Source organism: Carassius carassius, chromosome 24 (genome assembly GCF_963082965.1).
Source record: "Carassius carassius chromosome 24, fCarCar2.1, whole genome shotgun sequence".
In the NCBI taxonomy this organism is placed as follows: Eukaryota; Metazoa; Chordata; class Actinopteri; order Cypriniformes; family Cyprinidae; genus Carassius; species Carassius carassius.
Window position 1 is genome coordinate 3,587,639 of NC_081778.1, and position 144,179 is coordinate 3,731,817.

General features: G+C 38.5%; 4 protein-coding genes and 1 long non-coding RNA gene across 8 annotated transcripts; all 5 read right to left on the reverse strand.

Annotated features, from left to right (window-relative positions):
• Nucleotides 1-4,705: 4,705 nt before the first annotated feature.
• LOC132102729 (metal regulatory transcription factor 1-like) lies at nucleotides 4,706-25,206 on the reverse strand. The gene is made up of 10 exons (XM_059507354.1): nucleotides 24,704-25,206; nucleotides 17,573-17,811; nucleotides 16,708-16,839; nucleotides 16,464-16,537; nucleotides 14,927-15,057; nucleotides 14,761-14,835; nucleotides 14,575-14,677; nucleotides 7,734-8,260; nucleotides 6,233-6,290; nucleotides 4,706-5,571 (listed from the first exon to the last, which is right to left on the reverse strand). The coding sequence occupies exons 1-10, from the start codon at nucleotides 25,148-25,150 to the stop codon at nucleotides 5,186-5,188; spliced, it is 2,172 nt and encodes a 723-aa protein (XP_059363337.1). The 5' UTR covers nucleotides 25,151-25,206; the 3' UTR covers nucleotides 4,706-5,185.
• Nucleotides 25,207-29,146: 3,940 nt separating this feature from the next.
• Nucleotides 29,147-30,327, reverse strand: LOC132103554 (uncharacterized). Its single transcript, XR_009423396.1, has 3 exons — nucleotides 30,181-30,327; nucleotides 29,406-29,605; nucleotides 29,147-29,303 (listed from the first exon to the last, which is right to left on the reverse strand). It is a non-coding gene; the product is annotated as an uncharacterized LOC132103554 (long non-coding RNA).
• A 2,516-nt stretch (nucleotides 30,328-32,843) lies between these two features.
• Nucleotides 32,844-68,844, reverse strand: LOC132102730 (type II inositol 1,4,5-trisphosphate 5-phosphatase-like). Of its 4 annotated transcripts, none has more exons than XM_059507356.1 (23): nucleotides 68,451-68,844; nucleotides 67,913-67,991; nucleotides 67,050-67,147; nucleotides 66,937-66,954; nucleotides 66,739-66,849; nucleotides 65,069-65,206; nucleotides 60,425-60,500; nucleotides 52,627-52,797; nucleotides 50,557-50,658; nucleotides 50,348-50,462; nucleotides 49,672-49,788; nucleotides 48,639-48,826; nucleotides 48,445-48,556; nucleotides 48,261-48,370; nucleotides 39,962-40,097; nucleotides 39,776-39,886; nucleotides 38,971-39,136; nucleotides 37,718-37,953; nucleotides 36,793-36,903; nucleotides 36,320-36,404; nucleotides 33,829-33,956; nucleotides 33,620-33,731; nucleotides 32,844-33,246 (listed from the first exon to the last, which is right to left on the reverse strand). In XM_059507356.1, the coding sequence occupies exons 1-23, from the start codon at nucleotides 68,509-68,511 to the stop codon at nucleotides 33,107-33,109; spliced, it is 2,721 nt and encodes a 906-aa protein (XP_059363339.1). In that variant the 5' UTR covers nucleotides 68,512-68,844; the 3' UTR covers nucleotides 32,844-33,106. The 4 variants fall into 4 exon arrangements, with proteins under 4 accessions (XP_059363339.1, XP_059363338.1, XP_059363340.1 ...); XM_059507355.1 differs by having other exon boundaries at nucleotides 66,937-66,966; XM_059507357.1 differs by lacking the exons at nucleotides 66,739-66,849; nucleotides 66,937-66,954; nucleotides 67,050-67,147; nucleotides 67,913-67,991; nucleotides 68,451-68,844 and adding an exon at nucleotides 65,567-66,357.
• Nucleotides 68,845-73,677: 4,833 nt separating this feature from the next.
• Nucleotides 73,678-81,827, reverse strand: LOC132103555 (serine-rich adhesin for platelets-like). The gene is made up of 10 exons (XM_059508668.1): nucleotides 81,748-81,827; nucleotides 80,316-80,379; nucleotides 76,438-76,908; nucleotides 76,112-76,149; nucleotides 75,825-75,920; nucleotides 75,548-75,707; nucleotides 75,385-75,455; nucleotides 75,187-75,291; nucleotides 74,063-74,474; nucleotides 73,678-74,028 (listed from the first exon to the last, which is right to left on the reverse strand). The coding sequence occupies exons 2-9, from the start codon at nucleotides 80,377-80,379 to the stop codon at nucleotides 74,223-74,225; spliced, it is 1,257 nt and encodes a 418-aa protein (XP_059364651.1). The 5' UTR covers nucleotides 81,748-81,827; the 3' UTR covers nucleotides 73,678-74,028; nucleotides 74,063-74,222.
• A 37,675-nt stretch (nucleotides 81,828-119,502) lies between these two features.
• LOC132102731 (endoribonuclease ZC3H12A-like) lies at nucleotides 119,503-126,905 on the reverse strand. The gene is made up of 5 exons (XM_059507359.1): nucleotides 126,466-126,905; nucleotides 123,884-124,023; nucleotides 122,130-122,364; nucleotides 121,927-122,033; nucleotides 119,503-120,492 (listed from the first exon to the last, which is right to left on the reverse strand). The coding sequence occupies exons 1-5, from the start codon at nucleotides 126,810-126,812 to the stop codon at nucleotides 119,579-119,581; spliced, it is 1,743 nt and encodes a 580-aa protein (XP_059363342.1). The 5' UTR covers nucleotides 126,813-126,905; the 3' UTR covers nucleotides 119,503-119,578.
• Nucleotides 126,906-144,179: the final 17,274 nt, after the last annotated feature.

A 144,179-nucleotide genomic window follows, 5' to 3' on the forward strand; every position in this document is an offset into this window, starting at 1 on the left:
TTTTTTTAAGTAAAGTTTTATTCGCAGAACTGTATACCATACTTCCATAGTCTATATTTGACCTGATCACTGCATAATAAATTCTTTTCAGTGACTGGCAACTTTCTCCCCAATCCGCACCTGACAAGCATCTTAAGACATGTATTCCTTTTTTACACTTTTCTATCAGTTTCTGAATATGAACGCCAAAGTTTAATTTATAATCCATCCACATACCCAGAAATCTCACTACTTTGACTTGTTCCAGCTGATTACCATACATTTTAATATTTAACATAGGATAATTTTTCTTATTTGAAAAACAAATTACTTTTGTTTTTACCACAGAAAATCGAAAACCCCAACTATTTGACCATTTCTCCACCTCCTTCACTGCTTTTTGCATTTTATTTTCTACAAATAGCATATTACGCCCCCTTTTCCACAATGCCCCGTCGTCTGCATACAATGATCTTCCTATTCCGGTCTCAATATTACTAAATATGTCATTAATCATTAAGTTGAAAAGAATAGGGCTGCTCACACTTCCCTGGGGAGTTCCATTCTCAATTGAGAGAATCCTAGAATATGCAGACCCTACTCTGACTTGAATCGTTCTTCCAAACAAAAAACTTGAAATCCAGTTGAAATCCCTCAATTCCCAAACTTTCCAATTTCATTAACAGCCCTTCTTTCCACCATGCTTTCATTGAGTAGGAAGACACGTTTAACAAAATATCAAAATAAAACACTTCAAAATAAAAGTCCCGTTATCTATATAAAAAAGTAAATTATTTATAAATTTAAGTGTGTTTTAGACGTACAAGAGCAACAAATTCCGAGTAAATGTTCCAGGTGCATCTTGTTAACCCTTTAACTGCACATTTTGAGTCATTATATTTTATTGAGAGCAGTACGTTACGTAACTTAACTACAGCCAGCTGTTATGCCAAAAACATCCACTAGATGTCCGGGTGTCAATCAACAGCACTTGTCCAGGAAGCACTCGTGATGTTGCACCAGTTAACATGTAAGAGATGTTGCTGAACTGTTTAGTGTTATATTGTTTGAAGGATTGTTTCTAATGTTGGCTTACACAGCATTGCTGGTTTACAAAGAAATGTTGATTTATCAACAAAAATGAAAGTAAGAAAAAAATCCTGTTGCACTACCACACTTGACGGCGTGTTTTTCTTGAATCATAAAATCTATTATTAAAATTATTTTACATTTTTTGATGCAGAGAGAATGTAATGCCTTTGGTTTTGTCACTTTTAGTTATTTCTGTTACTTATTTTTGTTTATTGTTGAAAAAAAAAACGTATAATTTCCTGTTAAAATGTTAAGCGGAAATATTTTATGGCATACTTCAGTAAATAAAGAGGATTCAATATACAAAACTATTTTTATTTTTTAATAAATTAGTATTATAACTAATATTTTCTGATCTTTCTAGTATGTGTACGAATTACAGTATTTTTACCATTAAGTGACATATCAACCATTTTGGTAGAGGCTGATATTAAAAAAATGCAAACAAACATGTTTTTCTTGGTGGGGCAGCTAAAGGGTTAAATACTGTAAATGTCCATACTTCAGAAAACACTGAAGATAAAGACACTCAGTTAAAAGATCTCCCTGCAAATCAGGTAAATTGCTATTTAAAATTTTTATTAATTTTTTGAAAATCACTGTTTTAATTAACTAATAAATGCGTTTCTCAAACAGTGCCCTTCTCTGAGACATCTGGAGGCTCTTGATGGCAAAATCTCTGTGCTATGATCCTGAATGACCTGCTGGAAATTCAGAAGCAGGTTGCTGTAGGTTTCGTTTAAAAAGGCTGTTTGCAGCGCTACTCATTCAAGTGTTTATTTTGGCAGGAAAGAGGACTTGAAAATGCATCATTTCGAGGAGTTGTTTCCTTTCAGTATTTGAGATCTACAAGTGTATATAACAATCAAATCTTGATGTGAAAGTGTTGGCATGGAGAGCTTTCTGAAATAATGTAACCACACAAACAGGATTTTACTGGTATTGTATTGCTTTTTGATTCAAAAAGTTATTACTTCGCCATAATACATAATAAAAAACAAGCATATGAGAAAAAAAATTCACATTATACAATCTTTAAAAATACAGATCTTTACAGTTTCCTCACACTTTGGGTATCAAAAGCAATTTTTATGGAAGCATTAGTTTCCTCTTTACCTCAAGCTCCTGACTCGACTAACAGACCAGAACAATGTCTCCTCTTGTCTAGTGTCCTGTGACGCTGCCTGAACCAGAAATAAATACCTATGAAAAATAACTCAACTGTGTAAGCTAGTCTGTTGCACTGAAAGACCAAATCATAAGCGAATGCCTTGAAAAGACCAATGTGTGAAAGAAAACGTAATGATGATGGAAACGGTGGAATGATTCAAAACAACATTGTGGGTTCACATGAACAAGAGCTGATCTTGAGCAAGAATAAAATCAGGACTTGGTGGTCAAACAAGTAGTTCTTTCACCAGGATTTTTCCAACATTTAAAACAAATGCAAGATCGTCATGGGGGTCAATAAGAACAAAAAGTTACATTGAAGCAGCCATAATTTTCATTAGGAAAAAAAAATATACATATACAAATAATATATATATAACATTGCAATGCCCAGATACAAAGTCACATCAAACATAACTGTACACAACACAAACATGTTGATAGATGAGACGTGAGGAAAAAAACAAAGGCTTTTAAACATGAACGACTCAACGCAACAGGACACGGCGGTTTCACCACTGAATGCTCACACATGAGAGTTTACTTCTGAACATGTACAGATGGACTGGTGTGATGTTCTTCTATATGCTCTATGACATTGCATAGTTACCCATTTCTGTTAGGTGATGAATAATTACTGGCTTCAATCAAAATTAATCTTTCATCAAATCTTTCACCTACTTCAGTAAACTGTCAAAACTAATGTGAACGAATAATAAGGTCGGAAAGCATGTGCATTATTATTTTTATGGTACGGTTGATCATTACATTGGCTGGACCCCAAAGTGCATGCATTCATCCGGGAAAAACTGCATTATTCAAACAGATTGCACTATAATGTTATTTGCAAGGGTCTCAATAATAGCTATTTAAAAAGAAAATGTAGTGGCTAAATAAAGCTACTGATTGAGCGATGTACACAGATTCACTGTCAGTTCACCGTTTAGTTTGGCACTGGATAGGAAAAGGCTCGCTCAGTAATATCGATCCGATTCAAATTCCTCCACGTCTAGTCCATGCTGAAATGAAATGACTATCATGAGTTGTAAGGCAATTCTTGTGCTTCTGGAGTCTGAAACACAAGGATCTGCGGAGAACTACATACTGCATCAGAGACGCACAGGTGACAGTAAAGGCAGTGCAGAGTCACGGCTCTCATCTCATCTCATCTCATCTCACACCCAAAGTCTGATTCCTCAGTTCTATACAAAAATACAAATACAATCTAAAGGCTTGAACATTTGTATTTACATGACGGTCAGCTCTTTAGAGCCTCTATACAGCAGTGGTGTATAAACGAGCGGCTGAACCGTGGCTGGGTAGTGCACTACAAAACAACAGGTCTGATGAGTTGTGTCTGCTTATCTGGTCTGGAACCCTTAATAAACGTACATACACACACACCCTCAGAATATACCGCTGCTTGTTTTTCTGTATCCCTGAGCGGGTCACAAGAGATACTGGAGGCTTTAGAAATGGGTTTCGCGAAGGGAAAAGTGCAGGGAGACACTGATGAGAGATGGGAAACAGAGATCTGTCACAAACAATGAGAAAAACCCAACCACATGCCCATCACAAAGGCAAAGGCATCTCATTCCATCACAGAGTATTCAAGAGAGATCATATTTCTTCCAAAGATCAAAAGGAAAACCAAACAAACATCTATTTTATGCATTTTATTAATATATGGAGCCCCACACATGACATAACTCATTCCCACAGATTCTTAATTCAATGCCACGATTTACACATTTTTTTACTCGATTTAATAAATCATGGCCACGTACTAATTTGTTCCCTAATTTTGTTTTTAACTAAATGAGTAAATAGTGGTCATGATTAAAAAATAATAATAATAATAATGAGTGAATAAATATGTAATTTGTGGCCACAAATAAACATGTTGCAGAAATGAATTCATAGTTCATGGCCATGATATATATATATCCCTCATGTTATGTGTGGGGCTTCATATTAACACAAACTTAGACAATATATATCGTTTTATTAAGATCAGTCTAAATTCTATTCAGTTGAAAAAAAAAATATATATAAATCTATTTAAACACTTTTTATTGTTTTACATTATTATAATGAGACTTGGGTATGAAATTGTCACTAATATTCAAACCAATGAAAATAAATAAATAAATAGGGTTAATTTTCTTTATGCAAACAGTCACATAGTATATTTGTTCTTTTGATGGTGGGAAATATGACCCCCACAAAATTTTCTAGTCAGTTTTCTAGTTTGGGGCAACAGAAAAGGAACATTTTGTGAAAAGCTGGGAAAGAGAGCTACATTTATCCAACAATTGAGTATTTTAATAAATTAACATAATAAAATTAAATACTAAGCTACAGGCAGCCAAACAAATCTCTAAATTACATTTTAAAAGGCAGGTAAGTGTTCATTGCAGTTTATCCAGAATGACAAACTTTAAAATAAAATATCTCAAAAATCACATTATTATTATTATTATTATTATGAGCACTGCAGCCTTTCTAATACATTATACATAAAATACTTCAATGTTTTAATGTGCAGGACGAAGATGACTTCATTACTCATAAACTGTGACAACGGCCTTGCTTCTGAAGTCCCATCGATCTAAAGGGTCTCAAGTTTAAACTCAAGTACAGCATATGGCCGGCCAAAACCTCTTTTTCTTAAATATGGCGAATCTCTATAAGCCGATTTAGATCTTTAAATAATCTTTGAAATAATCGAACAAAACAGCGGGGTTAAAACACTACCGACACTTAAATCAGTATGAGAAGCAACTAAACTACTCTTCCTGATGCCTTAAACTGCCCTGCCTGCTACTCTCCCTTAAAAGTGCATACACTTGGATGAGGAGAGATGCATGCCTATAGCAGAGGTACAGGTGTGTGTGGGATACCCATCTGTACACGGTACAGATGAAGGGTGAGGCCTGAGCCTCTAGGGGGCGCTGCTGCCTCCGTCAGGCACAGCCAAATCCTCTGCCACCATCAGCAGGGCCTCTATGTTGGCCGTGGTGTCTGGACTGAGCAGATCTGAGACATCCATGCCGACCAGGCCATCGCTGGGGGTGATCGGGGTCACTGAAGCGGCCAGGTTCTCCTGCTGGGGCTGAGCGGGGGTCTCTTTGGATGGGCAGCAGGATGGAGGCTCTTCGGGGAGGGCTGGAGGAGCTGGAGGAGGCGATGTGTTCTTCGACTTCTCCTGCGCGGAAGCAGCGCTCTTATCTTTAGCCGAGTCTCTGCAGGCACACTGACACTGACAGGACTCCTCCTGCTTTATGATGATGACCGGCAGACTCAGACCGATCTGCTGCACTGCGGTCCCTGAAACAAGCACAACAGCTAGCTGTGACCGACACTCTCTGTGGTAGAACTGCATGATAATGGGAAAACTGATCTGTGGTTATTTCGCTCAGAAATATAATAGTGATCATTTTCTTTTTATGTTTGATCAGTATTGTTGCACAAATAATGAGAATGACAACATATACTGTATGCATGGTTTATTTCCTGATTTACTATATTTGTCATGCAAATTGACACATTTTCTTAATTATGCAAATAGGTGTTTCTATTACGGCAACACACTCAATTTTGAGATTTTGGGCTATTTGGCTTTACACAGAATGTGTCGTTTCGAAATAAAACATCCAAAATACACTTGTTTAGAAACAAGTTCATTTTATCACACTTGATCTATTTGTGTTGGCAGAGTTCAATCACTTATCTTTAAAGGCCATTTTCTCATAATGAGTCAGAAATACACTGAACTTGACACTTTCCCCTATCTATATACTTGTCACAGTGGGGAGTGGGGGGGGGGGCACCACTAAAGGATAAATAACCAAGGAACACAGATGATCGTGCTTAATCTATCAAGACAAGCAGAAGCTGGAATCGCAATTAAATTAATCATGTTGCCCTATTCTGTTGTCCTTTAAACTTTCATTAAAATCAAGATAATACAACATATAGTCAATCATACCTGAATGTCCACCGACTGGTATGGCTGTTGTAAAAAAGACCTTCTCTACTTTTGGTCCCTGAAAATAAAAGCAGTAGTAATGTCAAAAAATTTAGAAGAATAAATACATTTGTGGCATCAATTCAAACCTGAACTAGATGATTATTAAGATCTACTGCAAAATAATGTAATGCTGAAAATATCAATTTAATATTTGCAATATAATCAAACATTTATATCTGGCAAAATTAACATAATTTGTAAAACACAAAGCAGTGAAATAGGTTTACTTGACCGACCACGCACGCACGCACGCACGCACGCACGCACGCGCACGCGCACACACACACACACACACACACACACACACACACACACACACACACACACACACACACACACACACACACACACACACCATAGCAAATATGATGTGTACCAAAAACAGCAATAAGAACCTATTACAGATTGATCTCACAATGAAGGCCATAATGGTTGAAACAATTCAATTTTAAGTCACTTCATGTTTAAAAGTTGTCAGGCTTCTGTGAATTAGCTGTTGGATTGTGAGGTTCATAGCATCAAATCTTTGGTCAAATCTTCTGGTTTCTACTTGGCTGACAAACTACATTAATAAACTAAAATATGCAAAATAAAGATTCACACTTAAAGTCCACTGCACTTTAAATAATCTGATGATGCAAGATGGGTTTTATCGCATTGCTAACGTTTTAGCACATTGCGAGTGGGTGTTAACATGTTAACATTTTTAACATGTTGACAGAATATTGCAAGTTTTAACTCATTATTAGCATGTTTATACAGTGACATTGCTAGCATGTTTTAACATATTTTTCGCATTTTTCTAACATGTTTTAGCATGTTGATAGCATAGTTCACTGAAAAATGTAACTTCTGTCATCAGGCACTCACCGTCAACCCATACAACTTTCATAAAGCATAACACTAACAAATAAAGATATTTTACTTTTATGATTTCTTTTACAATATCTATATTCACCAAAATGTATAAGCTTCAAAAAGTTAATAAAAAAAACAAAATAAACGTTTTACTTTCACGATTTCTTTTATGTTATCTTTAAGAACTTTCTGAAGTTTTGGTAATGGACTTTCAAGGAAGTGACAGAATTCCCTCAGGCTTCATTGAAAATATCTTAATTTTTATTTTGAAAATAAAGCGGGCTTGGAACGACAAGGACGAGTAAAGGATGACAAAACTGTAATTTCTGGGTGAACTATACCTTTAAGGGTATTAATTTTAACTTTAAGTATTAAGTTTAAGGGCTTAATTGCTAAAATTTTGCTTATAAATTAAGACAAAACATCTCGGGTTACGCAATCTACCATGGTTCCCTTAAAGGGAACAAGACACTGCGCCCTCTAGTGGACACTGAGGGTGCAGTGCGAGTTCCCTTGAAGGGGAACAAAAGACAGAAACATGAAGCTAAATCAAAACTGAAAACCAAAAACACAGATTTAGTTGAATGGTAGACTGCTGCACCTGTTGTTCAGGGTTTTGCTGCGCGCTGGCGGCACTGCTGAGGATCCACTGGAGGTTCTGGTCAGACATGACGATGCTGGGCTGCAGGCCGAGCTGGGGGGCGATAGTGATCGTAGGAGGAGGTGGAGGAGCCAAAGGCACTGTGTGCGTTACTGTCGCCGTCACCTCAGTCGTCACGGTTGGCGCGCTGGAGACTCCGGGCGCGGATGGTGGAGGCACCGGCTGAGCCGTAGAGGTCAATGTCATGTAATGCTGGGCGACTGAGGGTGCAGATGGAGCGGGCACTTCGGGTGAGTGTGATGAGGTGGGTGGAGCACAAGGGAAAGTGGAGCTCAGCAATGAGCTGCTGACAGTGGGAGGAGGTGGGGCAGACTGAGAGGGGAGTGCTGTAGGTGGAGTCTGAGCCTCCAAAGCAGAGGTCGTGATGGAGCTGGATGGGGAAGAGGTGGATGAAGGGGGCTGAGTGGACACTTCTGCAGTAGCTGTCTGAGGTGACGACTCAAGGCCAAAAGACTCTGCTAGGTTATCTGGAGAGACAGAAGCTTGATGTCAGATTGAGGCACTGGATATGTGATGGCTCACTCCTACTATGTAGTACATTTTATCATAAATAAGCTGGTTGAAATGTTAAAGATGGAAATCATGTCATCAACCATTAAGTGAACTTTAAAAAAAGATTGCTAACAAGTTTAATTACACTGTTCCTGGCATGTTTCTTGCATTTTGCTGCCAAGTATTTGTAGGTGTTGTCCCAATTTGCTTACTCCTACACCAAGCCAATTTTCTAGTATCCAAACGTGAATAATGATGTTACATGCTTTAACACATTGTTAGCATGCCTTAACATGCAGTTAACATGTTTCTAGCATTTGTTGTAAAATCTTGCTTTGTTAACATGTTTTATCATATTGCTAGGATGTTTTCAAATTAAAATGTTTTAACATCATTCTTAACATGTTGCAACACATTGTTACTATGTTTTGGCACATTGCTAACATGTCTTAATATGTTGCTACTATGTTTTAAGACATTGCATGTTAGCATATTTAAACACATCTCTGACATGTTTTAGAATGTCACTAACATAATTAAAAAATTGTTAGCTCATTCTCAGTATAGTGTTAGCATGTTTTAACATGTTGTTGCCATGTTTATAACATGTAGCATTATTTAGATGTATAAGTACATTGCAAACGTGAACATGTTGCTAAGATGTTCTATCATGTTATTACCATGTTTTAACATGTATCATTTTTAACACCATATTTTTTTACAGATTGTATGTTTTCACATGTTCCTAACACATTTTTATCACATTGTTGGAATGTTTATAACACATTTAATCCATTGTTGGAATGTTTATAACACATTTTATCACATTGTTGGAATGTTTATAACACGTTTTATCATGTTGCTGCCATGTCTTAACACGTAGCTAACATGTTTTACCATGTTGCTAACATTTTTTTGAAATTCAACATGCTTCTAACATGTTTTAACACATTGCTAGCATGTTTTTAGCATGCGTCTACATACAAAAAATGTTTGCTAACAGATTTATGCATATCAGTTCACTAGATGGCCATCTGCCAAAACATTGAAAACAATTGTATCATTAAAAACGTAACATTCTCACTTTCCACTAGATATTTTCGTCTTCATCTCATCAGCAATTTCGATTTTGGCACTCTCTGCAGCAGCTGACCACTAAGGAGCGATGCGGAGGAGATGTCAGAGGATTAAAACATTAAATTGAACTATTATTAAGCTATTTAACTTTATTGTAATATATTTATTATCCATCACCCACGATCTGACCCGGATGCTCTTTGCTTTACCTAGAACCAAACCTGTAAATAAAGTTAAGACAAAATACCACCTGCCAATAACTTTTTTTTTAGCGGAACAGATGCATAATGCAAAGTGATCTAATAATGGCTTTGACAAACTTGGTCAATAAAAAAAAAATACCACTTTGCCTGTCTGGCAAAACTTTGGGTTTAGACCTAATGAAAAAGGACAGCCAAGAGACACTTTTGAAGCGGTGTGCAGGATTTCTGCTCTTGTAATCCATGCATTAGATAGACAGATGACGAATTTACATCAACATTTGCGTGTACAACATCCTGCAGAATACAATTTATTGCCAATGCCATCACGCACAACTGAACTTGGCAAAACAGCTAGGGAACAACCAACCATGACTGGGGCTTTTGCCAAAAGTACAAAATAAAAGCGTGACTATGAAAGATGAAAGCAGTGTACTTATGCTGAAACTCGCTACCTAGCAAAAGAAATGGTTTCTTTTAATATGGTAGAGAAGAGTGCATTTATGGCCATGCTGCAAACATTTGACAAGCAGTCAATGCTGCCAGCTGCCATGTTGAAATTCTTTTCGAAGACCGCAGTCTCGAAGATGTACAACGACATCAGAGCAAATATTTCAGCAGTGCTGGATGATGTGGAATATTTGGCACTGACAACTGATCCAGCTGCAACAAGATGCTTACATGTCAGTGATCATACAGTATGTCAGCAAAGAATGTACACTGGAATCGAAATGCTTTCAAATAAGCTTCTTGCCAGAAAGCCATACAGCTGACAACCTGGAAGAGGCATTTCGGGAGAGTACACATGACTGGAAAATAGAAGAAAGAAAAATCTCCTGCATAACTACTGATCATGGGGTCAATATTACCGCGGTCCTCAGACAATTAAAATGGCCACGGTTAAATTGTTTGGTCACAACCTGCACATTGTTATAAACAACTCACTTAAAGGTCCCGTTTTTCGTGCTTTTTTGAAGCTTTGATTGTGTTTACAGTGTGCAATATAATGTGTTCATGTTTCGCGTGTAAAAAAACACAGTATTTTTCTCACAATTCACCTATCTGTATACCGCTGTTTTCACTGTCATAAAAACGGGCTGATGACTTCCTTGTTCTATGAAGTCCCTCCTTCAGAAATACGTAACAAGCTCTGATTGTGCTAGCGGTTCCTGTGTTGGGATTCGACACCAGCTGAGCGCACGCGGCCCTCCTGGAAACGCGATTGGACTAGTTTTGGAGTAGTTTTGAGAAGCAAGTGGGCAGGAGCATGTGCTGGAGATGTACTTATAATCACAGGAGCGTTTTTACTGATGAGATGCGCATGAAAAATCGCATTAGATTTTTTTGCACAGCCCTAACATCTAGTTAACAAAGCTAAACAGCGTTGCCCTTTGTTTAATAAGTTACAGAAACTGTTAAACGCACCAACTTAAATAATAAAATACACTTACCGGTTGTGGTCCATAAACAACACCTTCTCCAGACAAAGAGGGAACTGCTCCATCTTTCAAGAATAATCTTTGTGCAAATCCGGCATTAAACTGATTGAGATTGAGAAAGCTGTCCTCAGCAAAATGTGCTGCACATTGTTCCCGAAAATTATAATCTACATGTAAAACTGAGTTAAACATAAATTGTAACCATTAATCTGCATGTACAGTGTCCCTGGGAAGCCCAGACAAAGGTGATTGGACTCAGAGATGAAAATAACAGCGTTTCGACGACATTGCGACAAACACAAACGCAACTCATCCTCTTCTCCGTCTGAGCGCAACATGACCACGCCCCCTGTTTGTGTATTCATGTGGGCGGAGGTTTGTCAAAAAACTGTTTTAGTGACATCATTACTGCAGGAACTAGAGGGATGTAGTCCAAACGGGTTGTTTTTTGTAGGCGAATTCTGTTAAATAAAATATCTCGCTTGGCATTGAACTTTGAGCTTTAGAATTTTACAGATATTATTTATACTCTAACAACAACATTACACACTAACTAAAGTTTAAAACATGGGATCACTAAGAACGGGACCTTTAAGCAGCAGAATGCAAGCCCTGCTCAGGTATTCAGGCTTTTTCGGGCAATCAACACAGCTTTTTCCCACAGGTGGTGCAGGAGATGTGAGCTGAGCAAAGCACAAGAGCAGCTGAAACTCCCTTAGCACTCCTTGATACCTATTACATAATTGCAATAATTTTAATAATTGCAAAAAAGTGTTCCTATATGTAAAACCATAAATGCGCATATAAGGCTACTAAATAGCTCTGCCAATTAAGTTATTTAAATGTTACAATTGCCTATTAGCCTATTATAAGTGTGCGAGCAGACGCACAGACAAACATAACTGACTTGCACAATCCATGTATCATTCATTCAATTAATTTAATTCAGAACCCTATACTAAATACAGGTCCTTCTCAAAAAATTAGCATATTGTGATAAAGTTCATTATTTTCCATAATGTAATGATAAAAATTAAACTTTCCTATATTTTAGATTCATTGCACACCAACTGAAATATTTCAGGTCTTTTATTGTATTAATACTGATGATTTTGGCATACAGCTCATGAAAACCCAAAATTCCTATCTCAAAAAATTAGCATATCATGAAAAGGTTCTCCAAACGTGCTATTAACCTAATCATCTGAATCAACTAATTAACTCTAAACACCTGCAAAAGATTCCTGAGGCTTTAAAAACTCCCAGCCTGGTTCATTACTCAAAACCGCAATCATGGGTAAGACTGCCGACCAGAAGGCCATCATTGACACCCTCAAGCAAGAAGGTAAGAGACAGAAAGAAATTTCTGAACGAACAGGCTGTTCCCAGAGTGCTGTATCAAGGCACCTCAGCGGGAAGTCTGTGGGAAGGAAAAAGTGTGGCAAAAAACGCTGCACAACGAGAAGAGGTGACCGGACCCTGAGGAAGATTGTGGAGAAGGACCGATTCCAGACCTTGGGGGACCTGCGGAAGCAGTGGACTGAGTCAGGAGTAGAAACATCCAGAGCCACCGTGCACAGGCGTGTGCAGGAAATGGGCTACAGGTGCCGCATTCCCCAGGTCTAGCCACTTTTGAACCAGAAACAGCAGCAGAAGCGCCTGACCTGGGCTACAGAGAAGCAGCACTGGACTTTTGGACAAATTTTGCATGTCATTCGGAAATCAAGGTGCCAGAGTCTGGAGGAAGACTGGGGAGAAGGAAATGCCAAAATACCTGAAGTCCAGTGTCAAGTACCCACAGTCAGTGATGGTCTGGGGTGCCATGTCAGCTGCTGGTGTTGTTCCACTGTGTTTTATCAAGGGCAGGGTCAATGCAGCTAGCTATCAGGAGATTTTCGAGCACTTCCTGCTTCCATCTGCTGAAAAGCTTTATGGAGATGAAGATTTCGTTTTTCAGCACGACCTGGCACCTGCTCACAGTGCCAAAACCACTGGTAAATGGTTTACTGACCATGGTATTACGGTGCTAAATTGGCCTGCCAACTCTCCTGACCTGAACCCCATAGAGAAACTGTGGAATATTGTGAAGCGAAAGTTGAGAGACGCAAGACCCAACACTCTGGATGAGCTCAAGGCCGCTATCGAAGCATCCTGGGCCTCCATAACACCTCAGCAGTGCCACAGGCTGATTGCCTCCATGCCACGCCGCATTGAAGCAGTCATTTCTGCAAAAGGATTCCCAACCAAGTATTGAGTGCATAACTGAACATAATTATTTGAAGGTTGACTTTTTTTGTATTAAAAACACTTTTCTTTTATTGGTCGGATGAAATATGCTAATTGTTTGAGACAGGCATTTTGGGTTTTCATGAGCTGTATGCCAAAATCATCAGTATTAAAACAATAAAAGACCTGAAATATTTCAGTTGGTGTGCAATAGGGCTGTCAACGAATATTCTAAATTCGAATATGTATTCGAATAGTTTTAAAAAAACGAATTTCGAAGGTGAAAATTAATATTCAAATAAAAAAAAAATGTGGAAAAAAGGCCCGCGGTAGTAGAGGCGTGGTTGTCTGCTTTGCGAGTGGGCGTGCTAGCGCGCCTGAGGGTTCAGGGACAGGTCACAGCCTCACAGGAGTCTGGCACAGCATCACTGCTGAAAGTTGACGCGACTTCATGGAAGATGCCAGCAAGTGCAGAGCCCTACTCGACCGCAGCAGAGAAAATGAGGTAAAATTGTTGACCCGCGAGATAAAGTTGTATGCAAGCTATTTAAGATACAGTTAGCATACCATTCGACAACTTTTATAAATATATATTACAACAGCCTTTTATAAATTTTCGTGGTTCTTTAGAAATAATGAATGGACAAATGGAGTCTTTAAAAGCCTCAGATGTAAAGTTATTCGCTGTCAAAGTGACGCCAAAATGAATGGGAGTCAATGGAATGCTAAAAGCAGGTGGGGGTTCGCTAGCCAAAGTCGGCGCCCAGGGGTGCTTCAAAAAAATATGAAACCCTGCCCAGTCCCAGTCATAGTTATTAATATTCTGCATTGTAGTTTGTCCTGCTCACACTGTGCGCTGAAGAGATATAACCGTAGTGATACAATGAAGTGCTTGACTCAACCAAACGCATTTTATATCAGGTAAATAATATATCCACGGTATATATACATTGGCTGAAATGTTTTGAAATCACTTGTACCCTACCTGATCGAAAAAATCCAGTCTCTGTCTGTGTCAGTTTGAGTCTTGGTAAAGTTTTAAATACATCACGTGTAAATATCTGCACATGTGTTACCAGTGCTCCATCTGAACGTGTGATAGTTGGAGGGGAATCATGATGCTGGCTTAACTCAACCCAGACATCCTAGTTAACATGTTTCTATCATGTATGAATTTTAAGCACTTGAGAAAATCTCTGAAAGTCTGATATACTCAAAAATAATTCAAATAAAAGACTTCAGTAGATTACACAAAACACTAACAAATGCTTGTTCACTTGTTCAAACCGCGCTACATAACAGGAATGACCCGGTGTTTTTGAACACAGCGAGCTCTAAAGTTCTTGCCTGTGGGTTTTGGGTCGTCCGGGCTGACACTGTTCTCAGGACTCTGGAACATCAGCTCAAAGATTCGTATGGGGGTGACGCTGTTCAGATCCAAACCCTGAGACTGAGACATGAACATGTGCTGAGATGAACTCGTATCTGAGAGACGACTGAAAACAGCTCTGTGTAAATGAGGACGTCACTCACATTGTGGTTCTCCTGGAGCTCAGAGTCTGTGGAAATGAGGCTCAAATCACTGAGGCACAGCGAGTGATTCCCATCCTGCAATAGAACAAGTACAACAGTACCAATTAAGACCACTGTCCTGAAGCAGCCATGTAACAAAGCAGTGTGTGACTGTGTGAGCGCGCACCTCTGACAGCGGATGACTGCTCATGGAGAACGATGGGCCTTTATCATGACCCCGAATGTGACTCTTCAGGCTGTACTGAGAGCTGAAGGTCTTCTCACAGCCATCGCTCGGACAGAAAAACGGCTTCTCTCCTGGAACAGAAAAAGAGACCATAAGAGAAGAACTGCAGAAGTTCATTTTACAGACATCCGAACCAGATTTTTACCATGCATCACTGTAGTATTACTGCAATTTTTATTTATAGAGTTGCAATTAGTTTTGATTTTTATTTTAGTAAAAGTATTGCTAAAGCATTTTAAGTGTCTCCTCTATACTGTCCGTACCTCTATCTGCATCAATAACACTAATTTTATTTTACAAGTAAGATGGCTTTTATCCTCAGCAAGGCTGCATCCATTTGGTTAAAAAATACAGTAAGATTTGAACTATTACTACAATTTAATACAAAATTATTACAAACTTGTTTCTATTTTAATACAGTTAAAAATGTAATTATTGCGGTGACAAAAGCTGTATTTCCAGCATCATTCCTCCAGTATTCAGGGTCACACGATCCTTCAGAAATCATTCATGCTCAAGAAACATTTCAGATTCTTATCAATGAGCTGCTGCAGAAAATACAAAACTGGCTAGTATGACCTCTGTAAGAGATTAACCCTGTAAAGCCAGATGAAATAATGAAATATTGGTCAGATATGTTTTATTTTTTAAAAGGAACCTTAAAAGAGTAAAAGAGAAGTGTTTCTACAGAAGTGTTGAGTATAATATTTGATTTATCAGGCTTCTATGGAGCTCATATTCAAAGCTCAGTTTTATTTAGAGGCCCAGTCTGAGCAAAAATACTCAATTCGGGGCACTTGCTAATATAATATTTATATGGCCAAAGACTAAGATGAAACTCTGAAAGGTTGAAATTCGTTATAACATTACAGTAAACTACTTACATAAAATGATACAAATATCAGTTATATGAGATACAAATGTTTAGTTTGTGATCAAAGCTCTGTAGTTTCAAAACATATAATGCAATGCAGTACAATGGTGACTGAGAGATGAACAAATAAACGTTCCTCAAAAGCCAGATGATCTTATATGACCATGATATAAAAAAAAAAAAAAAAAAAAAAAAAGATTTCTGGATAATGAAGTAAAGTTAAATTGCTTCCGTCCAGTGAGTGTTTATCTTGAAACAATCCTAACAATTAAAAAATTATTCTTATGTTGACTTTATAAAATTCAGGAAAGATTTCACAGCAAAAAGTCACGTGAACCACAAGCTGAACTTTTACTATTACACTAAAAGGCCTTTTTCTTGCTGAATAAGTATAAATGATTGATCAGACAACAGAAGGCATGCGGTAGATTGTGCAGCAAGCTGAATTAGGTAAAGTTTGATTATGTTATTAAATTAGAGGCCTTAGAAATACGAATTAAATATGATACAGTAGGCTTTAGAGGGTTAAAGAAGTTTTACGATTTTGTTAGTGTACTACTTTCATTTTGAGTTGATTTATGGGACAGACTGCCAGTTTCTTACCAGTATGTGTCCGTACATGTGTCTTCAGGTGATGACTAGCAGCGAAAGCCTTACCACAGCCATCGTGATCACACCTGCAGACACGAACGCAATAGCACCTCAATCTTTACTAACATGCAAACACAAGTTATGACTGCAGTGTCCAGCGGTGTTAAAAAGCAGAGCACTGTCTCACTGACACTTGCTGCACGTCTAAGTTAAACGCTCTGATCAGGTGCTGTACAAATCAAACAGGTTTCCTCACCGGAAAGGCTTTTCCCCCGTGTGTGTGCGGATGTGCTTCCTCAGGTCACTGAGTGTGGTGAAGTACTTGGTGCATCCCTCTGATTCACAGTTGAACGTCTTCCCCGTGTGCAGCCTCTGGTGTGCTTTCAGTCTGACGAGAGCAACACAGTAATCAAGCAGCGATCAGGTTTAGTCAGTGAGCAGACACCTTCACACAGAGTACAAATTCATTCATAATGTATGGCAGAACAAATCATGAAAATTGTTTCTTTTTTAAGCAAACGCTTTGAAGTACCGTAACTAGATGCGGTTCACCAAGTTTCAAGCAACAAGAAAGGGCTGGGTTTACAATATTGATTAATGCATTTTAATCAATCTTCACTTTAATGATGCTGATATTGATTCTTGGATCAAGTATTCAAAAAATACTACACACACACACACACACACACACACACAACTACATATATATATATATTTGAAACTGAACTGTGAAATCTGTCGAGACCCAGCTTGTGATGTGACACAGACAATCATAAGATATTTCATGTTTATTATACGTTTGTGAAAAGAGTGTGATTTCAGTCTGAAAAATCAAATCCAAGAAACCAATAAAACTCTTTGTTTGGTGGTGCTGTAGCTGCTTAGGACCTAAAGATTTCAGATTTATCAGTCGTGTAAATACATATCTGATGTTTGCAAGGCATTAGTGAAAAGAGGCTGACAGGAAGTGTGTGACGGCAGATCTGTGATCCAGTGAGACCCGCACGCTGTGATCAATACAAAAATGCATTCGCTGTCTAACAGCAAAGCCCACAATGCTAAGCAGCTACTTAAGCGTGTATTTGTTAAATATATGAACAGTGTTTGATCTTCAAATTCACCTGTAGAGAGTGTTGAAGGCTTTCTCACAGCCCTGGACGTCACACTCAAAGGGCTTCTCTTTCGTGTGGACTCGGACGTGGATCTTCAGGCTGTAGGACGTGAGGAAGGCTTTGCCACAGCCCTGCTGGTTACACACAAACGTGTATTCACCGCGGTGCGTCTTCTGATGCGTGCGCAGGTTTCCCGCCGTGCTGTAGGTGCGTGTACAGCCCTCGAACATGCATTGGTATCGCTTCACCTGAGAGATGGATAGAAAGAGCCAATGGTCACAAAGAGATGGACAGGAAATCATCTACAATGGAGAACAAAAAGCATGACTCGGATGAACATAATTCATTTTCGCCAAACTACCACAAAACAACATTCTCTCACAGATGCCAGGCTCTACCACGAACAAAACATATCAGATCTCAAATATACATGCAGTAGAATGACAAATTGATCAATTAACATTTCTTTCCAATCAATTTATTTCACTCAAATGAAACTTTTCTGAAAATGATGAGTTTGTTTGATTATCAGAACAGATTAGGAGAATAAAAACATCCCACTACTCCAGTCCATCAGTTAATGTCTTGTGAAGTGAGAAGCTCGGTGGTTGTGAGAAACAACTTCATCAAGATGTTTTTAACAAAGTGCCACTTCATGTTGTTTTACCATGGAAATAATTATTATGGATTGAGGACTTCTAGCCGAGAGCAATGGTTTTAACGTAGCTCCTTACAAACACGCAGCTTTTCACTTCTCCAGACATTAACTGATGGACTGGAGTGCTGTGGATTATTGTGATGTTTTCATCAGCTCTCATTCTGACGGCACCCATTCACTGCAGAGCATCCTTTCGTGATGTAATACAACATTTCTCTAAATCTGTTCCAATGAAGAAACAAAACCCATTTACATTGTGAATGAGCAGATTTTCATTTTGGGGTGAACTATTCCCTGTAGTGATGTAGGCTAGTGGTTAACTCACATGCTGTTACCCATCCTGTGGTGCTCATGTGTACAACATGACATCAAATCCGGCTCATGACATTTCCCAATCCACCCACTTCTTCTCTCTTAATTTCCTGTCACAGTACTGGCCAATGTTTGCCATACTACTGATACAACTTCTCCAGCATGCAGTCTTTTGTTACTGTATTTATGATCAAATAAATGCAGCCTTAGTGAGCAGAAGAGACTTCTTTCAAAGACATTAAAACATGTTAATGGCCCCAAACTTTTGAAAAAAACAAATAAGTTAATCGACTTAATTAACAATCAAGATTACAATATCAGGAGTTATTATTTTATTCTGTGTGAAGAATTCAGATCAAATATTTCATAAGCTGCCAACAGTGGATCAAAGCGTGTCCAGCTGTGTTTGGGGGACACTGCACACTATGAGCAGTTTACGTGTGACTCTCTGTGTGTGTGTGTGTGTGTGTGAGTGTGTGTGTGTGTGTGTGTGTTTGAGCAGCAAAAAGACGCTCTTTCACATCAAGCCACTGATCAGTATTCAGTAGCAGGATCTTGTCATACAGACGTCTCTGTTCCCAGGAGCAAAGGACATCAGACCATGAGATAATGCTGATCTCTCTCTCTCTCTCTCTCTGTTTATAACAGGCAAACACACAGACAAACTACACAATACACATCAGGAATATACAAACACACCTTCATTCATTTGTTCTGGAAATGTCCCACCCACTTTAAGGCTAAAATCTAGCACAAATCTAACTTTCATCCTCAGATATTTTGTATTTGTCCTACTATTTGTGAACTTCAATGTCTCATCAGATTATTTGCTTCTGACCATGTGGTCTCACTGCACTCTTAGCTCTACAATCTCCTCGTTTTCATACAATGCTGCACATAATCAACACATTGTAATATTTTTTAACTAATGCCATGGGTCAAACACATTGTCCGTTGATGATAAATTAATATTTTGATTAATTGATGATTAATTAGTTAACCATTTAGGTTCCTAATCAAATCAATAAACAATAATATTCTGTTTCAACAACAACAAAAAAGCACTCAGAAGTTTGGCATCAATAAAGGTTTTTTTCTTAAAGAAATGAATGCTTTTATTGTACAAAGACACAATCAACTGATCAAAGATACAGTAAAGACATTTATGATGCTACAAAAGATTTCTATTTCAAATAAACTAGGCCACATTTTAAATGTCATTTTAAAATATACTTAAATAGAAACAACTATGTTACATTTCAATAATATTTAACAATAATTTAGGTTTTTACTATATAAAAAAACCTGCTATATAAAAACTGCTATATATGTACTATATAAAATCTAACAAGCCCCACACTTTTGAACAGTAGCGAATATGAATATTTTACTTTTAACATACACTGAAAAATGCAAAAAAAGAAATTAAAATTGCAACAACGAAAAAATGATCTTGAATATTATTATTAAAAATGATATATATATTTCAGTGTCTTATGCATGTGAAAATAACCTCTTGAAAAACATCTGATTTGATCATAATATTGTAACACTGTGGCTGAGCTCTCGTACATTAATAACATCTTCAATCATTCTCTGAATACAATGGCAAGAATTAAGAGCTCATGTAACACGATAAGACAAACAGAAAGACAACTACCAACATAATGTCAAAGTATTTAGGGTTATTACGAGACAAAGCCATGTAGATGTGAAGAATGACTTTTCAGTGTGTGTGTGTGCGTGCGTGCGTGTGTGTGTGTGTGTGTGTGTGTGTGTGTGTATATACGCGTGGTACAATGGTCAATAAAAGCCGGTCATTTGCAAGTTTGTGTAATGCAAATAAACCACCTGGAGCCATTTGTTGCAATCAAACTGATCTATTTCTGCTTCGCGGTGGCCATTCCACATGAGTAATAATACACACATTATGACACTTTTGAATGTTTTGTGTTTGCATCTTCAGCCTGTTCAGCATGACATCATTACAAATATCTTTCAGCTTCATAGTCAATCTATCACATACAGGCTCGGAGACTGAATGCCTTTATAATGTGTTTAGAACAAAATGGATGCGGCAGGAACTGGCTCAGATCTCCCAAAAACACACTGCTTGAGTTTAAAGATCTACTAGTGATGCACAAACTTTCCGAAGTAGCTCAGCCTTTACTTTGTGCACATACTGTGGGTGTGGTGTAACAAGTGAACCTGTCAGCAGTGTGGACACACTTCACTGATGCTACAGCAGCGAAACTGAGAGAACATGTCAACTCCCCAAATCTAATCAGCAAAACTTTAGTTCACTTTTTAGTTTTCAACTACAAAAGATAAATTACAGTTTCTGTGTTTTGGTAAAAAAAAAAAAAAAAAAACTTTTAATTTCCACTTTAATTAGTTTTAATTTAAAGTTACTTTTTAATTCAAAATTACTTTTAATTTTTATCATTTTAACTTAAACAATAAGCCTCTATTTGCCAAACAATGAAAGAATTGTTAAATAATTTATGTCTTCCTTTGATTATCACGGTTTTGATAATACATCTGTTTTAAATCATAAATAAGAGAATCCACACAAACTAAAACAGACAATTTCTGGAAAAGAAAAACATATTTTACAGGTCCTTATTATTGTTCAATTTTATTAAATTTGTTTAAGTTGTAGGAATGGATTTAATTAAACATGCTTTTTTATTATTAATGTTTAAAAAAACACTAAACAGAATTAAATTGTATCTCATAGGGCACTATTGCCGTTGACATTCAATTAGTTTAAAATAAAAAACATGGAAAACATGGAATTTGGAACAAAATAAAACATTATAAGATTGTTATAGCCTTATGAATTCAATTAATTAGACATGCTCTTTGATTATTAAAATTGAACAAAACCATCAAAATGAAATCTTGAAAAAATAAAAAATGGAAAACACTGAATTCAGGGGGGAAATATAATAAAATGGAATTTAGGCTCAAATAACTGAATTCAATCAGTTTTTATGGAAGCACATGGGTAGCGATATTCAATTTGCTATGTAATATGCAAAATGACAATGCAATATGTAAAATGACAATGCATTTCTGTATTTACATTTACATTTTCCGATACATTTGTGCAACGTTTGGTGCAAAATGAAAATGAAAATTAAATTACATAATTTTCATTTGCCATTTCATACACCAGTTTTAATATGTAAAATGAAAACTAATTTTAACGCTTTATAAGTTGCAAAATTAAAATGAAAATGTATTACAGAAATGATATGTATAAAATGTTCAAGCAAAAACTGTGGCAAAATGATCATTTAAATGCTATTTTTCTTAAATGCATTAACACTCACAGTCAAGACACTTACGATTGCATTTTCATTCAATGTCCCGCAATGAATGTAGCAAAATTCAATGTGCACATTGAAAATGCATTACGAGCCGATCACGTGTCCGCCCCCTCGCGCCATGTCAATCACTGCGTGAACAAGGCGGGGCTTGCAGAAGGTCAAGAGACTCGAGACTCAAGAGGATTCAAGTGAGAGAACATGGACAAGACAGTTGGTCCTTGTGCGTTTTGATCATTTCAGTTTATGGCTTTAATATTTCATTCGCACTGGTAGGCGGGGCTGAAATAGGGCTGTGACGGTGGCTGATTTTTACCACCGCGGTAGTCATGGACCAACAACCGCCGGTGGCGCGGTGTTTGAAAAAAATAAAATAAATAAATAAAATAAAATAATAATAATAAATATAAATATAAATATATATATATATATATATATATATAAATTTATAAATATATTAGTGTCAAAATTTGCTCGTTAACGAAGGCGATAATTTTTTTCCAGTTTAACGTATTCAAATTATTTTACGTAGGGCCGGGGATGGCCACCGACTCACAACTGCTGCTTCTGTCACATTTTCTCAAGACAAGAAGTGAATTTATTCAGTCGCAGACTCGCAGAATGACTGAACAGGAAACGTTTCAGACACGCGCTCCACTTCACTTTATTATCAGGTGCAAGTTAAGCGAGCGCGGACGGTCCTGTGCTCAAAGGCGGCGCGCGCTTCCTTTGTGCGTATCCTTTCATATCAAACTGCGAAATAAACTATGTGCAAGCAGTGTCGTGGTCAGTTAATTCATGGAATTACCAAAAAAGGTGATTAAAGCTGACTTAAACTGTGCATGCATGTAATATATTTTATATATATTATATACAGGATATATTTATATGTATGCACGTCTAGAAATCAGCCCAGCACTGTCTCACTCCTCTAACACATCCTATTTAACTCGTCAGTTAGTGTTTATTTGAGCACTTCTGTCAGTGAACGCCACCTGCAAAACACTAAAATAAATATCAAAGAAATAATTCAGTTAAACAAGAAAGTAGCCTAAATAAGAAAGTTAAATACACCCTGTCTAACGGACGCGAGCGACGCAGCGCGACAAAATACTCATTATAATCAGTGATGCTACACTGGATGCAGCACAACACGACATGATAAATCCCCGTCCGGTCTGTGATGTAGGCTACTGACACAGAGTTCAAATGTCCTGTATAGACACTAGACAGACTAAACCTGTCGCAACGCGGTTGTGTTGCGTCCGGTTTACTTTTCCGCCACCAAGCAAGCTCAATAACTAACTCCTCATCTGCACGTGCTCTCTTTGAAATAGGAATCGTTGCCATATTTCTTGTTACCATCGTTTATTCATCGCTGTCTCGTTTGTATTTGGCCAGTTTGGAGAAAGCCTCACCAAACCTGACCAGCCAGCGTTTGCGATCACGAAAACTTGTGCAAACGCTGATGGGTGACATGAATGCAGATGATTCCAGATCGGTGATGCGGTATTTGCTTTCCCAACAAGATCCATCGCCCAACACTAAATTAATTTGCTGAATGCATAAACTGTATTTTCCTGCGCTCAAATCTGCATATCTAAAGGAAACGCTGTGTTTGAGGTAATTTGTTAATAACCCTAGACTTAGAATTTGCAACTATTACAGTTATTACACTTATATACAAAACTTTTTATTATGCTTGCTATAGAGTTTGTGACGTCACGTGCACTACCGCCGGTGGCAGTAGACAACCGCGGTAGCAACCGACCACCGCGGTGACGCGGTTGTCACGGCAACCGTCACAGCCCTAGGCTGAACCGCTGCTTTCATCTGATTGGTCGAATCACTGTAGCACTGTAATGTCTGAAACCACCGCTCACTGTTAATTAGAATAATATTTGAATCAGATGATGCTGGCCACATAATTCGTGACATCAGTGAGCTGTTAATGCACTAACCACTTGGATTTTATCTTGGTTAAAACTTATGGAAGCACATGGGTAGCGATATTCAATTTGGAATGTAATATGCAAAATGACAATGCAATATTGGAAAATGAAAATGTAAATACAGAAATGCATTGTCATTTTACATATTGCATTGTCATTTTGCATATTACATTCCAAATTGAATATCGCTACCCATGTGCTTCCATAAGTTTTAACCAAGATAAAATCCAAGTGGTTAGTGCATTAACAGCTCACTGATGTTTAGTACGAGCGGAGGAAGGCTAATGTGAAGTCATGTGGAAACACACCCATCACAGCTCATCTGATGTGCTTCCACTGAACAAGCAGATCTTAACCGGTACAACCAGATTCAACACAAACAAAACAACCAGGGTCCTCATTTTAAAGAGACAGTTCACCCATAAAGAAACACTATGTCATTAATTACTCACCCTCGAGTCATTCCAAACCCGGAGGACCTCCGTTCATCTATCTATCAACACTTATTAAGATATTTCTGCACAGACAGTAAGGGAACTACCAGAAACATAAGGACATGATTAAACCAGTCCATGTGACATCAGTGCTTCAGTCATAATGTTATGACTTTTTGACTTTATTTACCAATTTCTTCTTTTCCGGTCAGTCTCCAGCACACCATTCACAAGAGCACCAAGACCATTTTAACCATGTCCTCAGTATGTTTCTGGGCCTTCAATGTTTCAGTCGCATTGCAGTCTATGCAGGATCAGAAAGCTCTGGGATTTCATCACTAAACTCTTAATTTGGGTTCTGAAGACAGGTTTGGAGCAGCATGAGGGTGAGTAATGAATGACAGAATTGTCATTTTTGGGTGAACCATCCCTTTCTGTATATAGCTGCTCACCTCTCTCTGCTTGGTCTCGGGGCACTCGGAGTGAAGCGTCAGCGTTGCACCCTCGATGTTTCGTGGCATAGGGGTGGACCCCGGGTTAATGATGAACTGTATCTGGTCTGGTGAGATGGTGTGGTGTATGTATCCCTGTGACATGCCCTCCGGGTCCCCCATGAAGGCCAGAGAGCCCTCGTCCCCCTCACACTCTCCCTCCTGGAGGAAGGACATGCCGTCCTCCTCGCCCTCCTCGTCCAGGCGGATGGGGTCCTGCTCGATTAGCACGGTGGTGCGATCGTAGACCCTCCCCGAGGACGACGAGGGTCCCGAGATTATGCCGTCGTCTTTGTCATAGTCGGCCATCTTGTCCTCATCTTCCTCCTCATGTCCCAGTTTGTCCACTTCCTCTTCCTCGTCCTCAAAGAGCATGGCTGTCACCGTGAGAGGGCCATTCTCTCCCATGATCCTGATGGAGGAGCTCAGTCCTGGGCGTGTGTCCTCGTGCTTGCTTCTGTTGCGGCTGGAACAAGTTTAAAGAGATTAAACACAATCTTCATAATACACAATATCAGCTAATCGAATGGAAAACAGGATTGATCGGCCTGAACCAAGAACTGAACTGGCAACTCACTTCTGCTGTCACTGCATAGTGCTGTCACTGTAAGTTAATACTGAAACTATTAACAATTATTTTTGGTAATTAAAATAAAAGAAAAACTTAAAACACAAGTACAGTTGACAAATACAGTTGAAATAATAAATATCAATGAAAAACTTAAAAAAAAAACTATTAAAAATCATTTTCAGTAAATGAAATAAAGTTGAAATAAAATAGGATATAAATATCAAAAGAAAAACAAAAACTTAAAATTAAAACTAAATTAAAACTAAACAAAAATATAAAAAACGAATAAAATGACAAGCACATAAAACTAATTAAAATTAAAATTCAATTAAATTTAAAATAACAAAATACAAGGTTAAATCAAAATATGAAGAAATGCAATAATAGAAAGTTATAAATAGTAAAATAACTTTTTTTGAATCGTTATAATAACCGCAGGTCCTCTTTGTTAAATGAGGAAATGTCAAGAACTATTATTGTGTGCATTATCAAGAAATAAAAATGCTAATTTGTAAGTTTCTGTACATTTAAACCAGCATAATTACTATGAAAATGACATATCCGTTTTACAGTATGGTTGTAATAAATTGTATTTTAATATAAATGTCAAACAATGTAATGTTTTGGAAAATCAATAGCGTGTCTCGCACTATCACGAGAAACTAGGACAATGCAGGGAAACTATTCTTTGCTGGTGTTAGAGTAACAACAAAACAATCAGGGTAAAGGTGCATGTGTGAACTAAAACTACTGCTGCAATGAAACTATTACAAATACACACACAATGATCAATCTGAAACAAATGAACCAGACACACCGGCAGTGTCGCAAAACCTAGCTGAGCAGACTACCTAGACAGCACTTTGGACATCAACATAATGGTCTGAGTCAACATCTCTGATGCCTGACAATGAGGATAAAAGGTTTTAAGATTACGACGTTATCTAGAAAGACACCTTACTAGGTTATAATACCCCAAAACACAGTCTTGGAAGGCAGCTGACTGGCTGACAGTGTACACTATGAATGCCTTTCTCATATTACTATAAGTTACAAAGAGGTTATTATGTCCCAAAGCAATAGACCTACTGTAACAACAGAAAACCCGCTTCTATCATTCTGGACACTTTCTGGAAGTTTCCATGTTAACTTTGACATTGATGACAATCACTAGTCATGCACGAAAACATTCACATTTATCAAACTGAACACACATAGAGAAACCCGAGACCTTAAAGCATGCAGTCCTTAATGGCATCCACTCATAAATGTCTCATATTCAGCTTAAACTAGAAATATTTTTATAAAAACAAACTTGACATGTCAGTTAACTGTTAGCTCACCTGTGTATTAACGCTCCGGTCTCTAGTTCATCTAACGTTACTTCTGTCCGGTCAACATTAATGATATCCCGAAGACAAAAGCACTGGAATAATTAACTAACACATATTTCATATAATCACTTAAAGCGGTCGTGTTTTATTAAGAATGCACAGAGAAGCTAACAGGCTAGTGTGCTAGCAGGGTCTTCATTCACAGCAATGACAGACAGGAGTTAGCTCCGTCAGCCCGCGATTAACACTAGTTTATAGATTATATTAACCAGTGTATTTAGACACCAGCACAGGTAATGTGTCACTTTGACTGATTAAAGTGTAAAATACTCGGAACACGGCGAATATGTGATGGTTTAAACATTCAGGGTGGATGTATGCTAACAGACTCAACCCGTTAGCATTGAACAGAAACTAATGCAACGGAGACAAGCCATGAAAACATCTGAACGACACCCACACGCTCTTACACCGCGAAATCAAGCAGATTAAAATGATTTGCTGTATTTACCAGTGTTATAAAGACGCTAGAGGCTTCTGTAATGTTGTGTATCGGGTCCTGTCTTCATTCCCACCCAGAGGCACCATCATGATCATGAACAGCAGCACCGACAGACTCCAGATCAGTTCACTTCACTACAGCATTAATTCAGTTCACTTCAGCGTCTCCTCCGGAGGGTCACAGCGCCGACAGACTCCAGATCAGTTCGCTTCTCCTCTTGACAGCTTCTTCACATCACATCTGCTTTAATCCGAACGACTTACTAAACAGCAAACACATCTAACAATTAATATTTATTACTAAAATAACAAAGTCAACTTTATTGTCATTTTAGGCCATTGTGTGACAACTGTGTAATAATAACTTCGTAGACTAGTACAGTACCTCAGTTAATTATACAGGGTTAATGGGAACACAAGTGCACTACCAGACAGTAAAAGGTTTTTGAACCATAAGAAATTTTGTAATTTTATAAAAAATAAAATAAAATAAAAAATAAAGAAATTCCAAAGATCTTTCTAAAGATCTAAGATCGTATCTTTCCAAAGATAGGTCTACAGTAAAGTGTTACCATATACAGTATATATATATATATATATATATATATATATATATATATATATATATATATATATATATATATATATATATATATATATATATATTATATATTAATGACCCAGGTAGCAAACAGACGTTGGCCCAACGACTGTTGTTGTGTTGGGCCAACGTTGGGTGCTGACGTTGGCCCAACGTAATTTTGTCCGTTGGGCCAACCATATTATTGGACGGCCAGCAGACCTTCTGCCAACCTAAAAATACCTAACCAACCTTCTGCCAACTTAAAAACCACTAAAACAACATTGGACCAACCATGTCGTTGGACAGCCAGCAGACCTAACAAATTAAAAAATATAGCCTATTTTAACCATCTGCCAACTTCATTAATAGTAAATCTGCAAACTTATAAATAAATAGGCTTTACCTACCTTACACTCAAATTTTAAGATTTTGACATGGCCTATTCATTGTTGAATTGCATTAAGAGACGGCACAACAGACAAACTGAATTGGTTATAAAAATGAATTTATTGGTAACAAAATTAACTTATTGCAGTTTAATGAGAAAATGTGCAGATTCTCTTCCATATTCTGCAGAGTTTTTTGAAGCAAATTAGAGATTGTGTGTGGCTCTGATGATGAAGATGGAGCGGAGGAGAAGTAGCAGCATACTCCTGTAAAAAAACAACATACAAACAACTTTTTAGAACATTTAAGATTTGTCGTTCTATTTTAACTACACAACCCAAAACAGAAAAAAAAAAAAATCCTGCACAAAATTTTCATCATGTTGGGGTAGCAAATTTTTTATACATCTTAATGCAGTGTACGCCTAGTAAAGATGAAATACACCTCTGTTTAGTGGTGGGGTTAGACAGAGGAAGAAAAAACAATCATTGGAAGACACTTACATTCACTTTCACAGCTGCTGGAATCTGCTTGAGGCTTCTGCTTTTCTGTGTTAAAGAAAAAAATATAGTAATTATCAAAATGTAAATTACTTAAAACTTATATATTAATATATATAATAATTTCTAACATATTTGATCAGTCATAAAAGGGCTTGTGTTTTGTTGCTAAAGCCCATAAAAGGGCTTTTTCTGTTGCTCTTTTTTTTCTTCCTCCATTTCGGTCTCCACTATACTTCAGCCAGGTTTTTATTTTTTCCTCGGCTTCCACCACTTTTGCTCCTTTTTTTTTGTCTGCATCTGTCAGCATGAAATTAAAGAAAATTAAACAGAGAAAGGGTTAGCAGATAGATCATATCTGAGGTGTATTTTGTAGAGTTCTGTATGATTAATGGATTAATTGGCATTCTTTCATTGACTTGCATTGTATTTTATTCAATGACTGTAAGGGGTTGTTTCCTCATTTGCTATTTCAAAGTTATGTCTAAGTTTTGAATGTTTGAATGTTTTTTTAAAACATATCACCTATAACAACTTTTGCTAGCAAGAGTGTAGAAAATGGGCTCTTCTGTCCTCTCCCTTGCCAATTAAAATTGTTGGCCAACTCATTGGTTATTATTTCCCTCATGATTCTGTGGACAATGTCTTTGGCAGATGTTCCACCCAAGCTGGTAAGATATCTTGTCTATGAAAAAAAATCATGTGTTAAGCAGCAGTAAATCTAGATCTCTCTCTACGTATGTTAGTATTCTTTTAAGTGAAGTAACAGAACATCATTAGAATTTACTAAAGAACGTTGTGTGTCTCTGTTTGACAGCCTATCCTCCAGATCTTTTATGCCTGTCATGCTCCTTAATGGAAACTGAAACTCCTCATTTACAACTTCAGCTGCATTCTCTCTTCGCATAATGGCCTGAAGGAGGAGCGTATTCTGCCTGACTTGACCCTTTAGCTCTTCCAGCATCTGGTAGAGCCGGAGTTCTCTTTCTGAATCAGACAAACATACCATGCAACATTATAACTACACAGAATTGAACATATAAAGAGAGAGTCTGCATCTCTTCTTTAGTTGTCTATCATAACATAACTTTTCCAGCCTTTTGTTGAATCTATCCCAGCTTTTTTTTAGACGTATTGCTGGCATTAAATTCAAAATGTGCTTACAATTCCCATAAAATAGTAAAATTTGACATTTTCAACATTTGATGTTGTCTATGTGTTTTTTTCAGCTAAATATGATTTTACAAGATTTGGAATTTTGTTTTTATTTTGCATTTTACATAACGTCCCCAGTTTTTTTTTTTTTATTGTTTTATCAAAGCTCATTGATATTAAGGGTAATTTTTAAAAGCAGGGCTTAAAAGGTTTATCATTTGAAAATAGTACAACTTAGCCAGGCGAAGTTGGTTTTATTCTCATTTTTGGTTACATACATTTTATTTTGTTCCTTGAACAGTTTCTAATCCATGTTAGAGACTAAAAAGGAAATTACTAAAAACTCCTGTAAAAAAAAACAAAAAAAAACAACCCTATTGTAAAAGGTTTGGAATAATTCTACGTACCATCTTGTCTTGGTTCAGGGACTGTCACAGCAGGTGCTGATGGTGCAAATGGTGGTATGGCTGGCAAATTCAGTCTTTTGGCTCCATTACTGCAGAAGTTTTTTTTTTTTTGGTCTTTCCATTGTCTCTGCATATGGAACAGTAAGAGACAGAATCCGTACAATGTATAATACATTGCCAAACATCACAACATTTACTTCCGTCCAGAGTTTTATACAACAGGAAAGTGACCAATGCTCAAAAGTTCCTTTCAACATATCGTCCCCTTGGAATTAAATATAGTTTACTACAACTCAATTTTGACAGAAATGTCAGATATAACCTTGTACTGTAATTGCCCAACTATTAGCTGCAGTTTATACATTTATTTTGCTAAATTTCTTCAGGTTAATACACGAGAGCGGTTAATATGGTATTAATGTTTTTTTTTTTAACTTGCATAAAACACTCTCCTGTGGCTTATACACAGGAAATTAATTTAATTAATTCTAAGGGGACCATATTCTCAAGTCTCTGATTTAAGGAATCTCATCCAAAACCCTATCAACTTTCTCACAACCCCAAGAAAAACCAGGTGCATAACATCTAATGGAAATTGGGAGACCATACCAATTCCAACCCTTGTCAACACACTGGTCCCTTTATGGTGAAACTCATCGTCTTTATTAATAAAAGACATATCTGTCCGTAAAGGTGAATCGACTTCAGGAAAAGTCATGCGATTTTCCGCCCATGTTCCCTCCTGTGTGCATTTTTCACAGCCGTGGTATGCATTGTGGGCTTTAATGTTTTTTACAAAAGCCCTCACACTTGCATCGCAAACAAAATTTGAAATTTTAATGTCTACACATTTGCCAAGTACATCCACACCCTCTAATTTAAGCTTTCCATATTCATTCACAAATGATTCTAGGAACAGATTGACATTCTCTGTTTTTTTAGATCCAAGATATAAAGCGATGACGAATGGTTGCTTTGTTTTGTCTTCCTCTACCAATCCTAGAATGGGCCAGAACTGCTTATTGCTGCTTTTGAACAAAGGTAGTCCATCAATATTCACTTGTAAATGAATGGCCTTTGGGAGAGGGTCTGTCTGGTTTAACACATGCCTAATGCCTTTCTCAACTCCAAAATAATGCATAGTGCCACCAGCCATCTGCTGGACCTCATAATTAGTTGGAGTGCCTAAAAGAGTGCGGGCATCCTTTGGGAGATATGGATGATATTTTCTCAGGATGCCCAACAGCCCATTTAGATGGCATTGTGGTATTTGGCTGTCTATTGCCCAGTCTCTGAGCTCCTCCCCAAGACACTCTGCAGACTCAACAAATTCGTCATCACTTGAGTCAGTTTCTGTCAGAGCATTTGACCAAAATCCATCAATCACGTTATCGTCAACATTAAACTCAGTCTCTAACTCGTCTGATTCATAGGACACAGGCCAATCAGATGCAGCATCTGACCACACATCATCAGCAGGGGCGTTTTTTTCCAGGCATATGTTTACGTCGGCTGCGTCAGATTCAGCATTGACATAAACCTCACTAAGAATATTGTAAGCCCTCCGCTTTGCCTGACGTTTAAGTGTTCTGTCTGAATAAATGTTGTTTGCAGACATAGTATGCTGCCAAACAAATAATTTACGTTAATTACAGTTACTACAGCTGATTTCGCGTCTGTTTAATCTAGATTACGAAAGCTAAATTACAATGTTAGAATCTAGCAGACTGACGGCTGGCTAAATTATAAGGCTACATTTACATCAGATTGCTAAAGTGAAGCCATAACAATGCCTCACTAGATAATAGACTGATTATATATTAAAACAATATATTGAATCGACCAGATTACCTTGGACTGGCTGAGTTAACGGCTGAAGTGAAATCTAGAAGAAGGCCAACGGTTAGAAGATAACGGAAAATAACGGTAATTCTAAATCACGCGCTCTCCGTTCTCATGGAAGAATGAGCTCGCGCCTCAGCTCTTCTAACTTGAGAGTGCGCGCGCGGCCGGAGCGCTCTCTGCTGTGCTAGGTCAAGCGCACTAGCGCAACATCTGTCCCTCACCGAGATGTAGAGGGTATCGATTTTTACTGTTTTTATTTTATTTAACCGTCTCTTGTAATACGATGTCCTGTCATTTCTTTGTAATCTTTAATAAATACATTGTTCTGATTTCACACATTTGATGCATTGTATTGCTTGGAAACAACGTCATAAAAAGGAGCCAGACACTCTTTTCCCCATGTTTACTGGGAAGAATAAACATGAAATGATGCATATATTTGAGAAAAGTGGGGGCCCTTGCAGCTGACCATATCAACGTTGGCCCAACGTTGTCCGATAGGTTGGGCCAACGTCTGTTTGCTACCTGGGGAGGCACTGTAAAATACTTGAAATGATTTTGAGGAATAAACCTTTGTGTTTACCAACATGTCCACATTGTCTTTGTATAAATGATCGTTAAACCATTGTTTTAATACTTTATTTAGGTTGGTGTAAAAAAAATCTTTTTGAGCATGAGCATGAAAATAAAAGACAAATGTATAATGGATTAATACCTCAATATTTATATTACATTCTTTAAATTATTTTACATCTAAATAATATGAATCTTGATATGATTTTTTTAGAAGAAACCAAAGGAAAACACAAACAGTGAGATTGTGATAATTGTTGAGATTTAATATAAAAGAACAACTGTTTTTTATTTACAAACATCAAAATACAAATATATTTAATTAAATAACCATTATTCTTCAAATAAAACTCCCATTTGCTTCGTAATAATACAAATTAGCTTCAATATCGGTTTAAAATGTGTTAAATTAAATGGCAACTACAAAGTTTCATATATGGACATAATTCTGCTGAAACCTGGAATAAAACAGGCGAGTGAAATAATCAAGGCGACATGACGCAGTTCATTATTCAGGTGATTTATCATGAATGTCTCTGTCAGAGGGCATCTGGACCAAGAACTGCTGGAAAAACTCCTTCACCTTTCTTTTCTCTGTAAAATCTTGCTTTGTTGGAGACCTGAGCAAAAGGCCAGCGAAGATCTGGGCTGTAAACAAAATACAAACAAGTCAGTCAAACTGTTCAAATCAAATATTTGCAAGTTTTCCATGACTACCAAAATCTTGGAAAATCAAAACAGATGCCAAAACTTTTTCTTTTCTTTTTTAACCTAGTACAGGACCACATTTCTTACTTACTGTATGCAACTAATCAGTTTTTAAATGACTAATAATAAGATGAAGTCAGCATTTAAGCAGTAGGATGAGGATCGCTGCAGTATTTGCTTCAGTAAGCACTGAATGTGTCTTGAGTAGAATCAACGTTTGAGTTCTGCTTTTACATTGAAACTGGCCAGTGCTCTTAAAATCTGCAGACAAAAATACACCAAAACAAGTAGTGAAAGTGCGCCGTCAACCGACCTAAAATATTGATATCCAGCCGATTGTGTGCAGAGAACTTCAACAACTCTTGAAGAAAGGGCATCAGGTAGTTAAAAACATTTTTATGACACTGAGGTAGCATAGAAATGATCTGTGGGCAGAAAAGAAAATGGAAACATGAATGCACTTTTTCAGATGGTACACTATATATTTCACTACAGTGAGAAAGGCATGTTGAAGACACAGACCTGTCTACACTGACTGCTGTCAGAGCAGCACTCCAAGCACTGCGGGTAGAAGGAGAAGGGGATCACCGGTTCAGGAAGAGCATCGAGGAACAGGAGCAGGGCTTCAGCCACAGAGTGGTTACTGCCAGCTAAAACAGCTTCAGGTCAAGGGCACTCAACAGTCAAGTACACTAGAGACACGTGGATGCACGATCAATTCAGCTTCATAGAAAAGAAACATTGATCATATTATTAATAATTGAGCACCAATAAAATTTAAGCATATTAGAATGACTTCTGAAGGATCATGTGACACTAGGGCTGGGCGATATGCAAAAAAAATTGATATCTCAATATTGTCAAAATTTTTTTTACGATATTCGATATATATCTCGATATGTTTGCATTTGCATTTAAATAATAAAAAATAAAACATGATTTTCTTTTGCCCATAAAAAAAAAAACATTTAGATTAAACAGCTAATTTAAGCAGTTAAAAAATCTAGACCAAGAGATCACTTACTGCTTTTTATAAATGAATACATGTAGGCCTATGTGTAACTGAAGCAGTGCAAATTAAGTAACAGTTACAGAAAGTGCATTCTGTCAACTTTTTAGTGCATGCAATTCACAATTTAAACTATGCAACTGGGATAAGTATTTTATTTATTTTTTTTTTAACAAGTTTTTAAGCTAAGAACACAAGTCTGTCAACTGTCTGTGGTTTTAAGAGAAGCTCTGTGGCATGAAACTATGTTCCTACTGACACTAAGATCCCTTAGATGGGGAGCTAGTTGCTGAAGCACATAGCTATTTCTTATATATAAATATATATAAATGAATACCAAAGACTTTTGCATTCTCTCTGTCTATATTATGGAAACTGGTAAACATATCAGTGAAATTCCCCAATAGTAATTCCAAATGGCCATAGCCTATGTTTCTCTATTCAAACATCAGCGGGCGAGTAAGTGCATTTATTTTGCGATCACAAATGCAAACAATACAGTTGAGATCTCACGACAGAACACAGACCGGCTGAATGACGCTTTCATTAGATCGCTCAATTCCAGCTTGTTAGTGTTTTCAGATTATCGTCAGCGGCTCTTCCGCAATGAGGAGTGAGCACGAGCACGAGCACATGGTTGCCAGATTGCTTAAAATAAGCAAACACCGGGCAGAAAATGTATCCTTGTAACAGTGGAGCTCTGATTCGGAGATTTAAACTCTTGTTATCTGGCAACCGCTATCATTACAGCTCTCGTAGTAGAGGGGCGTAGAGTAGTCAGCAGTTACAGGTTCCTTTTTTGGACATTCGGCGCGTTCTTTTGGGAAAGTATGCTTGAATTTGAAATATTCGATATTCCCGATATATTTAAATTGTACATCGTCGTCAAAATTATTCCGATATTATCGCTAATATTCGATATATCGCCCAGCCCTATGTGACACTGAACAATATTGGAAAATTGTTGTAGTATTATTTCACAATATTGCTGTTATTACTGTATTTAGAAGTAGAAATAAATTCAACCTTTGTGAGTGTAATCATTACATTTTTATCATTGAATTTAATTCATGGCCTATTGTGGCCTTTGACAGAAAGCAGCCCAGCTATGACGTGTGTTAATTTTACATTACAGGTAATAATTTAGGCCAGTGTGTAATGTAATCTGAGCCCTTATCTCTGTTAAGGTCAACAGCAAAAAAAAAAAAAAAAAGCCAATAACAGAAAAAAAAAAATATATATATATAAATATATAAAACAACCTATAATCATGTGCAAATACGTTAGTAAAACCAAGGGTACTATTTGAATTAATTTGGTGATAAAAACGCTTGATGTTGAATGTTTATTACTGTATTTCAGTGTTTCCCACAGGTTTGAAATACACTTGCGGTGGAAAATCCTCCTATTACCCACGGCACAAAAATGGTCACGTGACAAATAACAAATAATGTGTGGTTTTAAACACTGTTTTTATTTATTGAAATACATGTTAATTACATAGGCTACTACTACATTTAATTATATACTCATATTATGCATGATTATGCATTTTAACTATTGCAAAATGACAGCATTTAAATGGTAGGACAGGCCGCTCAAGTAAAGTCTTTATATGGGAAACACTGCATTTTTTTTTCTTTTTCTAATTATACCATGTGATATTTAATGTGATATTAATCCCATAACTCTTTTAGTCTTATCAAGCACCGTTATATCCAGTTTATGTATTTTTTGCTCTTGCAATGTGAGAAAGAGAACATGGTCGCCCACACAATATCCCATGAATTATTCCACTGGACTGCACCTGTCTTTGCTTGAACCCTCACTCACCAAGTCTCTCCTGGTCTAGGTTTGCAGTGGCAAAATAAAGGAAACTATTTTAATTTCTAGAAATATCCAGAGAAGAAGAACTAGAAGTTGTAGTTAATGTGAACTCTGGAAGCACGCTGAGTCAGTTCACACCACAGACATGAATCATGCAGTGACCGTGTGAAAGGATACGCAGAGAGTCTAAGCTGCCCGTGTCCAAACAATCCCGAATCTCCTCGAACTCGCTGCGCAGGCCGGGCTGTTGAAAGAGCTCTTCCTGTAATACAGACATTATCAACTATTACAGCTCTTGGATGAACTCCAGGCATTGTGCTTCAAGTTTCATTTACAATCACATGTGTAATTGAGCAGTGGATTTAGTCAGCCATCTCGGAACAACAAAGAACGGTTTGGGGAAGCTTTTACTTCTTGTTTCGGGTTACTAAAACAACTTTTGAGTGAATTTCCTCCAGATTGCTGCTTTAGTGTTGGTGCTGCTATGGAGAGCAGCTCAATGGCTCGACCATAAAAAAAAGACAAACAGCTTTTAGCAGCGCAAAATTACAAAGGCACAGTTTAATTTTTTTAAGACAGGGAAAGAGAAAAGTTTCAGCAAGATTAAAACACAATAATGCGTGAGAAAAGGGCAATGCTGTTGTCCTGACCTGTTTTTTAGCATTACGGAAGAGATGGTCCACCATCATCCATATCTCCTTGGGGATTCCTTGAGGTTTATCAGTCTCTGGGTTTCTGCCCTGGATATCTGACTTCATACTCTGATGCAACAAATAAAAAGTATGAGGCATTCCCAGATGAGTACAGCTTGTAACCAAGTTTATGAGTTAAATTAAAATTAAATTCAATTTATGCATTTAGCAGATGCTTTTATCCAAAGCGACTTACAGTGCATTCAGGCTATCAATTTTGACCTATCATGTGTTCCCGGGGAATCGAACCCACAACCCTGCGCATGACGAGCAATGCTCTACCACTTGAGCTACAGGAACACTATGGTGATTATTATAATTTAGAGGATATTTATTAAATGCAAGTATCCTTCACAGAGAAGACAACCCATAATGCATTGCAGCAACTGTGGGGGGAAATCAATTCACTCGCCAAGATCACAAGTTGCACAATGTTGGCGTTTTGTTCACTACAGTTTGGGGTCGGTAGGATTTTTTACATTTTTTTATATTTCAAATCAATGCTGATTTCGATTGATCACTGTTTAAAAAAAAAAAAAACAGTAAATCATCGTATTAGACTGATTTCTGAAGATCATGTGACACTGAAGACTTGAGGAATGATGCTGGAAATACAGCTTTGAATACAAATCTAATTATTAATTATTTAACCACATATTTGAGTTTTCTGTCACATTTGCCGATGTCAAAATATACTGCAATCAATCGTGAGATGAGTCTCTCATGCGCTTCATGTAAGAAGTGCAGTCACTTATGAGGATCCATTTGTGTTTTCTGTCTATTATAGACGGCAGACAACAGGGCAGCTCGCTAGGTTTTGAAACAGCTAAATGCTAAATGCACAAACAGCAATACTAGTAGGACACGGATGGCAGGCTCTCACCAGCTCTCTGATGGTCTCCAGGGGCATGTCCTGGATGGGCTCTCTCAGCAGGCACAGGGTACTGAGAGACGAGCCGAAGCAGCTGGGCAGGTAGTTGCCTGTGACGGAGATGAAGTAGTCTTTCCCCCTGTCCAGATGCAGAACCAGGATGTCCTCCAGCTGCTGCTGGCCTGAGTTCAGCTCTGGGGCTGTAGAGCGGTTCACAAACACCTCCAGGTCGATGTCCACGCTGGCACCTACACAGAGACAGCAGTGAGACTGAATCAAACTGATCGCTGCTACGGATCCTGAATACATAAAGCAGCATCAATGTCATAAATATAGCATAAGGTCAAAAACAAAAAAACCATCAAACATGACACTAATCAATTAAATAATCGAATATATACAGATTTATTCATTAATATATAATTTTTTTTTAAAATGGTTTATGATATCTTAAATACAAGGAGTTGTGAAAGATTTTTTGAATTTTTACAGCTCTTTTGTTTTACACCAATTAATTTAATAATGTTCATTAGCTCTAACAGATATGTTTTTGGTCAAAACTAACCAAAATGAACACAGGAGAGACTTGGTGTTGTTTCAAAACAAAGGGAAATATATATCTGTATCAGCATCGGCTGTCGGACAAAGTGATTTGAACAAATATTGGCAAAAATCTAATATCGTGCATCCCCAGCGATATGTATTGTGCTAAATACTTCTGGGCCAAATTCTGCAGCACAAAGATGGATTTTGTTAATACTCATTTTATTAGACTGAAAACAGCCATAAAGTGTCTTATTATTCTCAATTAATTTAACAATTAAATGTAAGAAGTCGACATAAAAGATGATGCATTCATCTAATAAAGAGATTAGAAATTGCCCCTGGAAATCTTCCAGACTTTCCAGACTTTTTATGAGTCATAATTAAGTTTTAATTGTGAGTGCGATCATTGATGTATTGATGATGAAGAATGGCTATGGCTTGGTTGTTTAAAGCAGCATTTTGCTGTCAGTGAGGACTGAAAATGACTGCCGGTATTGCAACGTGTTGTGTCACGCCTGGTTGGGACACAGAGTTACGTGATACAACCGATGACACTAGCAAATATTCCCAGTTTTAACAAGAAGGTATATAACAGCCAATCAAATCTCATTAAAACACTATTACAAACACTATTGTTAACTCGATTTCACTCCATCACTGCTACATCAAATAAACACCAGCACTGTGGCTGATGTAAGTGTATTAGTGACCCCTCTCACCCTGAGCCAGGAAGCCTTTAGCAGGGTTTGCTGTTAACCAGGGCTTGCAGTAGGTGGGCTCGTCCAGCTTGGGAATGAACTCAAACTGACACGGCACCTGTCCATCATTATAGACGGTCACAGTCTTTGCCTGTTGCTGCATGAACTTCACATCCTGGAACTGGAACTACAGAAAGAAACCCAAAAGAAACATGAAACATTCATTTACAATTTTAATGAGCATTACATAATCATTATACTTTGTTTTAATGTTTGGAATCTGAAAGATTTTTTTATGTTTTTGAAAAAAGGTGTCTTATGCTGAAAAAAGACAGTATTTCTTTGATTAAAATAGAATAAAACAATTATATTGTAAAACATTATTACAATATAAAAAAAAAAAACAGTTTTCTGTGTGAATCTCTGTTAAAATGTAATTTATTTCTGTGATGCAATGCTGTATTTTCAGCATTCCTCCAGTCTTCAGTGTCACATGATCTTCAGAAATCATTCTCATATGATGATTTACTGCTCAAGAAACATTTCTGATTATTATCAATGATGAACACAGTTTTGCTGCTTAATATTTTTGATGAAACTATGATAGATTTTTCCTCATGATTCTTTGACGAATATTAAGTTCTAAAGTGCACAGACTGCATTTAGTTATAAATCTTTTGCAACACTGTAAATAAATGTCTTTATTCTTACTTTAGATCAATGAAATGAATCTTTGCCAAAGGAAGTATTAATATCTTTAATGACCCCAAACTGTTGTACATCAGTGTGAATGTAAACTGTATCTAAATGATGGAAGACTGCTCACTTCTCTCTGAGACAGAGACACTGAAGGAATACAATCGTTCTCCAGTCGGTCGATGTGCCTCACGATCTCTTCGAACGTCTGTTTGTAGGACTCCTCGTTCACGACCTTGATCTGTAACAGCAGAGTGACAGCAGATGTCAGTAAGAGGACACCGAGCGAGGACTGGCTGAAGGCGGCCGTTCTCACCCCGATCTCTAGCAGAGAGCTGACGGGTTTGTGGTCGCTGGTCTTCAGGGTCATGTGACTCTGGTACCGAAGCTGTTTAATGTTCTTTCCCCTCCACAGGATGCGGTCACACCATGCTGGAACTCGACACTTCTCACTGCACACACAAACACGTACAAAAACAACAACACTGCTTAGATGCGGTACTCAAACCAGACATCAACACTTGCCATTTACTGTTTGTATAGCATTTTATCATATTTCACATTTTATTTTTATTTTCTTTAGTCCACTTTAGGGCTGAATGATACTAGGGGAAAATGACATTTAGTTTTTCCTTGCAATACACATTGCACAATGCAAAAATACAGGAATTTTCATCAGATGACTCGAACAACTACATTTGGATTGTGATTCTGATGTGAAGTGCATCTGCACAAAAGTGAGCTTTCATAGGCCAAGTAATAATAATACAGGCTATGAAGTAGTAGTGTTATTATTAGGGCTGGACGATTATGGCCTAAAGTCAAAACCTCGATTAATTGAACATTTACCTCGATTGTGATTAATGAACGATTATTTTGTTTCTGTTTAGTTTTTTTGCACTCATAGTTCACTGACAAGGTTTGTACTGTAAACAGGTTGTACCAGTGGGCCCTGTTTGAAAGTGTTTAATTTATATGTTCGTTCTGTTTATTTGTTCATCAACATGCCCGCCACATCCCAGAATGCAACGCGGCGCCCAAGCCCTATTAGGCGCCGTCACTTTAAGAGACAATGAATGCATCCAATATAATACACATACGATTTTTTACTTTAACTTAAGACATAACTGACAGTTTTTTCAAAAATACTATCCAAGACGGGTATTTTCACATATTTTTTATGTATTTGTCGGTACAAGAGCAAAAACAGACAAATTGGGTGTTCAAGTGTTTTGAGACGCCTGAACACCAGAACACCGCGGTGCTGAAGTGGGCTCTTACACATCCTTTTCTGTTTGTTTAAACTGCGATTTGTTTTTGTTCGTTGAGGTGCAGGAGGAACTTAAAGGAGAACTTCACAAACGAGAGCTCGGTTCAGTGTTGCTGTCTGTGAGACGCATCTCTCTCTCCGCGTGCGCACCGAGCACAGCGTGAGTAACCAGCTACTCTGTTCAGCGTTTCTGCGTCTTGTGTTTGAATGCTTTAAAATCTTTTGAATGGTTACATTTGCAAGTGGCAAGGCTTAATAACACGTGAAAATGATACGCTTTCATCTCGACACACAGCAGCGTTCTGTCGACTGTCCTGAGCGTCTTTTTAGACTGGCCTCAGCCAGATGCTTGAGATCGACTATTAAAGGTGGGATGTTTTTTCCTATTGAAAGAGCGATCATATCTCACTATCAGCAGTTATTTTATCTATGTTCGTAACATTTCTTACATATTATTGCTCGGTGTAAGAGATAAATAAAGATGAAAGGTAAACCGTACCAGTACGAGTGATTGCGTGTGAATTAGTCATACCGTCTCTATATTATTGTGAAGTTGGGGGTTGTAAATAGCATAGTTCCTTCAAAAGTAGAAAAATATGCTATAATAAGTTTTGAGATTCTAAGATACTTTAATGATAAATCACAGGACAGCGCTGACAACTGCGTTCCTCTGTGTGCGCGATCTTCACAGCTATGAGTGTTATACACTCATATAATACACATCCGATCGTCTAATCGCTTGAACGTCCAAACCATAAAACAAATACAACTGACAATGTTTAGTGAAGACTCAAGGCTCACCGCACGCGCACCACCAGTATGTGTTGAACCAGCGTTCACCTCCGTGTTTTGCTTTTATGCCACTGACTGGAGAGCAGAATCATGTGGCTACACACGCTTTTAAGGGGGAAGTATTAACAGGAAATAACCAAAATAACCGACATGGGAAAATTACGTTGGTTAGAGGTTATGAATTTCGGTTTCGATTACTTTTCTATTAATCGTCCAGCCCTAATTATTATAAAATAAAAAAAGTAACTGTATATAACTGTAAAATGACAATACAAATATTTTCTATCCTATTTATATCTTGATTTAGAGATTTAAACTATCGAGCTTTTATTTTGACAGTTTTCTGGCATATAAATAAATTGTGCTTAAATAAAAACACTCTCGTTTCACTCTAAAAAAGGCAGTGCATACTGTATATTTAATTAAATCACAGCCATCTTAATTTGATAATCGTAATAAGCCATATCGCAATATTGATTTTGTTTCGAATATCATGCAGTCCTACTCCAATTATAATCCTAGTAAATTTCAAAAAATTTCAAAAAGATCATTACTATGTGGTTGTCTAATGGTACAAAAGAGCCAAACCCCAAGTCCCTGTGATATTCTGGTATCTAAATATGGATTGGGTCACTCATTCTTCATAAATTTTCATTTCTTTTATTGTCAAGATGAGAAACATATGTTTGATCACTTGGAAAGGTAACAGCTCACCATGATACAAGGTACTTATTCATATCCATAGCACAAAATGTATTATGTGCCCAAGTGTAATACTTGTTCCCAGTAGGGCTGTAGCTATCGAATATTTTAGTAATCGAGTATTCTACCAAAAATTCCATCGATTAATCGAGTAATCGGATAAAATTAGTTTTTGCTTAATTAAAGTGTAATTTTAATTATGCAAGAGAAAAAAAGACTCCTGGGTCTCTTAAAATGAACAGCTAAGTTTCCTTTTTTAGAAAAATTTTTTATTTTATTTTTTAAATGCATAGAATGCAATGCATACATCAAAAATAAACATTAAATTATTACCCATTGTTTCTCTGTCTGTACTTGTACTGTGAACAATGACAATAAAGTTGACAGATGAATTAAGTGCATTTAAGTGCCATTCAGTTGGGGTTTTAAATAAAGCATTTTCTGAGATGCACATTAAACATTAAACACATAAAACATTAATTTAATTTATCTTTTAATTATTGAAAATTAACTTAACTTTTTGCTAAACAAAGGGGATTTACTATTAAAAATAAAACATGGAAGAAATGTTGTGAGATTAAACCTTAAAAAAAAATAATGTTAGATTTTTTTTTTTAGTTGTAGTCTATGTACATTCTGCTGAACAATAGTCTTTAACCGGACTTTTATTTTGACGGGTTGGCGTACCTTTACAGTTCTGTGTGTGATGTGACGCTAGTTTTACTCAAATCAAACGGTCAGATGCTCATGAAGTGACTGTCAGAGCAGTTCTGGAGATGTTGTTCATGTGTTCACGTCCTTATTTATTGAGACAGCAGACGCTGAAATCACCGCGAGCGTCACACGCGCTTCTGTGTGTTTAATGAATGAAGACGCGCTTCTGCACCATTCATTAACAGAGACACGCAGAACATGCAGGATTCACATTTAAATAGACTGTTCCGGCTAAATATTTACAGATATAAGTCCATATCATGATTTGATGTAAGTGCAATGACCTACTTTTGATTAATTCATTCAAAATTTGGCAAATTCCGTGCTATTCCGCGTTAAACTGTAAATTCGTTTTTATGACTGGATTCCAAGATTGCCTCCGCGTTTTCTGCATCTGTTTCTGTTTCTGTTGTGGTTTGCCAGCTCTATCTTGCAATGGACACACACCACGACGTTCTCTTTACGTTTGCCCACGCCCTCAAATCAAAACACTGCTGACTCCTTGCAGTATGAGATCTCGGACACAGCGCTTGTGTCTCCTTCTGCTTTGTGCGTGATGTAAACGCGTTGTCACATTTAAAAAAATCATTGCGAAAGAACCTGACGTGAGATTTAAAATAAATTAAAAGAGGCTTCGAGGCAGAGGAATTTGCCTCGATCATTTTTTGTAATCGAGTTACTCAAGGAATCGTTTCAGCCCTAGTTCACAGTAGGGCTGTCAAAATTGCTCAAAATTGACGTTCGAATATTCCCTCTAAAAAATACACGAATATTCTAACTATTCGAACATCTGGTTGCGCATGTTGTCAATGACGCGCATTACGTCAATAACAGGCAAAAATAATACAAAGAGACATAACTACTTGTATAGATAGTCTATTTAAGTTTAAACATATATGACAACGTATTACCTACACAAAAACAAGGAAATCAACTAATGGCCAAGACTGCAGACCTCACGCTCTCTCACCCTCACGTTCTGCGCATAACGGTTTAAATGAACAAACACATTTTTGTGCAAACAATTTAAGGTCGCGACTGTTGTCCCAAATATAGCAGGCTTCATTCAGTGATTGAAACAAATATTATTAATATTAATTGAAGTTATACAGCATATAGAACTGACATTGAATGCTCCGAGCGAGCTGTGCTGTGGTAAACATGGAACTTTTCCTTGACATGAAACGATAAATAATCAAACCTCACTTCCATTGCTTGACAGAACTCCCCGAAGCGTGCCCCATCCGCGATACTGATCGGTCTCATGTCCTTAAAAATGAACGAAATTATTTTATCCGTTATGGCCTCTTGTCATGTTGCAGACAACGAGCTTGCGGCGGGAAATGAAAAGTAACGTTAAGTGTCAAGACGTGACTGTTTAGCTGGAGTTCCACACATTATGCCATGCTCATTTGGGTTAACATTTTTGAGATGTGACCTCATGTTGCTAGTTGTCGAATGGTATGCTAACTGTATCTTAAATAGCTTGCATACAACAATCTCGCGGGTCAACAATTTTACCTCATTTTCTCTGCTGCGGTCGAGTTGGGCTCTGCACTTGCTGGCATCTTCCATGAAGACGCGTCAACTTTCAGCAGTGATGCTGTGCCAGACAGTGTGATATAAAGGTAAATCAGTAGCAAATAGGGATGTTGCGGTGACGGATTTTTTCCACCGGTTAATCGACGTGTAAAAAAACCGGTAATCCCGGTGTCACCGGGGTTGCGTGTCGGGGATTTCGGGAGGCCGAAAATGCGGTCGTGCAGACGTGCACACGTCTCAATTTACTTTCACTTTAATTAGCGGCAATTCAGTAGCATTTGTTTGAATTAATCATGGGTTAATTTATTTTATTCTTAATAAAAATACACAAAACAATAAGACACTCGCTTGTATTACACACATCTTTAATGCAAAATGAATAATAACTTATAAAAATAACTTATAATTAATAATAATGCAAAAACTAAACAAAAGCACTTATGAAACACCTTTAAAGTGCATTTATTAACAAAACGAACCACTGCACACATCGTGCAAGTATCAAACAAGACTCGTTAAATAATTATAAATATTCGTTAAATAAAGTGCCTGCCTTTTTCAGCAAAAAAAAAAAAAACACCGCACAACCATCGAATATGAAACGAACGAACATCAAAAACTTCGTTAAATAAGGTAGCCTACCCGAATAATCACTGGACACTTAAGTGCAAAAAAAAAACTAATATAAAAATTAAACTCACGTTAAGCTGTTAAAAAAAAGAGGTAGGCCTATTAACTGCATACACCGTACAAAAAAAATTATAAATAGGCTAAATGAGAAACAATAAACGAAAAACCTTCATTTTAAATTGCAACAGTTCGCTTTGAAACCAGATCTTCTGCCATCCTTTGCCAGTTAGCTCGCCTCACTCTCCTCAAATGATAAATGAAATCGGACACCTGCTGCTTTACTGCGGCGCTCGTTCCGCTTACGCTAAATTACGAAGGCACGTAGTCACTAACTGAATTAAGTGCTTTATTGCTATAGGCTAAAACTTCAACACGATGGGGACGGTGCCGGTGGTCAAGTGCTATGACCGGTAGGTGGGTTAAACACCGTGTATCACCGGTAACACCGACTATCGCAACAAGCCTAGTAGCAAAACTCGAGAGGTTGAAGATCTGATTGTGAGAACTTGTCATATTAATATTTGTATTTGTAAGTTAAAATTTACACTCACAGCTCTGATGTGAAAAGCTGAATCTTTCAATTTGCACACACAGACAATGATCAAAACACCCGTGTTTTGAATTGGAAGTTGTAGATTAATAGATACAAATGTGTAGAATGACATTCACACAAAGAAAATGACATACACACATGTTTACGACATATTTACTTTTGCACTTTACTTCAGTTTCGCTGCACAACGTCAAGTCGGCACTTACAACCTCTCAGATCTGAAAGTACAAGTTCAAATCCTAGCGCTCTGACTTTTGCTACTCTTTTTGCGGTATTCTGTTGCAAAACTCACTTGTGCACTTGTGTATGCAGATGTGAGAGAGCAGAGCTGGGGGCGGGGCTTTGGTGCGAATGAAGACATTTTATTGTTCGATGCCCGACCAATGCACAACGCCAATTGTTTTCACTGAATATCCTTAGCTTTGACAGGATTTTAAGACACTGCATTAATTTTGCCATTCAGGTATTATCTAGTAGACAAATAATGCAACATATTTTATATGTATATCCCACTGCATATCACTCTACCAGAGTTGCAATATAATGCTGTTTTTATTATTTTTATGTTTTGTAAAAATAATTGTAACTTCTTCATTGGGTTAAATTCCCAATTTGCTTGTCAGTAATGAACCTTTTTAAATGCAACATTATTATTATTATTTTTTTAATAAAAATCGAGTGTTTAATAATGTCTAAATGTACATTAAACAGCAAAACCTAAAAAATAAGCACTTATGACCAGAAATACTGTTTTGAGCAACTAGTAGAGCTAAATACATGTATTTATTAAACATCAACAAGGCCATCTAGTGTTTAAGCAATAGAATTGCATATGAATATTATCTTTCTGGCCACCAAATGCCTCTAATTTAAAGCGTGCCTCTTTGCACTGGAATTTAAACCTAAATACTACAGTTATTGTAGTATAAATAATAACCATATTAGAAAATGTTTTCAAATTTTCAAATGGTCATTCATGGATCATAATTATTGCGCAAATTATTTAGTACCATGATCTCTTCAAATTAACTGAACAGGACTGAGTTAACATGTAGTACAGTTATTTTATTGGTTAAAAGTTACACTTAATTGTTTAGTCACATTTAACTGCCAAGGAGGAGTATGAGAACATAATGCTGTTCCATTTTCCAGTATAAAATTCTATTATAACGCATAGTCATTAGTCAACGCAGTTATCCATGCATAATCAATGCACTTTGTGTGTTACAAATTACTAGAAATCGCTGCAAATAATGAAACTACTGTCTGTCCCATTTAATACATTTCAAGCATATTGAAAAAACATTTAGTTTAGTACTATTGATAGCTCCATGAACCACGTGACCGCGTGGCGGTGAGATCAAAGCATGCTCTGGTACAGCGAGTTTACTCTGCAATATGCAGTGGGATATATACATATAAAATATGTTGCATTATTTGTCTACTAGATAATACCTGAATGGCAAAATGAATGCAGTGTCTTAAAATCCTGTCAAAGCTAAGGATATTCAGTGAAAACAGTTGGCGTTGTGCATTGGTCGGGCATCGACCAATTAAATGTCTTCATTCGCACCAAAGCCCCGCCCCCGGCTCTGCTCTCTCACATCTGCATATACAAGTGCACAATTGAGTTTTGCAACAAGAATACCGCAAAAAGAGTAGCAAAAGTCAGAGCGCTAGGATTTGAACTTGTACTTCCAGATCTGAGAGGTTGTAAGTGCCGACTTGACGTTGTGCAGCGAAACTGAAGTAAAGTGCAAAAGTAAATATGTCGTAAACGTGTGTATATGTCATTTTCTTTGTGTGAATGTCATTCTACACATTTGTGACTATTAATCTACAACTTCCAATTCAAAAGACGGGTGTTTTGATCATTGTCTGTGTGTGCAAATTGAAAGATTCAGCTTTTCACATCAGAGCTGTGAGTGTAAATTTTAACTTACAAATACAAATATTAATATGACAAGTTCTCACAATCAGATCTTCAACCTCTCGAGTTTAGCTACTGATTTACCTCCATAGTGCGACTCCTGTGAGGCTGGTACCTGTCCCTGAACCCTCAGGCGCGCTAGCGGCCCACTCGCAAAGCAGACAACCACGCCTCTACTACCGCGGGCCTTTTTTTCCACATTTTTTTTTTATTCGAATATTAATTTACACCTTCGAAATTCGTTTTTTTAAAACTATTCGAATACATATTCGAATTTAGAATATTTGTTGATAGCCCTAGTTCACAGTAATATTTTCCTGTGGTCTTTTTGGTTTGACTAGTGAGGGAGGTGTGGGTTGTGAACACTGAAGTATGTCTGCTGCATATTACATCAAAATCTACAGACCCTGGGCACAAAACTATCAAAACTATGAATCTCTTTTGATGGTGTGTGTGATGGAAGTCTGAAGGTGTTTTCTGACCTTGTGTCCCACTGATCTGAGCCGGTGTCGTATTTGTATGTTGGTTGGAAATCAATGTCTCCCTCCGTGAAGCCCACAAACACAACCTCTTCATCCATCTGTCGTTTCAACTGAAACACACACACATATCATATAGCCATCCAACTCAACAGTCTCTGGACAAACCGCAGTGTTTCTGTCTTACCTGGTCGTGATTATAAAGGGTCTCAAAATCCTTCTTAGCTATCAAGTCCTTCACATGATCCACTTCAAGGTCACTGATTCGGTAGTTTAGATCTCCCAGCCACAACACAACACTGGAAGTGAAGAGAGAAGCACGATGATGAAAGATTTAAACAGAGAGAATTAGACTGGCAGGCTTCTGTGTTTGGCTGGTACCTGTGTTTCATGATGGTGAGGGGTGGCAGTGTGAGGTCATCCTGGCCGAACTGCATCCTGCGACAAATGTCCTTGAAGTCCTGATTGCGTCTTTCAAAGTCTTCTGTGTGCGCGGCGAGGTGGGAGTTCACCACACAGATGTCCGAGTTGTGAAACTGGAAGCGGACTGCTACTGCACCTTTATTACCCTAAATAAGAAATTCAATGCACCAAAAACATGGCTCTATTTATTTTTTAGGAGCACTTGTGACTTGAACTTCCACTGTCGCCAAAAGTGAGGATATCAGTTTCCAATTTACTTCCGCGTCGCCCAAAATGTATTTACTAGATGTCTTCAAGATCTGCCTAAAGTAAGCATCAGCGATGCCCATAGTATCATTGATGCCACGGTCCCCTGCTTCAACATGCAAGTGGAACAGGGGATTCAAATACACATCGAGTTATCTGTACATCACAACTACTTTAATCAAATGTCTTATGCTGGCAGCTAGCGGCTAAGCTAGTCAAACGTAAACCGGAAACTGATATCCCGACTGGTGACAGCTGGAGTTCGTTGGTACGCTTGTGCATAAACATTTTTTTTAAAGAACAGTTAAAGTCAAATTTTTTAGAGATCATCATATTATTATGCCACTATATAAGTACATGCAGCATGCACAACTATTTCCCCTTAAAAAAAGTGTTACCCTTATCAGTTATGACAGAATTCGGTAACACAGTGAGAGTCATGACTGTTGTTATTTGGAACACACTCAATACAACTATACTATGATAATAATGATATTATTAATAATTAAGTAGTAATACTATTGTACTGCAAAACAAAAACTGTACTTAATAATAAATGAATTTTAATGAATGATTTTTCTTTTTAATAATAATAATATTAATAATAAAATTGCAGCCTTCACACTTTTTACTTGCGTTTGACACTTAACAATTGTTACATTTGGACTCTGTATACAACTATTCATTAGCTTCCATTGAGTCAGTCGCACTGTAGAGTCCTGAATAACTGTTTTCATAAACTGACCAGCCGTCCCATGACGCCTGTGCCGACGCTCTCCACCTCCACCTCAGAGATGTGTGCTGCATGCTCCATCTTCACATAGAACAACAGCATGATGCCCACCAACCGCACCAGCTTCACCTGCAAAACACACACAGCAATGCTCAAGACAATCACTTCAGAGCCATCAAAACTCTTTTCTCTCCATACATGGGAAGAAAACATTACAGGGAGTTATTCATATATCATTTGCCCGATTTTATGCAATATTTTATTCCCAAAAACATGGTGAAACTTATCTTTATTTTAGTTGTCGACAGTACTTTCTGATTTATGATAAAAAGAGATATCGAAAAGTTCCGAAACCTTATTATGTCGACAAAACGAAACAAGAGCTTTGGAAATGCATGCAAAATAATGCATATTCAATCAGACATTTGCATATTTAAACATCACATTTCAGAAAACTTGTAATACACAAAACTCCTAATGTAATCAATCAGCTATGGTGATCTCTGTTAGCATTTTACTCACCTTATGGTCAATTTACTGACCGCTTGACTAATAAGTAGTTGAATTCTTTATAATGCATAGATATCAGTTGCATATTCTAATAATTCTATGTTTTCGCATTAATAATCTGGATTAAGTATATTAGTGCACACTAGCTGAGGTGTGAGAGGGCAGAGGAAGTCCTTACAAAAGCGTACTTGGCATCTGGATGGAGGCCCTTGTAGACGGCTAACATCCACTCGGGCTCTTTAGGAGTGTCATTGAAGAGAAACGCCTCCTTACTCAGATCCAGCTCCTGGAAGCTACAGATGGAAAACAGCAGGGAATCAGAATCTCTGATCTGACCATCTTCATTGCTGCTTACATTCATGAAGATATCATAATGTGAAATCTTACGCCACAAGGTAAAAGTCTGGAGGAGTGGTGCTGGATGTGAGCCATGGACTGAGACTTTCCTTTGGATTCTGGCCATTCACATTGTAGGTGCCCAAGAAAAAGCTGTTGAGTGGTTCACATGATGTCACAACGCAAGCCAAAGAGAGAAGCTGCCAGTATAAATTAAGAAGCATCTCACATAATGAAACCTCAAGAACTACTGTACTGCTAAGGTCAATGAAAGCAATTCCAACGCAGGAGTCTGTTTAATTCTGTTTTAAAATGACTACTTATGACTGCATCACTATGTTTGTAGGAATACTGTTCATGCACGTGCAGCTGTAGGACAGGTTTCCATCCAGAAGGGGGCACTGCTGACACAATACTGCAAATGTCCAGTCAAGGAGGATTATCTCCAACTTCAAAAAATACACTGAACTCAAATTTACTAATTTACATCAGTGAGATATTTTGGGAGGGCAAACATGTCTTTCCTGCCGTGTTCAGCAAAGACATGTTAAAGAGGTCATGAACCGATAAGATAAGAGTGTACTCTAAAAACATCCTGTTAGTTCCAGAACTCAAAACTGTCTCGTGAGTCTAAAAGCAGCTTCTATTGAAGCCAATCTGCCAAAACAAGAGGTCGTGGAATGTGCCACTTTATGATGTAATAGTAATTATATTGCGATATGAGGGGAAAAAATTTACAGGTTAAATATTTTAACCTAATATAACTAGAGAAATTGAGGGATTGGACATAGACCTGAAAAGTCTTTTTTATTGAGCCATTGTTCTTCTCAAAAAGTGCAAATGTGAAACATTGTTATTGATCCAACCACAACTGCTACTGATAGTGAAGCGCTCAAGTGGGAACTGTGGGTCATGCTGAGGTAATTAAAATGTCAAATTAATATTTTGCACTCAATTATTTACTTATTAGTCAAGTGGCCACATGATTTATGGGAAAATTATAGAGTGTAGTCTTTATCATCCTGCAGGGGTTTATCTTCTGACTGGGGTAGGGCTGCACGATAAATCACATGTGATATTAATGTGCATCTTGTCAGTAAAGCCAGTTCTGTAATCAGCTGTAAATCTCCATCACCTGCGCGTGTTCACATGGAGCAGCATTTACTACACAGAGCTGTTGTTCACCGTTCAATATCGCATGCGATTTATCGTGCAGCCCTACACCGGAGTATGCGATTTGTGCTCCATTTGTTTGATTACTAATGCCTGAGTAGTGCTGCGCTGCACTGCACACAGAGAACAAAAACGTTCAGCCTTGACTCTTTATTGTCAATGCTATTCAAATCTGGATAACGTACCATATTGAACAAAACTATGTAAATGCAAAACAGTATCCACGGTATAGCATAATCCATATCACAGAACAACATCATACCAATAGTCACTTTCATACCGGTATGGCGTGATCACTTAACAGTGGAAACTATTTCAAATACTCCATCATTTTTGCTCTTACAGATAAGAGTAATCCATCATTCGAAACTGTAAAGGGTCTACTTATTCACAATAACAACAAAACATTATCTTTTGTTACAAAGACAACAAACAGGATGTGCTTTCTGCTGTCTCAGTCTCTATGAACTGGAGCACAGCACAAAAATGAACCGAAACTAGGCTACTAGCTTCACAGAAATGAGAACTCTTATCTGTAGAAAGCTTTTCTTTTAAAATGAAATATTCTGATTATGTAATTTCATTTCTCTCTGAAGGCACGTCCACTGTACTGCAGAGATGGCAGCCAACACTGACTCAGAAGTTTATTGACACTAGTTTATTAATGATTAATTCAAATATCTCTTGAATATATTTCCTGACACATTCACAGTCATTACTTTTGTAGTACTTTGCAGCAAGCTTTAAGCCTGCGCTAGAGCTACCCTATATATTAAAGCAGTGTTAAGTATTAAGTTTCAGTATTAAGTAATGAAATTTACTTAATTGTGAAATGTAGGCCACATGGGACCGTGAAGGCCTCTGAAAAGCAGCAGATGCAAATTTTAAATCAGCATATGACATGACAGGCAAATGTTAGCATCAAGCATGACTGGCAGCTAAGCGCACCTGTAGTTCTGGATGTAGGTGTAGGCGTCCTCGTTCTTGAGGAGCTCACACTTGATGAGGTTATCCCGCAGGCCGAACTGGGGCATGCCGAGCATCTGGGATTTATTTGACAGGATGGGCTGGGAGTTTCGGATCAGCTCATCTCTCACCTCACTCCTCACTCTCTCCTGACTGAAACAAAGTCAACAAACTGCTTTATGACAGAAATACTAAATACTTTTATTCAGTTAGGATGCATTCAATTGATCAAAAGTGTCAGTAAAGACATTTATAATGGAACAAAAGATTTCTGTTTCAAATTATGCTTTTCTTTTGAGAAAAGTCTATTCATCAAAAAATCCTGAAAACAAATTTATTATGGTTTCCACAAAAATATGAAAAAGCTAAACTATTTTAACAGGGATAATAAATGTTTTTTAAAAAAAAATAGCAAATCAATATAAGTTCTGAAGGATCATGTGACACTGAAGACTGGCACAGCAATAAATGACATTTTATAATATATTACAATAGAAAACAGTTATTTTAAATTGTAATAATTTTTTCACAATGTTACTGTTTTTATTGTATTTTTTATCAAATAAACGCAACCTTGGAGAGAAGAAAAGACATCTTTCAAAGACATAACTTTAAAGAAATCGATTCAAATCGATTCTTGGAGTCACAGTTCAAATATTAAATCAATTTATGCACAGATTTTATTCTAGCTTACTGTTTTATGGTATTTTTCTTATTTGACTGCGGTACACAGTTTAAATAAAAAATCCCACTGAATTAACTGCAAACCTTGAAATTTAGTTTGTTGTTCTTCCCATTTTAGACAACTCAGTATTATAAAACAAGTCTACTTAACCTTCCACTGACGTTTTAATTAACTCAGTTTAAAATCAAACACACCCCACTCTTTATTTTCTCATTCATGCATGTTTCTTTAGAACACTTTAAGTAGTATTGCGAAATTGGATAAAATGTCAAATAAAAATAAAAATAAATTTGTGAGTCTATTACTGGGAGAAGACAAAAAAGGATTGTCAGAAGATCGACAGAAGAAAAAAGAAAGTTGTCTTTTGTCTACACTGAATTAGTCAGTTGGGAGTGATTAGATTAATGTACATTTACATTACTTTTAGTCATTTAGCAGAGGCTTTTATCAAAAAGACAACAGAAGCAATAAAACCAACAAAAGAGCAACTACATGGAAGTGCTGTGACAAGTCTAACCCAGTACACAAAGCAGTTTTTTCTAAATGATAAATAAAAACGAAACAAGTAGATAGAATAGCATAAGAACAGAGAACGATAGTGTTAAATGGGTCACGAACTGTGAAATCAAAACACGAACTTGATCGATTGACAAATAAGAGGTCACTGTACAATAAAAACTTTCTTGTGAGTCTAAAATCAGTTTATATTGAAGCCAATCTGCCAAAAGACAGGATGTGGAATGTGCCACTTTATGATGTAATAGTGTGGCTAAACCCCGCCTCCACAGGAGAAGATCAACGCCTGCTTCTACAGCACTGGCTGTTTAGCTCCGCCCACCGATTCATACATGTAGTGTAAATAATGAGAGGCAAACGCAGGTCTACACAGAAACCAAACGACAAAGACGCTCCAAATACAACACAACGCTGTGCATCGCCAACCTGAGGAAAAACACAGTCTTCACATCGCCTTCCTTCTGATCCCAACATTAAGAAAGAGTGGATTTACTTGATTTTTATATTGAAGATCCAGACCGTGTCAGTAAGTCCTTTGTTCACTTCCTTTTACAACGGATTCATTTACAAACCAGGCACAATTTCACAAAGATTTACACTAAAATACGACGTTGTGAAAACTACAATGGATCTGACAGTAATGTTGCACCGCACAAGTGTGAGTGCTCTCTATTGCTTTGTCTATTATTACAGATCATTTGATATGTACTTATATGATATGTAAGTGGGTGTTTAGTTCCAAGTCGACAATCCGGCACACCACAAACTCCAGCTAGTCCAAAATGCAGCAGCTAGAGTTACTTACTAGAACCAGGAAGTATGACCATATTAGCCCGGTCCTGTCAACACTGCACTGGCTCCCTATCCAGTGGCACCCCCAGAAAATATTAATAGGGGTGGCCAGATGAGGCCACAGTAAATATTGGGGTAGCACATCAAAATAAAGAAAAAATTTTGTATTTTTACCTTTACGTCATTTTTCAAAAATGTGCACCATCTTTTAGTTCAAATACTTGCATTTGGGCTGTTAACAAGCAAATGCAATCAGTATCAACAACTTTGCAATTGTTACGTCCTGTGACGTAGACTTGTGGTTGTATTGTGCTGGTGAATGTGTTCTATTTTCTTTTATCTCTCTCTTTCATGCAGCACTCCAAATCGTCCAAAGCTGATGTTAATTAGCAGGAGCGTGGCTTTTCTGTTGGCAGCCTGTAGAAAGCAGCAAAGAGACAGTGATCGACAGGAATCCCTCTCCAGCTGAACTGCTGTTGAAAAGCGAACTTATATTCTGTGGTGAAACCTGTTGTCTGAGTACAACCATTTAGACTGTGTGAGTTTAAATGTTTAAACCGTGTAGGGAGACGGGTGCCAATTTATGTGGATTATCCATCCCTAAACTTTTCTCCTGTTTATTTCTTGCTAGTCAGGGAGAGAGGTAAGATGACTGTTTTTATTTTTCTTTTCTTTTATTAGGTAATTTTATCTGGGTTTAAACTTTAGGAAGCCTTTGTTTTGTTTGTTATTTTGGCCTGGCCCTCTCCTGATGATCTGGGGCCCGTTCTTCGTACGTCGCTAACTCAGTTAGCTGGATTTGATTGTTGACGATTTGGCGTGATCTTGGATCGTTTGGTTCTTTGAAGCTCATCCCGGAGCTGCTGTCATAGCAACAGGTCCGCAAGCTTAAACCTGCTCGGGAGCAGCTTATTTCATGTAAACAGGATTAGATCGCTTCTTTTCAACCAGAACTGATACTCAAAATATGTCTGCTACCACCGCTACTTTATTACAAGTGTATCGTACTGATCCAGGGACAATAATTTAAAATAATAACCATTAAAAAATTATTTAAAAATAATATAAACATGCTGTGTAGTCCATAACAGCCTACTATAGACAAATATTTATTTGTCATAAAATTATTACTTCATAATTGTATTAGAGTCTTACACACATGCTATCCAGATAATAGAGTCGTGCATTATTTTGAGTGATGACTGCTATTATAAGAGTGGTTTGATGGAGCGCAGGAGATGCAGATAACATGATATTGACCCTTAAGAAACTTTCATTAATGCTGTCACGTAACAAATCTGTCCAAATATAAAATGAAATGAATAGATCATTTCTACATTGAAATAAAAATGTAAAGACTGTACAACTACTATAAATTGCGAATATAAATAATTGGGAATCATGAAAAAAATTCTAATAAAATAAAAACATGCATCTATTATCTGTTTCATGTATCTATTATAACATTTATGTAGTTTTGTTTGCTTGGCTATTTCCTTATAAAAGTCCAGAAATTTGTCAAGTTTTTCGTCGGGTGTCATTTTAAATTATATGACGTCATTACATTGCCGTCTTGCCACCAGCCAATCGCTGCACTGCTGATCATGGTTTCGAGTATCGATACATATCCCCTTTTAAGCCAACACATGAACGCGCAATTATCTCAGATAACTCAATCCAGCGATACTAATCATACACAACAGGTGTGTTCGAAGAAACCAATTAGCCGGATCATGATTAGCACGATGATATCATCTTGGATGTGTCATTTGATCTCGGATGTAATAAGCGACGTACAAAGAACGGGCCCCAGGTCTGTGGGACATACTTTAACCTGCAGTTACAAATGAATAAATAATGTTTTGTGAAACTAAAACCGCAAGTAGGGGGCACAAGTCACTGTTAATAAGTGAGTCATTGCGATTGAACTGAATCATTTAAACGTTGATTCACTCAGGAACGAAACACTATCATGTTGCTCAGAGACGCAAAACAGCGCTGTAGCTGTGTTTGGAATGAATTTTGTTTTAGAAATGGAGCAAAAACAGGGAATATGTTGTCTAAAACATAAGTCCCTTGATACTTCTAGTTTATTGAACTGTTGTATAAAATCAATATCACATTTGTAATTATGCTGGCTTTTGGGAAAAAAACGTCAGTCTTCGTGTGATAGTAACTATATGACATTATATACACATTATATAGATTTTCTGCCTCATAAATTGAAAAATTTTATAATTCTAAATTTCCAGTGAAAGCACACACTATAAATGCATATGCAAACTAGTCTAGACCATCAAGTGATGTATGCGCGCACTCTGTGTTTTGTTTGGACGGGGTAGGGCAGCTACCCTGGTGGCGCCAATCTGCGATCTTTTTGGTGTCTGCAGCAGGTGCTGAACTTTTTTATTTTTTTTTTACATTCTGCATTTTATTAATAGTACCCAGAGTTTAGGGGTGGCCCCTTGGGGACGCCCAAGTCCCTATCAAACATCATATAGATTTTAAAATCTTGCTTATTACTTATAAAGCCCTGAATGGTTTAGCACCTCAGTATTTGAACGAGCTCTTGTTACATTATAATCCTCTACGTCCGCTACGTTCACAAAACTCAGGGAATTTGATAATACCTAGAATATCAAAATCAACTGCGGGCGGCAGATCCTTTTCCTATTTAGCGCCTAAACTCTGGAATAACCTACCTAACATTGTTTGGGAGGCAGACACACTCTTGCAGTTTAAATCTAGATTAAAGACCCATGTCTTTAACCTGGCTTACACATAACATACTAATATGCTTTTAATATCCAAATCCGTTAAAGGATTTTTAGGCTGCATTAATTAGGTGAACCGGAACATAACCATAACACCCGATGTACTTGCTACATCATTAGAAGAATGGCATCTACGCTAATATTTGTCTGTTTCTCTCTTATTCCGAGGTCACCCATAGGTGTGATTGGCAAAGGACAAAAAAGCAGGAAACTTAACGGTGCACTTACCATGACGCGGCGACAGCCCCAACTTACCCCCCCCCCCCAACCACACACACCTACAATGACATAATTTATATAGTATAATAATAAATTAAAAATATTGTACTTGTTTTTTGTTTAAATGAATTTATAAATTAATTTTATAAGGGAAGAAAAAATTAAATACAAATCTAAATTAAATGATTGAACAAAAAACAAATCATAAATGGAGTAATGTGGTACATATGCTTCAAAGACTGGGCAAAATAGGGATGAATTCCAAAAAATCTGTCAATGATTTGCTGCTGACGTGCACGAAAACTAGCCATTTATTGGGCATTTCTTGTCCTCATTTCTATGGTGTCCTTTACATCTATTAAAAATAACATCTTTATTTCCCTCTATATTTTTGAAAGGTTTCTTTTCTTGTGTTTTTGTTCAGCCATTTTGTCAGTGTTTTATTATAGACTTCTATGATTGCTAATCCACAACAGATGAAGATTATTAGGTTGAATGTTCAGAATACGATTCCATGGGTTATATTTCAGGACAAATTTCGCGAATGAACAGCGACTCTTTAGTAGCACGTAGAACGCGTTCATGTCAAGTAAAGTTTTGGGGAAAAGCGCGTGGATTTTCGGAGAGCGTTTGTAACCTTGCACGTAGAGAGCGCTCTTCAGAGCGAAGATACATCGTTATCGGGAAACTCGACCCAGATCAGATTTAAGCATTCATTAAAGTGAATCAGTTCAAAGGAGTCATTAGTTTGCAAATCGGATGAGTCATTAGTGGACAGATATGTTAATAAGCTCCGCGCATATAACGTTACTCCCAAATATATTTTTAGGTCGCACAGATTAAATTTCAGGAGCATATGCGACAAAAATGTTGGCAATTTCGAGCCTTGTAGAAGCTGCTAAACTTTTTAGCTAGAAGTAAGCAATAACCAACATGGCGTTACTTTGCTAAGTTAGCCCAGAATCGTTTAACATTAATGTTATGGAAGCATGACAAAAGTGATCAATAGATTGGTTAAATTTTACTAGACCTGCATATAAAAATGAAAGACAATATATTGGATTTGCTTACATGAATCACCCGTGTTCACTGTCTTCGTCAGTCAACTGAAGCTGTTCACGTGAGTAGATGGTTGGGTGTGTGCGCATTCAGAACGGTGCGCGTACACTTTGAACTTCAATCGTGACAAATTATTGGACTACTTGCGGAGTGACATGACGACATGAATCAGACACACAAAAAACGTTGACAGTGGTGAGCGATCATTATGTTTACCAATACCCGACCCATTGCAACCGCCTACACCCTGAAACCGGTGTACTTTTTTTTTTTTGCATGATTTACGAGAGCATCATTTTCAGGTCGGAAAAGCCGGATTTCCGAATTTTTCCGGAAGAATCACACCCCTGTCACCGCAGCCACCAGATCCAGTCTGTATCCAGATCAGAGGGTCACTGCAGTCACCCGGATCCAGTACGTATCCAGACCAGATGGTGGATCAGCACCTAGAAAGGACCTCTACATCCCTGAAAGACAGCGGAGACGAAGGACAACTAGAGCCCCAGATACAGATCCCCTGTAAAGACCTTGTCTCAGAGGAGCACCAGGACAAGACCACAGGAAACAGATGATTCTTCTGCACAATCTGACTTTGCTGCAGCCTGGAATTAAACTACTGGTTTCGTCTGGTCAGAGGAGAACTGGCCCCCCAACTGAGCCTGGTTTCTCCAAAGGTTTTTTCTGCATTCTGTCACCAATGGAGTTTCGGTTCCTTGCCGCTGTCGCCTCTGGCTTGCTTAGTTGGGACACTTCATTTACAGATATATCGTTGACTTGATTGCAAATGATTGCACAGATACTATTTAAACTGAACTGAGCTGGATGATGACATAATTGAATTCAATGATGAACTGCCTTTTTGCATTATTGAGACAGTTATTTTCCAGTTTAATGCTGTTCAGTTGCTTTGTTACAAATTGTATTGTTAAAAGCGCTATATAAATAAAGGTGACTTGATTTGACCTATTCAAACAAGGCGTTCTGGGGAGGGGGTCAAAACAGGACAGAAACTAGCCTATTACTGCTAAATTATGATTATTTTGATGTAAAAATCTTGACAACATTATAAGTGGACCTCAGAGAACAGTACAAAATAATAAACAAAGGCAGTTCATGATCTCTTTAAACACAATATTAAATTATAGTTTTAAGGTACTATGATCTTAAATTATAACTTCACAGTCTCTACTTACAAACCACACTTTCAACAAGCAAACAGATTGTTCTTAACTTGAGTTCGAAAACAAAACCGTATGATCATTTAACATTGTAGAGCTTTAAGCAATTAGGACAATCGGGTCACTTTTGTTAAAATGCTGATAAAAGAGCATAAGGTTTGTATTTCTCTTTTATAGTATATGGCACCTAACTGTACACATGTCACTGTTTCAACTGTTGTGACTCGCTTCGAATTAATGACTGAATGTTTGCTGCTATGAATAGGCCTACTCTGCATTAAATAAGACCCAACTGAATGTGCCGATTCATGGTTTGAAAGCTGAAAATATGTATCAGGCAGCAGCGATTTTACCAAAATTAATAGGAGAGTCGCATAAAACTGACCGACGAGCTGAATCCGGCCCCCAGGCCGACAGCTGACCGGCTCTGGTTTAAATCAGGAACCACCCGGGGAAGCAGAATTATTAGAGCTACATATGTGTGCCTTTATTAAAACAGTGTAAAAATGACCTGAGCTAATTATATCTGCAGCACTTTGATAAAGTGGGAGATGTACCTGTCATACACGCTCTCTCCTCTGGTCCGTTCGTCCTCTTTCATCTGTCTGCTGCTGTTGGCTGCGTCTGCTCTCTCTGTAAAGGTGGAGACAGATTTCACAGACAATGCTTGAGTCAGATCAGTCTACAGCATTTCATAAACAGCACTTAAACGCAAGCCAGGCATCTGTCTGGAGAGTTTTCAAGGAACTGTGAGTCCTACAGCTCTTTTCCAGCACCCAGATTCCTTGAGTTCGTTCTGATAACAAGCACAGCAGAACAGGTCAAAGTTTCACCATGACAGCATGAATTAATCCATGAGGCCATGATGATGTCATGAGGGTGTAGAAAAGAGGAATGTGGGCGGGACCAAAACAAAGCTTCCTCAAAACGATTTCACACGGGGCAGGAAAGGTTGGGCAACTATGGTTTCCGCATTAACACAATACATTTCGGTTGGCTGAGATCTGAATAACAAATCATTTATAAAGCTTTGACTGGCTAATCGTGGCCTGTGGGGAGCACACTGCACTTTGCTGGAGCTGAGATGCATGTTTCAACACTAACGAAGAAAGACTGATAATAAAAAAACACATCTTATGGATGTTATTGTGAATGACATATTTGTGCATTTTGACCTTATGATGTTTACATCGCAACTTTGTGTGATTAATTCAGATTAGACGCTTGGATATTATCCATTCAATTCGGAAAAAGTCTCACTTTGTGAGCTCGGAATGGATTGGATTCTCTGCTTATCATTTCTAAAAGACACTCATGAAGTGGAAAATGCGAAATGAGAATGAAAATAATAATATTACACTTTTTAACATCAAGATTTTAGGTTACAATTCATATCCATTAGGGTCCAACGTCTGACAAAGACTGAACATGGGTTGTCAGATTCAAATCAAGTTGAACTGAAAGAGCATCATGAGCTTCAATTGGGACAAGAAAAGGAATTCAAATGCTCAAAGGTCACAAATGCCTTATTTAATTTGTGACCTATAAACGATTCAGAATCTGAAATAAAAACCTGGGAAATTCTTAGTTGCTCCCAGTGACAAAATTCTAGGAAAATTGTGACTGTGTCCTCTTTAAATGAAAGAGAAGAAGATCCTAGTAAAGATAAAAGTGATTCACAAAGCATCTTAACCCTTAAAAGAGCTCTTAAGTTAAAAAAGTGTTAGGAGTAAGGAGGAGGACTTTTAAGAGGAGTTTCTTTAGCAGAGGAGACAATGGCCAAAAGACCAAGAGGGAGAAGAATGTGCTGCAGACAATGTATGACAGTGACTTAATAAGACACTAGATTAGATCGTGTAGGACTCATGCTTGTGACCGATCTTATTAGACACAACAGCATCTATATATACATACAGTGCTTAGACCACCACCCAATGATTACCAAAACCATTTGTATGTTTCTCTAATGGTTAATCCACCACTATGTATAAGTTTCTTAGTCCCAATAGCATTTCTAATGCTAAAATATAATTACTGTTGGGATTTAAAGATAGACTGCACAAAAGTTTAATCAAAAGCAAGACTTTGAGACCAACCAGAAACTATTTGGAAATCAATAACAGCAGAGACTGTGGAAAAGTACTTAAAACACAACGCCAGCAAGAATGCAAGGCTAAAAGATGGGATACAAAATACAAATAAAATATAGTTTATAAAATAAATTTAGTTTCGTTTTGTTATTATGTGTGAATAAGGACTATTTAGTTGTTTCAGTTTGTTATTTGCCCAATAAATGACAACAGAATTTGAAACTACTTTTTTTGACAGATTCCTAAAATACTTGTTTCCTCACGTCATGACCGGTGGTTTCACAGATTTGAGCATGTGTGTGTGATTAGGGTAAAATAGGAAACCGGAAATAATAGACCCTATTTAAAGGTGCTCTTTTTCTCTTCTTCTTGGCCATCCAATCCCAGTCTTCAAAAGGGCGTGTGATGCCTAGCAATGGGTCAGCGCCGGTCCTGAATCACTCCTAGTTAGAAATCTTTAGGCTGAATCAGGAGCTCACTGACAGGAAGCTTTAAGAATATGGGGCCAGATCTTAAAACCCAGGCTTATGAGCTCTCAGAATTTTTATTTAAGATGATGTAATAGTTTTTTGTGTTTGTAATTGAATTTTCATTACTTTTTTAAATCTTTGGGTGTTTCTAAAATAGTGACAAATAAATAGCAAAAGTGCAAATATTCCAGAATTAGACTTTTTAAAATACTTTTTTAGATGTGAAATAATATGTCACAAAACAGGACACAGTCAGCTATGTTACCCCAAAATACTTAATAGTGTTAGTGGTAAATAAGCAGAAAAGTACATGAAGATAGAAGGTAATACACAGACGTGACCAGTTTATAACACTTTTAGATACATTAAGCCATAAGTACACATACTCAAAACACAGGATTACACATTCATGTATGTCTCTATATCAAAGCCTATCTACTCAGCATTTCTGAATATCAAAAGGTTTTTATTATTATTGGTTAAATCGAGCATTTTCGGCGCTCTGTGAGTCGGAAAGCCCACAAGTTCTCTCTAGGTAGTCAGCTCACTGGGGATTGAGACACAGCCCGAGTCAATCACGACTAAACACACTGCACTATGACAAACCAGAAGAACCGAGCTATTTTGTCTACTTACCGAGCTAACAGTGAACACACACACACACACTCGTAGTTATTTACATAGAGATATCTAGATATCGATTTACTTTGTTTAAAGTTATATCTAATCGTGAGCACTTTTCTTACCATTTAATCCAGTCGTGTTAGACATCTCCCTGTTTTCGCATTCTGACTCTATTTACACACGGAGTCACGGAGCGACTCGACTTCATTTGACTCTAAATAGCTTTTGGCACCGAGCACTACTATGTTGAAGGATCATGAATATGAATGCTGTCATTCTGACGTCGCGTCGGTCCTAACCGTCCTCTAACGTCCAGAAACGTAAGTCTTCACTAACGTCAGCTTTGCAGCCAATCAAATAGGCCGTTGGATTAATATCACAATTCATTAATTATTCATGAGCACTGCTTTCGCCATAGTAGGATTCGTCACGACGCCTCAAATTCGTTTGCAGACGCGCGCGGTCAAAACACAAAGCAATAGAGTTGAATCAAGCTCGACTAGAAATATAATCAGCAAGTTATTGAGAAACAACACCGAAAGTCCAGTCCAAAATTGTATCCATTGATATCTTCCTTTCAGGCTACAACTACAAATCTATTATGCAAATATGAATTTAGACAACACTTATATTGTAAGTGTGCCTGCGTGTTGATATCTAAAACTATTATTAAAACTATCAAAAATAATATGTTTGATAATTAAAATGATTATGAAATAAGATGTAATACAAATAAATGAAAAGCTTAAAAAGCTAAAACGTAAAGTTAGAAATGTTGCCTTGGTAATAAATATGTTTAAAGGAGCTATGTGGAGGTTTTTACTTAAAAAAATCTTTAAGATAGAGTTTTCATTTGTACATGTATGAGCCAACCATGATGTAAAAAAAAGAATGACACCTCGACTGTCCAACACGGTTGCCTCTATCAGCCTGTAGGCTCAATTGTGTGTGGAGGAGTCGGGCCCGAATTGGCGCGAAAATTCACAAAATGTGACGTCATGTTCGTTCTCGTCTACTTGGGCTTACAACCGTACGCAGCGGCAATAGTGTTTTCAAATGGACTCTGCGGATGGAAAGAAGCGACCAGCCTCCAGCACAATTCAGACACCCACGGACACTCCTCGTAAGTAAAAAAAAAAAAGCAAAAAAAAAAAAGCGCGTGCACACTGAGAATGAGCATGAGACTGGCTGCAGTTCCTCTAACGGCCACTGGTGTCAGTAACGGTTAGAAATTTCAGAACCTACGCAATGCTCCTTTAAGTTAGAGGACTAAGATTGCACAAACTAAAACTAAGTAGATAAATAACAATTTTACATAATAGAATGACACAAAAATTACTTAAACTAAAATTGGTAGCTTAACTGAAAATATGAATACAGCATCAGTAAGTTTTACTAAATCATCACTGTTAATAGTTAATAAATGGACACAGAAGATCCAGACTGAGACAGACTACTAATGATCTAACAAGCTTGTGGTTATAAAAACAGTGCTGATGATGCAGTGCTGGCATGTGGATCTTCTGGTCTGTTTACTCAAAGAAGTCCATGCAAATTGAAAGAGCAACAGCCACATTTGTTTCTGTAAGGGTTTCAGTGTTTGCATGATTATAGATTATAGAGACCACTGTACAGTAAACAGTTAAAGCAAATATACTGTTTTTATCACCAATTAACACAGAGAAGAGACATCTCACAGGTCCATGACAAACCTACGTTGTACTGCGAGAATTCAATGCTTCCCTGATTTAAAATGACCAGTTCTGCACAAAAGCATCTAAACGTGCTCTCACGCTTCACTGAAGTCTTTAAACACTAGCTCCTTAGGATATGAACATGTGCGACTGCATTACCTGCCTAATTTCTGCAATGCTTTTTATGCTCACTAAGGCTGCATTTATTTGATCAAAAATACATATACATATAATACTGTGAAATATAATTACTATGTTACTATTACTATTTGAATGTATTTTAAAATGCAATTAAATCATGTGATGGCAAATGCAATGCTTACGTGATTTCTTAACGTGTCTCATCTTGACAGTCGTCGCTCCAGTTGACTTTCTCAGTGATCGAGCTCCTTTTGACATCTTACGGTACTTGGTAAGCCAGTCAAATTTTGGTTTGTCCTTCGGATACTGCTCACAGACATCTGAAAGTTTAAAAGACAAGTTTACTTCATAACACAAATGAATTAAAGTTCAGGATGAAACACTTTCAAGTGATAAATATTAAGACAGAAATGATGATATAAATAGATTGGTCTCACTCAGCTGATCACTGTCTCTGAGGACATCAATGATTTCTTTGTATATTTAAAGAGGCAAAGTGGAACTGTATTTTCCTCTCTTTTGATGCCATTCTCTCTCTCAGAACTACAAGCCGCAATTTCACACTAACATCAGCATCTAATGACTCAGAAGAGCCAGAACTTCCCTTTTCAAGCAAGTGGCTGCTGTTGTTTATAGTTTCTATTTTACCACAACTGATCTACAAGATAGTAGCCGCTTACCTTGCATATTTCTAATATTCTTCCGGTTAATGAGCACATCTGAGCCCGTGATACTCGCCATCAGCGCTCAAGGGATGAAAGTCCTTTTGTTAAACATCACTCAGCAGAAGCACATTTCCTCTTTAGACTGTCAGATGAAATGACCTTCAAATGATGTTCTTGTTCAACTCGCAAAGATATACTGGAGATCCACAATCCTTAGAGCAAACTGCGATTCCTGCTACTTATTCTGTGTGTTAAAACCCACAAACTGAGTAGAAGCAGACAACCTACTTTTTTTGAACTCAAACTCCGCCTCTCACACCCTTCTGTTCCACAATCTCATCCTCTCTCGTCTTCCTGAACGTGTGTTTGCTAGATTTAGCTGCTGTCTGAGAGCTGAGCACACTGGCTGCTTAGCTTCTTCTGTCTGAATAACCTATAGACGGTTTATTAAAGAAATATATAGCATTCAGAGGCTGTATAGCTTAGCTTCCCTGTAAGCGCTTATTACACAATGATTCCAAAAGTACCATTTTCCCAGGTAAATGAATGACAGAACAGGTCAGCTGATGTCTTTCGCTTTCGGACAGCTTTGCTGTGTTTGAATGGGTTTCAGCATTTCATTAGGATGAATGGAAACGTGTTTGGCAGGTTTGCTGTGGATGGTACGAATGAAACGCTTTCTTCTGCATCACTGCCATGTGGATTCCCCTTCATTCAATGGACTACTGAACAGACCGCACAATTCTTCACAAAAGCATCCAAATAAGATTAAATGTGTTCTCGTATTTTTCTAATATAAGGCTTTTAAAAGATTTTCTGTGTTGTTGATAAGTGTCTTTTTTTTAACACAGTAATATTGTGAAATATTACTAGTTTTTCTCTTTGAGTGCATTTTAAACTGTAATTTATTCCTGTGATGGTAAAGCTGTATTTCCAGCATCGTTACAACAGACTTCAGTGTCACATGATCTTCAGAAATCATTCTAATAATGTGACACATTGTTATTTTCAGGATTCTTTGATGAATAGAGTTCAAAAGAACAGCACTCTTTTGAACTAGAATCTTTTGTAACATTACAAATGTCTTTACTGTCTCTTTGTTCAACTGAATGCATCCTTGCTAAATAAAAGCAGCTTTTGAAAAGTAGTGTGTGTAAAAGGAACTTCATCATAATATAATGCCTCACCGCTCCATGCCCGATTGACTTCACTGAGGAAGAGACGCGTATGAGAACCGAAAGGTAACTTCAGCTCCAACTCTTCTTCGAAAAACGTTACTCGTACCTGAGTATCTGCACCTTTGTAGTGACAAATTAAAGTAGGCCACGCTGAATACTGATGCACTGACTTTATGATGTTGAGTAGCAGCAAACACTGTAACTCACCAACAACAGCAAGCTCATCTGGAGATGAAACTGAGGAGATATCAGATAAAACCAGTCACGTTTACCATGAAAGTGCACTTCCAATTCAAATAAATCAAATAATTCATACTTACCTTCAACAACTGAAAAGTCATAAGAAATGGGTATGATTTCATCCAGTGTGACATCATCACCAGTGATGGCCATCCTTCGATGGGAATATATGAATAACCTGAAAAAATTCAATAAGATAAACAGAACAAGTCGAAAGTCTGCGAATGCAACATCATTTATCTTTTTTGGTTTTTGCAATTCTATAACTAATTATGAACTCAATATTATTGTATATGCTGTTACTAAAAGACAAAAATAATACTAATAAAAAAAATCTGATAATAAATCATTTATAAAGCCTTTTTTGGTTTGTTTTCCCACAAGAGAAAGACTGTTGATTTTGGATGCATACCCAGCTAACAAAAACATGATCTAAGAACATTTTGAGTTACGAAAATGTTTAAAAATGCTTCCTCTTGGTTATGTGAATGTAAAAAGACCACATTAATGGAACAATCAATGTTATAATTTAGTAAACATTATGGTAATGCTATATTTGAATGTTCTATAAATCATCTAAAAAAAATAAACAGCAGTAACATTTAAAAAAAAAAAAAGTTTAACAAAAAGATTAATTAACAATATGTAAATGATGATTTTGAGCTAACGTTTTGAGATCGTTATTAAAGACCGGATAACTTTAAACATGCATTATATTATCATTACTGGAATAATGTTTGTTTCATAACTATGAGAGAACCTTACCAGAGTGTTCCCTGTTAGCTGGGTACCTGCTCAAAGCTTTAGTCAATTTTAGATGGTAGATGTTACAACTACATGAACTAAAACGCACAAAATTACAAGTGTGGATTCTGTAGTAATGCACAATAATGTTATTGGTGAAAATTATTATATTATTTTTCTTAAAAGTCCATGAACTCACGCATGTTCCTTGTTTTGTTGCACCAGTCCAATCAGTTTGCTCTCTCTCACACCATTCAGCAGTAAAACACACTCCACAGCATGTGTTGGGCTGCTAAGGAAATCTGACACAATTCATCACCTTTCTATCAACCGAGATATTATGCTGACTGATGCTCGGTTTATAAGAGCATTATCACACTGCAGACCGGCGACATCTAGCGGACCCGTCAGGAATGACACATGGGAATTTCCTTTTTTCATTAAAACTTGGGCATGATCGATAAAAATAAAATAAAAAAACGGTGTATGCTTAGCTTGATACACTATAAACAGATATCTAGAAATGTTAACTACGCGACATTCACAACAGTTTAAATATATTTTTATAGGCCAACATATCGTAGGCAATACATAGAGAGTGCAACGTTTCGCAGAAAACTTAAGTTCGTAGCTACGTAATAAAACATGCACGTAAGAATCAATCACGGCTTTAATCTGAAAAGAAATACACGTTTGCAAATTGCAATGCACGGTTTCAGATGAGCGCTGAGAGGATACTATGATGCAGTTTTCCCCTTTGGCCAAAGTCTCTTGAATTGCCACGGACTGATCCATCATTCACAGCCAGTCTGCGCCGGAAACTTCAAACGCAAGAGGTGTCATTTACGATCAGTTTACACCAACAAACGTTTAAAGTGTGCCGGATAGCGGTCTGAAGTGTTTGTCCGTCTTCATGGTTTCCTCCGCGAGCGCAGATGACACTTCCCGTCTGATAATGCCACGCCGCAGATCCAAGAGTTCACGTTCAGAACTCAAATCATAGTTTCATCATAGCGTCTGTAATCGGTTAGCAAGATCTTCATCAGCCACTCTAATAGAGGCTCCTTTAGATGTATTACTTTTCTTCTTGCCAAGAAGAGGCGTCAGAGACTGCAGAGACACCAAACTTGGACTCAGATCCCACCCAATACTTTAGACACATGCACTAGTTGGCGCTATTGTTTTATATACATTATAACCTTGGTAATTGAAAAAAATATGAAATTAATTAAGTATTTAAAAAAACTTACACTTGAAACAAACCTAAATGAAAAATTATAAACATATTTTAATTAATTGAAACAACTGAAACCCCCCGCCCCCCCCAAAAAAAACACTTAAGAAAACTAATATAACTAAAATAAAATTATAAACTGAGAATACATATATAAAAGCTAATTCAAAATATTAATAAATAATAGTATAATACAAAAATAACAGATTAGTGAACTAAAACAGATGTAAATTGGAAAGCCGAGCACTGCATTGTGGGATATGAGTATTAAGAGCAGTGGTGTTTCTAGCTTGTAGCTTTTAGTTCTACCCCTAAACAAAATTCATATATATATATATATACACTATACATAAAGTGAGTGATGATAACATATTTGTTTTATGTTTTGTATATAAAAATAAAAAATTATACAAAATCACATTTTAGTGTGGGGTTATGTAAGCTATTTGAACAGAAAAAATTGTGTTGTTGCCCTATGAGCAAAAGCATTGCATAGTGATAAATGAGCCTATTTTAGCATGATAGTGTCACGGTTGGTGATCCGCTGGCTCATTCTGGTCTTGTGTGTTTGTGTGTGTGTGTGTGTGATCAGCGGCAGCTGCATGTCATCTTCGCAGCCTATTTAATGCCCTGTCTTTCGTCTGATGTTTGTCAGATCGTTGTTGGAGTTTCCCCGTGTTGTTTCCTGTTCCTGTTCTCCTTGTGTGTACCTTCTGCTGTATTGAGTTAATCGTGTCATGCTGTACCTGTTCCAGTCTCGTTGTGGATTTTACTCCTGATTCATCACACATCCCCCCCTGGAATTCTTCACTCTGTCATCACTCATCTGTCCTGGATTGCCCATCGAAGTCCCTGCATCACCACTCTCCTGCTGGCTGCAACGTGTTGGACCTTTTGGTTGTTTTCTCAATAAAGAGATCTTTTACTTGCACTTGCATCCGCATATATTTTACGTAACAGATAGTGTCGGTTATGTATGCAACCGAGGTTCTATGACTGGCAGAAGACTGCCAGAGGGCATAACTGAGTGGAATATCTTTCTGTCCTCCTCCTAATATAAAAGCTGTCACCTCCTGACCTTAATGACGTGTCTGTCTATAATGCCTCCTTACATGTCATAAATTCCTGTCTCAGATACATAACATTTTTTCAATTTCCTTGGCTGCAGGGATCTCGCATGACAAACCTCTTGATGCATCTGAAGGTCTACCGAGTGAAATGCTGGCAATATCACTTAATGTGTTGTTAACAATAGTTACTGGACAATATATTGGGAAAAAAAGCTGGATTTGGCCACAACATCACTTTGGAATCTTCTGAAGCACACTATAAACATTGCGGGGCCACAGAGAGCACATTTAATTCATGACGCATTTTGCAAAAGAAATGGCTATCAAAAAAATTGGTTTTCAAAGAAAGCCATTCAATCTCTGCTAATGGCAGTAGTTCAAATGGATATACGCAAAGATTTTCACAAACAATATTAAAATCCCACTGTGGAATCATGACTCTACGGGGAAAATTTTACCTGTTAAGACCTTTTAAAAAAAGCAACCACCAATTTATGCTTCCCAATAGCGATCCTTCACTCTCATCATCTGCATTATCATCACTGTCAATCATTCCTGGTTCCTTATGTAAAACAGATTCTTCTTTCGAGAGCAATGAGTCTGTGGCTGCCAATGAGAAGTGTCAGTATCATCTGGAAATAATGCAAAATCAGGCTTAGAGGTTAGGTTCCCTAAAATGCTTGATGCTTAGGCAGCTCGGACACTGGTCAAGTCCCCTGGCAAGGAGTTTTGCCTTATAAACATGCTTGCAGACTGAATTTTGTAATTGGCACTCTCGCATATTTTCTCATCATAAACAACGAAATGCAGATATACGTATATTGTAAGTAAGAGATTCATTTAAAAATGTATACTGTACAGCTTCAATGATTAATGTCAATGATTCAATGTTCTTTGATAATGTAAATGTTCGCTTTCTCTATGTAATTTATTTGCTGTGTGAATAAAAGTGGAAATTAATGCATAACTTACAATATTTAATTAAATTGTGATCAGGTTACATACAAATTCAGTAGTATTAAAAATATTTTATGACATCTGGTACTCGCCTAAAAAGCCAGGTTTGTGATATGCGTAGTTATTAGTCTAAACATTAGGCTTCTGTAGTTGGTTCACCCTCCACCTGTGTCTGAATGTGTGAGTGTGATTTCACCGAGTACATGTTCCTGGATCCACATCCTTGTTAATAATGGAACAACATTCAAATCAACCAATCAGAATAGAGGGATAACTTTTCAGGAAATATCTATTTTAGGCTTACAATCAGGGTTAGGTGCTTCAACATCCTTGTTAATCAGCTATCATTTCACACTGATTTTAAGAATAAATTATGGATAGGGTTAGGTTTAGGGATTGAGTTAAGTCTTTATTTTTGGACAATAATGTTGATCCAGGAATATGTTTTACTTGGCAAAATCATGGCGTCCGTCTGAGTGAAAGATTACTTCTTCGGGTGCACACTCTGAGTCCTGAACAGGTTAACTGACCCACACAGGTATATGATATTGACGTGTGGTGCAAATGAACGGTAGAAACTGGATCACGTATTCCATTTATTTCTCTTGTGCATCCACTCTAGATGCCACCCTGGGTGGTTGACCATGTTCCCCATACCTAAATCCGCAACTGATTAAGACACCTGACAATTTGGACTTTAATGACATTGCATTTAAATTCATAGACATTAATGGAGTTGATCCCCCTTTGTAGCAACACTTTCCATTTTGAAATGTTTCTATGGGAACTTTTGCCTATTCATCAAGTAGAGCATTTGAGGTCAGGCACTGATGTTGGACGAGAAGGCCTTGCTATTTATCTCTGTACGAGTTCATCTCAAAGGTGTTTAATAGGGTGGATGTCAGGGCTCTGTGTGGGCCAGTCAAGATCTTCCACACCAAACTCATCCAATCATTTATTTATGGACCTTGCTTTGCGCACTGGGTACAAGCTAGAATAGAAAAGAGCCTTCGCCAAACAGTTCCCACAATGTTGGAAGCATAGCTTTTCCAAAAAGTCTTGGTATGCTGAAGAATTAAGAAGTTTCCACTGCTCCAGATTCCAGTGGTGGCGTGCTTTACACTACTCCAGCCAATGCTTGGTGATTTGTGTCTTGCATGCAGCTTCTTGTCCATTGAAACCCATTCCATGATGCGCCAACCACACAGTTTTTGTGTTGATTTTAATGCCAGTGGAAGTTTGGAACTTTTCAGCGATGGAATCAGCGGAGTGTTAACGACTTATACACACCATGTCTGAATTCACTTAACTCTTCAGAATGACCCCCCCAAACAGAGTTATAATAAAAAAATGTATTGGCTCTTCCAAGCTTTATAATGACAGTGAATGGTGGTTAAGATTTTTAAGCCCAAAAAAGTGCATACATCCATCATAAAAAGTACTCTACACGGCACCGGAGGGTTAATAAATGCCTTCTGAAGCTAAGCGATGCACTTGTGCAAGAAAATTATCCATATTTACAACTATATAATCTTCCACAAACTGTCGTACTTGCTTTCAAGAGAGAGTGGCATCCGGAAGATGACGTATGTAGGCATAGCATAAGCTCCGGTGAGATGTGGTGAACACGGAAGTGCAGAGGATAGAGCAAAACAAAACACTGATCATGAATTAGAAGTACAAAACGAGGATTTGTAAAGAAAATTGTTGGAGGATTTGGATATAAGTCAAGAGGAGACTTTGCTGTAAACAAAACTTGGTTCTTGCGAGACTAGTGTATTCTCAACGGAGCTTCCTCTACGTCATACACCAGCTGCCGGAACACCACGCCATGTTATTTTTTTATATAATTGTTTTTGTCTGATAGAAGAAAGTCATACACCTAGCATGGCTTGAGAGTGAGTAAATCATGGAGTGATTTTGGGGTGAACTATCCCTTTAATACAGACTGGTTAACCAGGTTGATCTAATACAGAAGTTTAAGAAATGTAATACATTTTTAGAAGAATGTCAAAACAAGAAAATAGACTAGGTGCTGAGAAGACAAAACAATTATTTATTAATTTTCAAGAGCAATTGTTAAAATATATTTCTTGTGTAACAGTGAAGCTGGTTATATATAGTATTTCATTGCTGTCATATTAGAGTAGTACAAAGCAATAAACATCACTGCAACCCATATCAACCAAAATCCTGATCATAACCTTTATTAGATTATCAGTAGTGTTACCCCTTCAGAATTTGTAAATTCAAAAATTCAAAATTAAAATTTCAAAATTAGCATAGACTTTACTCTTAGATCTTTACACTTGAATTTTAATAAACATATTTCTCTGTAAAAATAAAGCTTTATGAGTATGGGTTTTACCCACAGGCCTTGGTATGTCCAATATTACAAATACATTATAAATATTTTAAATTGTCTAATTTCCATTTAAATGCATAAAGTGCATACTCCATTTGTTTGGCATTAACTGGTTTGTAACTATTATTTTTGCACAGAGTGAAATATCATATAATTAGTATCAGAAAATGGATTATCTGAGCATTATGATAATATTCTTTGGAGTATTTTGAGTAATTAGAATAGAGATTTGCTGTAATCAAAATTCAAATATATATACACTGTAAGAAAAGTCCATAAAAATACAACCCAATGTGCCTTGTTAATATGTATACATTTTTCACAGTGTTTTCCCAGGATTTTTAATTGTGCATTATGTTTTAGGGTTGAAGGAAATGTCCATAACGGAAATGATACTGGTAATTTTCTGCCAAGACATCATCCATTATCTATGGATTTTTTTTCTTACAGTGTAAGAAAAAGTGTACATCTTAAAGTGTACATTAATGCCAAAAAGAGCAAGAATTAATCACAACTCTTGAGAGGAAGCTAACTTCATATTTATCTCTGCAGTGTTAATATATTTCTTATATCTCTGAGAAATAAAGAATCCAACAACAGTCATGTTTCCACATTACATAAGTCTCTACGGATGCCTATGGTAAAGCTTATTTGGCATCTACACACACATACATATTCTGCTTCTCACACTGACCTTACAGACAGACACACACACACACACACACACACACACACACACACACACACACCTTCATTTGCACACTTCACAAATAATGTAAAAGTGAAAGTAAAAGAAGTACAATCAGCTTTAAAACAAACATACACTCTCCTAACAGAAAAAGGCGCTTCCTTGGATTACGTATTAAATGTGACTTTGTTACACTCAAGTAAAGACTTTGACTATCCAGAAGAGCAGCAAAGAGGCCATGAGCAGTGTGGGACAGTGCGGACCCCTGGTGGCGGAGCTGGGCATGTTCACGTCACCTGACAGTTTGAGGCATGAGGTGGTGGTGGTGGCATTGCAGCACTCCAAGTGACAAGTAGTTGTGGTGCTTGGACAAACTGTCATCTTTCTGCAATCTACACTGCAACCCGCCTGCCAGCTCTCTGCACTGCCAGATGTCATCTTTTGTAGCTAGGAAATGAGACAATGAGTTGCTTTCATGTAACATTCACGTATAAAATGGTGCAGTATAGCATGAGATCAGTATTAAACCAAATATCATTCAATTTGCAATAGTGAAAATGGTTTAAATTCAACATCAAATTACATTTGATACTATTTACTTTTGCTGTTTCTTAAGAGTTATTTATTAATGAATTATTTGTGAAATTTGCTTAAATTATTTCTACACTACTTTTTTTTTCAGTGTATATGTGTAAGACCAAGTGACATTCATTAGACAAAAACATTGCAGAATATGGTGGCGGATATATTATCCCAGACGAGCTCCTACTTATTATTACAACCGTTTTAATAAGTCTCATTCAGATTCATGTTGTGGTGATTATTGTGGGGATACAGTACAATTATGTGTTTGAGGGATAACGATTTGGGAAAAGGCTTGATGGGAGAACCAAGAGCTTATTACTAACAAGGTAACAAGGAGAAAAAAAATTATTAAAACCTACAATCATTTCTGCATTCAGTAAAGAAAGCCAGAATCTGTTTGCCAAATCAACATTAAAGCGATAATACTACTTATACAAAATTGTTTTGTTATTTTAGTGCTATTTTCTTTAATACAACTGTGTAAAACAGGTATGAACTAGAAACAATGGATTTCAATTAGACCAGTAGAAATGTACTTGACACAGACATTTTACATAATTATTTTTGACTTTACCAAGCAGTAGTCCTGACCAACTGGACACAGCATGACATTACTGCTGACATTATTGGTTTTGTAACACGCCACCCCATTACAATTGAAAGTATTGCACTTCTTGCCCTTTTGGGAATAAGAAAAACAAAGAAAATTCAGAAGGTGGCACAAAATGTTCATTTGTGCCCTACAGTGACAAATCGCTGTGTGTGTTCTTACATTATTTGCTTGGGTGGTTGTAACTGTGGCTTTGATTGTTGTGGTTGTAGTAGTGGATTTTGTTGTAGCTACTAATGACAAGACAGCAGTAATAAAACAGTCATTTTTTTAAAGTTACCATTCACTTATGTTAGAGGTAATTAGAGAAAGAGTTTGAGGTTACCAGTCATACTGAGTGAATCGGATATGGCAAGCAGAGTGTTGTCTAGGCAGCTGGTTTTGTTGCAACAGTTCACAGAGCAATTACTGATAGTCCCATTCCCGCAGGATATTCCACATGAGGCACTGCATCTGACAGAGTAACCTGTGTCCTGTTGCGTTATCTGAAGCACAACAGAGCAAGAAGTAACTCTTTAAATCAAGCCCGCATTAGTGCATGATTTGCATGGATTACTTTCCAATGGAGGTTTCCATCTGAAACTGCAGCACGGCTGACTGACCTTACAGAAATATTCACTGGATTGGCAAGGCTTCGCCGTTGTATTCATGAACTGGAAGTAACAATCTGTTGTGCAATCAAATGCTGGACAGGATAGCTTTAGGGGGGAAAACAGTTGCAATTCAAGGATTATTAAAAAAATATTACACTCATTAATTAAGATTATTGTAAGTCTTTCAAAATTTCATATTTATATTTCCAATGTGTTATTTGCCATTTCTTTGCAACTAATTGTTCAATTTAAGTAACTCCTACACCAAGTTTTTAGTGTATGTGTCCAGCACTTACCGCAGTGTAATTTTCTGATGAAGATGTATTTTCTGAAACTGAAGAAAAATGAAGGACAATAATAATAATAATTAAAAAAAGACAAAATGATTGTCAAATGAAAATAACATTTATAGGGATTTTAGTGCTAAAAGTTTAAGGCAGCCTGGCTAAATCTGTCACAGATTTTATACATCTTCACATATGTTGTGTCTTCATATAAATATTTATAGTATTATATAATCATATACATATATACATTGTTCTATTGTTATATAGTTTAATAGTATATATAGTTTTATTGTATTATTGTTATTCTATGGTATAAAGTATATAAGAAAGAATACCTGCGTCCATACTAGTAATGCCTGTTGAGCCAACAGTAGCACCGTTAGAAGTAGTGCTCTGTATGGTAGCGGCTGAAGCTTCTGTCACGTAAGTGCCTGATGTGGCCGTAGATGAAGTTTGGTCAGAAGAAGTGGAGGACTGCACACTTACTGGATTCATAGTTTGAGTGGTTAAACTCTGGCTTTCAGTTTCAGACATTGTAGATGATATTGCATCAGTTGTCAGAGTGGTTGGTGTACTAGCCATTGTGGATGAAGCTTCTGTCACGTAAGTGCCTGATGTGACCATAGATGACGTTTGGTCAGAAGAAGTGGAGGACTGCACACTTACTGGATTCATAGTTTGAGTGGTTGAACTCTGGCTTTCAGTTTCAGACATTGTAGATGATATTGCATCAGTTGTCAGAGTGGTTGGTGTACTAGCCGTTTTGTGTACCAGACTCATTTGCAATAATAGAAAAAATAGAAAGCCTGTTGGAAACACAGATAAAAGACAGCAAATGTCTGTGACATCTAGGAAATTTACTGTATTTGCATGTGGTTAAATGTTACTTGGCTAGTTAAGAAATATATGGAAAAACATCCACACTAGAAGCATGGACAAATTTCAAATTAAATTTTTAAATCCATTTCTTTACATGCAGGTTTTATGTATGATCTACACAGAAGTTTCCTTTCAGTCGGTCACTCTCAACGTCACGTCGGATGACTGACGAATTGGGATTTCCATTAGAGAGCCCACTTTACTTTGAGTGTAAACTAAACAACCCAATGCACACTGGCATGTGATTATTACATCCAGCTGCCACTGATCATGGCACGAGTATAAATGGGCAGCAGGTGCAAGGCATATTCAGCTTTTGGCTTCGGAGCCAAGTCATCACATCGTTCTGCTCCTGACTACTCTAATGAGAGAAGAAGACTGAATGAGCTTAGCGCGCTCTTTGAGAGCTCTTTGTGTTGGCAGTATGGTGCTTCAGCAGTGTTGGTTTCCCATGTCGAGTGGGTTGCACACATCAGGCTACACTACCCCGTGCTTGTGTTGCAGACGGCCATCTGCCCTATGTGTATTTCTGTATGCGGTCGTTACCTGGCACTGGGTGATGGTCACAATCAATGTCTCATGTGCCTGGGAATTTAGCATGCTGAGGTGGCATTTGTGGATGAGTCATGTTCTCATTGCAGGAAGGTGATCATCTCTCGTAGGCCAAGCTTTTTCATCAAAGGGGCGGAGCTCCGTTGCCTCTGCCTTGATTTAGTTCTCGTCATGGTGGCAGTCAGGCGGGGGGCACTTCAGGCAATAGCATGCACAGTCTGAGGGTAACAGTGATGGCAAACTCTCCAGTGAATGAACCCTGGGGACCATCGCTCCTGTTGTACTCCGCAACCAGTTGAGCTGCCAATAGAATGTGCTGGGCCCTCTACAAGGAGTGAACCAGCAGTATCCTTTGGTGCTCCACCCAACCACCAGATGTTGTTCACTGCATTGGAGGGTGAGTCAGAGCTTTTGGAGAGGAAGATTCTGCAGTGCTTCTGTCCTTCAGGACTGTAGCAATGCCTGATTGGTGAACCGTGCCTTCTCTCCCAGGTCTGTAGGTACTCATCTGGCCAGCGATGCTTATACGGCCTGTGTAGAAGCTGCCTCCGCCTGACAGGCAATGGTATTACTGCAGGTACTTCAGGGTAAAGCACTGAGGGACCTGCACGAGGGTGGACATGATCCGGAAGTTCTAAAAGAGCTCTGAACCACGCTCTGAGCGACGGAGGTCACACGAATTCCCTGGGTCGTGTGATGTCCACAATTGTGGTCCAGAAGCGTCTCCTCTGGTTGTGTCTGGTCGACATGAAGGACGCTGACAAAGTTCAGTTCCTCAAGGTCCCTATGTCCTAGACCGGCCTTGTCAGCGACACAGTTGAGAACATGGCCCATCAGTTGCCTAGAGTTGCTGGCAGTGCGCCTTGCCTTGATCCGTCTCAAAGGGCCTTATGAGGCAAGGATGTACTTAGGGATGGGTATCGTTAAGGTTTTAATGGTATTACTACTCTTACCGAAACTGCTTAATGGTCCGGTACTTTAACGGTATTCTTATCGGTACTTTGTGTTGTGTTGATTTGTGTTGTGTTAGGCAGTCGAAAACTTTGCATTTCTCTGTCTGCACATAATGCTCTTTTGAAAAATGCTTTGACAGATTGCTTGTGTTTCCACCCTTACATGCAAAAATTTTGTTGCACTTATGACAACCAGCGTTGTCTGCATCAGACAACTCTAGTGAAGTATAACCACACTTTGGAACGTTTTACTGTCTCCGCCATCGTCACTCTTTGAAATTAAGCGGGAGTTTTCGTACTGTAAGGGGCCGTTCACATATCGCGTCTAAAAACGCGTGGAAAACGCTAGGCATGCTGCTTTCAGATTTTTTTCCCCAAAGCCTTTGGGTACTTGCGCTCCGAGGAGTCTGCCGTTGCTAAGCAACCATGACCTGCTCTCTCCATGAAGACGCGGAAATTTCAGCAATGGATAAATGGATTTGCAGCACTAAAAACTGCTTGCAGTACCTCTGCTACTAAACTAATTAAAAAATCCACATACAGCTATCAGCTGTTCCTTCATCTTGGCTGAGATTTCAATGTTGTTACGGAAAAGGTGAGGAAGTTACATGACCTGCGGTGCGTTTGCGGAATTCTGAAAAGTTGAGATGTTTTTAACTCGATGTGGTGCGGACGCGCCTGGAAAAAAGGAGCTCGTCGCACCACGTGCGTGTCGAAACCGTGTCGCTTCCATTATGAGCGAGCAGACCGCGCGCCTACATTTGAAATTACGAACTTGAGCGCGCAAAAGACGCGATATGTGAACGGCCCCTTATGCGTGTGTGTGCGCCGCGCTTGTTCTTGTTGTGTGTGTGTGTGTGACTGACAGACAGACTCCGCGACGCGCATGAGAGATCTCGCAGATCTCACAGACAAACGTCTTAATAATATTGCAAATTAGAAATGTTTGGTAAGACAAAATGTGCACGATAACATTATTAAGCAAATATCTTCGCCATCGTCACTCTTTATTATTAAGCGGGAGTTTTCATACTGTTATGTCTGTGCGTGCGTCGCAACTTGCCTGCTATTTCCTCTTCTGGAGTCAGATGCATCTGAGGTCACTTCATGCCATTCAAATTCCTGGTCTGTACAACCGGGCAGCCAATGAGCTGTCACGAGTTACGCTCCCAGGAGAATGGAGACTCCATCCCCAGACAGTCCAGCTTGGTTATGTATTGTAAACCTCATTCCCTGAAGGAAGGAACGGAGATGTCATGTTCCGTAGCCACAGCTTCTGTACCACTGATGAATGGCCGGGTCACTGACTCGGTTCCTCAGTGAAAACCTCAATATATGCTGCACCTTCTGCCTCCTTATACTCACGCAGTGATCAGTTGCAGCTGGATGCAATAATTGCATGCCAATGTGCATTGGCTTGTTTAGTTTACACTTGAAGTGGGTTGATCTCAATAAGCGAGATCCCAATTCGTCGGTATTCTGACGTGATGTCTCTTTTCCCTCCTTCAGGGACCGAGGGTTAAAATACATAACTGAGACGTTCCCTCTGCTCCACACTGTTAAAAGTAGTAAGCTGCATTTGCTAGAGTGCCTCGAAAAGATCTTTCTACCTGATTTAACCGATAAATATTAGTTTTCTTGGTTTGGAGTTGTTTATTTAAATGTTTATTTAAATGTTACCCATTACCCCCATTCAGTGCAGCTTCATAAAGAATGCGATTGGTATTGATTTGTGCTTTCATGTTAAATAAAAACATTTATTAACAACAAATAAAACCATACCTCGTATTAATTTACATACAGTTACTTGAAAAGGTACAATAACAAACCTGTTTTTGAAGACCTCAGAGTCTTGCTTATATCGATAGTGCAACATATTTCTCCCAACGCCATCTGAAAGCATGAAATAATTATGAAAAACAGCAAGTGTACGGATGTGTTTATGGATGTTGGTGAGTTTGGTTGCTGATTCATTTCACATTTTTAAAGGGTCCAACAACAGACATAAAGCAAGGCATGTCTCAGTTTTGGAAAAATCACTTTGCCTGTGAATTATTCTCTGATGGTGGTTTCCATCCATGACGTTAGAGACAGGTTTTCACTGAGAGCTATGCAAACCTGTGCTGTCATAATTGGCATTGCGGAACATGCCTAACCTCCTGTGACCTCTGAGCATGATATTATACTTTGATCTGTATAGGAGCATGTTATTATCTAATAAAGGTCAATTGTAACAGAAACAGAGCCACATTGATTCGGGGTTCATGTATTGTAATTTCAAACAGGCAGCATCTCAGTGTGGCTATTGATGTTACATCAATGTTACATCAAAGAATTTGCAATCATTGGTTTCATTTCTCTGGAAGACACACCGGTTCATATTTATTAAAGTTCCCTTGCTACGAGGCCACTTGCCCACACACAATTAACAGCTTGTTTGTTTTCCATGAATCCCATTGGGATAAGTGCAAAGCACGGCCTGTTACCCCTTTCCCCATGAGGCAGTGATCAACCCCATCAGGAAACTACCCTGGAAACCATGTCTTGTATGAAAAAATTGGTTTACCCAAATTGACTCTTTCATTTTCCATTCCACAGTAATACAATCATATTTTGGATGACGTTGACCATCTATTTGCATTTCTCCTCTTCTGTAGCTTGCTTATTAATTTAGTTGTTTAATATACCTGAAATTGTATATTACAAATATTATTGGCTCTTGAATTGCCTTTGTAAGTTGCTTTGGATAAAAAGCATGTGCATGAATGTAATGACATTTTTTCTTTTTGGATGCATTGAAAAAAAGGGGGAAGGATTTACAATTTTCACTCACTTCTAAAAACAAACATCAGATATGTGATATACTGTTGAGGAAATCCTGTATTTTCCAATGATTTGATATCGTTACTTCTTCAGAAAGCATGTTTTGATGAACTCACTAACATTTTCATTTAACATAACATTTATTTAATTTTTTTTTATAACTGACATATAAGAAAAATTGCATGGATTTCATTCCCATTCTCGTTCACAAAGCAAGAAATCTCACAAGACATTTATAGCAGTATTTTTCAACTAAATGTAATATTTAGCATCTGTCATGAACAAATCTTGGGTCTTTTCTAGAGTCTTGGTACCACCTGTTTGAAGACATAAAAAAAAAAAAAAAAAACAGCTACACCTATATCTCACAGCTAGACCCAAAACCCTATTTATGGATTTGATAAATCTTAACATGGCATATTGGAAAATGTAGCTTACCTTCACCGTACAGTGGGAAAGCACAGATTGGACTGCAGTTGTAACAGCTGTGGATGAAGTTGTGGAGTGTCTACATGAGCCTCTACCCCTTCCTCTCTCTTTTTTTCTCCCTCTCTGTTGCTATTTGTTCCTCCAACCTGGTGACATCAGAGGGAAGATTTCCTAATTAGTGGAATCTCTAAGAGGATTGTTCTGTGATAGTGTGCTTAAACTAGGAAGATGGGATTAATTGTAATGATGCATTCAATTCTCTATTTCTATTATTAGTTACAGTGCCCTTCACTATTATTGGCATCCTTGGTAAATATGAGTAAAAGCGGCAATGGGAAAAAACTGCATCGTTTATCCTTTTGATCTTTCATAAAAAAATTCACAAAATTCTAAGCTTTCAAACAATTAATCTCATTGAGAAATAAATGTTTTCTCTAGTTCATGTTGGCCAAAATTATTGGCACCCAATTACTGCAACATTCTTTTTGCATAATGACAGCTCTTAGTTTTCTCCCATAATGATCAGAAACCCTTCCTTCATGCAGAATCTCTCCAGATTTCCAGCTCCATGTTGGTGCTTCTTCTCTTCAGTTCACCCCACTCATTTTCTATAGGGTTCAGATCAGAGGACTGGGACCGCCATGGCAGAAGCTTCATTTGGTGCTCAGTGACCCATTTTTTTTGTTGATTTTAATATTTGTTTTGGATTATTGTCCTGATGGAAGATCCAACCACAGCCCATTATAAGATTTCTAATAGAGGCAGTCAAATTTAGATTTTCTATGTTTTGGTATCTGATTGAATTCATTATGCCATGTATAGTATCTGAACATGACGTCCAGGACCTCCGGCAGTGAAACAGGGCCACCACATTAAAGATTCGGCAGTATATTTATCCCTGGACATGGGGTACTTTTTATCCCTGTTTGTACTAAACCCATTTGGTTGCTTTTTTTTCATCTGACCATAGAAGCCAGTGCCATTTGAAGTTCCAGTTGTGTCTGACAAATGAATATGCTGGAGTTTGTTTTTGGATGAGCAAGGAGAATTTTTCTTGATACCCTCCTGAACAAAATGTGGTGATTTAGGAGCTCTTTGGTTATTATTTTATTTTTTTCAGGATTTCTGACCCCAAGTCTTAACTCATCTCTTAACTCATTCTCCAGCTGTAATCCTTAGAGAGTCTTTGGCTGCTCAAACTCTCCTCCTCACTGTGCGTAGGGACAATATAGACACACGTCCTCTTCCAGGCAGATTTGTAACATCTTTAGTTGATTGGAACCCCTTAATTATTGCCCTAATGTTGGAAATGGGGATTTTTAAAGTTTTAGCTATTTTCTTACAGCCACTTTCTATTTTGTGAAGCTCCACAATCTTGTTCTGCCAATCAGAACTATATTCTTTGGTTTTACTCCTTGTGATGGATGATTAAGGGGTATTTGGTCTTTGTGTTCCTCATATTTATAATCCTGTGGAACAGGAAGTCATGGCTGGACAATTTCATGCTCCTAGTCACTGTGGTGTGCTAAAAAATGTAAATATCAATGGTAATATACTTCAGAGATATTTTACTCAAAATTATTTCTAGGGGTGCCAATAATTGTGGCCAACATGCCTTGGACAAAAAAAATAATAATAATCATGAGATTAATGAGAGAAGTAGAAACTATGGCATGCCACACTGCTGTAAGACAGACTTTGAAGGTGATTTCAGTCGGTGAAATCAATATCTCCCCCACAACAATTACTCCTTTGTAGTTGTGTGTATCACAAAAATTCAGAGCACCAGCTCTGAGACACTGAAGGATTGTGGGTGTTCAGATAACAAACATGGATTTCTGGGACTTCCTAATACTAATATCTTTCATAGTTTATACACTCTTCTACACTTTTTTTTTTACTGATGCTACACTGTACTGTGTTTTCATAGGTATGGAGGATTGTAAATAAAAAGGGTTAACAAGACCTTGACTAACTTGTTCATGTGTATTTGAGTTAGAGCTAATGTTCCTTTCTGGTGGACTCAAGACACAATATAAATTATGACTTCAGAGCACATGAACACGTGTCAAGTCATATTTACATGTGGGAAACTCTGAATTTTAGATCAGTGGTTCTCAACCCTATTCCTGGAGTCTTGTGGTCTCTACTATTGAGCTGATGCTCTGAATTTTGGTGTGTTTGATTAGGGAGGCATACAAAATGTGCAGTGTTGGGGGCACTCCTGGAACAAGATTGGGAACCTCTGTTCTTGATGATACATGATTTGCAACAGTAGGAGGAGCGTGTCGATGCGAACATGGCGAAAACACTGATGTATAATTTTAATTTCTACCAAGGGGGACTTGATTTCTCCCCTGCTCCTACAGAGGTGGTCTGTGCACTACCCTGCTCCTAGATGGCTAACTTCCTGCAGACTTCAGTTCCAACCCTGCATCAACACACATTTCATTTATTTTTAAGTAACCCTGAAGATCTTGATGAGATGGTTCAGGTGAGTTTGGTTGGGGTTGGAGCTGAACTCTGCAGGACAATAGCTCTCCAGAAACAGTGTTGAAGACCACTAATATAAAAAATGTCATATAATATAGCTGTAATAAGGGGCTTTCACACAAGAGGAACCTTTTCATAGTTCCTAGAAGTATTGGCGGAAGTACCTGTTTTTTCGCCATGATATTTGCATGTTTGGAACTAGGAATCGCTTTAGTTCTAGGAACTTCATTTAGGAGATGTAAATTAGCTCCTACTTCAGAGTAGAGTCTAAAGCCTTCTACAGACTGTGCAATTTCAGCAATCTTATAAGATTATTACAAATCACACAGTGTGACATGGATCTAATAAACTTGGTCACTACATGTATGCAGACTGTACAAAGATGACACCTAGTGACTGTAGGCTATGACTCAAGTTACAATTGAAGAATAAAATGTCATCAACATGTATTAGCGGTAAACAAAAATAGCATGATGAATCACAGCTCAGCAGCTGTACTTCTTATATGTGCTGAAAAAAAGAGAAAGCTGCAAAAGAGGAAGGAGGGTTAGTAGTCCATTGTGTTAAGTTTTAGCGTCATGTCCCATTGATCAACATGCCATGTCATGTAGCATTTTTATTGGCTAGTCAGAAGACGTAGCAGCAAACACACTGTCAGAAAATTATTGTTGACTATCTTTGGTCGCAAGACTGTAACAACACTGTACAAAATAGGTCCAATATTTAGGAGCCACGATCACAGAAATCACCACGACTGTTACACAATGCCAATCTTTCATCTGGGACATCTGAAAATTGTGCAGTGTGTTCCTAGCTAAAAAACAAAAAACAAAACAGTACTATTGTAACTATCAGGGACAAAAGTGTACACTTATTGGCCAAATGCAGATGAAACACTGGCTACCCTGACATTTTTAAAAAGCCACGTAAACATTTTTACTCCACAAACATAGAAAACAGCGATAACATCATTTAAATGCATTCCATTTATCGCAAAAATTGTGTGTTTACAACATCTCTGTTATCACAAAACCCACGACACATAACAAAAACAGCTTTGATCACAATGTCCTCCATTCACCGGTTGTTGACATTTAAATATGTGTAGCAGTAGGCATTAGTTGTGCCTATTAACGCTCGGCTGGATGGCGATTTAGCGCTAGTTATGAGGACCATAAATGCGGTTGGTGTACGTCACCTGTGAGGGCATTGCACGTGACGTCATGTCATTGTTGTTGTTCCGGCGCAGTGTGCAAGAGCTGGAGAGGTAAGATCGGCTGGTTAGCGACTCTGTTGCAAATGATTCCTGTGGCACTGGGTGATGTGGACTTTTCTTTTTTTTTGTAGTGGACAGCGGAACTAATCGGCATATAGTCGGCGGCGCTCGTTGTTGTGCGAACTTCTAGAGAAGCGGATGAGTTTCGTGGTTCTTTAATGACGTGCTGTTCCGGTGTGTTTCATATGCCTGTTTAAGGTTATGGTGGGTTGTTCGTCGTCAGTGTCGTTCACTGAACGCTTTAATCAGAAGTCCGGTTCAACCTACGACTGCTGAGTGACTACAAACTTACTGCATGCTGCTGTTTTGCTTAACTTCACGGATATACGAATGCTGAGTGACCACAAACTTACTAGCCCATTTGCTGCTCTACTGGGTAGCTTTATTGACTAGCGTCATTGTGACATCTTCGACCTCGACGGCACCAATAACGTTAACTTTTCTCTTTCATTCTATGAGAATTGGTGTGGATGTTTTCGTTACTCGGGATTTGATGTTGGGCGCTCAGAATGTAAAGAGCTGTATTTAAAGTGGCTTTTGATGCTCATTATTCTTAGTCATCACTGTTCATTGTTTTGATTTAAGCTTCCTTTTCTTTTTCCCTTTTTTTTGTCTATTTATTATTGTGAATGTGTTTTTTTTAATTCTTTTTGGCTCAAGTGCGGTCTTTGTGGCCCGGTACGAGTTAAACTAACACCTGGTCTGTCTTTTCCTGAGACTGTCTAGGGTATCCGGTTATCCAATGGTTCTCATGAGCGTACCCTGATTTAAGTGGTGAACGTGTAAAATTCAACAAATGTTGTGAGGTGACTATCATCTGGAATGTATCTCTGACGAGGATGCCTGTTATCATACTGGTTTGAGACGAACCTTGTGCATTTGGGTCAAACAGTTGTTTTCTCGTGTATTTCTTTTTCTGGTTTTCTTTTTCGTGGTGTATGAGTCTGATGTGTGTTCTTTATTGTAGGCCTGGGCGGCAAGGAAACTACGGGCGGCAGCCCTCCTCATCTTGGTGGTGGTATTTTGGAGTGATTGCTGTGCCACCCGGGGGTGTGTGTGACCGAGTGCAGTGTGAGTGCACGTGTGTTTGTGGTTTTCTTTGTTTCTTTCTTTTTAGGAGAATATAGAGAGGCCTCGTGGGTTGAGGGACTTGGCTGCCGTCCCCAATTTCCGTCGCCAGGAGCGTCCAATTTTGTATATCCTTTTTGTTGATGGTGGTTTTCTTTCTTTGTGATTGTTTGGATTATTTTAATCAATAAAAGTGATTTTACTGTTTGTACCTCACCCATGTCTCATGCCTGACTCCAGCCGATACGAGCCTGTGAGCCTTGTGTGCTCCTAATAGGTTAAGGGCGATTCCCTGGTAAAAAGCCCCCAGGGTGGCGTAGTTGGTCTATTTATTTTGTGGAGCTGTTCTAAGAGCTCGGTCGCCACAATTGGCGTAGTCGGCAGGGTCCGGTTGTGTGGTCAAAGGTTGAGACAAGGGTTTAAAGTTGTTTGTTGTTGTATTTTTCTTTTTGTAGAACAGTGGTGACTGGTTCGTGAGTATTTTCTTGGGCCCCTATGGTAAGTGAATCCTCTGCTAAATTATGGAGGACGAGTTACAAGTAATGAGGGATTTAATAGCCAAATTGAAGGCCGATAATGAGAGACTGTTGCAGGAGCGGCAACCAGTTGGGTTGTCTGATCCTGGAACAGCCTTTTCTAGCATGGTACCACCAATTATCCCACAGTTAGTTGGTGCTGGTGCTGCGGTGACAGAGAGACTGGTGTTTATACCACAAGACCACAAGACTAAATTTAGTGGTACCGGTGGTGTCCGTATTAATGAGTGGGTAGAAGAAGCCCAAGCATGTATGCGCGTACGTAATCTTTCTCTTGCAGATCAAGCTTTCTTTCTGTTTGACCATCTTGAAGGCGAAGCTCGTGAAGAGATAAAGTATCGGCCAGAAATTGAGAAAAATGATCCTATTAAAATTATTTCAGCGTTACGTGAAGTGTACGGATGTTCCGAGTCGTACGTTGCTTTACAGGAAGCATTTTTTTCTCGGAAGCAGCAGACAGGTGAGACCTTGCTAGAATTTTCCCTAGCCCTGATGAGCCTATTAGAGAAAGTGAAAGATCGGTCGCCGCATGCTATTACCAATGCTGATGTTGTCGTACGGGATCAATTTGTCGAGTACGTGTCAGATAATGCTCTTCGTAGGGAGCTCAAGCAGCTTATTCGACGACAGCCCACCATGACATTGTTGGAGGTTCAGGGGGAGGCAATTCGATGGGAACGAGAGGGAATGCCAGGCGGTGCGCGAGGTCGGAGTCATTCCGTTGCATCATTGGGTGGAATTCAGTATGGGGTACAAGGGGGGGCTGGTTTAGTCATGGGAACCAATCAGTTGAGTTGAGGGAGCTACGGGAATTGTTGCAGCATCAACAACAGCAGATAAATCAGCTCACGCAAGCCCTTGCCCATAACCAATCAGCCCGTTTTCACCGTCAATACTCTCGTTCAGATCAGTTGATTTGCAGGCGTTGTCAGCAACCGGGCCATTTTGCTCAGGAGTGCAATGGGGAACACCGTCCCCCTTGCCCTCCACCTAGGTCTTCTGCTGTCCCTTCGGCTTCAGAGTCTAGGCCGTCGCATGTATTACCACCGTCAGGAAACTAGCACCCACCGGGCTGCAGAGCCACAGCTCGGTTGGGGGTGCGTTTGGCTCTCAATTTCCAGGTAGTAACGAGTCGGTATCCCGTTTGGTTTCCGCATGTCCACATTCCATTGTTAAGATTGGGGGAGTCCCGGTGCCCTGTTTAATTGATACTGGCTCCATGGTGTCGACAATTACAGAGCGTTGCTTTCAGCAACAGTTCGAACCAAGGGGCCAGGATCACTTGCAATCGTGTCGTTGGCTGCAGCTCCGAGCGGCTAATGGGCTTGAAATTCCATATATCGGTTATATGGAATTGGACATTGAGTTTTGCGGTAAGGTACTCTCTAACTGCGGGGTGCTGGTGGTCCGGAATCCTCCTGGTGACTGGAGTGCTGACGTTCCTGGTATTTTGGGGATGAATGTACTCAGTCGCTGCTATAGGGAGCTTTTCGGGCAACACGGATCCGCCTTGTTTGAATTACCTTTTGTGACACGTGACCCTAGTATTGCGCAGGCGTTTCAGGATTGCCAAAGGGCAACTCGAGTTTCCAACCGGGGAGGTGACGTAAGGGTTCGGGGGCGTAAGGTGTGTCGCGTCCCAGGGGGTACCATGAAATTAGTTGCAGCGACGTGTTCGGCGTCGTATATGGGTAGGACTGTGTTGTTTGAACCCCCAGAGATTGGTCTTCCTGCGGGCCTATTGGCCTCTCCTGCATTGGTACCGGTTGTCGGAGGTACGGTTTATGTGCCTCTGGTCAATGTTGGCATTGCAGATGTGGTGCTTTACCCCACCACAGTTATAGGTGAGTTGAGGGAGGTGTATGTGATGGACTTGCCTGTTGGAGTGGCTGAGGTTCCATCAGTGGTCGCACAGGTTGCTGCTTGTGGTGTTTCAAGTACTCCTGCACTCGACCAAATTGAATCTGTTGATTTAGGGGGGTTATTGGCAGAGGAACAATTACAAGTTAAGGACCTACTCCTAGAATATCAGAGTGTGTTTTCAATGCATGAGGGAGATTTGGGTTGTACTAGATTGTTGTCCCATGAGATCCCACTAACTGATGACGTTCCCGTCCGACAGCGCTATAGGCGAATTCCACCTTCGGAGTATGAGTTGGTAAAAACCCATATTAACCAGTTGCTGGACTCCCAAATCATCCGAGAGAGTTGTAGTCCTTACGCGTCACCCATTGTGCTAGTTAAAAAGAAGGATGGCAGCCTTCGCATGTGCGTCGATTATCGACAACTTAACTCGAAGACACGTAAGGATGCTTTTCCACTACCAAGGATCGAGGAGACCTTGGATTCATTGACAGGGGCTCGCTGGTTTTCCACATTGGACCTAGCCAGCGGGTACAATCAGGTCCCTGTCTCTGAATTCGGGCTGTTTGAGTGGAATCGCATGCCATTTGGCCTTTGTAATGCCCCGAGTACATTTCAGCGATTGATGGAGCGACTTTTTGGGGATCAGAGACATCAAACAGTTTTATTGTATCTTGATGATATAATTGTGTTTTCTTCATCAGTGCAGCAACATCTGCAGCGGTTGAGAGTAGTGCTGAGTCGCCTAAGGGCTGAGAATTTGAAGGCCAAATTGGACAAGTGTGCGTTCTTTCGGGAAGAAGTTAAGTATCTGGGGCATGTCATTTCTGCCCAGGGGGTGGCAACGGACCCGGGTAAGATTGAGGCTGTAGCTCGATGGCCTCGTCCGTCCACTGTGTCAGAGCTACGGACCTTTTTGGGTTTCGTAAGCTACTATAGGCGCTTCGTAGAAGGGTTCGCGAGGCTGGCTGCTCCCTTGCACAAATTGGTAGCTGGATCAACTGGAGGGAAGTCGGGTAAGAAATATAAGCAAGGGTTCATTGAGGTGTGGTCTGCGCAGTGCGAGGAGGTGTTTGGGGACCTTAAGCACCGGCTTACGATGGCACCTGTTCTGGCGTATGCTGATTTTACGAAACCATTTATCGTGGAGGTGGATGCCAGCTATGTGGGATTGGGCGCTATACTCTCGCAAGAAGTCGATGGCAAAGTTCGTCCCGTTGCCTATGCGAGCCGTACTCTTAGGCCTGCGAAGCGTAATACAGCCACGTATAGCTCGATGCGATTAGAATTTTTGGCCCTTAAATGGGCTATGGCTGAAAAGTTTCGCGAGTACCTTTTAGGTAATAAATGTGTCGTACGAACTGATAACAACCCCCTGAGCCACTTGGCCACTGCTAAGCTTGGCGCTACTGAGCAGCGATGGGCAGCTGAATTAGCGGTGTTCGATTTTGAGGTCCAGTATCGATCTGGCCGAACCAATCAGAACGCAGATGCATTGTCTCGCCAGAATGCTGCTGCCCGGGAGGAAGGAAACAGCTGGTCTCCGGGTCTGGTAGTACCAGAGCTGTTGAGGCGAGCTGTACAGGCAGAACCTATAGGGATGATCCAGTCTGGGGCTGTTCAGGCCTTGCCTAGCCGTTCTGGTACAGATATAAGCGCACTGCAGGAGGCTGACCCAGACATCGAGCAGGTGTGGAGTCTTTGGCGACAGCAACGACGTCCAGGGCCTATAGAGAGACAACGTTTGTCTAAGTCCGCGTTGACTTTTCTCCAGCAATGGGACCGGTTGGTGGAGGAAAAGGGCCTCTTGTATCGAAGAGTGTTCCGTCCGGATGGCGGAGAGGAGGTACTACAGCTGGTGCTGCCAAGAGTTTTGAGATCAGAGGTACTGACACAGCTCCATCAACAGCATGGGCACCAGGGCATCGAACGCACTCTGGAATTGGTGCGACAGCGATGCTACTGGCCGGGCATGGCCGCTGAGGTTGCGCACTGGGTTCAGAGGTGTGAGCGGTGTCAGTTGGCCAAGGCGGCTCCCCCTATTGCTCGAAGTTTCATGGGGCACCTTTTGGCATCTAGGCCCAATGAAATCTATGGATTTTACGGTTTTAGAGCCGTCACTTTCAGGGCAGGAGAACGTGTTGGTATTAACTGATGTATTCAGTAAGTTCACTGTGGCTATTCCGACTTCTGACCAGAGGGCAGAGACTGTTGCCCGAGTCCTGGTGGAAGAGTGGTTTTTCAAGTATGTATTTGTCGGCACTAGAGCAAAAAGAAGCAGTTTCGGTGTTCAAGTGTTTTGAGAGACGCCTCTCTCTGCGTGAGCCTGAACACCAGAACACTGCGAGAACTGAATTGGGCTCTTTCACATCTTTTTGTTTGTTCAAACTGCGATTTGTATTTGTTCGTTCAGGTGCAGGAGGGACTTCGAGGAGAACTTCGCAGAAGAGCGCTCGGTTCAGTGTCACTGTCCGTGATACGCGGCTCTCTCTCTCGTGCGCACCGAACACAGCGCGCGAGTAACCAGCTACTCTGTTCAGCTTTTCCGCGTCTTGTGTTTGGATGCTTTAATGTTTAAAATGACAAGTGGTAAGGCTTAAAAACACGTGAAAATGATAAGCTTTCATGACGATATGCAGCAGTGGCCCGTCAACTGTCCTGAGCATTTTTTAGGCTGGCCTCAGCCAGGCGGTTGAGATTGCCGGGGCCCCCCCTCAGCCGTGGGCCCCTATAATCGTCACCACCTTTCACCCCACTAGCGACGGCTCTGGCCATTGTCCTGCAGAGTTTAGCTCCAGCCTACCCCAACACACAACCCAAGTGTATAGTTATTCTTAAAATCATAACTATAATGCATTTTTTCAGGACAGTCTTGGCAGGTTATGTCCGCTCAATCACAGGAAGCCGCACCCTCTGAATAAAAGAGCCATTTGCTAATTGGTTAAGTCAGCGTGTCACTGCAGCTGCCATTAAAAGTCTCTGTTGCTATAGAAACAGCATTTCGATACCTGCGCTCAGGACTGCACATGCACACTGGCTAATCTTAGGCTGAAAAATACACTTTTTATAAAGCTATTTGTGGAAAAAACAACAACATTTATGACACAGTCATTGTCAGATTTCTTTGGTGATTTCAAATATGAAATTTAATCATAAGTTTAGTGAACAGTTTTGGAGAATTTGATGTTTCCCCATTCAAAAAGATCGGAGTTGCACTTGCATGCCTGAGAGGCATTTCAAAGATGGCTGCCAAGTATCATGACTTGTCTTAAAAGGACTTTGCCAATGTATACTTAGTCCTTATCCCATGGTTTTAAAATGTTACACATATACAATTCTCTGTAATAGAAGACACAATGTAGCTGTGTCTAGTAAGCAAGGCACTTGAACTAAACCAGAGGTTTAGAGGATGAGGATGACCAAGGATACATTAGAGACATTAACCAAAATACAGAACCACACCTGAGCCAACATGTAGTGGCTTTGCAGCTTGATAAAGACTAGTTGTTTGTGCGGTTTGGATGAGATGCCTGTCCCCAGCTAAAAGTAGAACTGAAATAGAGGAAGATGACGGGAGCATGTTGCTGTCACATTCCCTGCAAAAACTTCCCTCAGCTCACCCATCTCAAGACCCTTGAGGTTAAACTTTGGGCAGCTTCATTTCCTTGGCACAAAATAACTAACAAATCATTCAGTCAGAGTGGCACCAAAACCAACTGCTTCATGTGTAACAGATGGTGTTGTGGAGCTGCTTAAAGGTGCTACACTGGGACCTGACAACACACAACTGTTGTTTCCTTGATACAGGCTTTCATTATTTGTGTTCGGTTAGACTACGAGATCCATCAGTTCCTGCAATTTCTCTTCCATTCCCATTGAGCACAATGATGCTTGCCACAGAAGAGGAAGCAGATACGTAGAGGAGACCACAGACCGGACTCAATACAAGCGAATTGTCTCCCAGGGTTGTATACTACTGTTTCACTTCAATTGCAAAACAAAACACAATTACTCAGATCTAAATACTTTACTAGAGCAATGACAGCTGCCATTGTACTCATTTATGTGTTAGATTTAAGGATAAATTGCTTTAGGCAGGTGCAATGAGTTTTATGTCAAAGCAAATGTAATGTATATTATGCATCTATAAAACCATGAAAATTATTTGGCTAAAGACTGGCAATGAATAATTAATTTGGGTGTGCGGGAAATGCAGGAAATTTATCTAGTTGACAGTGCGAAGTGAAGGTCACATTTCTTAGGGAGAAACCCATTTGCTAAAGAAAATGATCAAGGAATTTTTTTTTCATAAAGTTATGTAGAATAAAAATTAGCTCAGGCACTATTTTAATACATAGTGACAGTCACAGAATAAAACAGATGTTATCCCTCTTAAAAATATAGTTAAAAATTACGTTCAATGCAGTTTCACTTAATTCAAATTACATTTTATAATGTTTTTCACAGTACATATGGTTTTAAAGCAGAACAGAAAATTCAGTTATGGCACAACTTATGCACTTCCCTATGCCATTTAAATCTAAAACCCAGCTGCCCAAAAACATTATAAAGAATATTAAACATCAACATCTAAAAAGTAATTCTAATAGGATTCCTCACAAATAAGTTTTACTAAATAGAAAGATAAACACAAGAAACTATTGTTCCAAGAGGAAGGGATGGTGAGAGCTAAGCCCTCTGTTCGTAGTAAGCAGGGAGAAATATACTATAGTATGCTATACTATGTTTCTGTCATTTGTAAAATTTTGCTCTCAAATATGTGGTTTTGCATTTCCATTCACAGCCAGGGGATACGTTTGCATTGCATATCTCATTTTCATAATTACTAAGGTTCAAATAGGACAAATGCATATTGTTGAACTGCAGTAAAACTATAATCAAATGATATGGTCGTGTCTAGACACAGGCAAATAACTTCCCATCTAAAATTATTAATTACATTTTTCATAAAAAAATTAAAAAAATAAAAAACTAATACAAATATATAATAACTTTATAATTTGTATTTATATTTGTATTCAAATGTTTTCATTTATCATAAAGTGGCTTACTGTACATTGCATTCATTGTTCATTGCACTGTAAATTATTATTATTATTATTATCTAAGAGTTAAAGATTAGATGGTGGAACACAATATCAAATAATGTGACACAGTATCTGATACCATTGTACAGCCACAACTGACAGACACAGCACTTCACAAACACAGTAAATAGTTTTGAATGAAATGAATGAAAATGCTCTGTCATTATAACAATGCAGGTAATTCATAACTGAAGTGAATAAGGAGACATGACCTCATAAGATCCCTCATTAAGATGCTTGCTTCTGAATTCAGAAGGCTGTATGGCCTCTTGTGTCCTGGTGGACAGGTGTTTGGAGAGCATGCTAATGAAACCCCTGAGAGTCCATACGCTGCTCGTCAGCTAACAGCACTTTAATATCACACATGTTGTGAATGCACCTCAATTTACAGGCCAGATTTTTAAGAATTTGAACACATTTCTTCTGTGGAACTGAAAAGATTATTTTTTTTAAGGACAACTTAAATGGAGACTGTGACTGTCAAGCTCTAAAATTGAAAAAGAAGCACCATTAAAAAACACTGTAAAATTGTCTGATAAGAATTATTTCTTTTCCTGTTTTTCAGTGGTAGAGCACTGTGTTGGCAGCACAAAAGGTTGTAGGTTCGATTCCTAGGGAACACTAATACTGGTTTAAAGGAAAAAAAAAATGTATAGCCTGAACGCTTTGGATAAAAGCGTCTGCTAAAAGCATAAATGTAAATGTATCCTCTATTTAATCCATACAAATATTTTGTTGATATAAATGAATATATCTGGTTTGATTCAGTGATACTAAATTTCTGACTTGAATAAAACCAGCTAATTTAGATTTTTTTTTTTAATGACTACTTTTAGTTTAAGTGCATATGTCTGACAGACTACAAAATATAAATAAAATGTATAGTTCTTTACTGATAATCTCTGAGCTTGACAGACACCATCCACATTCATTTTCATTTTATGTAAAAAAGAGTTGGCAAGCTATTTTTCAAAAAGGAATATTTTATGCTCCGCAGAATAAGGAAAATCATGTGGGTTCAAACGCCATTAAAGTAGGTAAATGGTGACAGAATTTTAATTTTAGGGTGAAGCTGTGCCTTTAAGATGGATAAACGCTCCCCAGTGTTCCTGTTAAAGAGACTGTTTTTACGGTGACATTAAATTGCTGTTTACACCAGGCCACAATTTTCCACCCATCCCACATCTGACAATCCAAAAATACACAGCCGACTATTTACATAGAACAATCAGTTGCCGTCATTTTGAGCTCAGATTTCATTGAAAGCTCAGTATCAACATCCGAATTCACACTGGATGAAAAATGAGCCTTTCATTGCAACATGCTATCGGATATGTCCAAACAAAAGTAAAATGATAATGCGCTTTGTATTTTACTATGGACAAACACATGTGTCTAGAATGATGGATGAATACTTTTAGACAAATATGCTATGCAACTAAAGTGGAGATATTTGTGACTATGAAATGCTATGAAACATAACTAAGACAAACTTGACACACAACTGAAGATGACATATTTTAAACAATAAATAAATAAATACTGTAGGTTCAGCAGGCCATCTTACATGTAATTTTATGTGAAAATATGAATATGCTCTACTGCATTTTCATGTTTCTATTATTTGACTTATATTTAATATAATATTAAACTAAAAATGAATTAAGGTTCTCAAGTAAGAAAAACATTAGGAATCACATGCTGTAAATGACATATTTTCAATTAAAAATTTGAACATCACTAGCAAGCAAATAGTTATCAGGAGCCTTCCCGATGGGCTTCTGCAGGAATGATTTCCTTTGATTGACCTAAAGTTTTGATAAGGGACATCAAAAAGAGACAGAATTTTGGTGGAAAATTTTTTATTAAAGGTGCAGTGTGTAAATTTTGGCGGCATCTAGTGGTGAGGTTGCCAATTGCAACCAATGGCTCAGTCCCCCGCTCACCCCTCCCTTTAGAGAAGCTAAGGTGACTGACACAGGTAACGATGTCATCGGCAAAGACAGCAGAAAGCAATGAGATTACTTTACAAAGGTAAATCAAGGAATTATATATACTTAATTATTCAATAAATCAATGTTATTGCGAATGTTAATGTACTTGTTAATTATTGTGTCAGCATTTTATTTGCAAAAACAACAAAGTGACGAAACGCACTCTGTAGAGCAGTTTGTCCATTTAGGGCTACTGTAGAAACATGGTGGCGACTTCAATGTAAGGGAATCTGCGGTGTATGTAGATAGAAATTGCTCAGTTTAAGCTAATAAAAACATATTGGTTCCTTAAGAAAGGTCTTTATACACCTCTGAAAACATAGTTTTGTATATTATATTGCATTTCTGTAAATAGATCATTGTAAATATTACACATTGCACCTTTAAAGCAGGAGTCAGCAGCCTTTTTCGGCATGACGTGTCATTTTTTTTTCTGGTTAACCACGGTGCCAACATTATACAGAATGCATTACTTTGTACAGTACATATACATTTTTAAATGATACAATAAAAATACAATAGGCCTCTTTGATTTTCTTGCAAATAGTTTCTGAAGATTTTTTCATGAATTGTTTTTTAAACTTTTCAAAAGTTTCTTGAGTAACAGATATATAGCGTGACCGTACTGAACATCACTGTATGTTTATGTGTGTGTGACAAGGCCAATTCATTAAAACCGTTCAGTTTAATCACCGTTCTATATCAATGTGCTGCTTTAATTTATGTGTGCGCAAACATACACACAGCTGGCACACAGATCTGAGATCGCGCTGTGCAAAAATTAACATTAAAAAGCTCATAAACATGTTGTCAGCGATGCCACATGACTTTTATTAATCAATACTAAATCGCTACATTATATTTCTCAGCAAGGAGGGGGGTAAAATCGCTGTTTTTAAGTAATTAAACTCAGCTTTATTGTTTGTAGAGAGATACAGGCGCAGAATAGTTACATTCTCTCTCTTTCGCAAAATAGCCATTTTTGAGAAAAAATTAAATACAAATTTGAGTAGTTTGCATCACTGGATATAGCTGTTGGTCATTTAACATTTCTATCGTAAACATTACGTTAAAAGTTCACTAATATTAAATGATTTGAAGCTTCATCTTACCTCACTCTTGTTAACATTAAACTGATGCTTCACGGAATTCTTCTGTCAACAGTAAACCCCCGCCTTCTTTGATTTGATTGGCCATCTCAGTCATTTTGACATTGATGAGTGCTGTTAGATGGCTCAGGCTTTGATCTGAAGTGCTAAGTATGTGCAGCGATCACGCACGCATCTGTACACTGGTGCAAGTTAAAGGCCAATTTTTACTTCTGCAGCCTCTATGCCATAGGCTATGCATCAGTTTTCATTTATACTTCTTGTTGTCAGCGTCCACGTTCAGTATACATGCAAACCTCTAGACTGCAGTGTCCACGGGCATGTACTACTACGTACTACTTTTGGCCCTGTCCCAAATGGAGCACTTCATGTGCACTTTCGGTCTTGCGGATGGCCGCCGCGTGCGTGTGTCCGTTAAGTACATGTGACTGTAGAGTGTCCCATTCGTGATTTTAGCATTCAAAAGGGTGCTCGAGAGCGCCCCCTTTGCAGCCATTATGCACCCTCAACAATAGTATGTTCCTGCACAACCGGAGGCTGCAGATTCGGGATCGCAGATCTAGGACCGTAGTTCTAGGACCGCAGTTTTAGGACCCTAGTTTTTCGTGACAGCGCCACCTACTGTACTGGACGATATAGCGATGGCTGCAGTTTCAGGACCGCAGTTCTAGTACCCTGTTGGTTTAGTTTGCAGTCACGTTACTTTGTATATAGCGTCAATATATTAATCTCAGTAGTATTTGTTTTTAAATGTGATTTTTGATTCAAAATGCAGCAGAGGTTAATTACTAAGTGTGCTTTGAGTCACAATTTTAAATTTAAACATGAATTTACACAAAATATAAATGAAATGAAAGCTTTAGCCTAAGTTCTGCCAGGAAGACTCAATTACTTCGTCACTAATTACCTTCATCATTATCCAATCACGTCTTTATACTTTGGTATAATAGATCGGTACTTACACATGTTTGAGTTCGCAGATGCCGACGCGATAACAACCGCAGATGCCGACGCGATTGTTCCTTGCTTAAGCTGTCACGTTTATTGATTTACTTACTATAGTTAGGTTTGTGTCCTGCAAACTATCGCGAGTTTGACGTTCCTCTCAAGATGCACACGGGATCGTTGGCTTTGCTCGGTGTCGCGGTGACTATCTGCGGTCGTTCGTGTCGGATGATATACAGGCTTTCGGCTTTTCTCGGCAGAGGATGTGAAACATTGGCGGAGTTCCATGTGCTTTCTAGGGTTGCCAGGTTTTCTCAAAACTGCCAATTACTACTAAAAACTAGCCCAATCGCGTTCAAAAGTGGTTTCCCGGTAGAATTCACATTCTAGGGGCTAAATATGACATTATTGGGGCGAATTATTTCAAACCCCTGCGCCCCTGCCTTCGTCTTCGGGCAGGAAATGCTGGTCCGCTACCCTCGGATTACGAACTATGGACGGGGCCTTCCACCAAAAAAATTTATAATAATGCTTGCTGAGTTGTCAATAAATGTATGCTTCGTACATTTTATCTCCCGAGTCTTTCTGGTAGAAATATCAATTTTGTAAAATTGATGTATATCAATTTTAAAACAATTGTAAAAAATGAAGAACCTTAAAAGTCTTAGTCTCTTGAATTATACAGTATATTGATTAACCTCCTTAAGGTGAATTAGCTCATTATCAGGTAAGTTAAAGTTGGAATCAGCGTATGGAGTCACTAAATTACAGCCGATATTTTAAAAGTTGTTGAGAGGCAAGACAAGACACAAGAATGATTCAAGAATGTTTATTTATATATATATATATATATATAATGTCATTTTTGCAACAACATCACAACAGCACCAAAGTGAACCCCTTTTCCATCAGTTGCTGCATGGATAGAATGGCTGTAGGCTGTAGGCGAGAGACAGAGAGATATAAATGAGAAACATTTGTTTAACATATTCAACTGGAATATATATACAGGTCCTTCTAAAAAAAATTGCATATTGTGATAAAGTTCATTATTTTCCATAATGTAATGATAAAAATTTAACTTTCATATATTTTAGATTCATTATACACCAACTGAAATATTTCAGGTCTTTTACTGATGATTTTGGCATACAGCTCATGAAAACGTACTCGGTTACTAAACGTAACCTCGGTTCTCTCTAGAAGAGCGAACGAGTACTGCGTCTTAGCTAAGACGCTACGGGAAAAGTCTCTTTTCACGAAATACTGAAGCAAAAAATTATCCTTAATTTTGTATTTTTGTAAAGCGCATTTGCAGCAGTACACAGCCATAGGCGAGACGGCTCGTTCGCTCATTGGCTTGTTCTGCGGCAACTGCACAGCCTATCGAGCGCGGGCTGATGCAACATCAGACCAATAAGGGCGCTTCGCGCCCTTCTTGCCACTTCCCGCCGAAACGGGTGTGGCCCAACCTATAAAAGGAGCTCGAAAAGGCTGACTCACCTGATTTATTTCATCGCCGAAGCGAACCAGAGTGAATCGTGCGCACGGCAGAGAACGCAGTACTCGTTCGCTCTTCTAGAGAGAACCGAGGTTACGTTTAGTAACCGAGTACGTTCTCTTACGAGAGCTCTCTCGTACTGCGTCTTAGCTAAGACGCTACGGGAACCCAATGTAAAACGCTGTGCGCGCAGGGATCACACACCAATAAACCTGAAGCAACGCCCAGGATTTACAGTGCACAGTCACCTGAGGGACTCACAGAGAGTCCAGGACAGAAAAGGGAAAAAGCCCTCCGTCCTATATCTAGCAGCATCCGTAGATGCGGCAATATGACATCACACAGCCGAGGCAAGGCCTGACCAATGTGGCAATGCGGGTCTTACGCAATACTCTTAAAACCCTGACAGGGCAAAGAAGACTCGAGTCTCCATCCTCCCCTGACACCGGCAGGACAGACAGGGCAATTACCTGAGCCCGAAACGGTGTGTTGAGGGATTTCGGCACATAACCGTGCCTAGGTTTGAGTATGACCCTTGAGTCATTGGGCCCAAACTCCAAGCACGACTGGCTCACCGAGAGCGCGTGCAAATCACCCACACGCTTTCACAGAAGCGAGAGCCAACAAGAATACTGTCTTGAACGACAGATGCTGAAGGCTAACCGATTGGATAGGCTCAAAAGGGGGACCCTTCAAGGCCTCCAAAACCGCCGGCAGGTCCCACATAGGGACTGACGGAGGTCTGGGAGGATTCAGCCTCCTAGCTCCACTGAGGAACCGGATGACTAAATCGTTCCTCCCTATTGACTGACCGGACGCCGTTTCAGAAAACGCCGCGATGGCCGCCACATAAACTTTGAGCGTGGATGGGGCTCTGCCCTTATCCAACAGCTCCTGTAGGAAGGAGAGGACCTCCGTCACCTCACAACTAAGGGGTGAATAACCTCGAGCTGTGCACCAGCTGGAGAACACCGACCACTTCGAGGCATACAGACGTCGTGTCGACGGAGCTCTAGCCTGAGTGATGGTATTTAGCACTCCCACTGCGAGATCAGCGGGTAACCGTTGAGCGCCCACACATGGAGGGACCAGAACTCCGGTTGAGGGTGCCAAATCGAGCCCCTGGCCTGCGAGAGGAGGTCCCTCCTCAACGGTACCGGCCACGGGGCGACATCTGCTAACTGCATCAAATCTGGGAACCATGGTTGGTTCTTCCAAAGAGGTGCTACAAGCAGTATTGAACATCTCGTTTCTCTCATCCGTTCTATCACATGCGGAAGGAGGGAGATGGGAGGGAACGCATAAAGTGGGCAGCACGGCCATCTCCGTGACAGCGCGCTTTCGTTCTTGGAAAAGAAGGCGGGGCAGTGAGCGTTTTCGTGGGATGCAAAGAGGTCCACCTCCGCCATGCCAAATTTCTCCCACAACAGCCGGACTGTTTGTGGGTGTAGAGACCATTCGCCCGTAGAAACATTGCCTCTGGACAGCCTGTCTGGACCCAGATTCTGCAGTCCAGGCACATGCACTGCTCTCAGCGAGCGCACGTTGCGCTGAGCCCAAACCAGGAGGCGTTCCGTCAGCCTGCACAGGTTTCGAGTTCAGAACTATACCCAGAAACAGAATCGTCTGACTGGGGTTCAGCGAACTCTTCGCCCAATTGACACTGAGGCCGAGCTTCTCGAGGTGATCGAGTAAAACGGCCCTGTGGTCCACGAGCTCCGCTCGTGATCGGGCCAGAACCAGCCAGTCGTCCAAATAATTCAGCACTTGTATGCCTCTGAGTCTGAGAGGAGCGAGCGCTGCATCCATGCACCTCGTAAACGTACGAGGAGCCACGGAGGACTGTAAACTGGTATGCCTGGCCCTCGAAGGCGAATCTCAAATATCGCCTGTGGTTTGACGCTATCTGTATTTGAAAATATGCGTCCCTCAGATCTATTGACATGAACCAGTCCCCTCTGCGAATCTGCGCGAGGAGTTTCCTGGTCGTAAGCATTTTGAAACTGCATTTCATCAATGCCTTGTTCAGCTGTCTTAGATCCAGTATGGGCCTGAGACCCCCGTCTCTCTTGGGCACCAGAAAGTATCTGCTGTACAGCCCCCCACTCGCTTTGAGCTTGAGACACAGGCTCTACAGCCCCTTTGCTCAACAGTTTATATATTTCGACCCGAAGTATGTGTGCTACTTCTGTTTTGACCGTAGTTTCGACGCGCGCTGAAAAGCGTGGAGGGCGTCAAAAAAAATAATAAATAATTCATTAATAAATAAATAAACTGTAGCGAGTAGCCTCTCTTTATAATGCCTAGCACCCAATCCGAAACCCCTGGAAGCGCTGACCATGCATCTGCATGAATGGCTAAGGGCTGGATGCGAAGCGCGCTCTGTTGACCGGGCAACGGCGGCGCTCGGGTGTGCTGCGCATTTGAGGCGGGGAGCGCTGATCACAGCGGGCAGATCGCTCCTCCTCGACCCCGTCCGGGCGCTTAACCGACTGGGGGAAGGCTGAGCAGGTCCCGTGGGACTCGATATGTCTGCGAGTGACTGTGGGCTGCATATGCCACTTTCAACTCGCTGTCTGCCTGTGCAGAGCATACGTGCACGGGCCTCGTTTTTACAGAAGCCACGCGATCTGTGTCGATCTTATGTGCGCGAGCCCTGTGTGCAGGGCTGTGCTTACATGTGGAGATGGGCACTGAGGAGTGGGCATCGTCACTGCATTTATAGCACCATCGGCCGTGGCCGGACGAGCGTGCACGGGTTTTGTTTTTTACAGAAACCACATGACGTGTGTGACATAGTAATTGTGGGCACTGAGGGGTGGGCACGCTTACTATGCAGTGTGAGCGATCGACTTGAGTCGCTTTTATGGGCGCGAGCCCTGTGTGAAGGGCTGTGCTTATATGTGGAGATGGGCACTGAGCAGTGGGCATCGTCACTACATTTATAGCACCATCGGGCGTGGCCGGGACACCAGAAATTACACCTTTTTCGGGAAATATCTGGGTAGCCGTGATAACGGTTTTCGTGTGCAGGCAAGCGGGCAACCGTACAGGCTTGCGCATTGCAAAAAACGCTGAAACAGTCACAATCTCTGGAACTGAAACAGCGGCGCGCTTAGGTGAGAGCCCGGCCACAGCGGAACTCGTACACCGGCGCTTCGATGAAGCAGCCATCGTGTGTAGTGCCGACGCAGCGTCATGCAGCATGCGTAGATGGCTTTCCTAGGATGGCTTCGGGGCTCCCGGCCTCACCGTAATCCTCTGCTGCGGTCCCCGCGGCGCGGGGAGACGGCCGGTAGAGCAAGAACGGGGGTCTCGAGCTGCGTTGCTGAAGCTGTTGTGATAACGGCTTTTGTGTGCAGGCAAGCGGGCAACTGTGCAGGCTTGCGCATTGCAGAAAACGCTGAGACAGTCACAATTCCTGGAACTGAAACAGCGGCGCGCTTGGGTGAGAGCTCGGCCACAGCGGAACTCGTACACCTGCGCTTCGATGAAGCAGCCATCGTTAGTAGTGCCGACGCAGCGTCACACAGCAGGCTTTAGATGGCAACACCGCTTTTGCCGCCGTCCAGCAGAGGGCGGACAAAGGTGCGTCGCTATCGCCTGTTCCACCGGCAGAAGTGAGTGGTAGTTCCTGTTTTTAGCATCATCAGTGTGGAGAATGCTAGTGAGACAGACGAACGAGTTCGCGCTGAATATGGAGCGTTCCAAGCCTTCGCCACCTCTTCGTGAAGCTCAGGAAGAAATGAGGCGGGCTTTGAGAAGTACGCTCATCCGAAAGGGAAATACCATCCAGCCGGGAACGAGAGGGGGGGCGCTGGTGCAAACCACTCGCGGCCGAGACTCATCGCGGCCAACACGAGCATTCGCCCCGGCTCCTTCTCGATGTCAGCTCGTCTGCTGGGCTTCTGAGCAGAAGGCGCGAGATCCTCGGAGCTCGCCCAGCCCTCACTGCCTGAAGCTAGCAGAGAGCGCGTGTCCTCTTCCTCCAACGTGGCCCTGAGATCGACTTCCTCGGACGACGCGCCGGCAAACAGCGGGCGCTGCCCACCGGGAAGCGATGCAGGGGGGGGCGGTGAAGCAGGGCGAACCGGCGAGCTCAGTTGAGCTGAAGACGGTTCCGGAATCCGCTGGAAGCGATGCTTTTACGGCGCCTCAGCACAGCGGAGAATGCAGGCTCAGAGAAAAAGGCCAGGCGAGTCCTCAGAGTCACCATGGCAACAGCTCGCAGTGAGGGCATCCGCCGTCAGCGAGCACGAGCGCGAGCGCTGCATGATCTTTACCCAGGCAGGAGACACAGATGACGTACCGGTCTCCCTCGCTGAGTGGGGCTCTGACGAGCCGCAGGAAGGCATCTTAAAAAAGACGCGAGCTCTTTTACGAGTGTGTGTCGCAGGGCGAACACACACACACACATAAAGAACAGCTTGGATATAACAGAATTGAAAGGATATAGGCACCGGATAGCGCAGCAGGAACGGCAGTGGAAGGCGGCGATGCCAGCAGCTTCAGAATGGCTCGTCCTGCTGATGTGCTTTCTCAGACGCCGCTTGCTTCCTCCGTGATCCAGCGATGCGTGAGCTTCGCTGAAGAGATGAAAAATCAGGTGAGTCAGCCTTTTCGAGCTCCTTTTATAGGTTGGGCCACACCCGTTTCGGCGGGAAGTGGCAAGAAGGGCGCGAAGCGCCCTTATTGGTCTGATGTTGCATCAGCCCGCGCTCGATAGGCTGTGCAGTTGCCGCAGAACAAGCCAATGAGCGAACGAGCCGTCTCGCCTATGCCTGTGTACTGCTGCAAATGCGCTTTACAAAAATACAAAATTAAGGATAATTTTTTGCTTCAGTATTTCGTGAAAAGAGACTTTTCCCGTAGCGTCTTAGCTAAGACGCAGTACGAGAGAGCTCTCGTAAGAGAACCCAAAATTCCTATCTCAAAAAATTTGCATATTTCATCCGACCAATAAAAGAAAAGTGTTTTTAATACAAAAAAAGTCAACCTTAAAATAATTATGTTCAGTTATGCACTCAATACTTGGTCGGGAATCCTTTTGCAGAAATGACTGCTTCAATGCGGCATGGCATGGAGGCAATCAGCCTGTGGCACTGCTGAGTTGTTATGGAGGCCCAGGATGCTTCGATAGCGGCCTTAAGCTCATCCAGAGTGTTGGGTCTTGCGTCTCTCAACTTTCTCTTCACAATATCCCACAGATTCTCTATGGGATTCAGGTCAGGAGAGTTGGCAGGCCAATTGGGCACAGTAATACCATGGTCAGTAAACCATTTACCAGTGGTTTTGGCACTGTGAGCAGGTGCCAGGTCGTGCTGAAAAAAACGAAATCTTCATCTCCATAAAGCTTTTCAGCAGATGGAAGCATGAAGTGCTCCAAAATCTCCTGATAACTAGCTGCATTGCCCCTGCCCTTGATAAAACACAGTGGACCAACACCAGCAGCTGACATGGCACCCCAGACCATCACTGACTGTGGGTACTTGACACTGGACTTCAGGCATTTTGGCATTTCCTTCTCCTCAGTCTTCCTCCAGACTCTGGCACCTTGATTTTTTCGAATGACATGCAAAATTTGCTTTCATCCGAAAAAAGTACTTTGGACCACTGAGCAACAGTCCAGTGCTGCTTCTCTGTAGCCCATTTCCTGCACACGCCTGTGCACGGTGGCTCTGGATGTTTCTACTCCTGACTCAGTCCACTGCTTCCGCAGGTCCCCCAAGGTCTGGAATCGGTCCTTCTCCACAATCTTCCTCAGGGTCCGGTCACCTCTTCTCGTTGTGCACCGTTTTTTGCCACACTTTTTCCTTCCCACAGACTTCCCACTGAGGTGTCTTGATACAGCACTCTGGGAACAGCCTATTCGTTCAGAAATTTCTTTCTGTCTTTCGCTTGAGGGTGTCAATGATGGCCTTCTGGACAGCAGTCAGGTCGGCAGTCTTACCCATGATTGCGGTTTTGAGTAATGAACCAGGCTGGGAGTTTTTAAAAGCCTCAGGAATCTTTTGCAGGTGTTTAGAGTTAATTAGTTGATTCAGATGATTAGGTTAATAGCTCGTTTAGAGAACCTTTTCATGATATGCTAATTGTTTGAGATAGGAATTTTGGGTTTTCATGAGCTGTATGCCAAAATCATCAGTATTAAAACAATAAAAGACCTGAAATATTTCAGTTGGTGTGCAATGAATCTAAAATATATGAAATAATGAACTTTATCACAATATGCTAATTTTTTGAGAAGGACCTGTATATATATATATATATATATATATATATATATATATATATATATATATATATATATATATATATATATATATATGAAAGTGAAAGTCCTTGCAGCATGTGGTGCATCCCTTCAATTCGGTCAGGGATCTCCCTTTTTGGATTGTTATATGTATCTTGAAAAAAGAGAGCCTACTTGTTAGAATATTTTGAGATCATGAAAATATCCCTAGTGCCTTTTTTAATCATCTGTCCTACAATGAGCCTAACCAAATCCATAAAATCACTTCATATTGGCCATGCAGAACATGTCAAAAACTAACACATGATATCAATGGACTGTATGTGGAGTGGACCTGCAGATTAGGCCAAATTGTAAGAAGCTATTAAAATTGCCAAACGCCTCATTCATCATTGCAAAACAATGCCAAAACAACAGGCTAACACATACTGCGACTAGGCAGTCAGTGCAGTTTAATTATGAAAGATATTTTATACATAAATATGGCAAAACAACGACTATTAACCCAGTATTCACACTAATACATTAAGCTGCAGGTAAATCTTACAAACCTTAAATCAACCATGCTCTTGTCATCTGATAAGTTTAATTAATGTGCAGGCTAGATTCGCTTACAATACTTCGTCATTAAAACTCAACAAGGATTTATGAAATCATGGCCACAAATTAACGTCGTAGTAATTAATAAAACTAGCTCACAAATTCTTAATTTGGTGGGAATTAATTATTAATTCATAGTTAGCAGTTCTCACTATGTACACTTCGCACCGTTTAAACGTTATAAAATAAAACTTAATTAAATATTGGTACTCACAGTCTGATTGCTGTCCACGTCGTCCATCTTTAATTAGTGTTGATCCAGTACGGTAGGTGGCGCTGTCACAAAAAAACTAAGGTCCTAAAGCTGCGGTCCAAGAGTTGCGTTCCTGAAACTGCAGCCTCCGGTTGTGCAGGAATACCCTTCTCACCCTCAATCCGCACTTCTACCGAGCCCACACTGGGGCGAGCTCAGCAGAAGTTCTACCTGACAGTCAAAGCGGCATTATGTCATGAAAGTGCAGACTCAGAGGAAGACCATGAGGGTTTATGGTGCCATCTGGGATAGGGCCATAGCCTGTGGTGTAGCGACGATGTAGGTTCGACGGAGAAGTATAAATTGGGCTTAATTCTCACACTTTAATAGTATTTATAGCTCATAACAGGCTGTGTGATTATGATAAGTTATTACCTCAAAATGTACGTCAGTATGCAGTTTTCCCTAATGCTTGCATGCCAGCGATTATCCCTCTGTATGCTACTGTTGGCACGTGTGCTGTAGCTTGCCGACACCTGTATGCTTCTTCTAGCGGCCGCATCCTGCTCGTCGGCCGCAGCACTTGCAGGGGATGGACGGCCCGGCATCCTGGCCCGTCAGCCGTGTAAACAGGTGCAGTTCTCATCCGGATCATGGGTCTGGCGACTCACGTCTCTGGTGGTGCGGGAGTCCCACCACGCACCTTTCCTGGACCCAAGAGGACACCAGTGTGCATGCACGGGGAAGAGACCGGTCTCCCGAGGAGAGGCGCGTTGGGCTTTTAAACAGCTGTGGTGATGAGGCTCAATTCACATCAGGTGTGCCCCATCACACGCCACCAGCCCTGGCCCATCCAGTGCCCCTCCTCTCTCACACACCCAATCCTATCGGGAGCCTGGTGAAGGGCGGTGATATAGGACGGGGTGCCGATGATAATCAGGGAGGAGGCAGCTGACTCGTCACATTCCCCTTCCCAAGGCGCCGCCCACAAGGGGGTGCTACCATCCTCAACCAGGCTCCAAACGGTCGGAGTGGGCGGGGTGGGGATTCCTCTCCGGGCAGTCCTCCCTCTGGCAGTGCACCGGAACAGGGACAGAGAAACCGGGTTTACGCATTCTCCACCAGTGTCACGGGAGGGGCCAAAGACAGACACAGTGGCCATGGAGTCAGTCCTCGGAGAGGCTTTTATTAACAGAAAATAAAACAAAGGAGGGAATGAAAGTGGCCAAAGGTGGAGAGTGTCCAAAATAAACAGGGGATCTGGTGTCCTCATCGTGCTACGGGGTTTGTGTGGATCGGGCAGTGTTCATGGAGGAAGGGTCCAGGTAAGGGGTGGAGTCCGGCGGCCGCACACACTCCCCTCTCGCATCCTGCTCGTCGGCCCTGGCGGTTGCAGGGGATGGACATCCCGGCATCCTGGCCCATTGGCCGTGTAAACGGGTGCGGTTCTCATCCGGATCGCGGGTCCGGCAGCTCACGTCTCTGATGCCGTGGAAGCTGACTCGTCACAATACACACACACACACAAAGAAAAGTAAGCAAATGGAATAGAAAAAAATAGAAAGCTTGTGTTAGTTTTTTATATAAAAGAACATAAATAAATAAAGTAAAATAAAAATATAAGACAAAGTGCTAGAGTTAGAGGTTCAAATAAAGATGAAACAGATGTGTTTTTAGTTGAAGATGGCTAAGGATTCAGCTGCACGGATTGAGTTGGGCAGGTCATTCCACCAGGAGGGAACAGTTAATGAAAAAGTCAGTGAAAGCGATTTTGTGCCTCTTTGAGATGGCACAATAATGCATTGTTCACTTGCAGAACGCAAGCTTCTAGAGGGCACATAACTCTGAAGTAATGAATTTAGGTAAAGGGGTGCAGAGCCAGTGGTGGTTTTGTAGGCAAACATTAATGATTTGAATTTTATGCGAGCAGCTACTGGTAGCTAGTGCAAACTGATTAACAGAGGTGTGACGTGCGAACTTTTAAGCTCATTAAAGACTAATCTTGCAGCAGCATTTTGGATTAATTGTAGAGGTTTAATAGAAGTGGCTGGAAGACCTGACAAGAGAGCATTGCAATAGTCCAGCCTGGATAGAACAAGATCTTGAACAAGGAGTTGGGCAGCATGTTCTGAAAGAAAAGGCCTGATCTTCCTAATGTTGTATAAAGCAAATTTGCAGGACTGAGCAGTTTTAGCAATGTGGTTTGATAAATTCAGCTTATCATCAATCACAACTCCAAGGTTTCTAGCTGTTTTTGAAGGAGTTATGGTTGATGAGCCTAACTGGATGGTGGATAAAGTGATGGGTTTGTTCAAACCACAAGCAGTTCTGTCTTAGCTGAGATGCGAGCAGCTATCATCAGATCATCAGGATGGAATGAGAGGTAGAGTTGAGTGTCATCACCATAGCAGTGATATGAAAAGCCATGTTTCTGAATAACAGAGCCTAGTGATGCCATGTAGACAAAGAAGAGAAGTGGTCCAAGAACTGAGCCCTGAGGCACCCCAGTAGATAGATGTGACGACTTGGAAAACTCACTTTTCCAAGATACCTTAAAGGAACTATCTGAGAGGTAAGAATCAAACCACTTTTCCTGAGATGCCATTTTCTAATAGAGTTGACAGGAGAATATGGTGGTTCACCATATCAAAAGCAGCAGACAGATCCAGCAAGATAAGTAAAGAAGATTTGGAAGCCACTCTTCTGGCAAGTGTCCACTTCTGAAGCCAGAATGGTTGCTGTCCAGGAGGTTGTTCTGTGTTAGAAAGGCAGAGACATGGTTGAACTCAACTCGTTAAGGTGTTTTGAAATTTCGGCGTGAGAGGACAACAGGGGATGGACATTTTCATAGAAGGAAGTGTTATTATGGTTTATGGACTGGAAGTAAAGTTTTATAAATTATTGTGATGTTTTTATCAGCTGTTTGGACTCTCATTCTGACAGCTCCCATTCACTGTAGATGATCCAGTGCTGAAATATTTAAAATATTTTTCTCAAATATTTTCAGCAAAATTTAATTTATGGGTGAACTAATTTTCAATAATTGTTTGAAATGAGAAACCAATATATAAAGTGTTGAAATGAAAACAAAAAGTAATATGACACCTTATGGTTGCTGTGACAAATGTAATACGAAACAAACAAACAAACAAACATAAAAAGTAGTCATAACTACTCAATATCACAAATTATAGTTACATAATTAAAGTATAATACTTGGAGGCCGTTCATAAAAAAAAAAGAAAGAAAAAAAGGTTTCTATGTCATAAAGATCTTTTTATTTATAACTGTGGAAAAAAGTTTACATTATTTTATAAATAAATTCTAATTAATCTTTAAATAGTAATCCATTATCAGTATAATTGTGTAGTTTGTTACAAAAGGACATTTTAGAACACTGGATTGGTATGTGATGGGACACAAGAGAAGCGCATAAACCAGTCACTAATCAGATTAGACAGGATTATGTCTCTAGACTCTCGATGGGTCTGCAACAGGCTTGGTAGCAACAGTTTGGTCAGCATGTGAACATGCCATTGGATAACCAAATGAAGATAAACAAACCAAGAGATACATTCTTATGCACTGAAGTTCAAGAGGGATCTTCATTCAGCTACTAAAGCATTCAACCAGGCATTGTATCAAAGTATTTACCTGCTTCAATGTTTTTAAGCAAATAAATACCAGAATAGATTCTTCTTTCTCACAAAGCTACAGCGATTGATCGTCCACTGTGGTGGTGAACCTTAAATAAATGAGAATCTAAGGCCTTAATATACACAACAGCTTGGCTTTTATTGTGTTTAATTATATATTGCAGGCAATAGAGCACCATGTGAAATCTTCATAAAATGGCTACTTATGTACTGTGGTCAGCAGTTGTCTGGACTCTCAAGGGCCTGTTGTGCACATGGAGGCTCTTCTGGGTAATTATATCATCTTCAGTTAATGCCAGTGTTAATGTATTCTATAAATATGTTTTAGTTTTAATGTTCTTCGACACAAATCACTGGTAAAGCGGATCAAATGTTATTTGTACTATAGGTCAGCCCATTTTGTGTTCTAAAATCCGCAGCTGACACTGATCATAAACCCCCATCAAAACTGACCACAGGTAAATCCTAATATCACACATAAGTCATCATTCAGTTATTATGCAAAGAAGGCAAAGTCCTCTGACTGTTTACCAATTATAATGTAAATGTAATACCTGTACCTGTCCAATAGATGGCACACTAGTTTTGTGAAATTATAGTATTAAAGTATTCTGACAAACTCACATTGCAACTCACTTTAGTCTTCAAATTAAGAAACCTTTTAAAATAAAGCAGAGCAAAACAGTTCATATCTGAGTTTATCATAGATTTAAAGGATTTAAAGGGAAGTTCACCCAAAAATTAACAGTCTGTTATTGATTAGGAACCCTCATGTTGTTCAAAACATCTGGGACTTTCTTTCTTCAGAGGAAAACAAAAGACATTATGTTTTTAAATGGAATGCCAAAGAAAACTGGCCTCCATTGACTTCCACTGTACATACAAAAAAAACATAGATATATTCATATTCACATACGTAAAAATTCACTGAGGTTTTGTATGGCATATAAGTTATTAAATAGTGACAGATTTTTTTTTTAGTGTGTATTAAGTGGTTTCACTCCATTATCCATATCAAAACAGAATCAGCATTTGCCAAAATATTAATACTAAAGTTTTTTTTAATTTTTATAAATCTGTAGCTGTCCAGGACGTCAAGCATCTCTCATGGACAAATGTAAATGCAGACTCAGAGAAAAAGGCCAAACCAGAAAAAAGTTTTCATCATGAATGCACAAGTGACAAATAAACAAAGTTCAAGAAGAAAGAAAGTTCAGGAGACTGCTAAAGTCTGAGGGGGAGATTCAAGAGCTTAAGATAGAGATGCAAATCAGAGAGCATCATGGGAGATGCGGTTTGTGGAGCTGCAAAAGAGACAACATAATCTAAGAAACCAGGTACGTGGAACTCATAAATCCATAATAAAGAACCACCTGTGACACTATTGCTTCATCTGCATTGCTGCTTTTATCGCCTGGCACTTCTGCTAAATGCAACATATAGGCCTAGGCATGCTTTTTTGATAATGCTATAACTATTTCATATGTTAATTTATGGGGATTGCTAAAAATTGATGCTCATGGGTCGCAGTACTCAAAAATGCTTGGTGTAATGACCCTGTGGCATCACTTTATTACCAAATTCTACTAGCATCTATCATTGGCAGATAAGCTTGAAATGCAAACTTTTATATCATCAGTTTGTCACGCTCACAACACAATACATATCAAGTCAGAACTAAGAACAAAAAGCTTGTTGGCAGGAACAATTAAAGTCTCTTCAAAATGAAACTAAATAATTTCAAGCGACATGTTATTTTTGATTGATTAAATTTCTACATACAGTACATGTGGAAAATTTAAATTAAACTAAAGAAAATCACACAAACCATGAGTTTTGGTCAAATATCTTTATTAGCCATTTTAATACAGCCATAATGGAGTCTTGCTTAAGTGTGGTATTGTATACAACAGTTTAATGAACTACTACATAATACATAAGGAAGAGCAAAGTACAGTAATTTAACCCTCTGGTGTATGAAAATTGAAAATGATTTGTGTGAGCAGTGCAATATTTCTACGCTATTAATAAAAGACAATGTAGATTAAAATAGTTTCAAACAAATCCACACAACCGCTGCAACATGGTGAAACACATTGTTTTATTCCTGAATGATTAAGTTTTGAACAAATTGGTTTGAGTGAATAATTCAGCGACTGCATCATAAAGATGTTCACTTGTTTCAATTCTGAATAAATCAGCATTTTTGGACAAATTGGTTGAATGAATAATTCATGACTAACTCATAAATACAGTGTGGGAACAGGCAAGATTTGAGTAGAGCCTTTTTAACTCCTATTCTAACTGTGTTATGTGATCTTTTCAGTTGACCTCTGAGATTCTGGTAAGGACTGGAATTCTGTACAGAGACACTGATTCAGAAGAAACAAATGAAGTCTTTCTAGAGTCTGGCTTGGAGAATGGACTTTATTTCCGAAGAGAAGGAACATGAATGTTCTAGTAAGTTCCTTTGGTGGACTGTCTCTATGTCAGAACTGCCCTTGTGTGAGGATAATTGAAATGAAATAAATTCGAACAAATGAAACATTTCTTCCAACTTTTTACAGTTGATCTCAGACACCAGAAAAAGGGATCGGATGAGGAATTGCTTCGAGATGGTGTTGACCAAAAAATTTGTGTGGCAGGCAAACCTCCTGCCCATCAGACTCCAGAGCCACTTCTGCCATGTAACATCAGGTATCTTTGATTTGATAGTGTTTTATATTCGACATATTCATTCATGCCCTACTCCTGTCATTGAAAGGTACTGTCACAATAAAGTATTCCAGAGAATTGTGTCATAAACAGAAATATCTGCCTGTGGAATGACGTGTATGATCAATTAGAAGTACATATTCCAGAGAGTCAGTATTAATGAATAAATCATTTATTAATCCCTATTTGCATAGGAGTGTAGTAAAATGTTACATTCTGTGTTAAATATAACTTGATGTTCAAACTTATATTTTGCATGACCTCGTTCTTCAGTGTAAGGACTTGGAGGAGCAGAGGGGGACCTCATCAAGTGTTTGTACCCCACTCCTCTCTGGATCTGAAGATTGGGCACAGGGTTACCCTCTTGACGCATCAGCACTGGTACCTTACGCTACCTGGGCAACATGCAAAACTCTCCTGAAAACCATCTTGGCATAGAACTGGAGTTGGCTCATAGTGGACAACATGATGGCACCTACGAAGGACAGCGCTACTTTGACTGGTATGATTATTTTTCTTGCCTTCAACAATTCAGATGTTGGGGAAATGTGTATACCTTCATGAAAAGACCAGAATGTCTACTGTGGTGGATTAGCATAACTTTGTACTGCACTATTACAATACTTGGTGAAAGTAGTTGAACATTCATTTTTCGGGAGAGTAGATATTGGAACTTTATTGGGGGCGAGGCTAAACGATTGATCTGAAATGTCTGGTTTGTTTAATGATGTCAGTTTTGATACTGTATGTTTCTGGATCAGTGCCTGGGAAATTTACTTTTAAAAGTAATGCATTACTATATTGTGTTGCTCCCACAAAAAAAATAACTAATTGCATTACTTAGTTACTTTTTATGGATAGTAATGCATTACATTACTTTTGCATTACTTTTTTTTATCTGGGCTATTTTTGGCAAATGTAAAAACCCTGTCACACCAAAAGTGAAATGATTAAGGAGGAAAATGTAAATCCACATGTGTAAAGTAGAGGGTGCAGCTCAAGCAAACCTTTCAGCTGTGCTACCATTCAGGATTGCATGAAGAATAGTTACTTGAAAAAAGTCATCTGATTACGTTACTCGCGATACTTGTTAATGCATTACCACAAACACTGCTCTGGATGTTGTGTTTTGCGCTACAGAAACAAATGCTAAAATTTAGAGTTAAAGGGTTAGTTCACCCAAAAATGGAAATTAGGTTGCGTTTTACTCACCCCCGAGGCATCCTAGGTGTATATGACTTTCTTCTTTCAGATGAACCCAGTCGGAGTTATATTTTATTTATATATATATATATATATATATATATATATATATATATATACAGTACAGACCAAAAGTTTGGACACACCTTCTCATTCAAAAAGTTTTCTTTATTTTCATGACTATGAAAATTGTAGATTCACACTGAAGGCATCAAAACTATGAATTAACACATGTGGAGTTATATATGGAATTATATACATAACAAAAAAGTGTGAAACAACTGAAAATATGTCATATTCTAGGTTCTTCAAAGTAGCCACCTTTTGCTTTGATTACTGCTTTGCACACTCTTGGCATTCTCTTGATGAGCTTCAAGAGGTAGTCACCTGAAATGGTCTTCCAACAGTCTTGAAGGAGTTCCCCGAGAGATGCTTAGCACTTGTTGGCCCTTTTGCCTTCTGTCTGCGGTCCAGCTTACCCCTAAACCATCTCGATTGGGTTCAGGTCCGGTGACTGTGGAGGCCAGGTCATCTGGCGCAGCACCCCATCATTCTCCTTCTTGGTCAATTAGCCCTTGATGCCTTCAGTGTGACTCTACAATTTTCATAGTCATGAAAATAAAGAAAACTCTTTGAATGAGAAGGTGTGTCCAAAGGTTTTGGTCTGTATTGTATAATATAACTGTTAAGAATTGTTTTGCATGGTTCCGGGGGGTGAACAAAGGCCTCCTGTAGCGAATTGATGTGTTCATGAAAAACATATTCAAACCTGTTATAATCACTTTAATCTAGCTTGTGCCAACAGTTCTACACAGAAGTTGTTCCGGGAGCATGACGTTAGAGGACAGCGTTGCGCATGCGCCAGTGAGTCTTGTGAATTTGTTAACAGGAGCAAAGGAAGCAAAGTTTCCTTACTTTAGCAAAGGAAAACCTTTTTGCTTATATCGAAATCCTCCGACATTCTTCTTTATAAATCCTAGTTTTGTACTTCTAATTAGTGACCGTTGTTTTGTTTTGATCTCTCCGCTGCGTTTCTGTTTTTGTCACTTCTGAAATTGGAAAAAATTACCACCAACCACTTTCATGCAGCATCTTTATTTTTTAGCTCAACTGTCACGTAATGGAACACACAGGACTGTGTAGTGAAGGACACTGTGCTGCCTTCAAAAATCATTTAGATTAGATGTGACATAATCATTAGATTATAAGTGCCTTGCCACCTTAGTATCCTGCAGAGGCAGTATTTTTCAGCTTTCGGATACAGCTACTGTCTACACTAGTCGTCGACAGTAAACACATGACCTGTTCTATACTTCCAGCAATCTGTGTTAGAATGTTGCAGAACATATTCTTTTGTAATTAGGTACAACTCTTAGCTTCTCTTGTCAATCTTTGGTGTGAAAAAACAAACAAACAAACAAGTAAACCCAGGAATGCATCAAAACCCCTTTTGAAAAATACTGCTATCAGTATGCCAGTTTTGAGAAATGCTCTTTTAAAATACTTTGTCTTCATTGTTCTTATTTACTTCTGATATGTTTTTTTCAAAATTTCCTCTTTCCCTTCAGTGACCCTGGACATGGTGCGTTTGTAGCATTCAGTAAATTGTTAATGGCTTGGGAGTAGATGCTCTTATTGGAACACTTTTTGCTGTATGGATCCACAATAGAGCACTGCAATGGTGACATATTTGTGTAGGCAAACCCAGAAGTCACCCTGGTTCCATCTACAAAACAGTTTTTTTTTATTGGCTCTTTGATTATTGCAGAAAGTAAGAAGTAAAAACGTAGGCTACTCCAGTCACACGACTTCAATGTTGCCACCACTGATCTACCAACAACTCGTTCAGTCTTTGTATAAAAACATTTTCCCTGAAAGTTTGAGCTAGAATATTTTGCAAGAGTTTGACTATAAACACAATGAGGCTTTAATGAGTAGTTTACCTGTTTGCTTTGATGACATTTAATGTCCCAGACGACCTCTGTACTCACATTTACACTTTTACACTGTACTCACTCACAATCACTTTTGAGAAAGTACATGATTTTGGATGTTCTCTCTGTTTTGATGCTTTATGTGGGTTTCTTTGACCTGTTACCTGTTGACTGGAATCTGCACTTTTTCATATTTATGACTGTTGAGGAAATTCTGTATTTAAAATACATACTTGAATATCAACAGGGCTGAGATAAGCAGACTCATATCGGTAGCTTAAACAGATCAAGTTAGCCAAAATGTTTCCATAAAAGGAACAGGTATGTGTAAAAGAGTGATGACGAGTGTTTAAATTTTGTGGAATTCTGTTGACACGCATTCCATGCAGGTCTACTTATTGCCAATATCCGTTAATGCAAATGAAGCATACACCCTATTGAACATGGATAGAGCTGACATTTATGAGGTAAATATGAGGTAAAAACCAGTCACCTCTGCTGCATTGTTCTTTGTAGTCATCAAGATTTTCCCTGTTTACTGAAGGATGTGTTCTGATGTTCCAGGAAAGAGACTGAACTGATGCATGACACTGTTACAACTCATTCATGGAAATTAAGATGATTTTTAGTTTCAAACATGTTTATCTATACACAGATTATTCAAAGGTAAAAGATAATGCTAACAGATAATGTTAACAAATGTTTGTTAAGATGTAATAATGTTACACATGTCTTATGCAAGCCTGTTTGGTTTGGGTTTTTTGTGGTTGAATTTTTTGGTTTGGCTCATATTTTTGTCACTGTACTTCCTCTTACAAAAACAGCAAATCACATTCCTATGGATTAAGATAATGACCCCCCTCCCCTCCAAAAAAAACAAAAACAAACAAACAATGATCACATGATTTACATGGAGCTGCTTTGCATTTTCATAAAAATGTTTGGCGCCTGTGAACTTCCTTCTTCCTCGTAGATGTAAAGAGATAAATATATTGTCAAAATGGGAGGGAAGGACACACACACACAGAGAGAGAGAGAGAGAGAGATACATTTATAAATAATTTGACATTGAATGTTGACACACAGAGATCTCCCCAGATTTACTATTCAAATCAAATAAACTGTCATACTCGACATCCTTTTGTAAATAATGTGGATAAATCATATATACAATTGTTCATGTCACAACAATTATATTTATATAACAGTTCCATTGCAAATGGCTTTCAGCAGTAAAGGCAAAAATAACATTAGCAAACACATTTAGCCACATGCATTATATTCATGCAAATCATCATTGCCATCAGACAGATAAACAGTTCTTTGAAATCAGTAGTTATAATAATACAATTTAATAAAGAAACAAATAGCACCAAACGTGGAATTATAAAGGTGTGTTTAAGTTATGGATTAAAATAGATTGTAGTTTCAGTACATACTAAGGATGCCAGATAAAACAGTGCCATCAGTCACAATTAAAATCAAAACAGAAACTATTTCACAGAAACATCTTATTTCGTGACAAGAGCAGGTTTCCCAGCTTGTTAATATTTAGTTAACATAAAACACTCATGTATGTGGTATTCCTTGGTATGTAGTAAGCTTTTTTCTTCCCTTTTTTAATAACTATGATGTATGAAGTGTTTTTACAGCTCATATTTATTTAGAGACTACAGTATTTGTATACTTTAAAACTTGGATAGGATTGCAAAATTTAGCTGCAGGATTATTCAAACTATACAAGTTATTGTAAAAACCAATAAAGTGAACACATAAGGAATGTGCATATTCCCTTATATTCATGTTTATTATAAAAAGGTTATTGAAGATTGTGTTTGTCATTTACTAATTATGGTGCCACTGGTTGCATGGGAAATGTCTTTGTATGCATTTTATTATATATTTCAATGTTTTCTTTCACAGCTTGAAAGTAAAATCATGACTAATTTGTGCAAAGAACAATGAGATGATGAAAGTCAGTTTTGCATAGAAGGAAAGACGTGAGATATCATTTGTACATTTTAAATGATCTAATAGTAGCAGAACCAAACTGATATGAAACATAACATTGAAGTACAATGAAATATGATGTCCAGTTCTGTGATAAGTTTTAATAAAGCTGTGATAATGCAATTCGCCACAGAGTCAAATCACAGTGCTTGAAGAAAGTATTGTAATAAAAATCAATCAGGGGATTCCCACCCCTATTAACAGAAACAAAGAAATACAATGAAAAGAGTGCATGAGACAAGGAATCCAACCTACTATTATTTTAAGCGATTCTGTGGTGGAGCTGATTTGAATGAACAATTGGCAGCAGACATGCTAACTACAAAATTACTCTGAACACTGAAAACAGGGCCGTTCCTTGACTGCAATTACATACATCTATATTTAGACTGCTCAAATTACATTTCAGGTTCTGTCCAAAACCAAATCTGTAGCCTTCGAGCCAAGGTACTGTACAGTTTGCTACACGTTAGGAGCAACAATTGATGCAATTTGCATCAAACTCTTTAAAACATATCTAGACACACATTTGACTTCGTAGTCATACAGAGTTACCACAAGCACTATGTGATAAGTCATTAAGGTTTTGGAGACTTCAAAGAGCACAAAACAGAAAAGAGCTATCAAAGCTATAGAAATAAAAGTACAATTGCAAAAACTGTACATTTAGAAGTAGAACACCTTGTCAATGGGGCACTACCCTTAAATGGACAAGTTAAGTTTGACCTTATCTACCCCTCGAAGGTGCATATTAGTAATAGGTAGTAAGTAGTAGTAAGTAATAGTAGGGGTAATAGGTACCTTTAAAAGTACTACTATGAATCTTTAGGTGATAAAAATGTATAAAGTTCAGGGAAGGTCCCAGTTAAAAGCTGTTGCACGCCTAAAGGGCCAAGTTTGTACATTATCTACTCTTAAAAAGGTGCATATTACTAGAGTTGTAATGGGTATCTTTAAAGTACTACTATGATACCCATATAAGGATATGTTTGTACCTTATCTACCCCTAAAATTTGTGCACAATAATACCTTAGAGTAGTAATTGGTACCTTTAAAGTACTACTATGAAATTTTATAGATAAAAAGGTACAAAGTTTGGGGAATACCCCAATGACAAACTGTTGTACCACTAAATTGACAAGTTTGTATCTTACCTCCCTCTAAAAGGTATTTTCTAGTACCTTAGAGTTGTAATAGGAACATTTTACTAAAAGCTACCTTAACTACTAAGTACAACTACAAAGCTTTTATGGTCAAAGTAGTACTCCTAAATGTACAGGTTTTGCACATTTCGTTTTTTTTTTTTTCTGAGAGCAAAGAGACTTTTTTTTTTTCAAAAAGTTGGCATGCTGTCTTTTTTTATGGTCCCACAGTTTCAATGAATCAGAAGAACTCTCCCTTGGACTTGAGTTTGAGAACCTCTGCCGCCAACTGCTGCGCATCTTTCAGCTGCGGGAACATTTCCATAACTTTGTTTACATGATGCGGATTAAAAATTGCATGAAGCCTCTTCCTGACCTCCTCTCTTTCTTCCTGGAAAGCATTGGACTTCTGCATGCCTGAGTGCTTATGGCTTCCATAGACACCATGAGACATGTGCGAGCTAGGACAGGGTAAAGGTTCGGGTAAACTAGTTGCCTGTGGTAAGAAGTAAGGGTAAGACCCATCACTGTAAGTAGTAAAACTGTAACGATGGACAGGGTTAGGCAGAGGTAGGGAGCTGCAGGCACCAAAGTTGGGCTGATGGTTGTAGTAAGGACTCATGTTGTCATAGTAGCACTGACCACCTGCAGGTACACCAGGGTTACCAGACATCGGTGAATGATTGGATCTCATCCTATGCAACTCAATACTCCGTGATGGATCTGAAAACAGGCTTTGGTAGGATCCAAGCCCTGAGTCAGAACTGAAAATAGAGGAAGGGTTTGTTTGGTAAGGTGTTATCAGACTGGTTCTTTCTGCCGAAGCACTGTGTTGTCCCATTGTGGCTGTATATAAGGGCTTTTTCGTGGACAAAATGTCATCCCAGTACTGGAGCATAACATCCCTGCCATCACAGCTCTTGGGATCCAAGTTTAGCTTTTCTTCCAGTTCTTGCTCCAAGGAGGGTGAGCAGGACCCAAAACCAGGGTCATTTCTTGGGTACACGCCTCTTAGTGGCCCAGTTACTCTGCTGTCCTCTTTTGAACCAGATAGTCTGGCATTCTCTCGAAGCTCATCAGCTAGAGAACGCTGTGACTGGTTTGTTCGCTCTGGGTGGTAGAATTTACACTTGATCCCATATGTGCATTTTTTCCCTGAAGAGTAAAAAGACAATTGTGTTATAAGGTCTACTTCAGGAATGAATCAGTCCTGGAGGGTTGCTGTCTTGAGCTTATTTCCATTCATATCAAAGACACCTGTCTGTTTTTTAACAACCATGGAGACATAGGTAAGATTTTTCAAGTGTGTTTTATTAGGGATGTAGGTAAACTCTGCAGGACAGTAGCCCTACAAGACCAGATTTGCCCATCCTTGGTGCACTTCAGAGGTGGCCAATGCCGGTTCTTCAAAGCCACAGTCCTGCTTGATAAAACCTCACCTATCTGCAGAGTTTGGCTTCAACCCTAATTAAACATACCTAAAGCAAATCAAGGTCTTTATACTCACTAGAAACTTCCAGTTCACTCACTAGAAACTTAATTAGAAACTAACCCTAAGTGTGTTGGAGCTGGTTAAAGCTAAACTCTGCAGCACGATGGCCCTCAAGGAGCAGGATTGAACACCCCTGATAATGAAGTTGACACAATGGGAATTAATCTCTCCAGCAAAAAACACTTGCCTGAAAAGTTTTTTTTGTAGTCATGCTTTTATATCCATCATTATGTTACACATTTGCAGAATGCATAATTGCTTACTGGATACTTTGGCCTACCCTCAAGGAACAGTTGCATAGGTGACTTTACTATGTTAAATAGATGCTGTTTGGACATTGTATGGAATTCCAAAACCAACACAACAGTTACCATAGTCATCGTTCTGTTCACAGCTGCCCATGAAGCCTCTGGAGCTGAAGCCCAGTTTTGGTAAAGGAAGTTAAATTTTTGATACACACTTTAAGTGGCTGACCAATCAGAGCAGACTGGGCTTTTCAGAAAGGAGGGCTTTAAAGAGACAGGACAGTGAGTTTCAGGCAGAAATATAGTTGCTGCAGCAATGTGAAGTATTAGTAAAATAATGTGATTTTTGATCTTCAAATCATGTAAATGTTTTCTAGCAGACCCCAAAAATCTAATTATAAAATTGTAAATTAGCAAACTATTGGAAATATAATCAATTTAATTAAATTCAACAAATCACATATATCAGTATTGCTAAGAAAAGGCTGCCAACTGAAGAAAATTTAAAGACATTGCATTAATGTGGCAGCTGAAAACAGACTTTACAATTGTTTGAGAAGTCAATATACCATTTTGCTTTGTTTTCTTATAATTGAGCATATGCTTATCACTGGGCTACAGGCTGTTAAATCCAGCTTGAATGTCTTTGATGGCAGGAAAATCCATTATTACAAAATATAGGATGAGTCATTGGGCATGATTAATGATGTCCATTTTTTATTGGGCTATATTTTATAATTAATTGCACTGTACTTACACAAATTGACTGCCCTAGAAAATGTATTTCAATTAGTATTTTGTTGTTAACAAGGCAAATGTGATTCTGAATGACAGAAACTGATAATTACTTACCATATGGACAGAACTGTCGCTTGTGGTCAAGCATTATCACCTTTTTCCGAAGAAAATTATCTAAATTGGGTCCATGACGGCCGAGAGGGTCATCAGGTGGCATGAACCTGTGCAAGATGGTGATGATGATGTTAAATAAATGAATAGGAATAAGATGAGGTACTGCCATTAGCAGCTATTGAAGAATAGTTGTAAGAACGTACTTGTCATTAACAAAGGTGTACATAAGCAATCTCTCCTCAATGCAACGTTTCCAATCTGGACGTTCACTTTGCAGATCACGATATGTGTCGTTCGACACTATAATCCCATCCAGATCGTGAGCTAATTTGACAATAAAGCGATCGTCATAGCAGACCACACGCTTTCCTCCGACCCTTCGTGAAGGTGTAAATACAAGAATCTTTTTCCTTTCCAGCTCTTCCAAAATATGCTGATCTGGAAATAAAGACAAACACTTTTTACTTTTTTCTTTGCCTTTGAAGACCATTTTAGCATGAATTTGGAATGAAGGGTGTCTTTCTTAAAGTCATGGGACATTATTTGCCAGTCACTGATAGAATAACTTGACCATAACACCCATCAATTTGAAACAATTCGACAAGTATTATAGACAATCCATAAAGCTGTTACAAATTTTTGATGCAACTTCTCTTGCTTGATGAGTTTTCTACATTACAGATACAAAACCAATGGTTATTCCCCCAAATTAGCATTTAATATCCACCAAAGTTAACCATATCAAATGCTACTTTAGGGAGGTGGTAAACTGAAAGATTTCAAAGAACACATGCCATCATCTATGAAACAGGAAAGAGGCAATAATTCATCACACAGCACCAGACTCAATTATAGATTCACAGTGAAACTCAAGGTGATAAGGAAATCTCTTGAACTTCCTGGAGGGGAATTCCCATTGAGACATGCAGGAAACCTAAATCTTCCTTATTCTTCTTGTTTTGTTATTACTGTTCTTGCTCGAATTGATTTGAGGAATCTGAGCAGGGGCGTTCACAACAAAAGAGAGACAGTTCAGGGACATAAACAAGTGAGATTATCATCTCCACATCAACACTTCTGGACTGTTAAACCTGAAGTCCTAATACAAAGTTAATTTTGTACTAGTATGCTGTACCAGTACCAGACGTACACAGGGACTGTTTTACAACAATAAACTAATGAAGAGCTAAATTTGACCAAATTACGCTATATTTGAAATCATAACTAGTAATTTATATATTTTTTTAATATGAAAACACTGTATTCTTTATTAATGTACAACAGAGTCAAAAGCTTCAGCTTTACAACAATATATTGATGTCAGTGTAATATTTTAATGTTTCTGAAAGTATTTGTTCATCAAGGCTGCAATTATTTGATCAAAATACAGTAAAAGCAGTGATATTGTGAATAAATTATTAAAATAGCTGTTTTCTATGTGAATATATTTTAAACTGTAATCTATTGCTGTGATGCGCAGCTGAATTTTCATCATCATTACTCCAGTCTTCAGTGTCACATGATCTTCAGAAATCAGTATATTATGCAGTTTTGCTGCTCAAGAAAAATGTAGTTTTATCATCAGTGATAAAAACAGTTGTGCTGCTTTTCTTTTTCACTATTTATTTATTTATTTATTCTTTAATAAATAGAGCGTTCAGCATTTATTTAAAAAATAAATCTTTTGTAACAATATAAATGTTTTCATTGTCATTGCAAATTGAATGCATCCTTGCTGAGTACAAGTATTTATTAAAAATGAACCTTACTGACACCAAACTCTTGAACGGTAGTTTATGTTTACTGAAAATCCTGACAAAAATCCTTCTGAAGAAAAATATTTTTTTTTCCAGTATGAAGTATAGGCATATCTGAGTCTGTGCTGTCAGATGGGCGTTTTTACTAGTCAGTCTGTGATGACTCATTTTTACCAAAAGTGCTGAGGGAGTGTCTTTACCTGAAATAGGTACATCAGGCCTGGGCTGCTCTTTTCTCCAGGAAGGCACAAACACAGTGATATGTCTGTGTCCTTGGTCAAGGAAGTAATTAACTGCCAACTTAATCCCACGACAAGAAAACACTTCCTTGTTCCCATGACTGAAAGAGAACAAAAGAGACAGTAAAAAAGAGAGAGAAATTAAATTGGCAAATGAGTAAATCAGTGAATATGCATGCCAACAACCACTGGTCTGAACAAGTTAGCAGCCTTTGGTGGTTAGGTCTCACACCATGAATGTAATGTTGTCAAATTATTTTTTACGTCTCCTTACAAGGCTCTTTAATAATTCTGTGTGGTTTGGCAATGTGTGTTGCCTGTAGTAAACCACATGAATTGCTCAGATACAGTGCCCTCCACTAATATTGGCACCCTTGGTAAATATGAGCAAAGGTACCTGTGAAAATAATTCTGCATCATTTATCCTTTTGATCTTTCATTCAAAAGATTCACAAAATTCTAACCTATGATTGAAGTAAAACAAGTGGGGGAAAAAAACTTAGAATAAAATAAATGTTTTCTCTAGTTCACGTTGGCCACAATTATTGCAATGCCATTTTACCAAGAAAACAACATATAACAGAATTTTCTCCTATAATGCCTGATGAGTTTGGAGAACACCTGATAAGAGATCAGACAACATTCCTTCATGCAGAATCTCTACAGAACCGTCAGATTCATAGCTCCATGTGAGCTTCTTCTCTTCAGTTCACTCCTCTCATCTTCTATAGGGTTCAGGTCAGGGAACTGAGGCGTCCATGGCAGATGCTTCATTGTTTTGCTCAATGAGACATTTTTGTGTTGATTTTGATGTTTGTTTTGGATCATTGTTCTGATGGAAGGGCTTTCTGACCCCAAGATTCAACTAATCTCTGCAATTATTTTCTTACAGCCACTTTCTATTTTGTGAAGCTCAACAATCTTGTTCTGCAGATCAGAACTATATTCTTTGTTCTATCTATTCTTTGGCCTTTGTGTTCCTCATATTTATAATCCTGTGGAACAGGAAGTCATGGCTGGGCAATTTCATGCTCCTATCACCCTGGTGTGCTAAAAAAAGGTAAATATGAATGGGAATATACTTCGGAGACATTTTACTCAGAATTTCTAGGGGTGCCAATGAATGTGGCCAACATGCATTGAAGAAAATACATTTATTTCATAATGTGTGTTTCCCCCAACTTTTAATTGTATTACTTCAATGATAGGTTTGAATTTCGTGAATTTTTTGAATGAAAGATCAAAAGGTTAAACAATACAGATTTATTTCCACAGCCACCTTTGCTCAAATTTACCCACGGTGCCAATATTAGTGGAGGGCAATGTAGTTAGAAAGTCCTTGTAGTGCATATTACATACATATACAGACAGTTTTATTAGTTTAATGCTGCCAGGGGTCCAGGGCCCACTAGGGGCCCTCAGGATGACTTATAAGTAATTAATTGAATAAACTGTTATATATATATATATATATATATATATATATATATATATATATATATATATATATATATATATAAATACAAACACACACACACACATATACATACATTTACTTATAGCAATAATGCAACTAGAAGGCAAGCTGAAACACAACCTGAGTTGCATAAACTCATTATGAAATACTACAACAGTTTAACAACTGGAATGCAAACTGTAGTTGTTGACAGATGCATGTCCGATATGTTTACTACTGATTAAGAAAAACGAGAGATAAGACACACAGGAACGATGGCAGAATAGTTTGTTTTGACTGGGAAGCTACATCTAACAATACATTCAAAAGAACAAACAGCCATTTCCATTACGTCATGATGTTATCGCAAATATCAATGCATTAATAGACTTTTACACACAATGTTTGTGATGTCTTGTAATTTACCACCTCTCTTAGACTACTTATAAACCTTTCATTTCAAGGAAGAATGTCTTTCACAAAATTCCCTACTGTAATCTTTGCAGAATGCATGACCAAAAATGTTGCAGAGTATGTTAAGCTTGAGGCCTTGGCCTCCTGGAAGCGAAATGGTTAAAACAGTGCATATTATTTGCATACCGGAGAACCGAGAAGCATGGACAAAGAGGAAAAACTTTTCAGAAAAACCAGGTCTAAGTTTAAAGCCCAAAGGCAATATGAGCAATTCACTATGGGAAGTGCTAAGTAAAATTACATTGAATGCATTAGTTACTATTTTTGAAATTAATTATTAAACAATTGATGTTTCTTCCAAATAAAGAAATATCAATGAGTCTGTATTTGTGGAATTATTTGCATGTGATATTCATGTTTTTATAAATCAGCTTTAAAAAACATTCCTACTGTTACAGCAATATGAGGTGAACCAACATAAAAAAAATAAAAAAGTGGAATCAAAGTAAAAACCTTGTAAAATTTGGGAAAGGTTTATTCACAACCAGAGTGCAGCTGTCACGAATTTCCCTTTGTGATTTCAACTTGTTGATACTTGTTAAACTGGCAAAGACTCTAAACTCTACTAAGTTTTCAATCTCCATTCTGTTTCTATTGAAAGATATGTCCTCACCTCATGGCCACGTTGCTGCCATCAATAACAATAGGTTTCAGGTCACTTTCGGGTTCAGTGGTGTCCTCCAGCGTTGAGTCCTGTCCCCTAGATGAGCTTCCTTCCCGATGGGGCCCACCATCATCGCTGTCTGAGGTAGAAGAGGGCACGGCTTTCGCCCCCGAACGCACCAGCTCCCCTAGCACCGCGTTGGTGTCTGTCCCCAGGCCAAGCTTCCTCAGCGCGGCCTTCACCTCTTGTGGAGAGTAACCCAGTTTACGGAAGAAGTTGACCTTCATCTGCAGGTCATGGAGGTCAGGTCCGTCTTGGCCCAGGCCAGCGGGTTGATGGTAACACCCCGACTGCATCCCGTTGTATGTTGGATGTGTGATGTTCTAACGTTTTTCAGTGTAAGAGCTGCTGTGTCACCCATATGCTGCTCTGACATGTTGCTCTTGCTTCTGAATAAGGCTGAAACATAAACAAATAAAGCAAAGTCACTACAATGCAAGTTATAAATTGCAATTAAATTTAATATTTACATTAAAAAATCTGAATATATATACCATGTAAACAGTATAACAAGGTAATATTTTTACATAAGGCATTATCTTTATACATACACGTATTTTATGCATTACATGATTTGATCTTCATTAATTAATTAATTAATTCTTTGAGCAATCTGTTTATATACTTGTAATATGGAATTTCTATCGTAATTTGGAACCAGTTGTAATGAATGCTTAATGCATAATGCAACTCGCAAAAATCACTTTATCTTAATACTATACCCCTTCCCCCCACCCAAACTATCAAATCAGAATAGAAATCTCTTGAATGGTTTCAGGGTCCTTCAGGATTGTTTCTAAATTATCCTGTACAAATTCCTATAGGATTTTTGACAAGGATTATTAAATTCCAAGTTTTGCTAGGAAAGATTTCCATATAATTTGTGAAGATGACTAAAAATGTGCAGACTAATTAAGGGAGAGCATGTATAACTGTAATGCTCAACAAATGTAACATCAGTAATAACTTAGTGAACAACACAATTAGAGTGACCATATCATTTATGTATATGTTCAATTCAATCCTCCATCAACCTCCTCCCAAAAATAATACACAATTTCATGCATGGATATTGCAAAAATAAATAAATAAATAAACAATAATAAATAAAACCTTATTTAAAGATTTAGTCTTGTAATTTAGAATACATATTAGAATAAAGTAAATATGAAGTACAACAGTTTTAAAAGAGTAATCTATCCTTCAAACATTTAGTGTTGTTTGTGATGTTGAATTTGATATTTATTTTCAATATTATCAGAATTTTAACATGCATTTATCTCAAGGTAGAGGACTATTTCTAGGCCAGTGTAAAGTGTTCAGTGCATGCAAAATACACGGAGATCAACCCAGTAGTGACTTGCTATTTAAAAAATAGAAAAACAGAAAAAGGAAATAGATTTTAATCTGTTTCCAGACTGTCCAAGTGGCTCAGGAATAATCTTTGAATAATGGTAACATTATGTACTCATGTACTCCAAGGCATTTGATAAACAAAATAAACGTATAGAGGTTTATATCAGGTGTAGTTTTCCTCTTTGCTTTTACTAATTGCTGAAATATTCAAATTTGAGATATTTAATGCAGTGAACTTGTTACACACAAAGCAGTGATCATCTGTTTATTTAAATTGTACACTTCAGGTGTCATCTGTTAAATTACAGTGTCAAAAAATGACATATAGTTATCTCCCCCCACTTCTACAACACTTTCCACTCAGAGATTCTGATTCATTGAGGAAATAAGAGACCATATACAGTGTAAAACTCCTACAGACACAGGGCTATAATAAAAACATAACTGACTAAACTCTAATATACTGCCAGTGACACTACAATACAACATTCTCCTTCTCAACTTCGACACTGTCTACGTTTCAAGTTCATGGGGGCTTTTAACTAAACTGTGCTTCAGCCCTTCGGACCCCGGCTAAAATACTAGAGGAACTTGTAAACTGTTTGTTGTTTTGAAGTAAAGAGAATAAAGAGTTATTTTAATGTAAACGAGTGTGAATGGCTGTCTCAGCTGTTACACAATACACACTTATTTTCTCAAAGTTTATAAAACAAAATGAAATCTAACCTACCATATTCTCCTAGTGATCAGTCCGCTGTTGTATATGTGTGTGCTAGAAAGCACCGATCTTGTGTTGTATGACGTGTTTTAATGACACCCAACCTTAAACTTCCTGCTTCAGGTGACTCAACCTGTTCCTCCCACCGGCAGAGAGAGAGAGAGAGAGAGAGACAGACTGCTGACTTTATTACACTAAGACAAATAACAAATAAATGTATATTTTATATTATTAATGTGGATGTGTTTTTTAATATAAAATATAATTTGAATGTAAAAGTGGTCATTTGTCTTAGTTATTAATGTGGATGTGTTATTTTTTTACATTATTAATTTGTTTTTCAATACTCTTTCTGATTAGATTCTCAGTACTATAATATTGTACTTTTTAGGCATTACTCTTTAGTTAGTTAGTTTTTTTTTTTTTTGGTTTGGTATTGACATGTGTCAGAAAACACACTGGGGGAGGGGGGGGGGGAAGCAGACAATTAATAAATAACTCAAGTAATAAAATTAACAGAGTATCTTGAAATAAGCACAACAAAGTATTTCCCAACTTTTCTTGTGTTGCATAATTTCATTCATACAGTAAATGGGTGGAGAATTGACATTTATGGTTGCGAAACATGCATATCTAAAAGAAATGTGATTTTATGGGAGGGGATTTTATTAGCATACTTATGTCATTTTTGTGATCATTACATAATGCTCTTTATGAAAGCAACTGTGGGTAATATTACAATCAAAGAAAGAGAGATAAGTATCAAAATACAGGTAAGACATGATTATATAAGGCTTTTCCCTCCTCTCATGTGTTTTCCCTCAGTTGTCTTGTACATGAAGACCAGGAAAAGATAGTATTTTTTTTTCTATTTCCTCTTTTGTCTGTGAGGGCATACTGTAAATGTGTTTTGCATATACAGTATGTTACTGACGGATCTGTTCATTAGAGATAACCAAACTGAATTTTTTGTCAGTTCAGGTAAACCTGTAATGTTTTGTTTTAAACAAAAATATAATTCACAATATAATAACTGATGCCTTGCCATTATTTTATTATCCCCAAAGTGACATTGACGAAGCAAAAGATTGGTGCCGTCTTTGCTGGTCAGAGTCTATTGTGAGTGCATCTTGAGGAAGTTATTATGAGTGAGGTTACTAATATGTCCTGCTCCGAGAGCCACAGGTTAATGGTGTGTACTGAGTGGAGTTCCGGACGCTGGAGAAAGCAATCACTGGGGGTTGCCAGTCCACTGCTCTCTTTGTGACATTCTCTTCAAGTGTCAGTGGGCCCAGGTGTCTCCAGGGCTGATATTACAGCAGGGCAATGAGCTGCAGCAAACAGAGATGAGTTTCCTTGCTGACCCCCGCCGGAACACAGCTGCCATGACAACCAGCATCTAGAGAGATCAGAGGAGAGGCTGTATCCTAAAGATAAAGTCAATGCAACCTTAAAGTAAAATGTCACGGTAATTAGCCATTATTGCACTCTAGATTTCACTACATTAGATGCAACATATCAAATCAAATGGATCCTGAGTTCTTCCTTAGAACTAACTTTCTGAGCTTGACTAACTAGGAGTAACAAACCAACTATTATGTTCTATTAATATTTGGCAATCACATAGTCTTCACATCTAATTTGATTACATTATTGTTATTATTATTTTTAAGTGCAGCATGTTAGCATAAATTAAAATGTGTTAAAACAGATTTGTATTTATTTTTTTGTCAGGCGCTTCCTCTGTAAAGAACTGTATTATAATGAACACACGAGGGCAGTAAAAGTACATGACACAGAATTGGCTGTGATCCATATGTTATCTTAAACAGATTCTGTTGCACTTTACACTTTGTGTCTGAACAGATAGATTTGTGTCCAGAAAAATACATAGCCTACTATTCTCATACTCACATTATTTTTTCAGTGTGCAAACTGCTCAAATTTTCTCTATATAATTCAAAATTTTATCAAATGTATGATAGGATATTGCATGAGAAACTGTATCCTATGATTTTTAACCAATCTTTATTATATCAGAATTAATTGGCACAATTTCAATTCTCAAACGGTTCAGTAATCTTTGGTTTACCATCACTGCTAATCGGATACAAATGTATTTAGGTGCTCACATATATTGCATGAACGCATTACACAGAACATAACCTGCAGCATAATTGACAATTATCTCGTACCAGTGGGCGTTGTGAATAACAGAACGTGCAGGAAACAATTATTAAACTTTATTTCCTAGGACAGGCTTTCTGACACAGCCTCCCCCAATAGGATGTTTGCAATCACATGATTCTGATGATGCCCAAAATTCAGATGGAGGACAGGAAGTGAAAAGCAGAATGGATAGAGATTAGTGAAGTGACGTGTGGCCGAATATGGTGACCATAGTCAAAATTTGTGCTCTTCATTTTACCCATCCAAGTGCACAGCACACACACAGTAGTGAACACACACACACCCAGAGCATTGGGCAGCCATATTGCTGCGGCGCCTGGGGAGCAGTTGGGGGTATGATTCTTGCTCAAGGTTCTCACCTAAGTCACCCAGCCCGACAATTCCTACTGGATCTGAGACTCAAACCCACAACCTTTGGGTTACAAGTCCAACTCTCTAACCATTAGGACATGATTGCACCCATTAGGGTTTGTTCAAGATGCATCAGTGCTGCACAGAACAATTGATATATGACAGGTGCTTCTCAAACGGAAATCTACATCCTACCATGGCCTCAAACGGAAATCTACATCCTACCATGGCAGCGTCCTTCCTAGTTAAGTCCTTTAGAGGCTTGTAGGCTAGAGTCCTCCTCTGCATTAAATACTAGAATGAGACAGTCTAGTAAGTGCACGTGGCTACATCATAAATGTTCTCGCCCTCACCGTCATGACACAAAAACACTAATAAAACTTAGATTTGGAAAAATACTTAAATATCTTTAGATTATTTTGCTTTCTATTAATGCAATACAATGAACCACAGTCGTCTAGTCTCCCCATGGCTTTAATTATTGGCAGTTTAGTGTTCAGTAATTTACACCAAAACAAAAGATAACATCTATCCTTTCATGTCCAAAAACATTATTTTTGTTTTACATTGCATAATAAATTCAGACAAGCTCAGTACTGACTTGTTTTTCGTCAGTTTATTTTCATGAAATGGAATGGGTACAAATGATTGTGGGTAATTAAAGGTCGCGGAGGATACATCCCATGCATCCTTCAAATTCAGCTGAATGAAGGGCACGAAATGAAGGCTGCCTTCCAAGGATCCTTCTGACTGACATAGTTGTACAAGCGGAAAATGAGCCTGAAAATGTAAAAATTAACATGAGTGTCCCCACACCCCAGATCAGTCAATGAAATAAAGAAAGATAGCATTTCACATGCATTTCGACATGTAGGCATATTTTAAAATAGACTAATATGTATATGGTGTAAATTATTTAATGTTGTGTATAAACTATATTTATTTTTACTTGTACATGTTAAATAAATAAATAAAAATAAAACTTTAATACTAAACTGTAAAGTCACTTGATGTCTGCATAACCTTTTATATAAATATTAGGGGTGGAACGGTTCAACTTTTTCACACGGTTTGTTTCACGGTTTTAGAGTCACGGTTTCGGTACGGTTCGGTATGTGCTAAGTTTATGGAAAAACTATACTTAAAAAAGGTCATATTATCTAACTACGAGCAACAGCACAAATAAACACAAAAGAGTAAAGTTACAAATAAAATATTTGTTCATATTCCAGCATACGGCATTCACATTGAACAAGAGTGCATGCTTGTCAACGTTTTTTTTGTATGTTTTTATTGCTGTTATTGTAATGTCTGGAAAGCCAGAATGCGCATACATCAACAGAAACATATATTAGCTGAACCTGTTTGTTTTATGTGTTATTTATAGCAAACCATATTACAGATGCTTTGTCAGATTTAAGTTGAACCGCAGTCCCAGCGCATTGCTGAACCGTGTGTGGAGAACCAAACGGTTCGATTTTTTTCAGTGAACCGTTCCACCCCTAATAAATATACAGGCTGTAATATCTAGATGGTGGTTTTAATTTTAAAGTTATACTTATCTAAAAGTTAAATAAAAGATATTGCTTTTTTGACTTAATTACATATGTAATTTGAAGTAATCCGAAAGTAATCAGATTACATTACTTTTATATTGTGGTACTTGGATTACGTTACTGAATATTTTTTAAATGAAGTGATTTGTAACTGTAACAGATTACATTTAAAAGTAACCCTCCCAACCCTGGAATGTAAATATAAAACAGCAGACAGGCTTATTGAAAATGCACATTCATTCTCTGCCAGCAGGGGGTGCTTTAGGAGCAGTAGAAATTACGGCTTCCTCTGTAATAACTGTAATCAAAGCAGCACTGTGCTTATGAACACTACTTAATCAGGCATTATAGGACAGATGAAATGAAAATGACATCAAAACTTTTTTGAAGAAAATCAGGTCCCTTCAAAGATACATTTCTATAAAATAACCCATGCCACGTTTTAATTTTGAAATGTGCAGTGCTCATTTATATTCAACGAGGAAAAAATTAATTTCTGCTGGGCCGCCACAAATAAACCAATGTATGGAAAACAGATTCATTAAATGATAAGCTAATTATTCAGTATAGTGAAGCCTTTCCTCCAATGACATCCATTAAAAAAAGGCCCCTGGTCTCCTTTCCCACGTACTGGCAAACCGGAAGCATTAACATTAGCCTGTTATGCTTTTTTGGCTAAAGGTTGCAGGCGTGCCTTCTAGTGGCTTTGGCATGGATGAGATGGAGGAAAGTCGGTACTGTGCTGCTTTAGACACTATTACAAGAGAAAGAAAGAAACAAAAAAATCACAACATGTGTTGGACATGATCCTTATGTTATGAACAGAATCGATTTTTCAAGTAAATTGAAATACTTGCTATCAAGGCGATGGTGGATATAAGCTAAGCAAGTAACCCTGATTGCAAACAAGCTATTTCGGAAAAAATAAATAAATCTTGCATTTATATGAGGGATGCAAACTGAAACTGTGCTGCATGTACAGGGTATGTGGCTATATGTGGCTATTGGTGCTGTAAGCAGCACGTAAAACAAATTATTTTATACAAATTCTGTATTGACTATACCCTAGAAAGCAAGCAAATAGTGCTTCCATATAATCACTAAAAAAGATGTCACTCACTATCACAATCTCGCAATGTTCCATTATAATCAATGAAGCTCTCGAAACTGCACACATAATATAATATTTACATCTTGTCTATGTGTGGTATTTAGCATTGAGTCTCATGGTGTCACAAAGTCGGTCAGGCTCATCCCCCACAGCGCACTCCCTCACTCGAGTATTAATCACCAGCACCTGTTCACAATTCAGTCATTTAATCACCAGAACCTGATCCAGTGATCCCCTTTCCAAGAGCCCCTCTCCTATGTCTCTACGGAGGTGTGTGCAACGATTCATGCATCCTGGTCACCACACTATCTGTAAGAAGAATACCAGTATCCAATACTCTCATACAGATATACTCACCTGCATCACTTCAATGGTTCTGGCCACCCCTCGTCTATATATATATATATATATATATATATATATATATATATATATATATATATATATATATATATATATATAAGGCTGTCACCTTATATTCATGTAGGCACTGGAAGTGACTCAGCATGCAAAATACACTAGACAATTTTAATTGGTGTTTTCTCTTAATAAATTAGAGATGATTGGCCTCCCAGGTGAGACCCCATATGTCGTACCATATAACGTCTTCGTTCCCTCCATCAGGGAACGAGGGTTATGTATGTAACCGAGACGTTCCTAGGACAGGCTTTCTGACCCTCAAATAAATCCAATTATTTACCATTCCACTCAAAATGCATGTTTTATATGCCAGTAGGTAAACTTACATCACCGTCTACTGTCAGAAATGGGAAATTAATCCCATCTGGCCAGAAGAAGGGAAGTGTGTCCACTCTGGGGAAGAAAAATAAATGATCAGAATTGGGATATCAAAAGCAGATTAATTACATAAAAATATAAATTTTTCATCACTTCAGTAGGGCAACAGAAACCATCTATTCTTACTCAATTGACCAATCAGAATGGATATTCAAATCAATAAATCAAAGAATCAAATATTCTAGAAATGCTAAATTAAATAGGACTCCTTTACCATTCATTATCAGAGTTTTTTTCTGTATCCTTATTATCAGAGTTATCTTTTAGAATTAAATTAATATGCCATCAAACCTGTTAGCTGGTAAAACAATGTCAAGAGAAACTAGCAGAAATATAAATTAATCAAGTATGTGGCTGAAATGTGCTCTCCATTCATGTATAAATATATTTATAATGATTTTATGTATATGGCATTCTGTGATTTGTTCCATAAATTTAATATATTGATAAGTGTTGTACTGATGAGTGGAAAGATTATAATATATGTGACACTGGACAACAAAACCAGTCATAAGTGTTAATTTTTTCAAAATTGAGATTTGTGCAGCATCTGAAAGCCGAATAAACAAGCTTTCCATTGATGTATGGTTCGTTAGAATATGACAATATTTGGCCAAGATACAACTATTTGATAATCTGGAATCTGAGGAAAATCGATCATTCCGACCCATACAGACCTCTATGGCCCCCCAAAAAAAATTCCTTGGGGAAACTTAGGGGCTTTTCGGCCAGGGTGGCTGGATGCTCTGGAGGAGTGGGCACTGGAGCCCTCTCTGGGCTAAATTCGGGGACTGGAGCCCACTCTGGGCTAGATTTTGGAGAAGGAGCCCTGTCTGGACTGTACTCGGGATTTGTGGCCCTCATTGGGCTGGACAGGGGAACTGGAGCCCTTTCTGGAACAGGCTCAGAGGCTGGAGCCGACACTGGAGCACGCTCAGGGTCTGGAGACGACACAGGAGCAGATTCAGGTGCTAGAGACAACACTGGAGCGGGCTCAGGAGCTGGAGACGACACTGGAGTGGGTTCAGGGGTGAGGATGAGGGCAGAGAGCAGTCCTTTTCTCCTCATCCTCCTCATTTGGTTAGTGGTAAATGAAGTGGCCGGCGGCTTGACATCATTTATGGCTGGTGGCCTTGACTTCTGAGTGGCTGGGGGGACTGAGGAATGGCTGGTGGGCTTGACTTTGGAGTGGCCGGCGATCAACCTATGCTGAGGACTAAGGAGGAGATTTGGAGAACTCGGCGAAACATGGGCGGCACTGTGGGAGCGGGCTCATTGGAACCAGTAGCAGGCAATTTAATTTGCAAACCACCCCTCAAGCCCAGAGGAATTTTTTGCATGGGCTTCTGTGTGGTTAATGGTTATTGCATCTAGACTGTCTTATGGGGACATTCAAAGGTTGTGAGTTTGAGTCCCACCAGAGTCATTGCTTTTGGCTTTTTGTTCATCCTTATACTGCACAGTGTTGACCTCAGTCAACAGAAAATTGTGAACAATCTCTTAAGCTGTCCAGCCCATGGACTGTTTGCCTCAATGCTGGATGTTTTGATCTAATGAGTTGCCCTCATGGAGTAGTAGCATTTCAATTGGTTCCATGGCTTAGTTGGTTAAAGTGCTTGTCTCGTAAAACAAGCACTTTTTTGAAAATCAGACCTAAAAAGAGGGATAGCAGGGAGTACAAAAGCAGCAGGCGACTCAGTTTCCAAACCATCTTGACTGAGTTGTCAATGCAATTTTTTAAGCTATCCAGCACCTGGCCCACGAACTAAAGTCCTCTTCGCTGGATGCTGTGATCCTGTGACTCACCCTCCCAGAACCCAAGCATGCCTTTAGGTGCGATGGCTTGTTTGGTTATACATATCGCCCATGAATGCAGTTTGAATTGGATCTGTTCCTCAAACCAAGCATCACATGGATACAGATGATTTAAATAAAAATAAGACACTTTCATGATCATTATATTTAATGCTTGTGCATGACAGCATACTAATAAAAATGATGTGTCCCCACGCTCTACTATAGATCAGTGTGTGCCCCATGGTAAACCAAATAAATATTACATGATACTCGTTAAATGATTTATCTCGCTCTCTTTTCATGTAAGGATTCTAAGATTATTTGTACCAATTATAATCATATAAAATGTAAGTTTTATGCAGTTTAATGAAGTTGACTGATTTGCTTAATTTTTAAATGATACGTTTCATTCTGTTTTGACTTGCCATTTCAAAGACTACATTTTAACAATACTACACTTCATTAAAATGTATGTGATCATTTAACCATTATCTTGCAATATTGTATTTATCTTGTTTATAAGGGGTCACATAATATGCTGCCAGATCATAGCCTGATTTGGGCCACATATCACTGGAATGATCTGGTCTACACTCCTGCCACCAACAATCTGCCCTCATATTGTTTGCCTGATCCACGCCGTGCCGTCATTGCCACACATGGAGGAGGCCAGCAGTGCCAGCTTGAGGCCACATTTGGGCAGAGTCCGTTTGCTATGTGGGAAGGTTTGATCAATAGATTGGAATCTGTGTCCTGTAGCAGCAGACTGTATTATGCTGCATAGAAAAAAATAATCATGCAATGCAAGAAAAGTCAGTGTTGGCTTCCCATTCTCAGTTGAGATGGGTCATTACTGTGTGCAGGAAGCTGTTCTACCTTGTCTGTGCATTAGTCGATGACCTTGACAAGGGTTGACGGATGGCAAAGTTTGCCTCTTGCAATCCAAGTAGCCTTTTTTGTAGCCCTGACACAATTAGCAAAATAAAGGTCCTTAAAATGGTAGCATCTAAGTAAACTAGTTTTTATTCAAAATTTCAATTTGTTTAGGTTAAAAATATTTTTACTGAACCAACCTATATACATTAACTTGTAAGGAGTAAATCGGGGAACAATTTACAAGTTTTACAATACAACAGGTTCTTTAAAGTAACAATTAAACATTACAAATTTTTACTGTGAAACACTGAAATATAAGAAAACATTTTGGTTCCCAAAAGAACGTTTTACTAAAAAAAGGTTTTTCAAAAAGAACCTTTTTCTACTAAAAAAACGTGCAATAGACAAGTTCTAGATGTTAAAGATTTGTATGGAACCATCAATAAAAAAAAAAAAAAATAAAACTAGTAAAGGTTTTTGCAATGTGTAAATTTGTTAAGAGTGATTTTCCAATTTCCATTCTTTGTTGATTCAAGTCAGGAAGCTAGTTCTCAATTTATTTACTAATATCTAGAGAACCATTGTACTGTAGATGCATGACTGAAAAAATAGAGTAAAACCTTATGTCAATATTGATCACTTGTTCTGGAGATAAAACATTTTGTGACATCAATTGTTTGACATCAAGGATGTGTCTGTTGCATGGATCATATTTTAGTCTCTCCAGGGATTTACAATTATGTGATTAAAAAACAAATGGAATTTCAACCATTCCCTGCATTACTTTTTGCAGCTTGCGGTTTTATTTATTTTTTAGCTAGTCATGATCCATCAATCCCAGGACAGTCAGAATGATCAACATGTGGATGTGCTGCTGCCTTTATCTTCAAATAACTGAAGAAATGCTAAATAAATTTAAAAACATGATTTTATTTATTATTATTTTTTTTTTTTCATTTAATGATTTTACTACTAGCTGGCAGGTTTTTTTTTTTTTTTAGTCAACACAGTCCTTTTATGTTAAAGGGATAGTTCACCCAAAAATGAAAATTATGTCATTAATAACTCACCCTCATGTCGTTCCAAACCAGTTAGACCTCCATTTATCTTCAGAACACAGTTTAAGATATTTTAGATTAAGTCCGAGAGCTCTTAGTCCCTCCGTTGAAGCTGTGTGTACGGTTTACTGTCCATGTCCAGAAAGGTAAGAAAAACATCTTCAAAGTAGTCCATGTGACATCAGAGGGTCAGTTAGAATTTTTTGAAGCATCGAAAATACATTTTGGTTCAAAAATAGCAAAAACTACGACTTTATTCAGCATTGTCTTCTCTTCCGTGTCTGTTGTGAGAGAGTTCAAAACAAAGCAGTCTGGATATCCGGTTCGCGAACGAATCATTCGATGTAACCGGATCTTTTTGAACCAGTTCACCAAATCGAACTGAATCGTTTTAAACGGTTCGCGTCTCCAATACGCATTAATCCACAAATGACTTAAGCTGTTAACTTTTTTAATGTGGCTGACACTCCCTCTGAGTTAAAACAAACCAATATCCGGAGTAATTCATTTACTCAAACAGTACACTGACTGAACTGCTGTGAAGAGAGAGATGAACACCGAGCCGAGTCAGATAATGACACACACACTCAATTCTCTCTCAAACAGACACATACTGCTGTAGGAAATTACTTATTTCATTAAATTCATAGACAGTTTTTTCTATGACATTCCTATCATGCATATCCCCAGTTCATTGTGTATGATTATTACATTATTGTATATGGTCTTATGGTCTTATGTATTGTATACTGTTTTATGCATACTTATGATAGATCACTAGTTAATATATCCTCACTTATACCATGTTTGGTCCCTATGAATTCATATTCTGATGATTTAAATAAGAGTGTATATTATACGTTGATACCTATGCAACATATTAGTGTTTTAAGACTGTTTAATAGTTTGCATATCAACATTGACTCATTTTCCAGTACTGCATTTTCTGGTTTCTCTTAACAGTTTCAGTCATCCACTGCAACTCCGCCCATGTATGAGTGTTTGTACGGTATTTTTGTTTGTTTAGATAAGTTATGTGTCAGTGTTTAGTTAAAAAACTTTTGTGCACAAATTACATGGGTTTATGGTTCTGTCAGTTTGTGAATGGTGTCCCTTTAATGGTCTGATCTAGAGCTACATGCTCTAATGCATTAGTACGGTAAAAAGGGGCTCTGGTTTATTCTCTGTGGCCACGAAAAATAACCTTTCTTAGAAATGATATTAAATGATAATGAATGTTCACTGGATGAACAGAATAGTTGATTGTAATATTAATTCTGCTACAGTTACTACTGGCAGCTGAGGTAAATAATGTAATTAATTATAATTAATTGTAATTATTTATATACATTTACCTTTTCAGCTAATTTTCTACAAACTTCAGGTGAGTTTAATTAGTCTAAATTACAACCTCCAACACTATCTTAACTGTATAGAAAAAAAGTTAGCTTGCTTGTTTAACATGTTCTTGTTTGCTTTGTCATTGAAGGATGTACAGTGCATGATGTCAACATGAAATGCACTATTGCAGTTCACGCTCTTCTGGTGTACCTGTGTAAGGAGGACCTGCACAGTTCCTCAAGACTTGAAATGTAAGTATCAAGTGTATCAACAGAACAGCTAGTATCAGTAAATGTAAATTGTCTAGTTTTAGTCTAATGATAAAAGCTAATTAGTAGCATGATGTCTAAATAAATTAATAAATATATAGCAAAAAAGCTGTTATAACAACCATAACTGCCCTCAATACAAAACTGAATTATTTAACACTCCATAAACAAAGCTACACAGACCACACTGAAAATCATAATGCATACTAACACATCTTGAAGTTCATGTACAGGTGCTGGTCTTATAATTAGAATATCATTAAAAAGTTGATTTCACTAATTCCATTCACAAAGTGAAACTTGTATATTATATTCATTCATTACACACAGACTGATATATTTCAAATGTTTATTTCTTTTAATTTTGATGATTATAACTGACAACTAAGGACAATTAGAAAATAAGAATATAAATTAAGACCAATACAAAGAAAGGTTTTTAGAAATTTTGGCCAACTAAAAAGTATGAAAATGAAAAGTATGAGCATTTACAGCACTCAATACATAGTTGGGGCTCCTTTTGCCTGAATTACTGCAGCAATGCGGCGTGGCATGGAGTCGATCATTCTGTGGCACTGCTCAGGTGTTATGAGAGCCCAGGTTGCTCTGATAGTGGCCTTCAGCTCTTCTGCATTCTTGGGTCTGGCATATTGCATCTTCCTCTTCCCAATACCCCATAGATTTTTTATGGGGTTAAGGTCAGGTGAGTTTGCTGGCCGATTAAGAACAGGGATACCATGGTCTTTAAACCAGGTACTGGTAGCTTTGGAACTGTGTGCATGTGCCAAGTCCTGTTGGAAAATGAAATCTGCATCTCCATAAAGTTGGTCAGCAGCAAGAAACATGAAGTGCTCTAAAACTTCCTGGTATACGGCTGTGTTGGCCTTGGACCTCAGAAAACACAGTGGACCAACACTAGCAGATGACATGGACCCCAAACCATCACTGACTGTGGAAACTGTACACTGGACCTCAAGCAACGTGTATTGTGTGCCTCTCCTCTCTTCCTCCAGACTCTGGGAAACTGATTTCCAAAGGAAATGAAAATGTACTTTCATCAAAGAACATAACTTTGGACCAGTCAGCACCAGTCCAGTCCTTTTTGAAGCGAGATGCTTCTGACGCTGTCTGTTGTCCAAGAGTGGCTTGACACAAGGAATGCAACAGCTTAAACCCATGTCTTGCATACGTCTGTGCGTAGTGGTTCTTGAAGCACTGACTCCAGCTGCAGTCCACTCTTTGTAAATCTACCCCACATTTTTGAATGGGTTTTGTTTCACAATCCTCTCCAGGGTGCTGTTATCCCTATTGCTTGTACACTTTTTTCTACCACATCTTTTCCTTCCCTTCGCCTCTCTATTAATGTGCTTGGACACAGAGCTCTGTGACCAGCCAGTCTCTTTTGCAATGACATTTTGTGTCTTGCCCTTTTTGTGCAAGGTGGCAATGGTCATCTTTTGGACAACTGTCAAGTCAGCAGTCTTCCCCATGATTGTGTAGCCTACAGAACTAGACTGAAAGACTATTTAAAGGTTTTGCAGGTGTTTCACTGCATGAAAACTTGCGTTTCCGGACTGTTCACGTCAGCGTATAAACCCATAAATGAAACATTTCTGGCTGTCGGAAATGGACTGCTGTGTGTGCGGCAGTTTTCCAGTCCGCTCAGTAATGCGATAAATTCCCAGACACTGACGGAAATGTTTACTCACTCACCGGTAAATCAACGTACATCCATGTGCATGACAATAGTCTACGGACACTTGTGTCTCAGTTAACGTCTATAAATTACTGTACACGTAATATATTTTAAATGCTACGGACCTTTTATACAAAAATGCGTCATATGGGCTTATAAAAACTGTCAACAAAGCCACAAACAGAGCAAGGCATTAACAAAACTCAGTTTTTATTTTTCAGCAAATGCAAGACTGCAAACATTTAACACGACAGTAGATATTATTAAACAAACTCAGCACGACTGCAACATCATTTAGATTTGAGAAATGTAATGAATATTTTAAATACTTTGCAAACACACACTTCAAGTAAATCATTAAACTGATTAAAAAATAATAATAATTTTGAAAAGAAACAATAAAAAAAGATATACACAATAATGAATACATTTGCAATGGACACTTCAGGACAGTGATTACTGCTCTCTCAATCACACACACACACGCACGCACACACACACGCACACACACACACACACGCACGCACACACACGCACGCACGCACGCACGCACGCACGCACGCACGCACACACACACACACACACACACACACACACAATCAGATCCATGCCATGTTTTTTAATTTAATTCTGCCTTTCAGAAGCTACTGTTATGCTCATAAGTTTATAAAAATGTAAAAATGAAAATGATAATAAATTTATAATTTATAAAAAAATGTTCAAAAGTTTACATACACTGGACCCACAGCTGTTCAACTGCCTGCTGTTCTTCAGAAAAATCCTACAAGTCCAACAATTATTTGGTTTTCCAGCATCTTCTGCATATTTGGCCCCTGTCCAACAATGACTAATAATTTTGACATCTATCTTTTCACTCTGAGTAAAAATGAAGGACTCATACACAACTATTATAAAAGGTGGAAACATTGTTCACTGATACTCCAGAAAGAAACACAATGCATTAAGAGTTGGTGGTGTACATTTTGAACAGGATGATAAGTACATTTTTTTTGTTTTGTTTAAAGATCATATCTGTTAATTTAGTACTGACCTTCAGAAGCTAAATAATTTTTTAAATACTGATTTTCAGAAAAAAAATTGTTTTCCTTGATCATCCAATTCAAGTAGTTCACACCCTGTCTCTTAATAAACTGTGTTACTTTCAATAAATGCATTTACCTTTTGAAATAGTTGTGTATGAAGTCCCTCAATTGTCCTCAGTGAAAAAAATAGATCTGAAATCATACATTCATTGCTGGAAAGGGTTCAAACATGCAAAAGATTCTGAAAACCTGAGAAAGTGAAGGATCTGGAGGATCATTTAAACAGTTCAGGACAAAAAGACTCATGAACCACTATCCCAAAACAAACCACTATTTATTTTTATTTAATCAGCTATAATTCTGACTAGCAGACTAAATGTAATTAAATGGTATTTAATTTCAGTGAAATATCAATACCCCCATCATCCTCTGCCATGTCCTTTCTATTTATCATGTAGCAACTGTCACCGGTGGTTCAAAGGGTTCATATTTTCACACTCCTTCAGATGAATGGTTGGGTCTGGGAACAGAGGATCCTGTAAAAATATAATAAAACACATTTTCTATAAATACACTGTACAGTTTTTATTGTTTAAACACAAGTTAGAATGATGAAACATAACATTATAACACAAATGTAATGAAAACAGGTGTTATTTTTTTTAGCTGAACTATACAGCAATTCACAAGGTCAAATATATGTATATAATAGATAGACAGAATATAATAGACAGAGTAAGCATATTTGTCCTGCTGTCGTCTGGGAAAGGAGGTGAGAAAAGCAGCGATATATAGACTTCCTCTGATGCTAATTGGTTGGATTATCTGAAAATGTTTCTTCTATAATTTGTTAAAATAAACTTCATTAATTGAAAAAAAAAGAAAAACAAACAAACAAAATATAAAATATAACTTTAGTAATAGAATGGTATTCAAAAACTGTGTTCAAGTTGAACCTGATTGATGACTGTTCTTTAAAGACCAATAGATTTCCAGAAGAATGGCAACATTTGCAATCGGACCTAAAAACATTAAATATATATATACACATTAAAACATACATTAAATCACATACAACCCGAATTCCGGAAAAGTTGGGACGTTTTTTAAATTTTAATAAAATGAAAACTAAAAGACTTTCAAATCACATGAGCCAATATTTTATTCACAATAGAACATAGATAACATAGCAAATGTTTAAACTGAGAAAGTTTACAATTTTATGCACAAAATGAGCTCATTTCAATTTTGATTTCTGCTACAGGTCTCAAAATAGTTGGGACGGGGCATGTTTACCATGGTGTAGCATCTCCTTTTCTTTTCAAAACAGTTTGAAGACGTCTGGGCATTGAGGCTATGAGTTGCTGGAGTTTTGCTGTTGGAATTTGGTCCCATTCTTGCCTTATATAGATTTCCAGCTGCTGAAGAGTTCGTGGTCGTCTTTGACGTATTTTTCGTTTAACGATTCAAGGGCATCAAGAAACGCAAGTCTTGTGTGAATCA

Bases quoted from the DNA above. Each gene is read 5' to 3' on its own strand.
- LOC132102731 (XM_059507359.1), bottom strand. From the start codon at position 126,812: ATGCAGTCGGGGTGTTACCATCAACCCGCTGGCCTGGGCCAAGACGGA. The intron at 124,024-126,465 runs GTGAGGACATAT...GTTCTCTTTCAG, and splicing joins GGCAGCAACGTGGCCATGAG to TCATGGGAACAAGGAAGTGT. The intron at 120,493-121,926 runs GTAAGTAATTAT...TTTACTCTTCAG, and splicing joins GCGACAGTTCTGTCCATATG to GGAAAAAATGCACATATGGG.
- LOC132103555 (XM_059508668.1), bottom strand. From the start codon at position 80,379: ATGGCGTTGGGAGAAATATGTTGCACTATCGATATAAGCAAGACTCTG. The intron at 75,708-75,824 runs GTCAGTCAGCCG...GTTGTGCTTCAG, and splicing joins CCAGTGAATATTTCTGTAAG to ATAACGCAACAGGACACAGG. The intron at 74,475-75,186 runs GTAAAGTCAAAA...CTCATTTCCTAG, and splicing joins TTGGTCAGGACTACTGCTTG to CTACAAAAGATGACATCTGG.
- LOC132102729 (XM_059507354.1), bottom strand. From the start codon at position 25,150: ATGGGAGAGAATGGCCCTCTCACGGTGACAGCCATGCTCTTTGAGGAC. The intron at 16,538-16,707 runs GTGAGGAAACCT...TCGTGTCTGCAG, and splicing joins ACGGGGGAAAAGCCTTTCCG to GTGTGATCACGATGGCTGTG. The intron at 8,261-14,574 runs GCAAGAACTTTA...CTGTCTCTCCAG, and splicing joins GGACGACCCAAAACCCACAG to ATAACCTAGCAGAGTCTTTT.
- LOC132102730 (XM_059507355.1), bottom strand. From the start codon at position 68,511: ATGATGGATCAGTCCGTGGCAATTCAAGAGACTTTGGCCAAAGGGGAA. The intron at 66,967-67,049 runs GTAAGTATGAAT...ATATCTCCTCAG, and splicing joins TGACTTTTCAGTTGTTGAAG to TTTCATCTCCAGATGAGCTT. The intron at 60,501-65,068 runs GTAAGCATTGCA...CCACCTTTACAG, and splicing joins GAGACACGTTAAGAAATCAC to AGAGAGCAGACGCAGCCAAC.